The sequence below is a fragment of the Phyllostomus discolor genome, chromosome 5 (genome assembly GCF_004126475.2).
Source record: "Phyllostomus discolor isolate MPI-MPIP mPhyDis1 chromosome 5, mPhyDis1.pri.v3, whole genome shotgun sequence".
NCBI lineage: Eukaryota > Metazoa > Chordata > Mammalia > Chiroptera > Phyllostomidae > Phyllostomus > Phyllostomus discolor.
In genome coordinates, this window is record NC_040907.2 from 148,989,961 (window position 1) to 149,102,824 (window position 112,864).

The 112,864-nt window shown below is 43.2% G+C and overlaps 2 protein-coding genes, 1 long non-coding RNA gene, 1 other non-coding gene and 1 pseudogene across 10 annotated transcripts; 2 read left to right on the plus strand and 3 right to left on the minus strand.

The window, feature by feature from the left end:
- Positions 1-3,591: 3,591 nt before the first annotated feature.
- ALDH18A1 (aldehyde dehydrogenase 18 family member A1) lies at positions 3,592-41,651 on the minus strand. 5 transcript variants are annotated; one of them, XM_028511657.2, is made up of 18 exons: positions 41,481-41,651; positions 38,600-38,715; positions 31,900-32,114; positions 27,560-27,709; positions 27,366-27,470; positions 24,207-24,359; positions 23,678-23,768; positions 20,540-20,664; positions 19,645-19,789; positions 18,658-18,731; positions 17,381-17,474; positions 14,783-15,003; positions 12,688-12,825; positions 10,509-10,704; positions 10,284-10,405; positions 7,881-8,067; positions 6,764-6,859; positions 3,592-4,625 (listed from the first exon to the last, which is right to left on the minus strand). In XM_028511657.2, exons 2-18 carry the CDS (start codon positions 38,685-38,687, stop codon positions 4,444-4,446), a joined length of 2,382 nt encoding a protein of 793 aa, XP_028367458.1. In that variant the 5' UTR covers positions 38,688-38,715; positions 41,481-41,651; the 3' UTR covers positions 3,592-4,443. The 5 variants fall into 5 exon arrangements, with proteins under 5 accessions (XP_028367458.1, XP_035882958.1, XP_035882957.1 ...); XM_036027065.1 differs by having other exon boundaries at positions 31,900-32,119; positions 38,599-38,715; XM_036027064.1 differs by having other exon boundaries at positions 24,201-24,359; positions 31,900-32,119; positions 38,599-38,715; positions 41,486-41,650.
- Positions 41,652-47,615: 5,964 nt separating this feature from the next.
- TCTN3 (tectonic family member 3) lies at positions 47,616-81,305 on the minus strand. Of its 3 annotated transcripts, none has more exons than XM_036027068.1 (14): positions 80,944-81,305; positions 80,651-80,774; positions 80,195-80,313; positions 75,671-75,798; positions 75,321-75,429; positions 75,117-75,232; positions 74,577-74,612; positions 73,973-74,053; positions 72,454-72,579; positions 71,247-71,351; positions 70,476-70,570; positions 70,038-70,191; positions 66,860-66,997; positions 47,616-48,139 (listed from the first exon to the last, which is right to left on the minus strand). In XM_036027068.1, exons 1-14 carry the CDS (start codon positions 81,197-81,199, stop codon positions 48,095-48,097), a joined length of 1,632 nt encoding a protein of 543 aa, XP_035882961.1. In that variant the 5' UTR covers positions 81,200-81,305; the 3' UTR covers positions 47,616-48,094. The 3 variants fall into 3 exon arrangements, with proteins under 3 accessions (XP_035882961.1, XP_035882960.1, XP_028368329.1); XM_036027067.1 differs by having other exon boundaries at positions 47,616-48,941; XM_028512528.2 differs by lacking the exon at positions 47,616-48,139 and adding an exon at positions 60,369-61,372 and having other exon boundaries at positions 80,944-81,304.
- Positions 52,510-59,858, minus strand: LOC118500877. Its single transcript, XR_004903457.1, has 2 exons — positions 56,653-59,858; positions 52,510-55,514 (listed from the first exon to the last, which is right to left on the minus strand). It is a non-coding gene; the product is annotated as an uncharacterized LOC118500877 (long non-coding RNA).
- Positions 72,177-72,310, plus strand: LOC114498315. The gene has a single exon (XR_003684745.1). It is a non-coding gene; the product is annotated as a small nucleolar RNA SNORA22 (small nucleolar RNA).
- Positions 81,306-81,850: 545 nt separating the features above from the next.
- On the plus strand, positions 81,851-83,851 carry LOC114497055 (annotated as a pseudogene).
- The last annotated feature ends 29,013 nt before the right edge of the window (positions 83,852-112,864 follow it).

The following is a 112,864-nucleotide window of genomic DNA, read 5'->3' on the forward strand; positions in this document are numbered from 1 at the left end:
ACTTAGAAGGGGAGGTTGGTGCATACATTTTGCCCAGGGTTCTTTCTCTTCCCTGCTGTCTAGACTGCAGTCTTGATGGTCGGGATGCCACGATCGCACAGAGGAAGGCCTCAGCCTGGGATGAAAGAGCAGAAACCAAGAGGGGCCCGGGTGCCTGATGACATCATGGAGCCATCCCCTCAGCCAGCCCGGGACCCCTACCTCCAGATCTCTTTTTCCACGAGACAAAAATGAACTTCTATCATGTTCCTGCCCTCACTGTTCAGATTTTTTGTGACAGGCAACTCAACTCAACTTCTGCATTTACTACAGTGATGGGTTCGGGACAATTTAATAAGAGCGGAGCCCAGAACTTCTGTTTGCTGGAGGTGGGAGGATAATACATTTTTTTTAATCCCACTCCAGCACCCAATCCACAGCATGGACAGGTTGCTGCCCGCAGACACCTGTCTAGGTCCGTGGTCCTCAGAGTGTGGTTCCTGGATTGACTATGGCAGCTACAGTGGCAACTGGAAATTTATTAGAAATGCAAATTCTGGACCCTGTCCCAGATCTAGTGAATCTGTGATCTGTTTAATAAGTGCTACAGGTAGTTTTGAGATTCTAAAATTTGAAAACCACTGATTTACAGGGATCTACAGAGAGAGCCAGAGCCCTGATCAAACCATGCCTGAACTATACCTCTGGACTTCCTCAGTTATGTAAGCGAATAAATATACTTTCTGTTAAAACTAGTTTGGGGTTTCTGTTACTTGTACCTGAAAACATTTCCACTTCTGCTGCCTTAGGGACACTATCCATACAGGGCACAAAACGCTACCCAGAAATATTTTGTTCCACGTCCATTTGAGAAGCAGATGTGAGCAGTAATGGCGTCAGAAGAGTGTAGATTAACAGATTTAAAGCCTTAGCCAGCAAGCTGTCCAGAGGGTTTGTCTAAATACTCACAGACTTTGTGTTTGCTTAGAGATTTGAAAATGGATTTCTAATTCAGAAAAGCATACACTCCATGCACTTTATACTGCACTGCAGGGCTCACAGGCAAGTACCTAGAAACCCAGAGTCTTTTGCTTTTCTCCTACCCACTGCTTACGGCCCCCCCTCCCCCCCATAGGCCTGGTCCTCTCAACCAACCCAAGGTCACCTCTCTTCTTTCAGGCTAAAGATGACATTCACCTGGCTCCCCCTTCTCTTTCCCAGGCCCACCATGGGGTTTCTACTGCTCATACCCTTCTCAGTAGCAGCCACCCACATACTCCAGGTGTTTACATGTTTGATGAAACCCAGAGCTCTGTCCCTCCCTGCCCAAGTGCAGGGCAAGGCTGGTCTGGTGACCAGATGAAGCTGGCATGGGAAGATCTGGCTCCTGAAAACTGCCTTGTGAGGAACAGAAGGGACTTCTGCTTTCTTGTAAAGGGAAGAGCCAAGTACACAGTTGGGCACCTGAAAACCATAGCAAGTGACCTTCTCCCATTTGTTGAGTGCTTGCCATGTACCCCTGCTCTGCCAAGTGTTTAGATCACCACCTATGGTGTAGGACGGGTCAATATTCTCACTAGGAAATTGAGGCTCACAGAAGTCAAGTAACTTGCCCAAAGTCACTGCTACAGTGGTAGAGCAGACCCTTGACCCCAGCTATATTATCCGAAATCTTCTAAGTGAAAGGGATTCAAACCCAACTCCAACTAGTGTAAGCAAAATAGGGAAAGTACTGGATTGAGTCCAGGGGTGGGTTTCAGGCACAGTTGGAACTAGGTGGGCAAAGTCCCTTTCCTCTGTGTTGGATACTTCTTACCTGGTCTCTCCAGTGGAAGGATGGATATTATCAGCCTTGGTCCTCAGGAGTTAGAGCTAACTCCAGAGAAAGTTTTTTCTAATAACTGCAGTAGAAATTTGATTCCACCAGCATGCTGTGCAGCAAGTTTAAATCACATGCCCAGCCCCGAAGCAATCACAGTAAGCAGGGGAACAGACTTACAGACCCAAGACCCAAGACTACCACTAAAAATATGAAGTACTGGATATCAGCATCCCTCCTCCGAATCACACAGACTGAGCAGAATTATTGCAAAATGGAGAGGGTTCCATAAAATAAGGGGTATAGAGCAACTAATACCTATTATAATCTAGGTCATTAGATTGCCCATTCCATAAGAATAATTTTGTCGTGTATGTATGTACTGTATTATTGAGACAATTTGGGCTTCAAGTAACAGGACACCTAAATCCGAGTGAGCTTGGCTGGATGAATAACACCTGCTATCCTATGTAACACCCCAGAGGCTTTCTTTCCCCCTTGGTGGGCAGGTGGGAACTTCGGGGACTGGTGTTTCAGTGGCCTGTGTTGTCAGGGGTTAGTGGCCAGAAGGCAGTAGGGCAGGACCGCAGGAGAGATTTTAGATGAAAAGGCCCCCACTCTGGCTAGCCAAGACAGTAAACGTGAAGACTGCCTGGGTGAGGGTACTGGTGAGGCTGTGGCTGCCTCCTGGCCCTCCTTACAGTCTCTGCACTTTTGGTGAAAACAAGAAAGAGAATGCTGGTGGTGCATGGTCTCTGCAGAAATGGACCAAGGCTGAGGTGGCCACCTGAGGGGAACTGGTCTTGCTGAGTAACTTTCATCTGCATTTTCCAGACCCAACTCCACCTCCACCTCTTGTCCTGAGAAGAGCGGCTCCAGCTGGGATTGCACCATAAGCCATTTGGCTGCAATACCTTCCTGTCCACCCACATGAGCTTCTGCCCTAAACCGGTATATTCGCTGCTCCCCAGCCTTGTGTTTCATCCCCACTCAGGACTTCTGCTCCCACCAGCCCCCTGCCTGAATGCTCTGCCCACTCTTTCCTCACTCCTGTGTCTTGCTCAGGGCCTAGACCCAGGTCTGCCTCCTCAGTGGAGTCTGCCCCATGGGCCCCGCCTTCTTGGGTCACTTTCTATTTTAGACTCCAGGGCTGTCTTGTTGTCTGGTTGTGAGCTGACTCTGGTATTTGCCATACGGTTTCAGGAGGAACTTTATTGCCTTTTCAGGCAAGTTATGCCAGAATTCCCCATTCAGAGGACAGGGCAGGCAGAGTAACAGGCCAGACCATGTAAGGGTCTGGATGAGAGGTCAGTTTGGAACCGGCCCGGGAACATGTTCCACATGACAGTGTAATTCTTACGCTCATAAAACACCCTCGGGGGTAAGCAGCAGCATGTAATCGAGTGCTTATTTTATTCGAAGGGCCTTCACAAGACAGGAAATCTTTCACCTGGCAACTGTTAGGCACCAGGGCCCCAGGAACAAGCACTGGATAGAGGGAGGGTTAGAGCTGTCAACAACATAGGCGACCCTGAAGCGACAGGCCCGCCCAAGTGGACCCTGGGTGGACCCAGCACAGCAGAAGCACGCTCCTGTGGTAGACACCCGACTTCGGGCCGACAGCACCCCTCTAGTCCTTCCACTCGGGGCCTCGTCTCCTCACTCCCAGCCCGAGTCCCTCCCCTGGGCAGCTGTCTCCCAGCCGGCTTCTAGAGGAGACCATGAGTAGAGGCAGGGCTGTGGGGGTCACAGGGGAAGGAAACGGAGGACAGGGCAATAGGCAGTGGCACACAGGCTTTTCATAAGAACTTTATTTCTCAAAACGAGGGAAGAATCCAAAGTACTAAAATAATCCTCTAATTTTATTTTGGAGGGAAAGAAAAGGATGATATAATAATTCATATAAAAATTTCAAGCATAATTGTTGTAGATACTTCATCCTGAAATGCGCAACTCCTGTCTGCAGCTCCGGTTCCGAAGCATCATGGGAAGCCTCCAGGCCCCGGAGAGGCTGCCAGTGTCTGGAATGCTTATTTACATTTGCTCCGCAGATAAATACAGAAGATTAACCTTCCCAGTGGAATGGGTTAGGTCCATTTTTGTGATTGTTTTTGATTCGAATGCTAAAAGGGCTGACCCTCTTCTAAGTTCCAAACCTTTCCTTTCCAGAGAGGACTGCGAGTGTAAAGGAAATGGAATGTGGAAAGACTCCCTGGGTGTGGCCGGCTCTCATGCAGGCAAATGCCAAGGGAGACCGTACCTCACTGAGGCGATAAGGTGAGAAGTGGTCCTGGTTTTTCTGTCGCCTCTTATGTGGGGAAACCACACCATTCTGTTTCTGTTACTGCAGAAAATTGGACCGTACCAAGCAAAGTCCCTGCCTGGAGCAGTTAGCTAAGTCCCTAGCCATAACAATTATTTCTTAACTTAAAAAATGAGAAGGAAAAAAGAAAGCAGTGAGCTGGATCACAGGTCATTAGCCAAGACTGATGTTGCCAAACTGAGCCCAGAAGCCCCGGTGCTCCTTCCACCAGGAAGACCCTTCCAGGATGCGGGAGACAATACCGGGCTCATCCCCTGAGATTCTTAAGACAAGTCTGACTGTGAAGATGTTCTGGAACGTTCTGGCTCTTCTCCGAGTGCTTTCAGTTGGTGTTTCTCTGAGGAACAGGGAGGTTCTCGTGAAGGTATTTTAAACTTCCATGCTCTGAGAAGTCTGAGACCACGTGGTCCTGCCCTCGCAGCAGCCACTTAGTAGTCAGCAGTCCCTCAAGTCCTACTGGTCCCCGTGCGTGGATTCTCGAGGTGCTGATTCCCACCTCAGCTCCTGCAAAAAGGCACGGATGAGAGTGTGGCTCTCCTCTGACTCTGCTTCCTATCTGCGCACCAGCCCCTCACGCTCCTCCCTGGGCCTTCCCTCCCAGTGCCTACCCCTGTCCCGTCCTCCCCGGGCCAGCTGGAGTTCCACTGTCCCCGTGTGGCACTGGGTGCTGGAAATGATGAGCCCCCCTCTTGAAACAACATGTGGGCCTCTCTTCCACGCTTTACTGGAAGTGCTATCTCTGATATCTGTTTAGCGTCTGGATTGTGTATCATAATTTGACATTTGGGAATTTTTTTGACATGTATAACAACGTCTAGTATGGAGTTTTGATCTCCCTAAATATTCTTCAAGTCTTAGAAAGTAAGAGATGTGTTCTCTGTACCCCCAGAATTCTCGGCACTCGGGCACCCCTCAGACAGTTACTGAATACATGAAAGGGCTCTGCTCATTTCCCCACCCTCCAGGCCCAGACATGGGGGCCTCAGGGTTTTCCTGGGGTGGTTCAGAGTTCCACTCCACACACGGCGGAGGCGGGGTTCCCTTGCTTTTCACGACTGTACTGGGCATGTACCAGGTACGAGGCCATGGGGATACAGTGGCGAATCGCTGATACAGGTCCTGCTTTGGGGGAGTGTATGTTCTGTGGTGATGGAGTGAAGGGTGCTGTGACAGACTGCATGGGTGGGGGGGATAACACTGGATAGGGTGGCCAGGGACCACTTCCCTGAGGAGGGGCCTTTCTGCTGAAACCTGAGCAATGGAAGAAGGCAGCCAGGGGAGCGGCAGTGGAGGGTGCAGCCGGCAGAGAGAGGAGCAAGAGCGGAGCAAGGGCGGGGACCTGAATTGGAGTGAGCCTGGGAGGAGGAGGGGGAGTGCTTGAAAGAGTGTGAGCACCAGATTCAAACCCTGGTTTAAGTGGCTCTGGGCCCACTCCCTAACCATCTTTTGTGCTTCAGTTCTTTTCATTAAAAAAATGAGAAAAATAATAGAATCTATTCCATTGAGGTACATGTGATACTGCATGTGATGCACTTAACACGTGCTGGGAATACAGTAAGTGCTCAGTGAATATTACACATCACTGTTATTAATGCATTTGACTTGGCCGGAGTGTGAGCCTGTGCTCGGAGCTGGGGATGGAAGGACAATGGAGTGGGCTGGTCTCTTGCTTTCCCCCCATCTTGACTTTCACTCAAAAGCTGGGCACCTCAGCCCTTACGCTGCTATTTCTTCTGCAAGATCACGGAATACAAAGTCCAGTGCAAGTGATGTAATAACGAAATCAAAACCCCAACATAATGGAAACAGGGAATTAAAAATAAAGTGTCTACCAACTAAAAATAACTGAGTAAAATTCCCTTTAATAACCTTTAATGATGCAGTGAGAACTATTTCTCTGGACAGATCATCTATTCAAAAGTTCAGAGGGATTAAAAGGTTTTAAGTGGTTGAAATACTTCTCAAATGTGTCATAAATGCCTCTATTGGAACTTTGTATACTGGTGCCCCTGAAAACCACAGAGAGTCTGAAAAATCCCCGTGCTGCTGGGGATGGAGGTTTTATTGTTAGTGATGGAAGGGGGAGAAGGGTGTCCTTCTGCAGCTTTTTATTTCAGTCTGCTTTAGAAGTAAACCTTGCACCTCTGGGCTCAGCCGTTTGGTTTTGAGGCTGACACGTAAGCCCAGCAGAGGCACTAATACCCGCTTTCGTCCTGTCCACACGGGGAATTCTTAGTTCAGACGCACCCTGGCCGTGTCCTTCTAAAGAAGTGAGCCCGCCACCGCAGTGCTCTCAGGGACCTCGGCAGGCACACCTGTCACAACCTGTGTATGGAGCCAGGCCGTGGTGGGAGGGACCCTGGCTTTGGGCTACGTGACTTTGTACAAGTCACTTCACCTCTTTGACTCTCATTTCCCCCATGTACAAAAAAGGGAATACAAGTACCTATCTTCTTAACATGTGAAGTGCTGAGCACAGGACTTCTACCAGCTATCATTTTCTCTCCTGTACCCACCTCCCCCAACTCTGTCTCTATCATCTCCACCAAGCACAGGACCATAAAGGAGAGGTGTCTCCTCCACCCTCACCATGCTCCGTGGACCACACAGTGGTGGCTGTCTCCCACAACCGTCCTTCTTACCCAGTCCGAAGCGGTAGCCATCAGAGAAGCGAGTGCTGGCGTTCCAGAATACACAGGCGCTATCTATGTGCTGGAGAAAGAACTCTGCTGTTTTCTCTGTGGCATAAAGAGAAGAAACTGAGTCAGGAGGACCCACAGAAAGTGCCCGTTTCCAGCCACTCACCAGCGACTCGCTGGGGTAGGGTCCAGGCCCCTGGGGAGCTTCCCCACATGTTAAACATCAAGATTTGTGGAAAACACAAAGAGGAAGAAGGCAAACGAACTTCGTCAGTCACTGCTGCAGAGAGCGTAGTTGCCTGGGCTGGAGCCCAGATCTCTGGCTGCAGACGTACCCTCGTACCCTCGGCGCTGCAGTGGCCTGTCTACCCTGCTTATTTATAGGCTCTGGGGCCAGAATGCTTGACTTTGAGCTCTAAGTTCACACCCACTAGCTCGGTGACCACGGGCGGGTTTCTGAACCTCTCTGTGCCTCAGTAAAATGGGGACTGACAACATGACCTAGCTCCCAGGAGGTGGAGGGGATGAGGTGAACTGATGTCCACAGCACACACGTCGCAGTCCAGCACCCAGGTAAGAGCCCCGTAAATGTTGGCTGTTGTTATCGCTGCTGCTGTGATTCCCCGACAAACTGACTGTCAGTTTCTGGGGGGGCCATCCTGGCTTCCTGCATCACTCACTGGGCCTCAGAGCCTGACACCTAGGCATGTCTTACAACACATACATGTCTGTAGAGGGAATGGATACTGTGGAGTTGGTTCTGCCCTTGATCTCCTGAACCTCAGTTTCTTCAGCTGTGAAATGGATGTATTGCAAAAACCTGGAAGGGCCGCTGTGTGGATTAAATAATAACGCCTGTAACGCAGGAGTCATTGTTAAAGTAGAGCTAATCGTCTCTTCCCGGACTCCCCCCACGGGACCACTGCCACAGTGCAATGAGGTAACAGATGTGAAAGCACTTGGCAAACCAGCAAATGCAGCCGACACCAGGCATCATCGTTAGTCTGTGCAGATTATGTTTTCCTGCAGGCCAAGAGGGGCTGAGCGCAGCAGAGCCACCTCGGAGACTGAGGCAGAGAGCGCAGACGCCACCATATGCTTGGAGCATCTGCACACTGACCGTTCTCTGTGACGATGACGTCCGTGTGGGAGCTGCCGTACTTGTGGATGTGGTCGATGGCATCCTGGACGCTGTCCACCACTTCAATGCACAATTCCAGGTCCCCGTACTCAGTCCGGAGGGACTTCACCTCAGAGGGGCTGAAGGTCAGATAGGAGGCGAACTTGGGGCCCGCGTGAATTTTCACCTGGAACAGAGGAAGGCCAGGGGCAGCAACAGAAACACAAGGAAGCAAGTGCACCTCTTCCTCTAGGATCGGACAGCAGGATGAGCCTGCAGATACCAGGCCTGGGGTTCCTGTGGCCTGGAAAGCTAACCACTAACCTAGTCCTCCTTTTAAAGGCAGCTTGCTTTTGAAAATGCTGACTGACCACAAGCCAGCAATGGGCCTTTAGCAAAACTGGAGCAGGGATTTCAGCAGGAAGCCTCTGAACACTAAAAATGTGCAAGGTAGCCCTGGCTGGTGTGGCTTAGTTAGCTGGAAGCACTGTCCCCTAAAACAAAAGGTCACAGGTTTGATTCCCAGTCAGGGCACATGCCTGAGTTTTAGGTTCAGTCCCTGATCAGGGTGCACATGGGAGGCAACTGATCAATGTTTCTCTCTCTCCCTCTTCTTCTCTCTCTAGAATCAATATATATATATCCTCAGGTGAAGATTTAAAAAAATGTGCAAGGCATTTAATGGGTTAACCACATAAGCCCCTGACTGCTGGCATTTCATTAACATGAACTCACCTGCTGTAAACACCCCATTCCCTTTATATGGGACCTGCACACTGGGCTCAGGGAAGGGGACATGCCACGTGCACACGTCTATCCTTGCACCCCGGGGAAGTCCCAGGTGTGCTTCGGAGGAACAGGCCTGGGCTGGCAACCATGTCAAACTGTGGCTACTTGCTAAGAGTTCCAGCTTTCTTGGTCAGGCTCCATCTCAGGTTCAACTCAGCTCCAGCCACAGGGGCTGCTTCTACTCCTGCCTGCAGGAATTGAAGGATTTGAGGCTGGTTACTGAGGACCCACTCAGAGGTCTGAGTCCACTTAAGCCTTGTTCACAGAGACCTCCCAGGTAGGGTTTATGCCTTTATTCTCTGGGACCACGCGCTTGCTCAGTTCAACTTACAACAAGCGGTGCCTGTCCTGTCCTCATTGCTCCTGAGGCCCTGTGTGGTTTCCTACCTGAGACCCCCTTCCTCCAGGCCTGGAGTCCAACCATACTCCTCAGAGACTGGGACTCCATGAGCCCAGCTCGGGGCAAGTCCCCATGCTGGTTTACTGGCTGCAATGCAACAGTGCGGCATGAAGTACGCCTAATGACTCTTGGCGATCTGAGGCATTTCAAGGCACTCCTGAGGAAGCCTGAGGATATCATGGGTTTGTCTGAATCAAGACTGGGGGTTTTTTCCTGGCTAAAGGAGTGCTTTCTCCTGTCCAGTCCAGTGTGGTGCCTGGCGCACACGGGGACCTGATCAAACAGGCCACTAGCATAAAGTAAGGCCCAAACACAAGTGAGCATGTGATCTAACTCCCTTTAATTTGTGGGGTGCATTTTCGTTTTCAAAACAATCCTTTCGGGTTCTCACTGAGTCCATGCCACATTTATAAACTCACTGGAGCCTTCCCTTCCAGCAAAAGGATGGAAGGGGAGAGACACAAAGCGACCAAGGTCCACGGTCACTTTCTCTACTGCTGGGCTAGTTCACAGGATTCTGAAAGGGTGCCATGACAGCAGGTATCAAAGCTTAAAATACATTCTGACAGAAAACTTAAGACTGTCCATGTTTGTCTGGAAAGCATCTATTTTTTTGCAATTAGGAGTTTAAGATGGAGCATACATTTATGTTGGAAATTTACTGGCATTGGTTGTTTAGAACCTTCATGATGTGATAAGAAAATAATCTCAGAAAAAGAGGATATCATACAAATTGCTGACTCCCAACTATCACTGTATTAAATACATTAATACTGGTAACTGAAGATATCTGTGGAAGGGTAGATGCAATACATTTTTGGTTTGAGAACATTTCTGTACATATTTTCAAATCGAATCCCAACAGGCCTGTGTTCAGACACGAACTGTGAACTATGCACCCGAATAAAGGCTGCCATGTGATCTGCCCCATCTTTGAACCCCCTCGGCACTTAACACGCTCCGCGTTGTAACGGAGCTGTTCGTGCGTGGGTTCTTCTGTCTACTAGACTATCAGATGGCAGAGGCCATGTCTTCACGTCTTACTCATCTCTGTGTACTCAGCACAGAACTTTGTACACAGCAGATGTTCAAAAATATTGCTTCTTGAATGCCTCACACGGTTCGGCAGATGCTCCCAGTCTAATCCCACAGGCTTCGCAGTCTCCACGCGGAAGGCAGAAAGTGATGGATGAATCCCATGAGACTTGTCTTACCTGCTCCACTCTCAGCATGTCAATGATCTGGTCAAACAGCGGTGTTCTCAGCAGGTCTCGGTGGATTAGAAGGGTCTCCAAAGCGTTACAGGCAGCTGGATATTCACATTTAGAGTCTCTGACTAAAGAAGGAGAACAAAGAATTGTTTCTATTAACATGATCAAGAGCCGCAGAGGACGTGACAAATGTTTCGCCTGTGCAACAGGGGACCCCACGCAGCTCACCTAGTCTGGATGCTTTATCGACACTGGCCTCGGAATCCACATACATGTGGCAGATCCCTTCACTGTGCCCCATCACCGGGATCCCCTTTGAGGCTTTCTGGATGTCTCTGACCAGCTGGGAAGAGCCACGTGGGATGATCAGATCTATGATTTTGTCTAGTCGGCAAAGATCTTCCACCTCTTCTCTGGTGTTCACCTGAAGAAGGAGAGAATGAAAAGATAAAAAGCATGTCTCCCAGCTCCATGAGATCTAAAAATAGCAACATCCCCTTTATAGGTACATGCCTGCACCTCCTGATAACTACACCGGACATGGTGAAAACTCACTCCAAAACAAGATTCAGTCCCAATCATGGGAACTGATGCTGGCCAGCAAGTGCTCACCAAACACTGCACATTGGGTGCTGCGCCCTGCGTGACAAAACGTGTGGGACATGGTCTCTGCCCTCCGACAGCTCAGAGTCGAGTAGGGAAGACGGGGCTAGGACACAACTAGCTACACACTGGGCAGATCACTTTTAACCTTCTAGGAGAGGTATTATAAAGTGCACCCTCTGGAAGGTGGAGGAGGTACCGATTATGCCAGGCAACAAGCATCTCAAGAGAAAGTGGCTGCTCTGGTGGTTGCCTAGCCATTGCCTGGATGACAGGTTGGGTCTTACTGGGGAGTTGTGGCTCCTCCTGATGTCACTGACAGCCTCAGCCCTGGGAGGCTGGCCGGACCAACCAAGGTGAGTTAGTGTGTTAGGACAGTGAGATTACGGGTATCTTTCTGTCTTCTTGAGTTTTGATTTGTCCTTTAGTGGTCATGTTACAACGGAAATACAAATTTACACGTACAAAAATGTTCACAGCAACTGTAATCTGCATACTCCAAAAATGGAAACAACCCAAATGTCTGTCAACAGAAGAAAGGATAAACTGCAGTATGTGCATACAAATAAAATACTATACGGCGGTGAAAGAGCAATCTACTGGCAGATGCAATGATGTGGATGAATCTCACGGACATGATAATGAACAAAAGAAATTCAACATAAAAGAGTGCATTTGGTATGAGTCCATTTATACGAAGCTCAAGAACAGGCAAAAGATGTGAAAGAAGTGAAACAATGGCTCCCTGCTGGAGGTGATGGGGCGCGCTGATCGGGAAGGGCACGGGGGCCTCTGGGGGCTGGAGATGTCTTGACACAGCTGATGGTTATGTACATGTGTATACACAGGTGGACAAAACCACACTGGATCTGTGCACTTACTGTATGTATTTGTATATTGCTAGGAAGAGGGCGAGGGCAGAAGTCTGTTGAATTAAGCTGGGATGTGGTAGAGCTGTGGCTTGAATCCCTAAAATCTGTGCTCTTTCCACCCACTATGCTGCCGTGAGAAAAGCCCAGATTCTTGTCGATGAGCATGAAATGCAGGAGGTTTGTAGACCTTCTCCCCAGCAGCCAGGACCCTGAAACATGGTGCGAGTGGGCCTTATTGGAAGAGGAGGAAGATCTGGAGCCGGCCTAAGTCCAAATCCAAACCCTGCTACAGGCTGTGTGATTTGGGATGAGTTACTGAACTCTAAGACCATTTTTTTTCCATCTATAAAATAGGCAGAAATGGATATTTTCTCATAGAGTTGTTGAGAGGATCAAGTTAAGACAAGGAAGAATAGTGCCTTGCCCATAGTACGTGCTCAATAAATTGTAGCTCTTACTATTTGGTTCAGAAACTACAGTTGACAGTTGAGGAGTATTAGAGACTGGTTAAAATGATGACTATAATAATAATAGCAATGACACAGCATGACCTAATTCTTACATGCTCCATGGTGGTTTATGACTAACTCATAAAATTTATCTCATCTGACTCAGCCCAAGTCACTCTGCCAGTGAGCAAGCCCAGGCCTCACACTCTCGGTCTGGTACTCCTGTTGCCCTGCGACCTAAAGAATGAAGGGCTAATAGGCATCCTTATAGACCAACAGTGCCAGGACACAGCTGTATGAGAGTGGTCTTCCTAAGCCACTGAAGACCCAGGCATTGTCCAATGTCAGCAGACGCACAGGACCTGCTGCCACATCAATCGAGTCTGCTGGTAGCCTGGACTTCCATGGCCTAAGCTTTGCTTCATATACCCCAAGGCCTGACCCTGGCCCCTCTCGGTCCGACTTGCGTCCTCAGGGACCTACCAGCTGTACTGCCTCCTTGACGCCATGGATTGAGAGGGCCTCCTGGGTCAGCAGGTGAAGAATCCGGTTGCTGTGTGCAGCCTCCTTCCCTCCTTTGAGTAACAAGCCATTACCACTTGCAATAGCCAAGGCTGCCACCTGGAGATGGAAGGGGAGAGCAGTGAACCAAAGGGAAAAGCAAGAGCAACAGTGACGTCAGCATACACTGGGCACTTTTTCTGTGCCAAGCACTGACTTAATCACTTTAAAAAGGCCTATTCTGTTTCATCTTCACAACATTCCAGTGAATCAAATACCTGTCTTATCTCTGGCTTTACAGATAAGGACACTGAAGCCCAGAGAGGCTGGTGACTCCAAAAGGTCCCATAGCTTCTAAGTGGCAGGGCCCAGAGCCCTGACTGAGCCAAACCACCCAGACCTTAGGGACTAAACTGTAAATCTTCCTTAGCCCATTAGCAAAGTAACCCGAGTTAGGTGCCCAGGGTCACACGTGCTGCCCCCCACTCTGCTGTGGCCCGGATGGAGGACAAGGGCTCTGCCGCCTCCTGACTCAGGGCTTGCTCCACTTGACTTGAGCAGAGGTTGGGCGGCATTTCTGGCCACATCTCCCTCTGGCTCTGTAATTGTTCTGAGGGCTCTAATTGCCTGGTGCTGAGAGCCTGGAGAGGCCTAGAGCTCCCACCAGCCCAGACGGCTCGGGCAGAGGCGGCTGGGAGAGGAGCCAGCGGTCTAGGAGGAGCACCAGTCACCCTCCTAGGGCACAGAACGAACCTCACTGCCCCAATCGTCCAAGGCCTGAAGCTGCACTTTCTGAATGCTCCCAGAGTAAATGAAAAGCGTCCCGTTTTTGTTAAATAATGATGGAAGACATCATTGCTAAAAAACCTTATCTGAATATGTTAATCTACAGATTAGTGGCTCTTACCTTGTTGGGGTTTTTTTTTGTTGTTGTTGTTGTTGTTGCTGCTCATAAACCCCTTATAAAAGTTATGTAAACTTTCTCCAGATAAATGCCCAAACACGCTGAATTCCACACACAACTTCTAGGATTTAAGCATTCTGTGATGCTATCCAAGGTTAAGACCCTAAGTGAGGAACCTCAGCTGTAGCTGGCTAAAAAAAGAGACCTCTAATTTGTGCAGTGCCAGCGAGCATGGATAACAGGTGGCAGAGAAAGTCCATGGACACAGACTGCGTGGAGACTCAGGACCATGTCCACCAGCAGAGGGGGTTCTGCAGTGCCCCCTGGGGCATCTCTGAGAGACAGGTCAGAAGGGCGGTTTGAATCCCTAAAATCTGTGCTCTTTGGGAGCACCGTGGAGAACAGGCTGGTGTTAGGTCATGTCAGGGAGTACCTTCCACAGAGCGCTCTGGACTTCAGGGTCACTAAGGCCCTACAGCGAAGAGCGCAGGCTGTTCATTTTTCAGATAGACTCTTTCAGAATTCATGGCTAGTGCAAAGGAAGAGTTGGTGTCACCGTTCTGGATAGTGCAGGGGGAGAACGGTCTCAGATTTCTGGGAGAAAGTTTAGGGCAACAAGAGCATGGCTGCTTGGCAAGCCGTTTCACATGTGGTTTGTCAACACTGGCCTGTACTATGCCGGGTTCCTGAAAGAGGACTATATTTTAGTTTCCATTACTACTAGACGTCCTTTTTCTAAGAGATGCACCTGCAGGAAGCCACCTGTGACACTGATAATAAAGGGGCCTTTTTCGCGTGGGCAAAACCAGCTAGGAGATGAACAACCCTACAGGAGGCTAGCAGGGACTCTGTCAGGGAGCAAAGGGCCCAGCGAGCTAAGATGTTGGGCAGTGAGCTCCCATGCCACCGTATGGTTCATCAGGGCTCACGGCCCACACCCACACTTGTAAGTTTCACAGTAATAACATCCATACACTTCAGTTTCTTCAGCTGTAAAATGGACATATAAATACCTACTTTAGAATTACTGGAACAATCAATAATATAAATTACCTTTAGAACAACTTGAGAATAAAGCCTCAAAAATTATCTTTGCGGGGAAAAAAGATAAAACTTTCTCACTTAAAAAAAAAAAGAATCTTTGGGAGATTTATCTTGGTGTTAGTCACTTACCTGAGGTAGACAGTCAGGGCGAGACTCAAAGATGACCAGCAGAACTCCGATTGGGACAGTCACTTGTTCTAGTTCCAAGTTTTTGGCAATCCGGGTCCGGCGCAAAACGCGCCCCACACTGTCCTGTGAGGAGGCGGCAATCTGCCGCAGACCGATGGCCAGGCTGTTCAGTTTAGACGTGGAGAGGCTCAGACGTTTCAGCAGGGGAGCTGCCAGTCTCCCTGGAGAGGTGTGGGGAATGCATGACAAACAGCAGATGTGGGCGGGCTGCACATGTACTGAACATGTGGTGCTGTGTCAGGGACAGACGTGGGATTTATGGGGTCTCGGGAAGACGGGGGCACGTCCTTCACACAGCTTTTCCAGTGTGGCGGTATACATTAGCATACACAGGTATGTAGACCAGACCCTTTGTGCAAGCAAGCTCAGTTCCAGAAACTGACATTTGCACGAGTAACTTGCAAGTAATGAGGATCTTATCACACCACTTTTATAACAGTGGGGAACTGGATCCCACCTATAAATTCAGACAATGGGCTACAATGCAGTTATTAAGCTGTTCAGAATATAGTTTGTGAAAAAGGAAAACTACAGAACAGCATGTGTGATAGGACCCTATTCATCACACATTTTATGTATACATGTCTGGAAGGCAATAAGAACAGTAATGATCGCTGTCTATATTTCTGCATTATTTTAATCTTTTACAATGAATGATTTCATAATCAGACGCAATAAAGATTTTTTTGAAATAAAAAGTTAAATAGAATTATAAGTTCACATATAAAACTTTCTTTAAATTTAAATACAACAGTGTGCATAGAATGATTCTCTATACTTACACATATTCAAATATATGCATGTACATATATGTCTCAGGAAAACCACATGAAATCACACATCATAAATCATTACTGTGGTTAATGCTGAGATGAGATTATGAAAATTTCTCCATTCTTTTTTTATAGCCACACCCACCTAGATAATAAAAAGATTTCTACTTTGGAGGGGAGGAACCAACCTTATATTAAGAAAAAACATTAAACCATCATTCTACCAAACAATATCATTTAACTATATCAATATTAATTTTCTTCAATTTCCCCCCCATGCTAAAAATCAAGTTTTAATTATGGCGCACATTAAGTGTTACAATCTAGTTTTTCACCTTACAATGCATACACATTTTCCATGTTGAAACAGTTATTTAATTCCTAGTGAGTATTCCATTGAGTTGATACAGATCAATGCACTTAACCACACATACGTTATCCGGTACCAGGCTGTTCCCAGTTTTCGGTGTGATGAATAATCCTGCTCTAAGTCTTTACGGGTAGGCCTGTTTTCTCCTACAATATTTTCTAGGGTCAATTTCCCGGAACGGGCTTCCTGAGTCAAAGGGGTTCACCACGTTCACAGAGACCCAGGACTTGCCTCCTAAGCCACCGTGTGTCCTCGTGAATTTCCAGACAGAGAAGACTGCGACCAGAAGTCAGAGTTCCACTAACCGCTAGTAGTGTGACCTGGAAAAATAACTTTAACCTCTGTGGGTCCTAATTCTTTCACTTTAAATTATAAAGAACTGGATAAGTTCTTCTCATTTCTCCCATTTTTGAGAGTCTATTTTAGAACTTTCCAATATTGCAAATCTCCAAAAGACCAGAAGTAAACCCTAAAGGAAGTGCCAATGCAATGGCTCAAATATGTTTTAAGGAATGAAAATAATGTGGATGAGCCTTGGGTTCCTTTGAAGGGAACAATATTAATGTGGATGTTTAAGGCACACTTATTCAAGAGAAAAGGAAATTAAAACCCCCATAAAATCAACCCCCGTTATCGCAGGGTGCCAAAGGCGGAGAATTGGGAAACGGGAGAGAGTGAGCACCTACCCAATTCTACATATTCAGCTGTCTGCAAAGTGAGTTCGGCCGCCTCACTCGCTCTACCACAGGCACCCCGGGGGGGTTCTGGTTGGCCCCTGTTGCTGAACCGGGGAAGATCCCACACTGGTTAATTCTCTGACAGATAAGCTGCCATTCACCGCTGGCTGCATAAGCTGTTCTATGACTATTTCACAGGCACAGTCTGTCTGGGTTTGAGTCTCAGACCTGTCACAGGCCACAGGGTTGTAGGCATGTGACAACTTCTCTATGCTTCAGTTTTCTCCTCCCTAAAATCGGGATAATAAATAGCAGCTACCTCACAGGTACTACATTGTAAAGATAAAATAAGATTGTGTCTGTTAAGCTCTTGGCACAATGCCCAGCAACACAGAAAAGGCTCAAGAAATGTTAGCTGCTGTTAGCTGAATGTCTAGAATAGAGAGGTCCTCAATCTTCTTTTTTGTCTGGAAATTGCCATAATAGTCATGTGGGGAACAGAAAAAGCCCCTGGGGGGCTGTACTAGAATACCTGGGAAAGGGGGTGGAAGCAGTATGTATTGTTGGAGAGAGCCTAGTGAACATTAACCCCAACCCTCAATAAATAGGATGCATAATATATAATTTCTTCCTCAACAATCTTGACTTTAGGTAGACTATGATATAAGAATTAAATAAAACCCTCCTTAACGCTGACTTCAGATTGCCTGATATTTACCCTCTGCCTCCTCCAAGTCTTTTTTGTTGGCTAACAGGATCTCATCTCGCTGGTCGGTCAACAGATCAGCCAGATGATGGATAATCTCCGCTCTCTAGGAGGAAAAGTAAAACATTAAATAAACAAACATATTAATCCAAAAAGTACGCACACCCGCTCTTCTAAATGTGCTCTTCTAACTATGCCAGGCCCTGCTCCCAAATCCAAGGTGACCAGTGACTAAACTCTTTTTACTTCCTCTCACTCATTTCCCAACATAGCTCCTTTCTTTGTTTCCTTCCTCTCTCACTATTAACTCCCCCCTATTTCTTCTTACTTCTCTTCCTCGTTACCACTCCTAATTATTGCGATTAGCAAACCTTGGTCCAAGGTAGGGGAGGAGGGTGTGACGAATTACACAGTTTATCCGGGACGCAGGGCCAGCACTTTGAATCAGCGTGATACACACATCTCCACACATTTAATATCACTAGTTGTATATAGTTTGTTTTCCAGGTAAGTTTTTGCATCTAGTTTTTCTCTTTTGACAATTATTTCTTGAGTGAATTCAGTCAAGGGGGAGAAATCCAGTCCTGGATGCTGGAGGAAACCCCGCCCCTCCCCACCCAGACTGGGCAGTGTGGGAAGCCAGTGTGGTGATGGCTGAAGGAGTAGAAGTGGTTAAACAGAGGGAGAAGCTGAGCTAGGCTCTCTCTCCCTGTGCTTTCCTGTCTCGACTTGTGGTTTTTTCAACTCTCTTTTCCTTTCTCAGGTCAAAGTACTCCTCAGAAGAAATCTACGAACATCACTTTCAAATCCATCCTTAACAACACAAGGCTTGGGAAGCCTTACCCCAACCTCCCCACAGTTCCAGCCTCATTGTGTTTGCTACTGCGACTGATTCATTGTGGACAGGGCCGGGCTAGGATTACGGAGCAGGCTCTTGAGCTTCTACCTTATGTATCAGTTAGACGATTTGGATGAGTACTTTTCCTACATTTACAGGCCCAGTATGTGGCAGGATTAGGGAGCCTCCCTGGTCTCATCGTATTCATATTCATCATATTGATCAAAGCATCAGAGTGGTGGAAAGCTGCCTTAGGCCTCAGCCCATGAAAGACAAAAGGGAAAGTAAAATTAAGGAAAAGACAAAAGGCAGGGCACACCTGAACAGGCTGGTGACTCAGACAGCTCTGGGGGACATGAGGAGTAAAGAGGGGACGGCAGGCCTGGCCGTGTCCTAAACCTCACAGCATGACTCACTCTGAAAATGAACAAAACCATCATAGGGTTACTACCTGCTCTGGTTCCAAAGTGGCCAACGTCCTTCCTCCCGATCGGGCCATTTCTCCCTGCTGCTCCACCGTAGGGCCTGCAAGCACATGTGCAAATTTCAGATCGTGGTCAGCTTGGTTCCCCATCATTACTCGGCTTGTAAGCAGGCTCATCACATGTGCAGACCGTGCACTTGGTGTCTTGTTATGCTTGTTGCACACACAGAAATCACGCTGGCCAGATAAAATGGCAAAGGATAGGCCAGAGTGACTCAGGCATAAACACAAGAAACTTGTCCCGTTTCTAGGGTGGATGATGTAACTCATATCTCCTGGAGTTCTTTTCAGTTTCACTCTGGCCTCCGCTTTCTAACGTGCTCATATTTCTGAATGTAGACTACAGCACAAGTCTATCTCTGTGGACACTTGAGGGCATATACCCATCTTACGCTCCTCTAGTGCTTCCTGGTATGTGGCATGCAGCACGGATCTAGCATAATGTTTCTTGATTAAAATGGTTGCTTATACATTTTTTAAAGATTTTATTTATATGTTCTTTTAGACAGCAGAGAAGGGAGAGAGAAAGAGGGGGGAGAAACATTGATATGTGAGAGAAACATCAATCAGCTGCCTCTCACAGGCACCCCAGCGGGGACTGAACCCACAACCCAGGCATGCGCCCTGACAGGGAACTGAACCAGCGACCTTTTGTTTCGTGGGATGATGCCCAACCAACTGAGCCACACTGGTCAGGGCTGCTTATATTCTTTAACTTAGTGATTTTAGAGAGAATTAGGAGGCCTAGTTAGGCAGGTGAGATAAATTTTATAAAGCAAAGCAAAAGCCAGTTTTGCAAACGGTGTCCAAAACACCACCATGTCTCAAAATACCAGCACATCAGCTCTGGGAACCCCTGTTCCCAGACCGAGAGCTCGGTGTTCAGCTGCACCGAGGCAACGGCGTCGCTCGCTCCCACCCACAGACCACAGGGCGCCACGAAGAACTACTCACCTGCAGGCTTTACTTCAGAAAAGAAGGTGCCAACTTTCTTTCCCTCTACGATGTCCGTGATGACGTGCCCCGACACTTTAGGGTGAGTTCCATTGGCAATAACCACCGAAGTGCCACCTTGCAAAGCCCAGAGGGCCGCTTTCACCTAGCAGGAGAGGTTAGATCCAAAGACAAGGTTCAGACCTTTGCAGGGTCTAGTTATCCACACTTCGAATTTGCAAAATGGCAGAAAACACAATGTTATACTGAGCAATTTAAGTACCCAGAGGGATGTTCCGGAAGCTCTGTAAGCGCACCCAGCCCAACTGTGGCTTGTGCTGCCTAGAGATGAAGCAGTCGACCCTTCGTGCTCAGCGAGTTCCCTTTCCAGGACTGTAGTGGGACTCACGACTTCCACACTCGCCGTACTACACCTCAACTTACCGTCCAGTCTGGTGTTCGACCAGAGTCTGAAGCTGAGCACTTGTAGCTCTGTAAAGGGGACTTTCGTCCTCATCTCTGCCACTGCTATGTGATGCTGTATCTTATGGGTATAACTTCTTAGAACAATTAATGGGAGAGAAGAATTTTTGCAACATTTCATCAAGAAATGTTTGAACTGATAACATTAGAGGATTTATGAATAATGAAAACTACACAGACCTCGCCTTTAAGCAGTTTACAATCAAATATACTCTTTATATAGTACCAATGAACAGAATACATATACAGACATGACTAAAGACTGGTACACAGTGTGCACTAAGCCTGTATTTAGATATGTGCATACGAGTACGTAAGAGCGCATGTGCCTCACATATGAACCATTAGCCCACAAACAACTGCAAACATAAAAATGATGAGGCAGTGCTTTGGTTTCAGAGCTGTGACAGGCAGTGAAGGCCCCAGGTCTCACCTTGGCTTCCATGCCCCCCATGCCCACTCTCGACTTGGTTCCGAATGTCACAGACTGCTGATCTCCGGGATAGAATATATCAATGAGCTTTGCATCGTCTGACCCTGGGGGGCTGTCAAAGAGGCCTAAAAAGTAAACAAGGGTCAATCACCTGGCTTTAGTGGAAGTACGTGGCCCCCAAGAGAGGCCTCCCAGGCACTGCCAACCACTGTGTACTTAACTCATCTGGACAGACTCTGCCGTCCCACCAGTGCTACCCAGAAAAGAGAGCGAGGGACCAGTGGCGTCCACCCACACTCAGAAGCAGCTCCAGGAGGACTCGCCTCACATACTTCTGTAACCAAGCTTAATAAGTCAATGTTTGCCAGCATCAGGGCATGGCCACATCCTTGGCACAAAATTTATCAGCCCCACCCACAGTCTACCTGGAAGCTGCCCTCATCTCTGCCATTGCTACTTATGATGCTGAACCAAAGGGTGGAACTGAAAAAGAAGAGTGACTCTTACAGAAACAGCGCAGCAGCCACAACTGTTTAACTTCCCAGCAGGATGAGATGTGAAACCTGTTCCCATTACCTCTCACAGGGCCCTATTATACTACCCATGTGACGGGTGAGCCGTTGTGAAGGACAGGCTGAGTCAGCAGAAGAGCGCACGGCTCTTGCATTCAGTATGGGTTTATCACCACTAAGCTTGTGTCCCTTATATAACTGAGCAGAGTGACAAAAGAATTACGTGAAATGTTGTATGCATACAATCCAAGATAAAAATCCTCACAATTTCACTCTAAGCAAGGTGGAGCCTTTGAACAGGAAAGAGGGGCCTGAGGAAATGGAGTCACATCTAGGCCTAAGGGGGACACAGGCAGGGAGGAACAGCGCCTGGTCCCAGCCTGGCTGAGGACATCTGGGGCAGTGATGCTTCTGGTTTTAACTCACTGCTCTTCTTGGGCTCAAGTATACCCCTCTGCTGCCTTGTTCCAGAGCTTTAACACAGCCCTGCTGAAGACACACTTTCTAGGGAAGCAGGGGTCGGGGAGGGAGGAAGTCAGTGTCTGTACAGAGCAAGTCAACGTGCAGCAGTGACAGCCAAAAGTCTCTTCTCACAACCTCTGTCCACTGCGATCCAGCACGTCACAGCTCCCAGGATTCAGGGTCAGTTCTTTCCACAGATACTGTGCACAGAGGTCTGGGATTCTGAGGCTGTTTTGGTTTCATACAGCAGGATGGGCAAGGTTGGACTATTCTAAACCAAACCTTTTCCAGAGACATCTAGAGGTCCCTGGCATTCTGATACTCTGCCTACCCTTTTTCCATTATAGCAGCCTCTCAAAGCCAGCAAGAGGATAATTACAATTCTGATATTGTTCTAAAAATCAACACTTGGCGGATAACCGATCAGAGGTAAAGAGTACAAACCTGTATGACCAATTCTGGTGTGTGGGGCTACATTAAAGCTGTTCACTGGAGTCTAGTTCAAACTGGGCTTTACACATTGATCTCTCAGGCTCACACCCTTCCGAGGGAAGAGTACAGATTTTTTAATTGAAAGGAGTAAGATTAGAAACTGCCTTCCACCAACAACTAGCTATGTGACTTTGGATATACCATTTAACTGATATGAACTTAATTTTTTATTTCTTCATCTGAATAATTGGGCTGCCCTACCGACTTTAGGGTTGTTACTAGGATTGAATAAACTGACATTCTCAAGTACCTAGAGCAGCATTTGAACATAGTAGAAATTTAATTTAAAAAATCTGCTGATTAAATCTAAATGCCTTTTTCTCCAGGGTAGCTTAGTCTTACCCCAAATCAGCCACTCCTATCCTGAGAATTCACATGTACAATGGATAAAACGGTACCAAGACTTTTTACAGGGAGAGACACTGACATGTAAGGATGGTAGCTCTGACCTCCCACATAGGCAGGGACTGACCGATCCACCTCTGTCTGCCCTGACCTTACACGGGGGGGAGTGCAAATGGAGAACAAGCCTGGCCGGGTTAACTTGCCTGGGATGTGGGCTGGGAACCAGCCAGCTTTTTCTGACCTCCTGGGAAGGTAATGGGGGACTTTGGGGATCTTGTAGGTTGGGCCTATTTTTGACATGGCTCTCCTATTCCTTATGGGTCAAAATGTAAAGGGGAACAGTGTAGGAAAATGGGAAGTGAATGGAGAGCCAAACTGGAGCCAAGAGGGGCCCCTCCATGAGGAGGGGGAAAAGACTAGAGTAACGCATTCGACATGGTGGCCACACAGCCTGGACTTTCTGCAGTGGCTCCAATTTAAAATAATCTGTCTCGGGGATTACATTAAAAGCTGAAAGTGATCAACACAATGATTATCACTGTGTACCATTAGGACAGCTATAATCTAAAAGGCAGATGACAAGAGGTAAGTGTTGGCAAGGACGTGGAGAAACAAGTGCCCTCATGCACTGTGAGTGGGGGTGTAAAACGGTGCACTTGATAGCGTTTTGGAAATGGTTTACATGGTCAAATGGTATACACGGATTGGAAAACAGCCTGGAATTTCTTCCAAAGGCTAGACACAGAGTTATACCATATCATCCAACAATTCTGCACCTAGGTACAATTAAAAAGATGTTCACACTAAAACTTGTACATGGAGTTCACAGCAGCATGAGTGTATGATTTCATTTATATAAAGTGACTGAAACAGGCAAACCAACAGAGACAACGCAGATCAGAGGCTGCGCTGGGCTGGAGTTGGCGGGGAGCCGAGTGACTGCCAACAGGTACGGGGATTCCTATGGTGGTGAAAAAGGGCTCCGAAATCGCGATGAGGGCTGAAACACTGTATGAGGACACTAACAAACAATGCACTGTAAACTTTAAATAGGTGAGTGGTATGGTATGGTATGTGAATTACATCTTCATGAAGCTGCTATAAAAAACGAATCTAAAGTGCCTGGAGATGACAACCTTTCAGCATTTAAACTGCATCTCCAGGACTACCCTCCTTCTTCTGAGTCATAAAAGCCCTTTGTCAGACTGCAGAGCTCAGAAAATAACAGTCCGTAGTAAAAAAAAAATCAGAAGGACTCAAGCAAAAAGCGCTCCACATGTAGTATTTAAAACAAAGGCTGGCTAAAGGAAAAGGCATTGCTTTGTACCTTCTACATCTGAAAGAATAATCAAGAGGTCCGTTTTCATTTCCACAGCCAGTCGGGCAGCCAGGCTATCATTATCTTTAACACTAATAACCTGAAATACAGATAAAAAGTCAGAAGTGAGTGAGCTATACAGTTCAAAAAGAAGTTCGCAGAAGTACTCAGCTAAGCTCTGGCAGGCAAAATTAATGACCAAGTACGTGGACGACAGGTTTTGCAGGGCCTTTCCATCTGCAAAACACCGTGCCTCCTTGGCAACCCTCCTTTCCAAACGTGCACTGTTCCAGCCACTGACATGCACAGGCCATGCCCACAGCACCATCTTAAGTCTTAAACCACTCTCACACCTCACCCCGCTGAATGAAACCCTGTGGCTCCAGAAGAGCTTATGCACCACTGCTCACGATGCCACCTCCTCTCCCAGCTTCTCCATCTCGTCAGTGCCCAGCTTCCGGTGTTAGTGCATGCAGCATAGCGCAGCATTAGTGTCTCCAGCATGCTGGAGCCTTAGGAATACTTCACCCACATTTACCCCCTGGAGATCACTATTGGGCTCAGCTGGAGGGACAACAGCATCATTTGTGTTGACAATGGGGACGATGTTCATTCGGAGGAGCTCATGAAGTGTCCCATTGAGGTTCCGGCGCTTCTGTTCATCATGGAAATCCAAATTGGTCACCAAAATCTAAAAGGTTCAAATAGATCAAGAACATAGGAGGGAGAAAAATGATGAACTTCCTAGTAGGAATAGCATGCCAAGATGCTAAGACTGGGGGAGTTAATCTTTAGGCTTGTGAGACCCAATACAGATCACAATGGAACACACATCTTTGGAGGCTTACCCAATTTTTCTAGAGATGGGGAAAAAGAATCACTTGGAAGATTTAATGATGTTCAGGATTTTTTGAAAAGTAATTTTGAGAACTACCAAATTTCATCCATTCACAAAATTAAGAAAATTAATATATCAACTTTAGAGTAGTACTGGGGAAAGTAATGACTGCCATTAGTTTCTAAAATATCTTTGTATCTCAGCACCCGCTTCAGGGTCTGGCTGCAGTAGCTCTGGTGAGGGAGGAGTGAGTGGTTTACCCAGCTGGGAAGCGCATGAGGTCAAGGCAGGGGGCTGTGTCATCACCATCCTTGCTCTGCAGCCGGCCACTGCTGCAGTTAGTGAAGGCTGTGTCTCAGCACGTGGGACTAATCTGAGAGGTGTATGGCGGTGAATCTTCAGTCACACCTTGAAAGGACTGGCATAACTTAGCTCAGAGGGAGAGGGGAGAGCTGGGTGTGGGGCTGGCAGTCAGCTCTGCTTGCCTGCTTGAATCCAAGTTGTCAGCAGTGTTTAGCAGGAGAGGAAGGTAAATGGGGATGAGGGCAAAAAACTAAATAGCAACAAACCCTGAAGCTCATGAACATGTTTCACTGAGAACACTCTGATGTTTAAGGAAGAGGGTTCTCATGCGTAAGGCAGGCCAAAGTAGGAATGGTTGGAGCAGGTGGTTGAGAAGGAAGGTAATGAAACAGTGGAAAGGCTACGCCCTGGAATACGGTCTGGCTGTGGTAACTAACATAACAGCAGCCTGAATGATATAAAATGTGGGTAATGAAGGCAAAGTGGTAATATGTCTAAAGGAAATAATTTACTCACCCATTTGATAAAAATATATTGGGCCCTGGCTGGTGTGGCTCAGTGGATTGAGTGCCAGCTTGCAAACCAACAATTCCCAGTCAGACCACATGCCTGGACTGTGGGCCAGGTCCCCAGTAGGGGGTGCATGAGAGGCAACCACACACTGATGTTTCTCTCCCTCTCTTTCTCCTTCCCTTTCCCTCTCTTTAAAAATAAATAAATAAAATCTTTAAAAAAATACATTGGGTACCTCTGAAATGCCAGGCCCTGTACTAGCTGCTGGGATGGCAAATAAAAATGTTGATGCTTTGGGGAAAATGGAATGGGGCATATTTTTGTAAGGATAGATCATGAATTCCTTTTTAGGAAAGTTGAGTCCTCTAAGTAATAGGACTGGGTCAAAAAGCATATAGACTCTAGTCCTGGTGGTAAAAGGTGACATAATAAAAGTAAACATGTGTGTGTAGCAGAGGCAAGCAGGAGGTGTAAAGTTCTCTTGAAAATACCTGTGGCTCCAGCAATTTAACAAATAAGAGGTAGGAGACAAGAGCCCTACAAGGGATAAGTATGTGCCTGGAGAAGGACAACCTCTCAACATGCAAATCAGTTTCATTTTTATGAAGAAAAAATAAGCTGCTATACTGTGTAAGTCTTTAACCTGACAAACAACTTGCTAGAGATTTCCAAAAGCCAATGAAAATGATCTTTGAAACAGGATCAGTAGAGAAAACAGGAAACTACAGGAAAGGGTACAGAAGGTAAAGATTTCCGGTAGATAAGGCCACCGGGGAAGGCAAAGGTAGGAGAGAAGGGGCCCGAGGACGGATGCTTGTAGGCCGTGGCGGGGGTAGAGCTCCTTCTTTCACGTCAGTGGTAATGGGAACAATGGCTGATGTGCACTGACTTTTAATGTGACTTTCATTAAAGCGAACAAACAAACAAACCAAAAAAAGAGGAACAGCAAACCTGGGAAAAGGCAAAACAAAATAAAAACAAAGCTCCTGGACCTAAGTTTCCTCACCTGGCTCCAGGCACTTTTAAAAAATCAGACGAAAACTATCATTGGATTATGACAGAGAAGAGACAGGAAGGTGACAGAAATTGAGGCTTCCATTGCATTTATGCTAACAGAAAAAAATCTAAGCTGGCAGAGAGGGGTCTGCAGCCACAGGAAACAGGTGGACAAGTCTGTACCTTTCTGCTCCAGCTCACTTTTTCAAGGACACTCTGGAATAACACCAGAACGTCACTGAGTAACAACTGTGAACAAAGCAGTTTAGGTCTATTTAGGTCTATTCCATGTGTAGTTGTTTAGTTGATGAAAAAAACAATTGAAAAAAATTCTGGAAATTTAGGTAAAAAAAGAAGTAATATAGAAAGAAGGTTCTAGAACATTCAGCAGTAACTACTAAAACCTTCTAAGTTCCATGAGTACAGGAACCATGGCTGTTTTGTTTACCACAGTATCCCCAATGCTTAACAGATTTCTTGCTACACCACAGGTGTTCAAAAAATATTTGCTGAATGAATGAAAAACCAACCAACCACCAACATTCCTTCCAACCTTCAATGTTTAATATCTATTATATAGGGCAACCAGGTGCCATCCGAAACAAGCCACCTGAAGTCCAATTTGCTAATGAAATAAAGACATCTAAGTTTTCTGTCTTCAGGAAACATGGGCCTAAGTTTCCTCACCTGGCTCCAGGCACTTTTAAAAAATTAGCCGTTGGGGTAGCCCTAAGAGGTGTTAGTACAATAACCAGAACTAACACTGAGAGCATACTGTGCCAGACACTGTATTAAATGCTTTTCATATGTTGTCTCATTAAGCTCGTGAAAAACCCTCTGAAGACAGCTGATCTTATCCTTGTTCTTCAGATGAAGACACTGAGGCACATAAAAGTTAGACTTAAAAGACATTCTCCAGATCTCCCAACCAACAAGTGGTGAAGCCGAGGCTGTCTCCTGGCGGTCTGGCTCCAGAGCCCTTCTCAGTCTGCTTGCTCCATGGGAATCACCCTCACTCACGGCCCTGTGCAAAGGCCAGCCTCTCACCTGGGCAGCACAGATGCTGTACTGGGTAAACATGGCTTCATACAGGGCCATCAGTCCACTCTGTCCTGCGGCTGCACAGGCTCGGGCTTCTAAGACAGGAATTGCCTGTAACACACAAATAGACAAGGTGTGGGTGGGAGGGAGGAAAGGTGCCCGAGCACCCCTGGTGCAGGGGGTGGGCAAGCAGCACTCACCATCTCTTTCAGCTGGTTCTGCCCTGAGTGCAGGGCCTGCCGCACGCTCTGGGACAGAAGGATCTCGTGGCGCAAGCGCTGCTTGCCAAAAGCTACAGCTCCACTGGTTACCAGCATCATCTCTCGGCCTTGATTCTGTAGCACTGACACCTGACATTGAGGAAGAAAAAGGCACAAGTCACTTGTAATATCTCTTTCCTTGCTTCCCAAGAAACTCAGGTGGGATGGACAACTGAGTGGATCCCAAATGCTGGTTTATGGAGCAGCAGTGGATTGGCCCTGGGGAGAATCACCCAGGTTGCTTGGTAAAGATACAGATTCCTACTTGCTGACTCAAATCTGGTGAGCCGGTGGCAGACAGGAATCAGTTTTTAATGGGGGATTCTGGTGTGCAACCAGGTGTGGCATCTATAAGGCTTGATGGCACCTGTTATATTTTAGTATTTGCAAAAGGCCCAGTTGTTACAGGAAAAATAAGCCCAGAACAGAAGTCAGGAGCTAGGAATTGCAACATCAACTTAGCAAATGCCTTCTCAAATTCTAAGGCATGAACTGGGGAGACGAGGCTGTTTCTGGGACATGTCTGATCCCCAGGGTCACCTTTGGCTAGACCAGGGACAGACGCTCACCCTGTTCTGCTCTGTCTGCCCAGAACCCAGGCATTTGTTCCCTACCTGGGACAGATCCACATGAAAGGGTTGAAGGTTCAAGATGCAAACAAAGTCAATATTCCTTGATTTCCTTTCTCCCTGATGCCTGAGCAATATACCTGGGTTCAGGAAATCACAAATGGCTGTCCGTGATCGACCATGATTTCAAAAAATAACTTTTTAAAAAAAATCCTCACCCAAGAACACTTTTCCATTGCTTTCAGAGAGAGAAGAAGGGAGAGAAGGTTTTTTAGGGAGAGAGGAAGGGAGGGAGAAAGACGGAGAGAAACCAGCAGTGGATTGGCCCTGGGAAGAATCACCCAGATTGCTTGGTAAAGATACAGATTCTTTATAAAGAGACATAGATGTGTGTCTCTTTTTACCAGATTCTTGGTAAAGAGACATATCCATAAAACAAATGTCATCTAAAACAGGGGTCTCGAACCCCGGGCTACGTACTGGTACAGGTCCATGGCCGGTTAGGTTAGGAACTGGGTGGCACAGCAGGGGGCGGGCTAGCGGGTGAAGCTTCAATTGCATTATTGCCTCAGCTCCACCTCCTGTCCTCCCCAACCCCACCAGGGGTCCATGGAAAAACTGTGTTCTGTGAAACGGATCCCTGGTGCCAAAAAGGTGGGGGGCCGCTGATCTAAAACATTTAAATAATCCCTTAATATGAAATATCAAGTCAGTATTTATACATTTCTCTGATTTTTTTCATCTTGCTCAAACTGAGGTGCAAATTAAGCCCATACACTGCAATCCACTGAAATGTCTCTTACACCTTTTTTAATCCACAGGTTCCTTCACCAGCATTTTTCTCTTGATATTTTTTTGTTAAAGGAACTAGGCTGTTTGTCCTTCAGGGCTTCCCTGCCTCAATTTTCCTGCGTGTGTCCCTGTGCCGTAGTTTAATGCTGTATTCCTTAGTCCCGTAAACTGCTATCAGGTGCGGAGGCTTGGTTTGTTTTGTCAAGAATTTATAGGTCACAGTGTCCATAGAGGGGATACATAATGCCTGGTTATCCTTTTTTGTGTGCTGTCAGCAGCTGTTTATGACCATCACAAAGACCTATTAATTATTAGGGCTGCAAAATGCTGACATTTGAAATCATTCATTCTTTCTTCATTCGTAGGCTTCATTCACTTCCATAAAGGGACATTTTCCTTCATTAGCCATTTGATCACCTAGAGGTATAGTTTGTTTATGAAAGGCAGGGCAGATGTGCTTCTCTTTCCCTTTATTTACTGTTTTCAATATAATGAGTAGGTTCTCTAGTATCCTCCAAAGATAACCAATGAGCTATTTTAAAGTGTCATTATGAATTCATGGATTTAAACATATTTCATGTGTTAAAACTCACTGCAGTAATTACCATCCATCTTTGGCCAGTGGAAGCCACTTTAAGTCGGCTCTGGCGTCCACCTAACATGATCTGATGCCTTGGACAAGACGTACTAGAAAGTCCTTCCATTAGGCCCATGGGTGTCTCTAGAAGGGAAGCTGGTGGCCTAAGATCATCACCAGGTTCTCCCACTGTTTCCATCAATGTTCTCCTTTGCTCGAAATCTTCATACTGTTTTGAGACTGGATCCCAACTGCTTTACCTTGGCAAAGCCTTGCCCGATGGAGTGATCGGCTTTGCTTCCCACTCGCCCTGAGATCACGACCACTGCTCACAATCTCACCTCCTCCCTCGCCCCCCAACATGCTACACTCATTCCTGTTTTGGTCCCCGCTCTGCAGAGCCTCTTCTTCCCCAGAAGCACCGGCCTGCACAACTGCGGGGCACCGCTCACCCTGTGCACCTGGCTGCGTGGAACAGTCCCCATCTGTTGGGGCAAATCCAACCAGCTGTAAAGGCCCAGGCTGAGTCCCAGCTCTGCGAGGGGCCCCAACAACCGCACTGTTGTTTGACTTTTCTGTCCCGGGACCCATTCGTCAATGCCATGTGGGCCCGCTCATTTGAATACTTACTGCCTTAAACAGTCACCTAATTGTTTTGGGCATCCCAGCCCTAGCTCCCTAGTAGCAGAGTAGCCTTTTGACAAATACTTGTTAAATCAAATTGGTCTGATGGGCTCAATCTGTGAGGCAAATTTGACAATAATTGCATAGCATAGAAAAACATAAGAAGAAAATGCCGTCAAGTTTCAGGCTGGCAGTTTCCAACTCCTCAGTAGTTATTATAAAAACTGAAAATATGTCTATAAAGGATAGAGGGCTAGAAAGGAAAAGCTCTAGCTGCATCTCCAGGATGCCCGACTGTCTGGTTTTCGACTCTTGATCAAGGGCCAGCAAACCTGCATCTGTTTTTATAATCAGACTGGTAACGGAACACAGCCACACTCATTCATTTACTTACTGCCTAAGGTGGCTTTCATGCTACAGTGGCAGGACTGAGTAGTTGAGGCACAGACCATACGGCCTACAAAACCTAAATACTTACTATCTGCCCTTCACAGAAAAAGTGTGCTGAGCCTGCTCTTGGCAAAGATAAGGGTAGTGGGATTTGTAACATGCTTGAAGTCCAAAACTTCGAATGTCAACCCCCAAGGTCAGTTTCTTTTTCAGATAGTCTCCAGTCAGCCTGGCTTGACTGCATGGACAGTGGAGCATTACATCCCCACCAGAAACTTCTGCTTTGAGCCCGTCCAAAGCCAAGATTCCTTACACAGATCTCTTCTGATTTAATCTGGAAAAAACTGTGGTCCCTGTCTCCACGTAGGACCCCAGGGGACTTGTGCACAGCGGTGTGTCTGTCTCTCAGACCCACCCCCAGTGTCTGCTTGCACTCCCTTTCTTGTCACTTGTATCCTTTGCCTTTATATATTCATTTTATTTATTTTTTATCTTCACCCAAGGGCATTTTTTTCCCACTGCTTTTAGAGAGAGAAAGGGACAGAGGAAGGGAGAGAGACATCAGTACAAGAGAGAAGAGAGAAGCATTAATTGGTTGCCTCCCACACATGCCCACGCCAGAGATCATATGCACCCAGACCAGGGATGGAATCTGCAACCTAGCAGTATAAGCCCTGACCAGGAACCGGAACTGCAAACTTCCAGTTACAGGATGACACTCCAACAAACTGAGCCACACTGGCCAGTGCATATCCTTTGCCTTTAAATGAAAGTTTACATTACATGGGTTTTCTCTGTGGAGTCCTTTTAAATATCTGGACTTGGAAAATCTTTGCAATGATAGCTGATATTTATTTCAAGATTATTGGACTAAAAAAAGAAAAAGCCCAACAAAACGGGAAAAAGAAAAGTTCAATATTTACCCACATCCACCTAAGCTCTCAACCCTAACTCTGTGTTAGAGTCACTGGGGAAACTGGAAACTCGGTGTGTGAGCCCCACCCACAGACGTGTGCTAACTGACTGTGTGAAGCCCAGGCACCGCCAGGTCCTCAGCAGTGTCAACGTGCAGCCAGGATTAAGAAACACTTATTACTAAAGAGCCTGAGGGGGCACTGCATGAAATCAGCTGTCCTCCGTGACATCCCTCTGTTTGCCCTGGGACGCTGTCCTGCACTGGCACCTGCAGCAGGAGAAGGAGTTTTCAAATCAGGTTAAATCTACTGCACTCAAATCAAGATTATTTGTAAAAGTTGGTAAACCTGAAGTGACACCTTAAAACCCTATTTTTTTTTTAGTTCAGTAGACTTTTCCATCTTGGCAATTACCTGCTCAACAATAGATGCCAGGCGCCCCAGTGCCAGGCCACATTCATCACCTCGGGTCACCACGGCACTCCCAAGTTTCACCACGATTCTCTTGGCATGTTTCAGCTCACTGCGGTGGGCAAAGGGCTTGCCGTGTGTGCGGCTGAGGGGCACAGTGATGAAGGGGATGTTGCTCCAGGAACGGACATTTCTGATGGCTGAAGGCTGGACACGATCTGTATTTTGATCCCAAAGTCAATGCAAAAAGAAAAAGGAAAAGAAAAAGAAAATACATCATCCCATTAAAAAGATATATGCACAATATTAACCAGTTTAGCCTCTAAAAAAATAGCTTTATTACTCTTAACTGAGTAAAACCAGTATATCAAAAGCCAGACCTAGCATGTTCTTATTCTAGTATCGAGTGGAGTTTGCACTCATTGCACAGGCCACGGGCATACTTACACACTGCTGGTGAAGAGTTTAAACAAGACATTTTTCTGAAGACGTGTTGGTAAAATATAGCAAAAGCCATAAAAATGTTCTCATCTTTTCATTTGGCAATTCCACGTTCAGAAATATATTCGAAGAAACTAATCAGAGATTAAGACAAAAAGATTCATCTGAAAGCTGTTCACCAGTGTTGTTTATAGTAAGATTATAATAGATTAAATGTCAAAAAAGGGCAGATGGATTCATGAGCATATTTTAATAACATTGGAAAATATTCATGGTATATTTCATAGACATGTTTAAATGCACAGAAAAAAGATGCAGGAAAGAAATCAAAATATTAATATTTTATCTCCTAATGTATTATAGGTGATTTAACCTTTTTATTCCTGTTTTCCAAACTTATGCAATATACATGCATTGCTTTCATAATAAAAAAATACAGTATATGTGCTTTTAAAGCCACATCACTATAAAAAGAGTGAGTCTGATTAGCAAAGACAATTAAGAGCAAAGTAATTAGTATGAGTAATAAAACATTATGACTAATCTACCTACTACAAGTTTTCTCTCTGACATGGCAGCATGAACCCAGGTACCTGTAATAATGATAAAAAAAACTGGATAGATAGCTTTCCGAAGGAAAAGTAGTGTTGGAGTCAGATGCTTTGTTTTTATCCCTTTGGACATCTGCCCCTAAGCAACCCTTTCCTGATTCTTTCTTTCTTTTTGGCAAAGCTGTATATGACTTCTAAGGAGGCAAAACAACAAACAAAAGTTGGTTAAAAAGTTGAAAATATACTTACATAAGCCAAAAGCACTAGGAGCTAACCGTCAGGCACTGAACGCTTCACCACTTCTCACAGGTCCAACTCTCCCCACTAACCACTTGCCAATCACCCGCCCCCTCTGTCACACGGTGCGGGACTCCCTGCTCTAGCAGGGTACAGTGCCATCAGTCAAAAGATCACATTTCCTAGACTTTCTTGTACAGCTAGACATGGCCATGTGCCTAAGTTCTGGTTAACACAATACATGTGAAAATGTATGTGGGACTTCCAGGAATTTCTTTAAAAAGAAAAGTGCTTTCAGAGTTGAGATCTTAACCCACGGCTGCCTGACTTCAAGCTGCCATCGGCCACATCTATTTGTGCCAATTCCTACATAATTTGTTCCTACATAAATCAAGGTTCCCCAGGTCAGAGCCCTCTAATTACTCTCCATATGCAGAACCATTCTGCCTCTTAGAAGCTCTTCCTTCTATGACCCAATGTTATGTTTCTTACTGATGCCTTTCTGACTGAAATTACATTAAATGTAAACAAAAAAAATAAAAAAAAAGAGGACAAGTGCTTCCTTCTTCCCTTCATCCATCCTGCTGCTGGGAACATGGGTATGGAGGCTGGAGCTCAAATGTCCACTTCAGGCTCTAAGACAACACAGTAAGAACTTCAAAGGAAAAGAAAGGAGTGTGGAAGCCGGATGAGTTCACACACTGCTCTGGAAGCCCTCAACTGCCTCCCTTCTGTAAGGACCCCAGGCTTCTCCCAGGAGAAAAACAAAGAGATTTCTAGCCTGTTGGAGCCATTATTGTTTTGGGTTTTCTGATACACGATCCCGACCTAATTGTAACTGGCACAGAAGGAGAATGAGCGAGTGCACAGGCAGAGGGGCGGGCAGGCGCGGAGGCCTGGACGGGGAAGAGAAGCTGCCTGCGGATGGGAGTTGCTGACAGATGGTCTCACTCACTGCAAATGGCCCTCTGCTTGGTGGGACTCTCGGACTGTAAGAAAGCGAGAGAACATGGGCACACAGGTTCTCAGCAGGACTAAATTTTAGGTATTCCTGCCCCCTCCCCAGGAGTTCTCTATGTATCATGAGAGGCATTAATGAATGACTAAAAGTAATCATTCCAAGCCACCTTTTGGACCATTTTTCTATAACTGTGCTATCACAGAATAACTTCCTCCACTTGAATCAACCACCATTACCTCCATTTATATTTATAGATAGATTTCTCAGAATTTCTCTAGAGTTAATCCCTCTGTCTCCTTACTACAGACTACAAACGCCTCTAACTATGATCTAGATTCTATTCTTTTCTCTACGCTGTCGCGATGGTGGGTAAAGCAGGCAGAATCTCATTCTCGTGGACTGGAAGATCACTGTGTGTTCTCCTCCCTCTCTGCCTACTTCACACAAAATCTCAGAAAGAACACTTTTAGGGAATTAGTAAAGAGTCCTTTTTTCTCTCTCCTAAAGAAACATTTTTAAAAGCGATTATGCTTCAAGTCCATTGGAGATACCAGGCCTGCAGTCCAGTTGCTGGCAGAAAGCTGCTCAGGAAGTCCATCACCTGGGACAGACCTGGCACTTGGCACCCTGGCTAAGCCCACACACAGGTGGACTGTCTCTTCCCGCTGGAGGAGCCTCTCACTGCTGAAGGACAGGTTTGTTGTTGGGGCTCAGTTCCATGGAGAGCTCCCCTTCTTTATCGGGTTCAGCAACATAGGTACCCTGATTCAGTCTTCAAGGTTATTATCCTAAGCACCCAAGACTATGGTTAAAAGTTACATACATAACAGTCCTGGCCTTGCTGACCTGACAGAGAGAGAGGTGGGAGAGGGAGAGACTTACTCCCCTGGGGTTTGCATCACCAGAGACTGCAGAGCTCAGAGCTACACTCCCTTTGATAACTCTCAGGACTAGACCTGCTGACCCTTTCTCACTCCTGTCCACTATAGGGATTATCCTGTCCTGGAAGTATGCTGACACCCCAGGGTACCTCGGGGACACAGGTAGTAGCACACGTATCAGTCCAAGTAATCATATGACAGAAACCAGTTAGAATCTATCAGGTCAGGTTAGCATGAATGAGGCACCTGATGCACAGTCTTTGTCAGCAGAGGGTGGCTCGGCTTGGAGCCAGGTAGTTGGGGTCACTCTGGCTGCTGGCAACTGGGTCACCACAGACCAGGGATGACAAAGTTCAAAAGGGGGCCGCAACAAGGTTTCAAGCAAGTGAAAGTGCAGTCACGCCCAGTAGGCTAGAGCACCAAGGAGAGTTCTGTGGGATCTGGGGCTTTCTGGGTTTCCTGTTCAGCAATGCATTCACCCTCCCGATTCACCCTACCTTTCTAGGGAGCATTTCTTAATGATCTGCCGTGTACTATACTTTTTAGGGTCCATATTGAAGACTGAAAAGGCCTTGATTCCTTTGGAAAAATCCAAGGCCCTGGGATGGGTAATCTCTTCCCATCTCCTAAGGGACCTTTAGGCCCTAAGTCCCACAGAATAGCCATCTCTGAGGGGCTCCTGAGTGTACGTGTGCGCATGCGTGTGGGGGCTGGGGTGGAGTAGGGCTGTCCACATTCCTCGAAAGTGCCGTGCGTCGTGCTCCAGGGGAGGAGAGGCCCTTCACCTTTCAGCACCCAAGTCCTCAGGCCTGACCAGGAAGGAACCCTGGCATGATTTCTTCTCCCTTCCTGGCTTTCCACTTTCCTCCATGTTTGTGTCCATATGCTTTCTCACTTTGCCTTTTTAATTTATTTTCTTCTCTTCTGCTTATTGTGGTCAGTGAACAGAGGGCTGCGGGCTCCAGAAAAATCTGGATACAAAAATAGAAAAATAAATCTAGGGACAAGATCAGAAAGTGCCTCCTTCTGTGAATGAGGCTACTGAGAATAAAGTATAATATCAAGAATAAAAATACCAAAGTGAGTACTTACTATATACTAAGAACTGTGCTAACTATTCAGACACCTTTCTTTACAGGGCAGAGGATATACCATAAGAGGTCAAGTGTAGACTCTGGAGCCAGACTGCCTGGGTTGGAATCTCAACCTTCTACTTACTTGCTGTAACCTCACCTATCTCATAAAGGTGTGAGGGAGAAAAGGCATGAGCGCACGAACAGGCACTGGCACAAAGTAAACACCCCAATATTCCTGTATTATAAAAAAGGCTCCGCTATCGTCATCGTTACCATCACCACCACTGTTATCTTACTCAATTCTCATGGCAAGCCTCATGACTTAGATATCATGAGTTACCTACTGTTAGCCTCATTTTATAAGCGAGGAAACTGAGGCCCAGAGGATTTGAGTAACTTACCAACCATGCCGGATGCAAAAATGGCCACAGTACTCGAAGCTTCTCCCACCCCTTGAGTCTGTGCTGGCCCTACGCCTCGCTTCGACTGCAAGCGTGTGGTAAAGAAGCTGTGGAGAGCCTGCTGGAGGATGAGAGACCATGGGGAACAGACACGATCCATCACCCCAGCGGAGGCCCCCTGCCACCAACAATCAGCCCCAAGCCAGCGTGAAAACTGACATAGACGCCAAACCACCGTGCAGCTGAGCCTAGTCCAACACACCAACCAACCCATAAAATTGTGAACTAAATCCATAGCTGTTGTCACTAGTGACTTACAAAGTAGCAGAATTAGTGTTCAAACACAGGGATAACACCTAAACTCTTCTTTACATGAATGGGAAATAGAGATTTTTTTCTAATGATAATAAGCTTGATTAGTTGATAAGCAAGTTGTCTGTGGTAAGGTTTGGAGATAGAATGTTCAGAAAAATTAGGTGTTATCAAGCAGACAGCCAACTCAAACTATAATAAACAGCCTCTCCACAAATGGTGCTGGAACAACGAGACATCCGTAAGCAAAAAAATGAACCTTGACTTAACCCTCACACCTTATACGAAAATTAACTCAAAATGATCATGCACTTAAATGTAAAACTGTAAAACCTTAAAAAAAGAAAGAAAATCTTCAGGATCTAGGGCTAAACAAAGAGTTCTTAGACTTGGCTCCAAAGGAATAATCCATAAAAGGGAAATCTGATAAACTAGCCCTCATCAAAATAAAAGCAAAACAAAAAACTTTTCTCTGTAAAAGATCCTGTTAAGAGAATGAAATGACGAACTACAAACCGGGAGAAAATACTTTCAAACTATATAGCTGATCAAGCACTAGTATCCAATAATACAATACTCTCAAAAATTAAGAGCAAAAAAACAAACAATCCAATTACAAATGAGCAGATGACCTTTCACTGAAGTAGAATATATAAATGGCAAATAAGCATATGAAAAGATGTTTAACATCAATAGCCATTAGGGTAAAAGCAGGTTAAAACCACAGTCGGATGTCACCACACACCTACGAGAATGCATAAAATAAAAAGAGTGACGACATCACATTTTGGTGAGGACATGGAGAAGCGGAAAACTCTTATGTTGCTGGTGTGAATGTAAAAAGGTATAGCCATTCTACAAAAACAGTTTGACAGTTTCTTGAAAACTAACTACCATACGACCCAGCAATTGAACTCTTGGGCATTTATTCCAAACAAATGAAAACCATGTTCACGCAAAATCCTGCACACAAATGTTCATGGCACCTTTATTCATAACAGTCAAACAACGGGAACCAGGAGCCCTTCCATGTGCGAGTGGTTACACTAACTGTGGGGCACCCACACCATTAAACACTACTCAGTAAGAAAAAAGAACCTGTTTATACAGACATGTTGAAGAGTCTCCAGAGAATTATGCCGAGTCAAAAAAAGCCATCCCCATTGCTCACATACTGTATGATTCCATTTAGATAATGTTTTTGAAAGGACAAAATTATAAAAATGTAGAACAGAGTAGAGGTTGCCAGGGTTAGGGACAGGGAGGAGGGGCATGGCCAGAAAGGAGAGACCTGATGGATCATATAGTGATGGAAATGTTATCTCGACTCTATTGATGTCAGTATCCTGGCTGAGATACTGAGAGAACCGGGTACAGGGTATAAGGAATGTCTCTGTATTAATTCTTGTAACTGCAAGTGTATCTATAATGATCTCAAAATTAAAAATGATTATAACAAATAACAAAAATAGCCTATAAAAATTTGGGGGGAAATGAATATAGGTAGCACTTTATTTAAATTATTGTTTTCATTTTGAATTACTTATTTGACATACAATAAGTTGTAAAAATTAATGTGTACAACTTGATGAGTCCGAAGATAAGTATATACCGTACATGTGAGACACTCACCAGATTCTATGACATATTTTGTCCAAAAGTCTCAATTTCTTAATAAAAACAAACACAGAACATTTCACCAGTAGGCTGCTTCCTTCCTTACTGTCTTTGCCCAATTCTGCCATTTTATATTTTTCCCCTCCTTTAAGACCGTTTGAAATACACTCTGACCGAACTCCCCACACACTGCTAAGCCATGGTACATGCACAACATGGTACCTACGCAGTCTGGAGGGAGCTGTGGGCTGGGCCCAGGGCAGCAGACGGTGCCTGAGGAGCTGGAAGCCAGAGCAGCAGACTTGACTCAACATGTTGTAATGCGGTCACTGATCAAAGTACCTGCAGGATGTATTTTTAAAAAATTGAATAATGAAAAATACTACACAATTCATTTTCTTTTCCTCTACTTTCCCACACTCAGAGTAAAAATTTGACACCCCTGCTCCAAACTCCCCTGTATTAGGAAAACGCCTACCTCCTCTGTATAGTATAGAAAGGAGAGAAAAAATAAATGGTTTCTTCCCATGCTCCATCTCAACCCTCCCTTCCCTAGACAGCCTTAATTTTTATGGAAGTGGCAACTGAGGATTACGAGTATTCTGAGTGACAAAAAAATCTTCAAGGTATAGTGATTATGTAATGATACTAAATCTTCACTACAATTCCTTCACTACTGAGGAATCAGTCTCCAAAAGATCAAAAGCAGATCCAACATCCAGCAAGAGTGATCTCCACCTTCCTGCTATTACCCCCAATAGAACTCTGAAAACCACGCAACTGAACTGTCAGCCTGATCCTCGCAGACACAAGAAGAGGGAAGAAAGGCCAGAGGCTGCAGCCCTGTCTTTCTTCCTGCCACCCACAAGAATCTAAAGCGCACTCTTACTGCCCAGGGAAGGTGGGGCAATGTCTGCAAATGTCTGGCATTTGAAATGACTGGACACAACCCAAGGAGGATGAGTACATGGCTAGACACCTGAGTTAAGAACGTGGTGGTTGTGGGCATTTTCCCACCCTAGGTCAAACTTGAGGTTTTGGACAAAAATAATGTATTTCACAAAAAGGTATTCTCTGTATATATATACAGAGAATACACCATTTACTACTGCAGCTGGAATATTGCTGCTTTCACAAGATAAGAAAAATACTGCACCTTCTTTGCTAACTGGAGCCTCCTTTTAACCTATGCTGTATGTATTGGTGGAGATATTCCAACCCTCTTAAATGTGCCTCGAAGACTAGCATTTAGGCCGATAGTGAAGAGAAATAAGGAGTGGAGTGTACTGTTCTTCAATTTATACCGCACAAAGGCACAGACAGAAAGGGGAGAGGAGAGACTGGCAGGATACATCTGGTGTAAAAGATATGGCATCTAATAGGTGACAGAAGTGCTAAGTGCTGTCTTTGTTGACTTCTGTGTTTGTGACAGTCTGGAAGATCCCAAGAGAAAATTATTTTCATAATATTGAAGCGTGATTTGGGCCCATGGTCTGTTTGCTTCTTGTATAAATTCTTTCAGCGATTGTTGCCAATTATTTCCATATGAATTATCCAAAATACTCGTAGAAGAGCCAAAATGGTAAAATAATCAAGTAGTGACACTAAAATTCCAGTTCCATCTCCTTCAGGAACCTTCCCCAGCCACTTCAGCATTCAAAGTTGGGCACAATCCTACAGTTTACCTTTGAACTGGTTCATGCTTTTCCCAACAAGATTATAAATCTCCTACCGACAGCACAGTTACCGGAACAGGGGCTTTGAAGGTGGGATTTGAAGGTGGGATACTTGCTAGCTGTATGCCTTTTGGAGGGTTACTTAATCTTTCTAACCCTCAATTTCTTCATTTGTAAATCAGGGACAGGAACAGTAAGGACCACATAAGATTATTGTGAGAATTAAATGAGTTAATGCATGGAATGCCTGTTCATAACAGATGGTCAATAAATGTCAGTTTTCCTCCTTCTGTCTTTTGGGCACTAATGGTATCTTACAATCCTTTCTTTCCTTCAGGACCTGCCACAGCCACAAAGAATTCAATAAATATTCTATGATGGAGATAGTCATAAATTATACTTATTGACTTTATCCCTCTCTTATCTAAAAGTAATTGAAAGCTCTGAATATTTAAGATCATTGAGTTATTAGGATGAAAAGTGAGCTAGAAACCAAGCCTCCTGGCCTCTCTCCTATACCACACTGCCTCTGACTGACCCCTTCCTCACTGCAAGGAATGGTTCATCCTGTCAGAGTTTATTATACTCTCCAAAAGCATTCATTATGGAGAGCTGATTCCAGGGAGCAAAGGGTATAGTGTGTGGTGTCTAGACTCAATGTCATCAGTTGAAAAGAGTTTCCATGTTTTGACTCAGGACATTTCTTAAGTACCTCTTTATAGGGTCTAAACAGGACGCCCTTATCTTACTGATTTGGACGGAGACTTGGACTTTAGTCCCAACAAACTTCGCCCAGAAATACAGGATCGGCATATGGTTCACTTAAAAACAAAGACCCCACCATAAATCTCACTGTCTTAGAGAGCCGGGGATAATGGGGGCAGCAGGTGCTGCCTGACGTGTCAGGACTATTCACTGACCGCACGTCATTTTGTAAATTGCGGTCAAGAGCCGATTCCTCGGCTGCGGGCGGCCTGGTTTTGAGGAGGAGATCACGAAAGCCAGGTGGGCCAAGCGGGACTACACACACAGGCTCCTGAGAGTCAGTGTGTTGCCACTTACAAACCAGGGTAAAACATCGAACCGAGGCAGGTGCAATGGACCGAGAAGGGGTCCACCGAGTCTCCAAACGTCCATCTGGACCAGTTCCTCCATTTCGGTGGCCAGGAAGGTAGGGTGCCCTAGGTCCCCGCAACCCTGGTTTCCACCACAAGGTCAATAAGAACAGCGCCGGGGCCGCGCTGCGCACCCTAAGCCCGCTGCCATCCCTGCGCGAGCTCCCACGCCCACTCGTGGGACCCGGCCACCCGGCTCCTGCTCGTGCGGCGCTCCCGCGGCCCGAGGCGCCCACGTTTCCCCGCCTCGGCCCAGGCGCCGCATCAACCCTCGCAGAGGCGCAGGTGCCTCGCCATCCCCGCGCCTGCCACGTACCTGACCCCCTGCTGCCGCGCCCGGCCTCACTCCCCAGCCAGCAGTCCACGCGGGGACGATTTTGGCGCCGGCTTACTCTTTTTTCTTCCGTCCACGTCCCGCAAGACGACGTTACGTCAGCTGCGTAGGGGTAAAGCCAGGCCGCCGGGCCAGCGCTGTTGACGTAGGGCTAAGGGGCTGAGCCGGAGCTGCGCCGCGGCAACCGCGGAGACGCCGTTTGAGAATCTGGTCCTCGCTCCACGTGGCAGGCCCCTCCCGCCGAGGCCCTGGCTGCCGCCGGAAGGCGGGGCTTGAACTGTGCTGCTGAACATCCACGTCCTAGGAGAAGGGGCCAAATAGGGTGTCTAAGAGCCACGCTACGTGGCGTTCCAGGGAGGCTGAAAAGATGCCTGGATCCCTCAGCTGCAGGTAGAAGCCATTACGTGTGCTTTTCAGTGTGTGTTTCATATCTCGAAAATAAGTTGAATCAATGTACACATACTTAGAGTCCACAGTCCCGGCGGACTTTTGCTACTTAAAATGGAAAACTTTGGCACTGCGATGAAACGATTTAATCCCTAATCCTCTGGATGCTTTCCCAAGGTTCCCAGCCCAGCTTTCATTCAGCAAGGGCATTGGTGAAAATACTTAAAACTAGTTTTATTTAATCCCAGACAACTGAAACTATTTCAAAGGTGAATAAGGATCCACCCTTAAAATTAGAGCTCAGACTCTCTCTCTCTCTCCCACTTGCTGTGTATTGCTCAAAGGCCATTGCTGCACAGGCACCGACACAGTGCTGGGCGCGAGGGGAGGGGAGAATGGGCGCAGCACCTGAGTGGAGTTCGGTGACAAGGAAGGCCTCTTGCCTCTTGTGTAGTAGTCCCTAAGAACATTGCTGAGTCTACTTATTTAATCTTTCGTTCATTAAACAATGGCTACTCTCCGAGTCAGGTATTCCCTAGGTGTGAAGGAAGACATTGTCCTCTCCCCAGTGAGTTCACAGCCTTACGGAAGAGACAGGTACCTGAGCAGATGCTTTACAAGACAATGTGATTAATTCTAGAGGAAGGGGGCTCAGGGATTCAGCCAAGGCTTCAAAAAGAGAGTAGACATTTGAACTGTGCTTTGAGGGACTAGAAGTAAGCAGTTAACCTAGAAGAGGGAGCAGGATCACAGGAAGAAGGAATGGAATGTGCAGAGACATGAGACATGCCCTATGAGAAGAGGTTGCATGTGAGACAAGACAGGAGAGGTGTTTGCCACCTTGCAAAAAAAGATTTTTAAATTTTTTATTTTTTTATTTACCGATTTTGGAGAGAGGGAGTGAGAGAGAGACAAAAGGAGGGAGGGCGGGAGAGAGAGAGAGAACACCACCAACTGTTGCTCCACTCATTCTGTGTGTGCCCCAACCAGGGATCAAACCCTCAACCACTTGGCTTATGAGGACAATGCTCCAACCAACCGAGTAACTCGGCCAGGGCCCAAAAAGATTTCTGAGTCATGCTAAAGGTTTTGAATTTTGTCACCTTCAAAGAGGAACATGACTTTTAAAGTAAAGTACTCGAAATGGCATTATGGGATTTGTATTTAAGAAATCAGTAATGGGGGTAGAAGCTGGGAGGTTGGATGTTAGCTTATTGCAAAGGCCTAAGTAAGAAATAATGGCTGACAAAAAAAAGATCCAGGAATGGGCATAAGGACCATAAAGGAGGAAGAGCTGATAGCACTTACTACTCGAAAGCTGGAGGGTGAGAAGAGAGGAGGGGTACCTGCAAATCTGGGTGTACTCCAGTACGCTGAGTTAGGAAACAGATGGGAGGAGTTGTTCTTCTGGGTGAAGGATGAGAGCAGCAAACACGTGTTAAGTTTTGAGCCCTTTGTGTTTGAAGTAGGGTGGGGGATACCAAAGAAATAGAACTGCCCTCTAGTTGTTTCATCCAGTACCTCAGCTTTTCTTTTAAGATTCTCCTCATGAATTTAGAACAAGTAAGGCAACCATGGGTATAGCTAAAGCCATTAGGGACAGAAGTCTTCTCCACTCGGGATGTCCTGTCCTGTTCTTGACATGTTCTTAACCCACATGTCACCTTACGGTGATTGCTTGTCTGCCTTCCCTGCTAGAATTTGAGCTCCTGAGACCATGAAAGCATACTTTTGGCACATACTAGATACTCAATATATATTTGATAAGTGAAAGAATTTAATTTTTTGTTTCCCTTGCCTGAGGAGACATATCACAAAAAAATTACTAAGAGAAATGTCCAAGATTTTACTGCCCATGTTTTCTTCTAGTTTTATGATTTTGAGTCTTACATTTAAGTCTTCAATTCATTTGGAGTTTCTTTTTGTATATGGTGTGAGAAGGTGGTTCAGTTTCATTTTTTTACAGATTTCTAATTTTTCCCAACAACATTTATTGAATAGACTGTCTTTACCCCATTGTATGTTCTTGCCTCCTTTGCCAAATATTAATTGACCGTATAGGTGTGGGTTTACTTCTGGGCTCTCTATTCTCTTCCATTGATCTCTATATGTCTGTTGGTCAGGATATGGAGAAAAGGGAACCCTCGTGCACTGTTGGTGAGAATGAAGATTGGTGCAAGCACCATGGACAACAGTATGGAGGTTCCTCAAAAAAATTAAAAATGGAACTGTCTTATGACCCAAGAATTTTACTCTGGATATATTATCTGAAGAAACCCAAAACACTAATTTGAAAGAACATATGCACTCCTATGTTCATTGCAGTATTATTTACCATAGCCAAGCTATGGAAGCAACCCAAGTGCCCATCAATAGACAAGTGGATGAACAAGTGGTGATACATACAAATATATACAGTGGAATATTACTCAGCCATAAAAAGGAATGAAATCTTACCATTTGTGACAGCATGGATGCACCTAGAGGGTATTATGCTAAGTAAAATAAGTCAGTCAGAGAGACAAATACCATATGATTTCACTTGTACATGGAGTCTAAAGAGCAATATAAATGAACAAACAAAATAGAAACAGACTCATAGATACAGAGAACAGACTGATGGTTGCCAGAGGGAGGGGGTTTGGGGAACTGGGTGAAGGAGGGGAAAGGATTGAGAGGAACAGTTTGGTAGTTACAAAATAGCCATGGGGATTTAAAGTATAACACTGGAAATATAGTCAGTAATATTGTAATAACTATGTGTGGTGCCAGGTAGGTACTGGAAATATCACAGGGAACACTTTTTAAAGTATATGATTGTTTAACCACTGCTATCTACCTGAAACTAATAAAAATAATATTGAGAATAAACTGTAGTTGAAAAACATTTTTTAAAAAGACAGGCCCTGAATGTTAAACAAATGCATCAGTAAAAAAGGGAAGTTACTTATAAATAAAAAACATTCTTACATAACAATAAACAGGGAGGTTCTTGCTGGAGAGCAAGTATTTCTTCAAAATATAGTTGTATTTTCTGATTATAAAATTCAGGAATTTATTATTTTTTTAAAAATCCCCAATTTTGACATGTTAGCCTTCTGGACTTTTTGTTTACCTAGGTGCACATGTATAAATATTTTTTGTTTTATGAAAATAGGGCTGCTGAGTATATGCATTATTTTGTAGTCTGCTTTATTTACAAAAAAGAGATCATGAATGCTTTCCAGTGGCAATAAAGGCAGGTCTACTCAATTTCAGTTGTTGTACAGCGTTCCACTTTATGGATATAGTTTCTTTAACTCATCCCCTACTGTTGGACATTTTTTCCTCTTGGATAATGTCTAGTAAGTGTACTTATTGGGTGAAAGTTTATAAGCATTTTAAAGGCTTTGATGCATATTATTAAATAGCTACTTGACCTTCTTTCATAGTCTGACTGAAAGTGTCTGTGGGTAACAGTTTCTCCACACATGCAATGAGGTGGCTGAGTTTCATTTTCATTCTATCCAAATTGTTGTACATAGCCCCTTACAGTAAAACTTACTCCTTAAATACATGATTACAATAGAGATCTGTGTAGTAAGTTAAATAACTGATAAGTCACCTGTATAGGTAAAGGGAGGGAACTAAGAGGACTGCATTGTATAGATTCTTTAAAAAATGTTTTGAAAGTCTGTTACAAGGGGAGTGATGGAGGTAAGATGACCCAGTGTGTTAATCAGTCTTCTACATAGTTGGAAACTAGGCTTAAAGCTCATCAAACCAGCAGAGGGGTAGAGAGGAAAAGAACACTGGAGGTATTTCTGCCTGGGAAGAGCAGATAGATGTGTGGATTTCTGGTGTAAGATCTTATATACTACAGTTTAAAAAGGCATGGTAACTTAACCTTGTCCCTAGCTCAGTGTCTTCTAGTTATTCTCTCCTGCCAGTCCATCCCTTGTCTACCTGATTAGACTAGCAGAAAGAACCTTGAGAGTAGAAGAAACGTTCTTCCTCCCCAGTTGGTGCTGAGCAGGACAGACTCGCTGGCTGGAACCCTGCACTTTCCCATGTGGCTGCTGCAGATGAGATCTAGGAGCACCCGACACATACTGGCATGAGGTAAGTGTTCTTACCATGTCAGCACATCCCCAGCTCTGTCTGCAGGATTATGGTTTCGTTTTTTTTTTTTTTTGTAGGGCAATGAAAATGTTCTGTTATTAGTGGTGATGGTTGCATAATACACTAAACACCACTAAAAGGGTGAATTTTATGGCATGTGAATTACAGTTGTGATTTTTTTTGTAAAGGCATACAATGGGTTTCATAGCACTGGGGCATAGAAATGAACATTTGAATAAAGGAGTTGAGGGACCAGATACTGAAAAGGACTCTAAGCTGTTGGGAGTGGATTGGATGTGGACTAGATTCCTCTACAACCTCACGTGACTTGTCACATAAGTTTATTTCCCTTTAAGAAGCCCAGCTGGAGAACTATAGCTCTAATAGCTTTCTGGTCTATTTTAGTCATCTCCTTGGAGGAAGGGTTGCTGAAGTAAATGACACATATGTGTAATGGACTCTGGTGGGAACCATGCCATCAGCTTCACAGATCCCCTTGTGTAGACTCTGCCTTGTACAGAAGCACTTCCTCCTAGGTTAGTATTAACTGTACAAGAACTTTGCCACTTTCTTCCAGGAAAGTAATTTACTTTCAAGGTACTTTGGAATGGTGCTTACAGTCAGCTCTTTTTTTTTTTGAGGTGGGATTTATGAACTAATGTATGCCTTATTGAATGGCAGTTTTAGAGTCATATCATTACCATGCTGTGGATAAAAAGTAGACTATCTCCAAATTTCTCTGCCTGGCTTTCAAGTGCCCATATGAGTACCCACCTTACATATCCCATCTTAGTGCCTATTTTTGCCAATCATTTCAGCTTCCCAGCCCTCTGATCCACAGGAGGCATCACTTAGGTTGTCCTTGGTTCCTGGGATCACCTCCTCGTCTCTCAGTCCTATGCATCTCCCACGTTCAGCTCCAGTCCTACCACCTCCTCAAAGCTTGTCCCTCACTAGTCGAGCTCACAATGATCATTTCTCAGAACAAATGTGTCTCCTGTGTCACATGTCAGTCTTTCCCCACTACGTTGTCAGCTCACTGAGGGACTATATCTTACAATTCTGTTTCAGAGTAGGTACTCAATACTATTTTTCAGTATCACATCCTGTTACTTATACTCTGTTTTATAAAAGGGATTTAAAAGTTTAAGACAAGTAGATAAAATGACATATCTTCCATCAAAATTTCATCTTAATTGCAAGGATAAAATAATTATGCTCTAGTCTCAAACATTTTAATGCTTCCTGCCTTCCAAGTTTTCTTTTTCTCCACTCAGAAATGATAGTAGGAAATTACCTTTTTAAGTAGTTTTCTCTGCAACCCAGAATCTCTGAGTTGATCATGCAGGTACGGTCCAATGACACCCGCATGCACTGCCCTTTGTGAGCTGCCGTTGCCTTATGTTAAAAAAAATGATTTCATGTGGAATTCACAACTAATATCAGGGCCCCACAATTGGGGTCTTTGGAGAGTGTATGTCCCAGGAAAAGAACCCAAGTCCCTTGATTTAAATATTATGCAATCCACGATAGCAGAGGATTAGGTAGAAGCTACACTAACCTCCTGTAACTGAAACCGTGGTTTGGCAGCCTGCTTCAACAAAAGCCAAACTCATGAGACAGATGCTCGTGAAAAAAGGAAAGAGGTTTTATTCAAACGCCAGCAACCTGGAAGAAGGGGGACTCTCATCTCAAAGCCCCTTTTAACATTTCAGTGCAGGCAGGGGTTTGTATAAAGAGGGAGAGGGACAAGGAGGACAAAGAGATCAGGGGGAGAGGCTGTGGACATGTTGTCAGTGTTGTGGGTGGTCTTGATATGAATCTTTAATGTCAACATCCTGGAAGTGGTCAGCGCCACCCAAATTCCTGCAGTTCGGCAATCTGTGTCACCCAGGGTTGTGATCAAGGACATTTCTTGTACAAGTAGAAACTGGAGCTGCTGGCACATGCAATATGCTTACAAAGAAACTATCAGTATGTGAGTTATTTTATCAGCTTATTAGTACATCTTATTATATTTCATGGTAAGTCAGAGTGGTATAAAGTTTTCATTCTTTTCATTCCTGTTACAATTCCCCTCTGTCAATTCTCCCTCCATATCTTTGGAGCTATTGGTGTCCTCTGAATCTCCTGGGGGAATAAACAACCTGAGCCTGTTATAAAGCAAAATCTTGTGAGTTAAAAGCCAATACATTTTTTTAGAGGTGCCTGTTGAGCAAATACAATTTTTCTGGTGTGGGAAAAACTAGTCATAAGGAAGTTTAAAACAATAAAGATGAGCATTATAAAGAAAAGAATGGTTCAACTTAAATTCTTCCTAATATGGACCTGAGTCCCTGTGGTATCCATGAAAATAGCTAAAGGCTGGAGGAAGTCTTGTTGTTATTTGTCCTGTTATCCCTGTGACCAAGACTGTTGTGGAGTTTTTAGTCAATTTGATGTCAGTACAGAATACGTGGCTTCAGTGTCTGTTAAAAAGTTAATGAGATTGTTCCCCACTGTCAGTTGTACCAGGGGTTCCAGTGGGGAAATAATGATGGATTGGGAGGTGTCCAGAGGAGCCCCTGGGCCTCTTCACTTACTATTTGAGTAATCACTTTGTTTTACCATCTGCCTGTGTCCTCTTAAAAATTCATTTCCTTTTTCCTATGCCCATTTCTAGGCACCCAAGGCTTTCTGCCTTAGTGGCCTTCTGCACCTGGCCTATCATAGTTGCTCTAATTTTGTCTAACTGCCTTCCATATTTCCCCCTCAAAGATCTTAGTTCTGAATCCTTCAGGGAAAAGGAGTGCAGGATCCTTTCTGTAACTGCTTCCTGCTGAAAGGGGGCATCGTTTTCCTTCAGAGCCAAGAGATCCTTGCACTCTGTCAGAGGGGTGATGAGGCCTGGGCACAGAAGAAGGTGGTAATGGTGCCTAGAGGTGGTATTCCCTGAGTAGGAGTAGAGTTGGTAATCTGGTGGAGACAAATTGTTACAGTTCTCAATATTATTGGGGCAAAAGCTAGAAAAATTTGGGATCCAGTTCTGTTCATAAGTGAAAAATAAAACTTTGAAGACAATTAACTGGAGTTTAATGTCTATAACTGTGTATTATAGAGTCTATTAAAACACAATGTCCCCTCCTAAAATCACTTATTTTTATCAAAGAGCCAAATGAAGACCAATTCATTTATTGCATTAAGTCCAATTTCCAATTCAGCCTGATTATTTGCATAAACATAACAGGAATCACAGATGATTATATAGGCTTTCTTAAGTATGCTTTGCTGGAATCTTATAAGGAATTTCCAGATTGAGCTTTAATTAGTCCCAGAGGGCAGAGAAGGCAAGCCACTTAGTTGCCGTCATGCTTTGCCTGCAATACCTGTAACTTTGGGTGAGTTCCTCAAGTTCTTGAGATGCTTCCTTGCCATTTCCCAGAAAAGCAACATTCATTCTTTACTTGGAAAGACTGCCATGAACCTTATGAATAAGCAAGGTACCAGGCCATCTCTCCAAGGGGTTTGAATTGGCTTCAAAGTCAATCTTCATTCTTTAAAGCTTTTGCTGACATCCAAAGTCTAGGCATGTCTCTCTCATACATGATATTCCAGTCAAAGTCTTTGGTTAATAAAACCATAATTGGAAACTGGCTATGTTTGTCCTGTTAGGAAGAAATCAGATTCCTATTGAACCTATGCAAACAAATAAATTGCTATGGATATAATACTATTCACTCCTTAAGAGTTGCCAAATTCCAGAGGGATCAGGTAGGGAGAAATATATAAATGCCTCAATACTGCTCATGAAAGTATAACTTATAAAACTGCTTTAAGAAAAAAACAAGTTCCCTTATATCTGAAAAACAAAGGATTAAAAATTAGCAATGTTTTCAACAAAAAGTTACAAAAACTACAATCTTCAGTTTATTGTGTCTCATAATCAATTTTTGTTTAAGCTGATTATTTGCCAGTAATTCTATAAATCCAGTTATTCCACAGAGTTCTAGTAATCTTCACCCAGTTCAAAAATAGGATCTGAAAATTTTCATTAATATGTAATTTAGAATAAGTCAGATACCTTTCCATGGATCTTTCTGAAGATGTAACGTACTTATAAATGCATCAGGGTAAAACAATGACTGTCTCTAAATGACAAAAATAATTTCAAATGACATGGTTATAGAAATGATTATAATGCAATTGACAAAGGAATTTGCTTTCCTGTAACAACATTTTAAGATAACAATTAGAATTACAAATTAAAGTATATCAGAAGTTTGTAGACTTGTTACTGAACCCAACCAGTGGTTGAGGGTTGGGGTCCTACCACTCATCATCTATCAGGCAAATCTCCAAAGACTGAGAGTTAGTGGAAAAGAAAGGAATATTTTATTTAATGGCAAATTTCTGCTTAAATATCTGGGTAACAAAAGTAAGGGGAAAGAAAGTCAGAATATAACATCAAAAATAGTTTTATTACAGCTACTACATAAGTTTGAGAACTGAAAATAACACAAGGACAAAAATCCATTCACAATGCTATTATCAAGGTCTTTGGAAATAATGACAAGCTTCTGCCTCAATGACTGTTCCCTCTTAAGACACCCAAAGAAAAATCACCCTGTCACTCTCTGCCAGCTCAGTTCAAGGTTGCACCTAGAACCTCTTCTCCCACCCAAAGGTATCATAAACGTAGGTGGCTTAGCTGGTCTCCAATCACTGTCCAGTGTCAGGCATCTTTGAGTCTGTGCCCGTAGGCCTCTGCTCACAGCCCTGCACTGGCCACTGTTGTCAGGCCTGCTGGTGACCACTGACATGCCCCCTACCCAGGGGAGGGGGAAGAACCAACTGAGTCTTTGCTTTCTGACACACTCCATTTCAAACGTCCTCTCCCAGAATTTCATGCACACTGGAAGCCAGTGGGAGTGCCAGCCTTCCAATCAATGCAGGATAGTGCCAGCCATGCTTGCCTTTGCCCCTCTTCTGGCCACCATGTTTAGCAAGGGGGCAAAGTCTCCAGTCACACATGCTCAGTTCAGACCTCTTCCCAGTGTCCAGGGGTGTGTGTCCCCCATTACAGACTCTTGGAGATTTTTATATAATCTCTAGAACTTCCACTTTAAAAATAAAAATATGTGTACACAAATAGAACATAGTTATTATTTCTTTATTTGACAAAGCTTTTTATGTACTTTAAGCATATCAAATAGGTTTAATTAGTTCAACATTTCTTCCTCATAAGGAGAAAAAACAAATCCTCAAGGCATTCCAGGGACCCACAGGAATGACCTAAAGCCAATTCTAGGTCAAGAAAAAGTCTCTTAAAATTTAAGCCCTGGGAAGGTTGTCAAACATAATTGACCAAAAGATTATATATCATAATGAAACAATATTATTTATTTACCCAAAGTGATAGTAAACATATCAAACATAAATATATACTAGCAAAACTTTAGTTCTTATGATAAAGAATATGGGTTTTAAGGTAATCAAGTACCTGATTAACACAATATAACACGTAAGTATTTTAAAAAATATAGAATCTTTGCTTTCTAGGCAGGTACAGGAACAATATTTTTTTCCCTTTTAACAGACTGAAAAAGAACCAAACAAATTGTTTAATGGTTTATTTTTGATATTTAGATTCATTTACCTAATTAAATTCATTATTCAGCTAAATTATATAATTTCCTCTTAAGATTCTCGTTATAAACCTTCTTCAACTTGCACACGACTTTGTGTGATGTACACAGTCTTTCTGCAATTTACAGTCCCTTTTAGTTTGCTGCTGCTTAATTCATTCAGAAATAACCAACTTTAGAACAAGTGATTTTCTTTTTTTTCTTCAATAGGTGTTTTCATACTCTATACTATTACCAAACCATACAATTTCTTTCAAACAAAATTAGAATTTTTAATTCTTAGATACTTTGATTTTTAGTGACAACTAAAAGTAAGTAATTAGCATTCTTTAGAATACTTTTATGAATACATTTCATAACTTTTAGAAACAGCCCCCCATTGGCAAACACACTCACATTTTCAACAGTTCATACTTCAAATAAAGTATAAGATATATTCATTAACAGATCCAAATTTATTTTCTAGCTTCCCTGCAATAAGATGCCAAAGTAGGCCAGCTCAGATCAATGAATATTTCAGTATCCTATTATTTCAGAATATCTAGATATTTGATGATTTTTACCATTTAACCCAGAAAACTCTAAAGTTCCAAGTCACCAAAGACTTTGGAAAATTAGGTTTATTTATAATGATTACCGAAAAGCCTTATCAAAAACTTTTCATTTTAGTTATATCTATTTACTCTTAACAACTTTATAAGACTTTAAAATCAGTTACTACTCAAGTCATTTTCTTGACAAATTCTGTAAGAGATTACATGAACTTATTGCTGCAAACCCAGGCAAAACAAACATTTTATGCTAATAACCTTAAGAGATATCAATTAAGTTAAAACCAGCCTTAATATCAAATATTTTTCTATATGATGCTGAAAAAATATTTGAGATAGTTTTTTTTCCCATACACATAACAGGAGACAAGATTTTCTTTTTTTTAAAATATGTCCTTGACAACTTTAAGGAGCCTGGAGGAGAGGTGAGGGAGATATTGGACTTGTCTTGATTTAGCCACTTGAGTTATTTAAAAAGTTCCATTTTTTTTTCACATTGAGGTGGCATAGTTGCCCCAACTCCTTCAGCCTGCTCTGGGGTTGGCAGTAATTTTCCTATTGTTTCCAGGACTGCAGCGACTCCCGGACCTCTAGGAGGAGGATTTAGAGTGTATATAAAACTTATCTCCTCATTTTTTGTACTTTCTGAGTTTTACAGTCTGGGAGGGGAGTGAGATCTTTTCCTCTCTTTGCACTATCAATTTACATTCTGAGTAGAATCCTTGTGGTGTAACAATATGAAAGCTTGCATATAAGAAATCTTATTCTGTTTACCAAAACTTTGGCAAATGATTCTAATTAGTCATTGACTTAGCATAAGTTGACCAGTCACACAAGGCCCGTGGGTCAAATCTGGCCCTCCACCTTATTTTATTCGGCCTGGTACCTTATTTGTACCTGATGGCAGCACCAAGGTCCTTGCCCCTAGTTAAGGAGTAGTTACATTTATACAGTCCTAAAATTACATTCAGCCCTTTGAAGGCAACCTCAAGGCTGATGTGGCCCCCGGTGAAAATGAGTTTGACACCCATATTCTAAAAGGAGAGACTGGGACATTATTGCAAATGACTTTCACGATGTCTAAAAGGCACAAAGTCCAAATGGTAGAGTCAGAGGATTCACTGTATGCACAAAACAGCAAAGAGCAAGCCAAGTCCTTACAGGATAAGAAAGCAATCAAAGAACAACGGAAACCAAAGCTTCATTGCAGACAGACAAGAGTTCTCAGAGAGCCCCCAAACAGAACAGATGAGAGCTCTCAAACAGAACAAATACTCAAAACTGAGAAATCCGTAAGTCAAAACACCAAGTGTGCTCCAAGTCCCACACTGGGAGAACTGAGGTTTTCTTAGTTGCTGAGCAGTACCTACCACCATAGAGCACCTATTGATTTCTATAGCATCCCAGATAGTTGGGCACGCTGCATCACCTGAAGTCATGGTAAAGGCTGTTTCTTGTACAAGCAGGAACTGGAACTGCTGGTGTTTCCTATATGCTTATAAACTGTCAGTATGTGAGTTCTTTTTATCAGTTTGTTAGTGTATCTTATTCTAACTATTTCATGGTAAGTGAGAGTGGTACAAATTATTTATTCCTTGTTACATTCCCAGGATCAAACTGGATTTACAATTAAATTATAGAAACATAATCCTGAGTAATGAACTGAAGACTAGCTGGAGAGAAGCCTTATAACCAAGGACTTACAAAAGAAGCCACATTGAGACTGAGACATGGGAATAACACAAGTGTCAGAACAGTTGAGAGCATCCTCATTATGACCCTTGGACTGGAAAAGCTGTCATCTACTTTTCTTGGAAGCAGTATGGCCAAAGAGAAGAAGAATGTCTCTCAGATTTCAGCTTTGAGGAGTTCAGATTGCCAGAACTGGACTAGCACTTCTGAATTTCTGGGGATGTCAGGCCCTGTGGCTTCCTTGGGAAGCTGTGCACCAACCTCCATACCTCACCTTCATTAACAACCCCCACTCCCAATCCCACCGTCTCTGGGCTGATGGAGTCTGGGGCCACTCAGTTGTGCAGCTTAAATCCTGCCTCACTGTGAGGAGGGAGGGGAGCACTGGCAAGAGGTAGTTGTCCCCTCTGCAGGGGAAAAGGACTGCTTGGTCCCTGGTGATTCTGGGAAAAAGCCTGTCTTCTGCAGTTGCTCTCAACCCAAGACTAATAAATGTTGCCTAAATAAAGGTTGGAACCTGAGGTGGGGGAGGAGTGCTTTGTTGCTAAGGGGCACATGCGTGACACAGATGCCAATTGTGACACAGCTGCCAATTGTTGGCTCTTGCTCAGTAAGTGGGGCCAGCATCCCACTTGCTTGGGTCACTTGCTGTGCCTTGGACCTCTGCCTGTTGTGCCCAGGCTGCACCTCTGGGCCCCATGGCTCCTCTTCACATGGCAGCTGTTGTGGCTGCTGCTCCAGGTACCTCAGTCTCCGGAGTTAGCCCTAGACCCTGTCCTGGTGACCTCCGTTTCCCTGTGGGCTCACCAAGGCCTGGCCTGGATCAGCAAAACCTCGCATTTGAGCCTTCATATACCTCTGAAAATGCTGAACCTTTATCATCCCAACAGGAAGCCTCAGTTCTGCCTATAGAGTCCTCTGAGGAAATGGAACCTTCTCCAACCCATCAGAAGGCCCCAGCTCACCAACCAGAAACCCCTAATGCAAAAGAATCATCTTTAGTCCAGGAGAAGACATAGCTCAGCCTGTTGTGTCCCCTAATTGTTGAAATCTTCGTTAGTCTATTAAGAAGTTTTAGACCAGCATCCAACACCCCACCACCCTGAAGACATTGAAGCTTTAATCCAGCCAAAGAGCTTGACTCTGCCTCAGTTGCCTCTTGACAGTGTAGAACCTTCTCCAGTCCAGCAGAAGGGTTCAGTTCAACCTCCAAAATCCTCTATAAATGGTGTAGCTCAACATTCAACGTATCATGAGATGACAGTCTAAACTCTAGGTATGGGTGAAGCTCAGCATTCAGTGTTGCCTAATCAAATGTTATTAAATGTGGATCTTGGGGTCTTAAAAACATCAGAGCACCCTAAAGGGATTAAGCCATCTGTAACTGAAAAGAGGTCTCAGCTCACCCTGCAAAATCAACTGAAGTGAGAAAACCTCCAACCAAGCAGTGTGTCCCTCCAAAGAACATTGAGGAGATAAAAAAACATCTCTATCACAGCAAAAGACATCAGCTCAGCCTATACTGGAAGCTGACACTACAGCCCTGCAGGAGACTACAGACCCAACAAAACACTCTGAAGTGGTATTTCCACATCCAGAGCCTGTTCAGACTCCCCCGAATGAAGGCTCCACTGCAACCTTGTCTGAACTCACAGTTCAACCTTTGGAACTGAAGCTCACCATGACACCATAACCTGTGGTGAAGGAGGAACATCTAACAGTGTTGTAGCAGAGTACTGCTCCACCAAAAACCCTGAGGTACACTTCTGCCTCCAGAGTGGTATCAGGTTCAGCAGCCTACCTTGCCTGAAATCACAGTTCAACCTTTAGACCTGGAGTTCACTGTAACACCAGAACCACCTGTGGAAGCAGAACATCCTATAACCATGCAGGAGACCACAGCTTCTTCAAAACACTGTGAGTTGATACTTCCACATGCACAGACTGGGCAGACTAAGCAGCAAACCTTATCTGATCACAGTTCAAGCACAGGACCTGATGCTCCTCATAACACCATTACCTGTTGTGGTGGCTGAACATCCCACAGTCCTTCAGCAGACTACAGCTCCTCACAGCACCCTGTAGTGACATTCCCATATACAGAACCTGTTCAAGCTCAGCAGCTTAACTTGTGTGAAGTCACAGTTCAACCTTTGGACATGGATCTCATCATAACAGCAGAATCTACAGTGGAGGTTGAACATCCAACAGGCCTGCAGCAGACTACAGCTCCTCCAAAGCACTCTGAGGTGATACTTCCACATACACAGACTGTTCAGGCGCAACAGCTTATGTGTCTGAAATCACAGTTCGACCTTTGCACTGGAAGCTCCCCATAAACCCGAATGTACTGTGGAGGCTCAATATCGTACAGTGCTGCAGCAGACTACAGGTTCTTCAAAACGCCATGAGTGATACTTGCACATTGACAGCCTGCCAGGCTCAGGAGCCTACCTTGTCTAAAGCCACAGTTCAACCCTTGGACCTGGAGTTCACCATAACACCAGAACATACTGAGGAGGCTGAAATTCTATAACCTTTCAATTGACTACAGCTTCTGAAAACACTGAGGTGACACTTCCACATGCACAGGCTGTACTGGCTCAGCAGCCAGCCTTGTCTGAATCACAGTTGAACATTCAGACTTGGAGCTCACCATAAACATAACCTACTTGGATGCTGGACATTCTATAACCCTTGAGCAGACTACAATTACTTCAAAACACTGAGAGGTAATACTTCCACATTGAAAGTCTCTTAAGACTAAACAGCAAAGCTTGTCTGAAGTCACAGTTCAACCTCAGGACCTGGAGCTCACCATAACACCAGTACCTACTGTGGAGGCTGCACATCTTACAGCCCTGGGGCCCACGACAGCTCCTCCAAAGCACCCTGAAGTGACACTTCCACATCCACACACTGTTCAGGCTCAGCAGCCAACCTAGCATGAAATCACGGTTCAACTTTTAGACTTGGAGCCACCATAAACCCAGAACCTACCGTGGAGACTGAACATCCTACAGTCCTGCAGCAGAGCACAGCTTCTCCAAAACCAGGAGGGGACACTTTCAGATTTAGAGCCTGTTCAGGCTCAATAGCTAACAGTGAATGCAAAGTTCAACCTTGGACATGGAGCTCACTATGACACCAGAACCTACAGGGGAGACCCAACATCCTACAGCCCAGTGGCAGAATATGATGCTCCAAAGAATCCTGAGGTGACACTCTGACATTTAGAGCCTGTCTTGCTCAGTAGCTAAACATGTGTGAAGTCACAGTTCATTCCTTGGACCTGGAACTCACCCTAACACCAGAGTCTACTGTGGAGACTGAACATTCTACAGTCCCGCAGCACAGTACAGCTCCAAAACCCTGAGGTGACACTTTCACATCTAGACCCTGTTCAGGCTCAAGACTTAACATTGTGTGAATTCATAGTTCATTGTGGACCTGGAGTTCACCATGACACCAGAGCCTACTGTGGATGCTGAACATCCTACAGCCTTAAAGCAGACTGCAGTTCCTCTATAGCACTCTTAGGTGACGCTTTTCATATCCAGAGTTGTTCAGGCTCAGCAGCAAATCCTGTGTCAAGTCACAGTTCAACATGTGGGTCTGGAGCTCATCATGACACCAGAACCTACTTTGGAGGCTGAACATTCCACATCCCTGCATCAGAGTACAGCTTCTTCAAAGCACTCTTAGGTGACACTTCCACATCCACAGCCTGTTCAGGCTCAGCAGCCAACCTTGTGTAAAATCACAGTTCAACTTTGGACTTCGAGCTCGACATAAACCCAGAACCTACTGTGGAGTCTGTACGTACTACCACCCAGCAACAGACTATAGATCCTTCAAAGCACCCTGAGGTGACACTTTCGCATACACCAGCCTTCAGGCTCAGGAGCCAACCCTGTCTAAAGTCACAGTTCTACTTTTGGACCTGGAGCTCACCACACCAGAGCCCAAGTGCAGGCTGAACTTTTGGTAGCCCTGCAACTGAGTACAGCTCCTTCAAAGCACCCAGCAGTGACACTTCTACATCAAGAACCTGTTCTGGCTCAGCAGCCAACATATCTGAAGTCACAGTTCAACCTAAGGGCCTGGTGTTCATCATAACACCAATACCTATTGTGAAGGTTGAATATCCTACAGCCTGCAGCAGAATATAGCTTCCCCAAAAGACTCTGAGGTGACACTTCCATATTTAGAGCCTGTTCAGGCTTAGTAGCCAACCCTTTGTGATTTCCCAGTTCATCCTTTGGACCTGGAGCTCAACGTAACACCAGAACCTACTGTGGTGGCTGGACATCCTACAGCCCTGCAGCAGCGTACACCTTCTTCAGCAAACCCTGAGGTGATACTTCCATGTTTAGAGCCTGTTCAGGCTTAGCAGCCAATCTTGTCTGAAATCATTTCAGACATTTGGACCTGGAGGTCACCGTAACACCAGAACCTATTGTAGAAGCTGAAATACCCTATATCCCTGCAAAGGACTACATGAAAGTTCCTCATCCAGAGCCTGTTTAGGTTCAGCAGTCATCCTTGTCTGAATTCACAGTTAAACCTTTGGACCTGGAATTGATCAGAACTCAGCAGCCAGAGTCATCTGAGCAGGTCCTCCAACGACTTAACAGAATGCCACCATGAACATATGTGAGCTCTGTACCTGCAATAGTGAGACGCTGTCATGTTTTGGTCTCGACCCAAAACAGAGGCTCCACAAAGTGTCTGTACCAGAGGCCAACGCCTACAATGGCACCTTTGCTATCTTAAATGCAAGGGAACTCTATTTGTTACATTAATAAAGATACTTGGAAGTCATGCTGTTGGGCTGAAAACAAATCCTCAGTGAAAATAATCTGAGAGAATTATATAAGGATTCAACTGAAGGCCTACATCTCTCAAGTATTTAATTCTCAATTGTAATCCTGACAACTCTTGGAAGATTTGTATCTTTTTAAGTTGCCAGCATTACAATATTTAGACAACACAGGTAAAATATAGGAACAACACAAGTATCACAACAGTTGAGAGAATCCTCATGATGACCCTTGAATTGGAAAAACTACCTAGCCATTTGGCTTGCTGTCTATGCCAATTTAAAAATGAGACTGTCAGCAAGATAGTCAGACTGCATTGTGACAGCGAATGTCTGACACCCATTGTGATGAACAGCTATACTTAGAAAATACAGAAGGCTCTTTCATGGAAATATTACAAGGCCAAAGAATACCAGCACTGAGCTGATGACTGAGCCAGTGAGGGCATCCTCAGGCAAAAAAGGCGACCGCTTGTCAACCTTCATGATGAAGCTTCTCAGTGAGCAACGAGAAGTAAAGGTTTCCAAGCCCCAGTGGGATACAGAGCAATGGAAAAATGAGAGGACAGCAGCCCAGGGAGAACAGGAAGAGCAGGAGTCATGTGAGCTCACCGGAGTGCCAGGGTGTGGGTATGAGCACGATCTCGCCAGGGCAGTACCTGTGATTGCAGCAGCAGTGATTTTTATTTTAACTCTCTGTCTCATTGTGATTTGTCATGGAACAGCATCAAAGGAAGGTAAAGAAGGAAGCTCGAGGGGCTTTTTCTCAGTTCTCCGGCATGAGATGCTCACCAAAACGTGAGATGGAGGGCATTTTCTGGAAAAGACTTAGGGATATGTATGGACCTCACAACACCATATGCAAGAAAAATGTGGCCCAGAAGCTACATGACAAAGATTCATCTGATGAGGGTGAGCTTTTTGTCAAAATGGTGAAGGTTGAAGCCTCCACCTCAGTAGCCAGGAGCGCTGCTAAGAGACAGGTGAAGCAAGTGAAACATCACACCGCCACCCAGTGAATCCCATCCTCAGGCTACCTGCAAATTGTATTTGGAAATGTTGGCTCAGCATTGCTGACAAAAAACATATTTTCCGATTAAAATGTATAAATTCATAACCAACTTAGAAAATCTGGAATTTATTTATAAAAAATTGTATATTCTCATGTTTAAACTTCAGTCACCTTTCAAAGTACTCTCCACCTGATGCAACACACCTATTGAGGCGGTTTTTTCCACTGCTCAAAAAGCCCTTGAACTCAATAGATTTTGATGCCTTTCAGTGCATCTGCAGTTTTTTGTTTCACCACCTCCACATCGGCAAAACATTTCCCTTTGAGGATTTTTTTCATCCAGGGAAACAAACAAACGAAAAGTTTGCTCAGGGCGAGATCAGATGAATAGAGAGCGGGGCACAGGCTGTTGGTCGAAAACTGCTCAATACTTAGAGTGCTGGTGCACTGGGAAATCACCCATCATGAAATGGGCAACTGTGCTGAAAGCTTTCAAAAACAAAATTCACTGAAATCAAACGCACCCCACAATGCCAGCTGGTACACTGATACAGGTGGGTTCCTAGAACACTCACCTAGCGGGGAAGCCTGTACTACAAGGGGCCTGCCCTCTAGAAGATAATTCTGGGTTTTTTTAGTTTCCCCCTCATAATAATAAATGCTATTATACTATACAGGTATTTTTTAAAAAGAACCCCTCATGTATATAGAAAAATAATCATGAGGCAAACTACCTATCGGTTAACTCCTGTGTACCGCTAGAATTACTATAACTGAGCTCTCAATCAGTTTTACTTCTCTACCACAGTGAAGGGAAAGGAGAAAACGAGTGGTAAAATCACTTGTGAGTAGGAAAGGAGGCTGGGATTCCACATTCATTTTGAAAACTTTTCATGGAAAGAACTGCCATCCTCACTCAGGCATGGGAACGTTGTGACCCAAGGGAGTAGGATGGAACCAGATAAAATACATAGCCAGTAGTTTTCTATTCTCAACAGTCAGCTCCTTTCAAGCCCAGAGGGCAGCACTTTCCAAGTTCATGTGGGGAGCAGTAGGAACATGTTCCTTTTGACGTCGCCCAACTGTGCCTGTGAGCAGAGGGATGAAGACCGTGCAAACCTTTGGTCAGGCACAACACAACCTGAAGGACTGGAGGAAGAGCTCTTCGTGTTTTTTCCTGCCTGAGGAGTATAGAGCTTAAGGTGTATCTGGTGTTCTGTAGCTTACATATTCAGTTTTTTGGAGCAAATCATTTTCAGTTGACATTACTGAAGCATGTTCTAAGTTCTAAGCAGAGGGCTAGGATGAATAAATTACCTTTATTACCTTTCCCTCATGTACAAAGGTTCCTTCAGTTAGGTCCTCTATTATCCTAAATGCCTTCTGGTCATTAGCCAACATAAGTAGGCTGCCGTAGGACTTCCCATAGGGAATTTTAAAACGTGATTTTCTCCTTTCGTTACTTAGCTGAGAACTCCGAGTAGTAAGAAACACAGGATAAGGATGGGAGAGACTGAGCCTTTTTGAGAGTGCACTCCTTTGCTGAATGCCACTTTGAACGGAAAGAAGAAATCAAATGGCAATTTCCAGTCGATTCTGGGTTGGCCCCGTGGAGGCTCTGGCTTCTGGGTAATGTCCACAAAGGTCACAATAGTTGTCAAAGCCACTTCTGTTACTTTGGAATCCTGCAGGAAAGAAGTCCATGACAGGTCAGCACTTAGTACCAACTCAAATAGCCCTCCACTTGACAACTTATTACTTCCCTGCAAAAAGACCAAAAACAAATTGCTGTAAGCAAGATATACCTTTTTCTCATATTGGTCCTATGCAGTTTTCTATGAGATACAGAAAATTAATTTCTTAGCAGCAGTCCTTGACACCAGCACTGGGAACAGCTAGCGCCTACCTAAAGACCGACTAGCTTCCCCCAACTGGGAGCTGCCTGGTATCAGAGAGGCCAGATAGCAAAACTATTTACGACATGCTCAGCAGCTCTACCTTATCAGGTCCAAGAAGCTTCCCGGCTCTGAAACAGTACACATGCACTGGTGGAAGTAGGAGTGGCAATTCCATTCTTTATTCAGTGGTACAAAGAAACTAGAAACTTCATGGAAGAAGCAAAGAACTCAGAAATGGAAGTTAAAAAAAAACCCATTAGGTTCACAGAATCTCAGGATTAGAAAGGATCCTCCCAACCACCCACTAGTTCAAGCCAAATAAAACAGATGCTCCCAGGAGAAGGCGCCTTGTCAAGCTGGCCGAAGGGTCTGATCGAACAGAGATAGCTTCTGGTAGATGTGGCTGCAGCCTGATGGCCGGAATTGCCAGACATGTGGGAGAGACTTCTCACATTGAAGAAAAAACTACCAAATGAGCACAATAAGTAAACTCAGAGGAAATAGAGACAAGGAAAGATGAAGATAAAATGTTAATATCTTAAAAGATATATAAGAGTATAATGAAACAGAGAAAAACGAAGAACTCTTAGATATTAAAAATGTAATGCCAAAATAAAAACTTCAGTAAGAAGGTTAATAGACAAAGTTGAGGAACTCTTCTAGAAAAAACCAAAAAGCTAGAGAGATAGATAATATGAGAGAAATGAAAAGTAGGTAATCAATTTAGTGACCCTGTAACAGATTAATAGGAGTTCAGAGACTCTCCAAAAAGAGAGAACAGAGAAAATAGTGGGGAGGAAATTGAATGTGTAATACTAGTAGAAATTTCTCAGAATTGAGTTTTCAGAGTAAAAAACCCCCCAGATTGTTTGGTATGATGAATGAAGAAAAAAACCTACTTGAGGCATAATATGTTAGAAGCTTCAGACTACTAGGAGTAAATTGGAGATCTTAAAAGGGTGCTTGAACAGCAATATTGGAAACTAGAAGACAATGCAAGGATGCCTTCAAAATTGCGAGTGAAAATCATTTTCAATTTAGAATTGTATACCTACTCAAATGATAAATTATGAATCATGATAATGATGATGATAGTGGTTGAATGAAGCTGTCTTTAGACATGTAAACTAAAGGAAAAAATGTAGTTTAAATGTGCTTATTTTCAAAGATGTTATTAGAATTTGAAGTCTACCAAAACAAGAGTAAATCGAGGAAAAGGAAAAAACAGTGTTCAGTAAACAATGAATCTACCACAAATAAGAAGCAAGAGGAATTCCCAGGATGACAGTAAAGAAAAGTCCACTAACAACTGCTGGGCAGTAAACAGTCCACATTGCATCAGGTTATGGAGGTCTCCATAAAGAAAATATGTAGGAAAGGTAGAGCTGATAACATTACATGGCGAGTTTAAGTGCTTGAAAAACTGCATTGAGAAGTTTTACACAGCTGTTGGACACTGAGAAGTCTTAGCCATCAGCTAAAAGAAAATGAAAAATGAAATGTGAGGTAATTATTAATTTCAGAATGAAAAGTTTCACAAAAATGTAACTCCTTGCCTCAACATGAATATTTATATAATCATAATATTGAAACACCCAATATTTATTTAATAGAACATTTTGATATAACTACCTTGAGACAGTAACGGAAGGGTAAGAGAGACTAATAGATCTCAACTCACCTGCTAAAACAGGAAGTCAATAGATTATCTATAAAGTCCTGATTCCAGAGATAACTGAATAAAATAATGTTTAGAAATTGAGGTAAATACCTCAATTTCTTCTTTTCCAGAAGAAAAGAGTAAAAGAGTTTAACAGGTAATTTTTAGAGATCAGGATGGTAAGGAGGATTATAAGACATTTTTATAAGAGATCCTCTTCTGGCATTTTTTGCCTTTAAAAAATATATATTTGCTATTTTGATAAATTATATGACTATTAATTTGAGAAATTTCACCATTATCTAGCGTTAGCCTAATCTGCGAGGGAACTTGGAAACACAAGGTAGGCTTCACAGTCCCAGCAACTTGTGTTGTCCCCACCCAAGGAAAGGGAGTGGGGCTTTCATATTCCTTTGCCCATAAGTCACAGGTTAAGGGCCATCTAGGACATGGATATTTCCAGGCATTCCACATGGGTTCCAGTAGTTGGAGGACATCTCTTCAAAACAAACAAAACACAAAAGGGGAAAACCTTAGGAGAAAAAAGTAGGGGAGGGAAGCTGGAGATGCAACATACAAGAGTTACTGCAGAAAGCAAAATTATACTTGGTAGTCAACAGGGTATCATATATAAGATATAAAAGAACTCAATGAAATGCCCCAACTAAAAATGTATCCATCATCTTTGACTCATTCTTCCTCAACCTCCACATCCAAGCAGTCACCTTCTATAGGTGACACCCCTGAATCTTCTGAACTCTGCCTGCTTTCTGCAGCCCTCACAGCCTCCTCCTGGGCCCAGGGCAATGTCTACTTTATCATGCTGTACCTAGCACCAAGCATGGTACTTGGCACAGAGTAAGCACTCAAAGATTTTACTTTTGACAAATGAGCAGAGGTATTTTTGGAGACAGAGAATAGAAAGTAACAAGAAATAAATCACATGGTAGAAAGTATGCTATAGCTATTTAAGAGTCAGCAATTATAGATCACTTTGACCCCTTAACCTTACCTCCACACTGTAATTAGGATTCCTAAAGGCTGTGCTTCATTTCTTCATGTATTTATTTATTAACTAACATTTCAAATGAAATGCTTATTCTTCATATATTAAACAAAACTGCCTCTGCCCTGGCCACATGGCTTAGTTGTTTGGAGTGTCTTCCAGTACACCAAAAGGTTGTGGGTTCGATCCTCGCTCAGGCACATACCTAGGTTGTGGGCTTGATCCATGGTTGGGGCACATAAAGAGGCAACTGATCAATGTTTCTCTCTCTGTCTCCATCCCTCCCACTTCCTCTCTCTCTGAAATCAATAATTAAAAAAATATATCCTCAGGTGAGAATTAAGAAAAAGTATGTATGTATGTGTTCCTTCGTGCCTCTTTCAAGTCTATTTCCCGTCCCTCTCACAGGCAACCACTTTCCGACTTCTGTCACTAAAGATCAATTTTGCCTATTTTTATATTTCATAAAAATGGAATCTTACAGTGTACTTTTAAATATGTTTGGCTTTTTTCACTCCAGACAAATGTTCTTGCAATTTATCGCTGCTGTTTTGCATACCAGTAATTCATTGTTTTATTGCTGTGTAGTATTCCATTGTGCGAATATTCAGCAATTTGCTCACTCTCTTGATGATGACTATTTGAGATGTTTCTAGTTTTGTGCTGCCATTAATAAGGCTTCTATAAACATGCTGGTACATGTTTTGTTTTGGGCATGTGTTTTAATTTCTTTTGGTTAAACATGCAGGAGTAAAATTGCTGGGTCATAGGGAAGATGAATTTGTAAAGACCAACAGGTTGTACCATTTTTTATTCCTACCACCGATCTATGAGAATTCCAGTTGTTTTACATTCCTGCACCGTTTAGTGTTACCAATCTTTATTTTGGCTATTCTCATGAATATTCTATTGATAGTCTAGTGAGTGGTGTCTTGTGGTTTTAATTCTGTATATCCCTAAGGACTAATGATATTCAGTACCTTTTATGTTTATTAGCCTTTTGTGTATCATTCAAATCCTTTGCCCACTTTTAAGATTCTTCTGTCTTCACATTACTTATTTGTAGATATTTTTAATTCTGGACATGGAATTTGTTCCCAGATAATTTGTTAACAAATATTTTTTCCCAAATTATATTCTGCCTTTTCCTTTTCATAATGGTATCTTTTGATGAGCAGAGATTTAATGATTTTTGTTTCCTGTCCAAGAAATACTTGCCTACTTCAAATTTGCAAAGATACTGTCCTGTGTTTCTTTTAGAAGTTTTGTGACTCTGGATTTAAGGTCAGTATATAGGTCTACAACCCAGGCATGTGTACTTTTTTGTGTATGGAACTAACTGATTTTCCTCATTATGTTTATCTAGTAGTTCCAGTTTTATCCAGTTGTTCCAAAACCAGTTGTTTAAAAGGAAATGTCTCCTTCCCATTGAATTGATTTGTGGATCTATTTTTAGACTCTTTATTCTATATCATTGGTCTGTTTATCTAGCCTATACCAATACCACACTGTATGAGAGTTAAGAGTAAATCTTAAAATCAGCAAAGTCAGTCCTTCAAATTTGTTGTTCTTTTTCAAAATTGTTTTGGGTTTTTAAGTCCTTTATAGTTTCATGTAAATTTTAGAATCAGCTTATCAATTTCCACAAAAATTCCAGGTAGGAGTTTTTTTGGGGGGGTTTGTATTGAATCCACAGATCCATTTGGGGGTATCTTAATTTTGACATTTCTACTTCATGAACATGGTATATCTCTCAATCATTTATTTAGGTCCCCTATAATTTCTCTCAGAAATGCTTTATAGTGAAGAAGTCTTCTACTCCTTTTGCTAAATTTTTTCCTAAGTATTTCACGTTTTTAATGCTAGTGTAAATGAAACTGAATAAATTCACTTTTATAATAACATCTAGTTATTTTTAGATGTTTTCCTAGTGACTTTTTCCCCTGTTGACTTTAAGTTTATCACAAAAGCGGTAAATTATATTGTGAAGAGTTAAAGAATACAGATAAGTGAAAGTAAGAAAAACACTCTATTTCCATCACTAAGAATACCACTATTAACATCTATGTCTTTATACATAAAAGACATTGTATATATAATATGCATTGTATATGCATTGCATATATGATAAAGATATCATATCAGAGAGGCTGCTTCATAATTTACTTTAAAAAAATTAACCTCTACCTTTTCGTGTTAGTGATATTTCTATCTAAAACATAGTCCATACTCAAAGTTTTCCCAACTATCCCAAAATGTGCTTTATGATTGTTGAAATCAGAATCCCAGTCCAAAAACATGAACTGTATCTGTCTGTTATGATAATTTAAAAGAAATTAACCTATACTTAGGAATTAAGTATAGGTTCAGGAATTAAAAAAAAAAGAGGAAAAAGGATATAGATGTACTCACCATGACAACATGCTAATTTCAGTAACCAGGCAGGAAGGATCGACATGAAAGTTAATTATGTCTGCTCACTCTAACCAAACATTGGCTGGTAGCATTAATTGGCTCTCAGAAGTCAAAAATTATACAGTCATCAAATGGTTGATGAGACAATGTAGGCCTTGCAAGGATTAGTGGTCCTTTACGAGTCATGACTTACCTTTATGGACTGACACTGGTACAAGAAGCGTGCTCCTGATACATGAGCTTGTGGGTTGGACTGGAGGCCTATATATGCCCACAGTACCTGGATCTCCAGGGAAACTGGGATGGCACAGCAGGACACACAATGTGTAGCCTGCAGAAGAGGAAAGAAGTGTCTGCTTGAATTGAGGTGGTTTTGCCTATAATCAGTCACCGTGCATTAAGTACCCTCGTTTCTTAAACACTGTACAATAACAGAGAAGGCCGCGTGGCTTAGAGAATGCAAAAGTTCACCATAAACCATATTATTGTCCTTGGTCTTAGGAAAATTAATATTCCAAAATGGAAATTACTAATATAGAGATGATAGAATGTGAGCCCATTTACAATGTTTACAAGAAGTGTTCCATGAGTGGTGCATAGTCAGTACTGTGGAATACCAGAAGAAACAGCCATTTCTGGTTGAGGACAGAACTGAGATGAGTAATATGTGACTGGAGAAAATGGTGACTAAAGGAAAATTCAGGTGGAGAGATGACATATAGAAAGGTACAGAACTAGAAAAGCACATGATGCCATGGAGGAACATTCACTGATTAATGTGAATAGCAGTTACTGAGTGTCTCCTCTGTACTTGGCATGTACCCGGCAATGGCCTTGAGCAGACACTTGACTGGAGCAAAGGACTTGAACACAGGAGCAGTGAAAGGTTAAGGAAGAAGACATTTCAGTATTAGTCTGAACCAAGTAGTCTGACCCTGGGAGGATTAATTCCATAATGCAGGAAGGATTGATGGAAGTGAGGACTTTAATCAGAAAGTTACTATAACTTAGCAGATACAAACTATCCTCAAATATGCTTCGTGCTTTTCTAGCTTCATACTTTGTTATAGTAAGGCTCAGATACAGGCAAAAACATGTATAAATGAGGAACAGGAGAAGACAGACCATGTTTATGTTTACTAAGGAAACTGTCAAAACTGTTTTCCAAGTGGCTCACCATTCTGCTGTCCCACAACAGTGTCTGAGGGTTCCAGACACTGTCGCCACCTCCTTGCCAACACAAGCTATCCATCTTTTTAACTAGAGCCATCCCTGTGGGTGTGAAGTGGTATTGCATTGTGGTTTTGCAATTCTTTAATGGCTAACGGCTAACGATGCTGAACATCTTTTCATGAGTTTGTTCTCAATACTCTTAAACATTTTTCTTTTCATTTAATCTACATTTGTAGATTTAGGTTTATAATCTAAAATGTAGATTTTTCCATGTTGTCAAATGTCCTTGAAAATGTGATTTAAAAATCACATTTGAGAACAAAGAGTAGTTCCACTATAATCTCAATCCAGCTCCTTCCTATATTCAGCCATAGAGAACCAAAAATCCACAGTCCTTCATATGGATTTGACGCTTAAGAAAACTCAATCTGACTTCAGTGCCTAAAGGCTGGATCAAGAACATGTGTTTACTTATCTCCCAAATCTCCTTAAAAGGAAAGAAGTCATAATAATGCTGAGAAAGGGAAAAATGGCACTTTAAAAATGATCTCTAAGGAGAAAGGTATTTCAAAGTCTGAACTAAAATTCCAAGGTAAAAAAAAGTTAATAAATTTCACAATATAAAAACCAACTTCTGCATGGCAAAAAACACCATCAACAAAGTCAAAAGACAAATGACAAACTGGGAAAAAATATCTGCAAATTATACCATTGAAAAGAGCTGATTTCTCAAATACACAAAGATTTCCTATATGTCATAAGACCAGTGGTTCAATAAAAATGGGCAAGGGATATAAATAGATTATAGTGAAGAAAGTACAAATTGTTCAACCATATGTCAAGATATTCAACCTTATTCAAAGAGAAAAATAAAACTACACTAGGATGCTATTTTTCACTTACCAGATGAACAAAGATTAAAACATTTGAAAACACAGCACTGATGAAGGTATGAGGCAACAAGCAGTCTCACAGATGGATGGCAGGACTGCACACTGGTGCAGCCTGCATAGAGAATGAATTGGCAATACTTAGTGAAATTTTAAATGTATATACCCTTTAATCTAGAAATTCTCCTTCTAGGATTTATCACATAGGTTTATTCTCCCATGTATGAAGTGAGACCTGAATGAGGTTATAAAAATGCCACAGTGTATAACAGGAAAAGATTGAAAACAACCTGGGTGTCCAAAAATAAAACAGGTGAAATATATGGTTCATCTGTATACTAATGGGATATTATACAACCATACAATGCAAAGGATGGGGGGCTTACTATGTAACAAGTTAAAAAAAGCGAGGTACAGAACAGTGTTTATAATTCATCATTTGGATAAAAAAGAATATGAGCATTTACCTATGTGGGCATACATTATCTGTGGAAGGAAAGAAACGAGTGACTTTGTCTCTATGAAAGGGAAGAGCTGCCTGGGAGAGAGATTTTTATTTTGCACTTTTTGAATTTCAGACCAAGTATATGTATTTCTTATAAAGAAAAATAAATCATTTAATTTTTTAAATAAAAAGAAGTAAAATTAAAGGTATGGCTGACGAAGGTGAGGAGGTGGAGGGCAGGCACGAGAGGAAGAAGACAGGACCTGAATGACTGAGGTTCAGCAGACCTCGCTTCAGCGTACAGACGAGACACCCGCCCGCTGCACACGGGTCTGACGGGCATCCGGGAAGAGGAAAGACGGAAGCGGATGGATGAGGCTGCTTCCGGGGCAGGGGTCGCTGAGGTGTTTACTTTGCCTGTAGTACCGTTCTATGTAGTTTGAATTTTTGGCCTGGTAATGCATTTTCATTAAATGTAAATGTAAAAATATAAACTTTTGTAACAACAGAAAGAACACAATTTCAACCTCAAAGAATGAATCTGGGCCAACCAAACATTCAAGATTATAAGAGAATATTTGAAATATATATGAAATATATTTAATTTCATTTTCTCTTACTACGAGTTAGGTTGATTTTGAATTGCAGAGCAATCTCTAGATTTTCTACATCCAAATTTTTCTCCTCATAAGGAAAATAAGTTAGGTATAAACCTAACCTGAAATGACATCAAATGGGCATGATTTCTTATATTCTTATGACAGCCACATTATCTATGGAAATAGGGCCGGTTTTAATTTCAGTATTCACAAGAAAAGGGGGAAGTGAGTGTCGGTCAGAATGGGTTTGTTTTGTCTCCTTACCGAAACACTGCAGTTCCTGCTGAGGATCCTGGTCCACTCTCCCTTCTGGGCTGGGTCAGCATTACCGAAGATGGCAACATGCTCTGGTCTGGGCCTTCCATGAAGAGTCTGGTACGTCTCCTGCTGCAAGTGGCTGCAGCCCATCTTTTTCAGCCTGAAATTAAACATCATGGAGTCTGGAGTCCAATGCTAAGATAATAGTAACCACATTGGTGTATTAATCTAAATATTAGAAATAATAGTATAAAATAAATTGGAGTAAAATAATCCTCAGGAGGTTTAGAGGACTGTCAGAAACTCTTAGTAACATTACTATTATTTAGATTATAAGACAATTTCTAATTAGCAATCTCTGAACTCTCAAAATATAAAAGTTGCCATATCGACATAATCGTTAGAGACAAAATTGTGGGAAATGATGCAGAAGCAATGAATTACCTGAGCCTGCATCCAGACATCGCATTCACTCCAAACTGTACTTCAGGTCTCCTAACAGAGCAAGTTCCATCACCTTGGCTTTGCAAAAGGGTCATCTGAGGTGAAAAATGATGGTCAAGGAGATCATAACAGAAAAAGGGGCAGACTGGAAAATTTATGATCTCATTGTTTCCTTAACATTATATTTTATTAATACTGTGGTATCGTTCAAATTACAATTTGGTTCCTTCATCTAGTAATTAAAAAACACAAGAGATGGCCCTGGCTGGTGGGGCTCAGTGGATTGAGTGCTGGGCTGCAAACCATAGGGTCACTGGATCCATTTCCAGTCTAGGGCACAAGCCTGGGTTGCAGGCCAGGTCCCCAGCAGGGAGTGCACAAGAGGCAATCACACATCGCTGTTTCTCTTCCTCTCTTTCTCCTTCTTTTCTCCTCTCTAAAAAGAAATAAAATCTCAAAAAAAAAAACAAAAAACCAAAACACCCACACACAGAGTTAAGTGTTTTTCCAAAAGTGGTTAACTACACACTAGCATATAAATACCTCATTAAAGCAAAAATCAGTCACAACTTTCACTTTTGGCCAGTCTTTCATAAGTTTTAGAGCCTTTGGTCACATCAACATTTGAGAACACAGTCTATGAATGGCTTGGTTAAGGAAATCCTGGATACCTACAAAAGCGGGAACCACAGAATAGGATAATCCAAAAGATCAGCAGCTGCAGCTTTTCTCATTAGGCTGCAACAGGCCACTCCGTTCTGAAAAGGATACTGAGTGACTCACATCACCAGTTAGAGCCAGGAGTGGCTTCCCAAAAATATAGCCAGGATTCCCACTTCTAGGAGCAGGGAGAGAAGCAGCTGTGCTCTGAGAAGCCTGCAGAGAGAGTAAAAGAAAGTCACTTATGGAGAAGAGCATGCTGCCCCACCTTCTACTGCTTGGCTTCACTCCCTGCCTTAAGGCACCGCTGTAAGTTAGCTGCACTGGACGATCTGGCTTCCTTTGCAAAAACTTCTACTCCAATGACTTTTCTTTTTTCTCCCCCCAAAGTAAATCCTGAATGATCTATATTGAAAGTCACTATGTGCTACTCTACCAAGAGTTACAAATAAGGATCTATATGAGCCCTGTTCCTCAAAAATTGCTATCAATTTAGGGCTATGTTCACCGTGGTTGAAATGAGAGGAATTTATGTGTAATTTATAAGTATATATTAATTAACTGTAGATGTTCCAGAGATGAACTCTGAGAGACATGAGACTTGGTTGATCACTGGAAGGCAGAGCTGAGAAGAAATCAGACTCCACAAGACTAAGACAGCAGCAGCAGCAGGAGCCAAAGGTGGCGATCGAGACTGGAAGCGTGGGCTCGGTGGGGTGAGCACAACACGGAGTGCCGTCTCACTGCGTTTTTTACCAACATTCAGAGATGCGCATGGGCAAAAATTCGTGCACACTGTAGGCACATAAGCTCAAATAATATGCTAAATGTCCAGAAATATGAGAAAAGCTACAGAACTTCTGTGGGGTGATGGCTGAGTTTATGATTCAAAGTGATTATTTAAAAAAGAGTTTGTATCTGAGAATGAAGGCCTGCTATGCTGGGGACCAGACAGAGAATCAGAGAAAATGTTAATAAATAAACTCTGCTGAATCCCTACCACTAGGAGTTAAATTATGGAACCTTCAACGTCGAGGCCTCTTGCACAGTGAACACCCACGTGTGCTGTAGAGTTCCCTTGGCTCCGGCTCTGTGCTAGAGCAATGTCTGTTCTCCTCCTCTGCGGTGACAGGGCTATCTCTCTTTTTAAATGTACTCAGAAAGTCAGCACATTATTTAAATAACATGCTGGGCCTCAACTGACGGACTGAACTAGGCCTTCATAGCTCATGCTGTGCCACAGCTGTCGCAGACAGAGGAGCCGTCCCCACCCCAGTATCTCTCCTCTCCCCCACCCCCACAGGAGAAGGGCCCTGACCCTGAAGCGAATGATGAAGTGTTGCTGCAGGGAAGCGCCTGGTTCCACAGTCAGGTTGGCCAGTCCGAAACTGACAGAGACTTTCTGGATTCCAAACGTTCCGTTGGTCTCTATCTCATAGGTGACCTGAAATGCAAAAGTACAACCAACTAATAAAAATTACTTCGTGGGCCAATTATGTTTAATTTAAACTTTCCGTCTTTGAGGGTTTTATTATACATGAATGAGGGCTGACTGCAGTTAACAATACTGTATATTTGAGAGTTGATAGAAGAGTAGATCTTCAAAGTTTGCATTGCAAGAGAAAGCTAGTGACTGTGTGGCAATGGTTGTTAATGAAACTTACTGTGGTGATATACGGGGGTGGTCAAAACTTGGTTTACAGCCCTGGTGGGGTGGCTAGGTTGGTTGGAGTGTCATCCCACACACCAAAAGGTTGCAGGTTTGATTCCCAGTCAGGGTATATACCCAGGTTAAGGGTTCAATCCCTGGTCAGAGCACATACAGGAGGCAACTGACAGATGTTTCTAACATCGATGGTTTTCTCTGTTTCTCTCCCTTCCACCCCCACTTCCTCTCTCTCTAAGGTCAATGAACATATTCTTGGGTGAGGATTTAAAAAAAAATAGGTTTACAATTGTGACTATGCTAAACAGTTTACTTTTACATTATTTATTATTATTTATTTGTATTACAACTGTAAACCTACTTTTGCCCACCTTGTACATATATCAAATCATACTGTACATCTAAAACTAATACAATGTTATATATCAATTATATCTTAAAGATATAGCTGAATGAGGGAGAATAAACAAGTAGTCTTAAAAATGCCAAACACAAGTACCATGAAAAGATAAAATTTACTTCATCTTATACCTACACATGAAAAAAAGACTGGATAGGGCTCTTTGAAAAGATTCATGGGAGAGGTGAGTTTATAGTAAGAATCGAAAGGGAAGGAAAGTAAGTTTTGATTGTGTGCAGGGGAAGGCGAGAAGCACAGGCAGGTGAGTGTGGAATGGAAACCTTGCTTGCTTGGCTCTCCCCACATCTGAAGATGAGTAAAGACAGTGGCTGGAGGTGGAGGTTACCAATTGATACCAGGTATCCTTAGATTTCTGAAAATTATGCTTTAAGATAATTCTTACTTCTGTAGGTTGATTAGAAGAGAGAGAATAGAGGAAAAGTTGATTAGTCTGTTCAGACTTTCAGATGATACTGACTTCATCAACAGAAGAAAATGTGGTTGGTAAGAACCGTAACAGACTGCACATGAGCAAAGGAAAGAGAAGTCAGAAATACTCCTAATATTCTTGACATGCAATACCGGAGGACGCATTGCAAACAAGTGAAACGTGGTAGGCAGGAAGGGGAAGGGCTCACTTCTTGATGTGCTAACTTTCAGGTAATGCACAGAAAGTCACATGGGTTCGCGTGGCACTTAGCAGAAGAAGGGGCACCTCTGGTGATGGTGATCAACGTACTTCAATCTAGAACCTGAGGTCGGCATCCCTACCTGGGAAACAACATTCTGACAAGTGTTTCCGGCCAACAGAGGAGAGCCAGCCTGTGAGACAGGTGTTACAGGAACCTGGAACTAGCAAGGGAAAGAGGCAAATCAACTAAAATTGAAAGCAGCGTTGTCTCTTCTAGCTGTATCTCATGCTGAAATGAGTATTTTTCATTCTGAACACCAACTTTCTTTCCCCTTCCATTGCCAGCCTACAACTTAGTCATTCTAGGTCTGCACACCTCAAAACATATATTTCTCAGAACATTAATTCTATTACATATAAAATTAAGGTTCCATGCTCAAATAGATTTTAGAAATACTACATCTGACACCTACCTCTTAGAGATTAACAAGTCTGCCCTAAATACAGTGTTTAACCTTAACTCAGTATTTCCCAAACTTACCTAACATCTTTTGAATTTTTAATTCATATGATGCTTATTAATCATATAGAACACACACAGAAAGCATTGTTTTAGATTCACATTTAACATTTCGATATATCACAAATACATTTTCTTTCACCATTACAGTCTAGACTGAAACTGCCTCAGATGCAAAGGGACCGAATAGTCTCTTTACTTTTTCCAGATAAACAGCATCATACCTTCATATTCTGCAGATCAGTCATACCTCCTGGAACCTAAATAAGAGAAAAGCAAGAAAATGAATATGCATATACCTTAGTGAAAATCTCCAGAAGCTTGTGGTTTCACATATGGGGGGTGGGAAAAATCAATATATTAGAATAATTTGCTTCTCTCTTCTACCTGACTCTCCTTTACACTAAAATGCCAGGAGCAAAGCTGAGGGGAGGCTAAATGAGTCCAACTGCACTGCCCACCTACTCTGAGCAAAGCTCTACTGAACAGCAAAAGCAAGAAGCTTTGGTGAAATATTGAGATGTCAGCCCTCCCACCCTCCCAAGCCAATACCATTAGCCAGGAGGTTGTAAACCTCTTAGCATGACCATATAGCCCTAACTTTTAACCTTTCTTCACACAGCAGGGTTTCCAAGCCCCCTGCCTTTTACATAGCTCTTGGGCATCCTGACTTCCAGTTCAGTGCTTTTCCCACAACCCAACAGTGGGAAGTGAGTTGACTTTAAGCCCACAGTGGTGCCAGTGGGGAGAGAAGGGATACCCACCTTCAAGACTGTGAAGTTGTAGTAAGAGGCAGCATCGAGGGCTGGATCCAAGGTGCAGCTGTTTGCCAGGTTCTTGAAGAAACGAGCACAGGTTGTACTTCTACTTTCTAAGAAACCTTAGCACACAAAGAATCAAGGAAGTGGTCAATGAGAAAGCCTATTTTAACCTGAACCAAAAGGTTGGCGCTTCTGCTCTAGACTCACCTGCAGGATTGCTCTCGGTACACAGCCCCCCAGCTCCGAGCCCTGCAGGCTGCTTCAGTAAGCCTACCAGAGACCACTCGGAGAAGTAAGTCAAAATGGGGTCCCCAGCCTGAAAAAGTATAGCAGAAATATGTTCACAATGAGATTGGAATGAGCCCACCCGAAAATTTTTAAAAGTAGAAACAAAAATTAACTCAACAGCTTGTTAATGCGGACAACGCTGCCCTCCAAAAGAACTGACAAGGGTTTGCCTAATGGCAGCCAGGCACCTCAAAGATAGCTACTCAGTCAGCTGTCGGTTATGAGGGAAAAATCAAGCCAAACAATCCCGTCCCTCTCCCCAGGCTCACCCTGTAAAACGGTGGTGGTGGCTCAGCTTGGAATGTCGGAGTGAATGATTTGCCTCCAAACTCTGTAGCCAGTGCCTGGAAGTTGGATGCATTGACTTTTTGGAGCTCCTGGAAATAGTTTAATTTTGCTAAAATGTTTTTAAAAAGAAAAGAGGTTTAGATAAAAGAAAAACACTTATTTTTAAATATATTGCATGCTAAGGAGTAATGTTTTTATTGAGGCCTAGTATATACACAGTAAGGTTCAGTATACAAATGCAAAATGCATTCATCTTAAGCATAAACTCAAGAGAATTTTTACAAATTTATATACTTTTATTGCTACTACTCAGATTAAGTTATAGGACATTTCCCCAGAAAGTTTCCAATCAATATTCCACCTTCAGAGATAACAATTCTGATTTCTATCACATTCTAATTCATTTGTAATCTGTTAAATGAATTATTGCTTTAGCATTAAGATCTGAGATAAGAATATGGCCAATACTATGGAAAACAGTACGGCGGTTCCTCAAAAAATTAAGAATACAGTTACCACATGAGCCAGCAACCCCTCTTCTGGGTACCTATCCAAAAATTTTGAAAACATTTATTTGTAAAGATGCATGAGCTCTCATGTTCATTGAAGCATTATTCACAGGGGCCGAGACATGGAAACAACCAAAGTTCCGTCGACTGAAGATTGGATAAGGATGTGGTACACAGATACACAGTGGAATACTACTCAGACATAAGGAAAGATGAAATACTTTTTCATTTCGTGGGTCCATCCATGTTGCCATTTGTGACAACATGGATGGACCCTGAGAATTGTGTGCTAAGCAAAGTAAGTCAGACAAAAAAAAGTCAAGAACCACATGATTTCACTCATATGTAGGATATAAAACTGAAAGCAACAAATGAACAAACAATACAGAAAACACAAAAACTCATAGACACGGACAACAGTGTGTGGCTGTCAGAGGGAAAAGGAGGTGGGGGGTAATAAAGGGTAAAGGGGGCCAAATATATGGTGACAGAAGGAGATCTGACTTTGAGTGGCGAACACACAATGCAGCATGCAGATGATTATATTTAGAACTGTACATTTGAGACCTATATAATTTTATTAAACCCCAGTTAAATAAATTTTTAAAATGATGTAAATGTATCACCTAGCTGTCGTATCTACATAATTAAAAATCTTAAAAACAAGAAAAAAAAGAATATGGCCAATGAATTCCAGTTAGTTCCAAGTCTCTGATGCCAGGAATGTGTATGATCAGCAGTTTGTGATGAAAACAGGAGGCTCAATAAAGTCAACATTTGCCCCGCACTAGATGAGTCTCTAGTACAACAAAATGGTACTGTTTCCATAGGAATGTAGCAAAGTTGGAGACAGTATCTGATTCGTCCTCAAATCTTTCTATTCCCTCTAAACTAAAACTGACCAGTCCTAATAAGAATGTTTCCATCTCTCAAGCATATGGATCTGTCACGTTTTATTCTTTTCACCTTATAATTTCTACATTCAAAATTTCAGACACTCCGAAGGGGTGCTTTCTCTCACAATTCTAAATTTATATCATAGCAACGCACACACATCTACCCAAGCTCCTGCAGCCGCCTCCTTATGACACTTCAGAACAGGAGAAAGATGCAGGAAAAAGCCTCTGGCATTGTCCCCTACCCAGAGGTTGGCTGGTAATGAATAATTCTCTGCTTTTACCACCCAAGTCTTCTGTTAACATAGCGGAAACAGCGCCAAGATAAATCCTTTAATTCTTCATATAATTATGGTCATTTGGACACATTCAAAAAGGTATCAAGACCTTCATCACTGAAAGCTAATGAGGAATCCACATAACAAAAGCTTGACCTTTATCCTCTGCAATCAGTCTTAATTATCTGACTTTTCAGCTTTCTGATACAGCAACAAACACAATTCTCAATTCTGAGGACTTCCAGACTATTCACCCTGTCTTTACCTCCCAGATCCTTGCTACTAAGTGCAGTACACAGACTAGCAGCCCCAGCACCACCTGGAAGTTTGTCAGAAATTCAGAATCTTAAGCCACTCCCCAGACACTGTCAGAATCTGCATGTGAACAAGCTCTCCAAGCAATGCTGATGCTGATGGTTTGCAGACCACCTCCCTGACCTCTAACCTGAATCTTCAAACTTTAAAACTTCCAGGAGCTGTTCAACATTTCTCTCAGAACGCACACCCTGGAAACCACGGGGGAGAATTACCTCATATAAACTGTAGTTATCTCTGCCCTTATAAATGAAATAAAAGTTAAAGTTAAGCTAAGAAAGAAGATAAATTGAGATTAAATATCTACGTGGCTATTTTTTCATGGCTTAAAAGAATAAGAGAAAGTTAACATTTTGCATCTCACGTTAGTGCAGGGATACTGGTGGTAAGAAGGGACAGTGTAGATAAGAAACACAGGCTAAAGATAATAAGCAGAGATTTTGTCCAAAACTCTAAAACGTTTGCCTAAAAATTTCTACCATCATACATGGTATGCACTACACTGAACAGAGCTTAAAAGTATTTAGATTGCTACAATTCCAGATGTGGAAGAAAACCTAGAAACCGCCTGGCCCAATCCCATAAGGAAATTTGGATCCTGAGAGGTAAATGAGTTGCAGAAGGCCGCAGAGACATCTGGCAGAGGCAGGACTGAAGCACACACAGGTCTCCTGATTCCTGGTTTCCTTTCTCCCATTCCATCATGCTGCACATACTTTGACTAAGAGCATCCACTCCTACAGATTATTATCAGCAAATATTAAGCCTTTTGAACAAACACAGACCTGATCCATCCTTTCTAGGTACAGATAATTTATCTTGGGAGACACAATGTTTATATAAATTGAACAATTCAAAGTGCCCTATAGTTTCCAAGGGAGTGACTCTCGGGTGTTGTAAGTTCAAAACCACTGGTCCAGAAGCAGTGGCAGCATGGTACAGGGGGGCAGGAGGGGAGGTTAAAAGCAAGGAGAACCAGTTAGATGCTATTGCAATAGCTCTGGAGCACAATCATAAGGCTGGAACTAGAAGTCAATGGGAGATTTGGAAAGGATGGGGCAGCTGCAGACTTATAGTTCCCCCAGCCCTGGCAGGGTAGCCCGTTTGGTTAGAGCATCATCCCGATACACCAAGGCTGCAGATTTCGATCCCTGGTCGGGGCACATACAAGAAACAACCAATGAATGCATAAATAAGAATAAGAACAACAAATCAATTTCTCTCTCTCATCAATAAATTAAAAAAAAATAAGTTCCCCCAAATCAAATATTGGTTGTTTTCTAAAACAAATCTAGTTTTTTCTATTTCTTTTTGAACTGAAATTAGGATCAGTTAACTTTCAGGGTGTAAGGAACACTTAACTCTGTTTTGTAGGGGAACTTTATTTTGTTTCTTAAACATTAAAAAAGAGACATATAGCTTCATATCTTTAGAAATGTTATAGCTATCACCAGCAAATTTATAAGTCTATTTAAAACCTTAATAACAGCAACCACTTCTCATTGCTACTGCACTCTAAAGTTACAGAGCACTTTCACATCCAGGGTTAGTGTTGTCATTTCTCATTTTGTAGTTGATGAATGAGACCGGAAATGCTAAGGGATTAGCCCAAGTCTGTGCAGCTGATAAGTACATGGCAAGGCTGAGATCCAACCCTAAAGCTCTTTCCCCTACACTGTTGCTTTATAAAACAAAAATAAGGCTGGTATATACTCATTTTTCAAGGACATTCATTCAAGCATTATTTGGTGCCTCCTATGTATCAGTTACTGCAGAGTCAGTGAGTGCCTTCATGGAGAGTGTATCAAATGGGGGAATAGAACCTATCTGTAATTATCTGAGCTAACAGGGATGATTAAAATTAATGTTCTGGCCCAGGTTGGTTGAGTGTCATCCCACAAAGCTAAAGATCATGGGTTCAATTCTGAGTCAGGGCACATGTCTAGGTTTTGGGTTCAGTTTCCAGTTGAGATGCATGTGAGAGGCAACCGATCAACCGATATTTCTCTCTCTTTTTCTCCCTCCTCATCCTCTCTCTAAAAATAAATATACAAAAGTATTTTTTTAAAAAATTAAAGTTGAAGCCCTGGCTGGCGTAGCTCAGTGGATTGAGCGCGGACTGCGAACCAAAGTGTCGCAGGTTCGATTCCCAGTCAGGGCATATGCCCGGGTTGCAGGCCATGACCCCCAGCAACCGCACATTGATGTTTCTCTCCCTCTCTCTCTCTCTCTCTCTCTCTCTCTCCCCCTCCCTTCCCTCTCTAAAAATACATAAGTTTAAAAAAATCTTTAAAAAATTAAAGTTGTGTGGGTTTTTTGACCCATAGCCAATACGGGAGAAGAAACTGCAAATATTCACTAATAAGAGAGAGAGGGGGCAGGTGGAGAGGTAGATGACAGAAATTCAAAGGATGAAAAATAATAATAATAACAATAATGACAACAGAGACAAAGCCAGCTTTTGGTAAATGTTAGGTAATAAGAACACCCAACATGTTTCTACTCACAGTTGTTCACATGGACACAGAACTGCCTAATTCCATTTAAATCCGTGAAAATCCTCGAAGGAAATGGGGAATTACTCCTGAAGATAAGAGAGTTGTCCACACACACCCAACTTGAAGACCTATGAGAAAACAGGATAAAGAACAGATATATTTAGAAGTGTAGAGTTAGGTCCAAAAAAGGTTGCCCCATGGATGTCAGTCAGATTGATGCCAACAAGAAAACTCCCTGGGCAGCCGCGGGACAACACGAGGGAGCTAGTCTACTGGATGGCCGTGGTATTCAATAAAGAAAGAATCGGAAGAGGAACATCACTCCTGGGAAAAACCAAGGTAACTCCACTTACAGGAGTGGAAATGGGGGAAGAAGGCAGGAGAGTAACTTCTTCCAACTTCCAAATATTACCTATTCTAGGGCCCCGATTCCCTTTAGGACTCAACCTATGTAACACAGCTCACCTCACGCTGCCTGGAAGGCAGAAGGAGAAAACTGTTCTGGGATGAATTAGATAGCAGTCTCTGTCGCAGCAGCAATTTATATCGCAGGTACCAGGAGTCAAGTCGCAGACACAGATCGGTAAGGCTATGAAGGTAAAACATAAAACAGAGAGATAGGGATGAGGATCTCTAAATTCTTCCAAGTGCGAATTCCCCACTCCTGACAGCCCCAGTCCTCACTGCAGCAATTCACTTTGTTCACAGAATTTTAGATCTAAGTCTGTAGGTTCCATCCCCACATCTCCTTCCCTCACCTGGGAAGAGGTCCATGGTCTTATTTTCAGGCGTCGAAGGAGTCGCGAAATTAGGGCCTACCGTAGAGATCCCAGGCACGGCCCTAGCAGTTCCAGGCCCCTTCGAAGAGGACTGAAGGGTCCCGCCCTGCACCCCTGGCCCCGAGTCCGAAGAGGTGGACACTGCCCCTGATGGGGAGGGAGAGGGCTGAGGACGGACGCCCTCGAGGATCATCAGGAAGAACACCTGCAGTAGCACGAGCGGGGAGGTACACATGAGGCAGTGGAGACCCCCTAGAGTCTCAGTGGGATTTCGGTGGTCGCCAGACGCGTCGCTAGAGAATCCAGGGGGTTAGGGGGAGGAGTCGCATAGAGTCAACGTCACCGTTTGCATCGATTCATTGGTTCATGGAGAGGGCTGAGAACTCTTCAGCCAATAGAAAGTGGCGTTATTACAGCACCTTTAGCAACGTTAGTCTGCGCCCGCCTCCTTAAGGCGGGACACTGCCTCCGTCGCTTGGCAACCGCCAAACAGGCGAGGAAGCCCGTGCCCCTTCTCTCCGCTAGGTGGCAGTACAAGTTCAGCCGGAGGTCGCGCACACTTCTCTCGGCCTGGAGGACAAAGCCCACCTTTTTTGATGGAGGGAAACCTGAATCTGGAACTAGAATTGCATTATCCTTTCCATACGAATTCTAAGCAAAGATAATCCCAGGAAAGAAAATACAACAAAGATTACACACCTTAAAAAAAAGTCTCATCTAAATATTGTATTGGGGCAGGGAGAGGGAATATTAGAATGATTCAGTTCCTTAAATTTCAACATTGAGAAATTACAAAAATATTTTAACCTCAGTAAACTTACGAAATCTCTAAATGTGGACGGCATATCTGTTACTACAGAAAGTAGTGAGAGAACAGGGTTGAGAAATGGAGTAGGGAAAATGTGAAAAGAAAAGTATGGAAAAGATATTTTCTAGGACATGAAGAGAAAATAAGATTCAGGAATGGAAATAGCCAAAGGATGGAAAAGAAAACTTTTTTTTTTGCTACGATAAACCACCACTTTTTGTAGCCCTCTTTAGGAAAGTTTGGGTTTCCCAGGCGTGGCGTGTCTCTTCTGATTTCCTAGAGCAGCACTGTCCAGTAGGACTTTCTGCAATGTTGGAAATATTCTGTATCTGCACTTTCAGTATAGCAGCCACAGGCCATGTGCACTTGCAATGTGGCTAAGTTGACTGAAGAGCCGAATTTAAAAATTTTAATTCGAAGTTAAATAACTACTTGTTATTTAGTAGCCACCACATTGGACAGTACAACTCTAGACCCAGTGTTTTCCTCAGTCTAATGGTTCTTACACCTGGATTATTTCCATTGCCTGGTTTGGGGGTATAGATTAAGCTCTGGTAAGAGTTATCTTAAATCTGGTACACTTACAGCCATTGCTGAGAAGGAGGCCTCCGTATGGCATGTCCTCGCCAACCAATGAGGCAGAGCTGCCTGTGGCGCTGTTTCTCTGCGCCCAGGGGACCTGGAGGCCAGCTGCGAATGAGGGTTTGCGGAGGCTGCCTTCACTTTGGTGGCCGCCAGCTGGGGGCCTCGGACGGTTGAGGGAGGCCCTGTGGTGCTCCTGCCACGTCTGCTGCTGCCGCCACCGCCATTCTGCAGCCCGGGGCTCGGTGTGGTTGGCTTGGTGGGAGCAGGGCTGCCGGAGACCATTCTCTGGGTGTCGATGCTGGTGGCAAAACGCATGTGGACGTGCGCAGGATCCACTTCCTCAAGGACCCTATGGAGTACCGGTTGGCAGAGCCTCTGACTGCCAATCCTCCGTTCCAACCCCGAGGACCAGATCCTGTACCAAAACAGAGCGGCACAATGAGGAGGCCTTGGACTAGGAAGTGCCCAGTAAGGAGGAGAGGGACTATGTGCTGGTGTTGAAATTTGCCGAGATCTACTTTGCAAAGTCCCAAGAGAAAGTATTTGATGTGCGATGCGCCATGTCGTGGCGAAGGACGTGGATAACTTTGATCGTGTTGGGCACAGCACAGATCGTGATGAAATCATCTTATGAGCATCAGAAAAAGGAAGTTGAATGTCCAGGGAGAGGTGTCCACCTTCACAGGGAAACTCAACATCGAATTTGTCAAGTAGTGCTATGACAATCCCTAAGCCTGTGCACTCGTATCATGTTTGGGACAGTGGATGATGTACAGAAGCTGCAGCCTATCCAGGACTGGAGAAGAAAGAAGAGTAAGAAGACGCCAATGAAGGATCTAATCTGAAAAGACATTCCAGTAAGAACTGGACCCAACCCCTGTATCCTGACAACAGCAGCCTCATGTTTCCCTCCTGGTGGCCTTCAGAGTCTTCATCCCAACTGGCTTCTGCCTCTGCCGGTTGTGAGAACAAATTTACCATCCTAAATAGGGTGAAGGAGTATGGGAAGGGAACTTCAAAAGTGTTGGTATGGTTTTTCATTTTTTATGATGATTAAAACAAACTTAAAAAAACACACAAAAAATAAAGAAGTTTAAAAAGAGGCAGAATGAGGAGAGAGCAGCCCTCCTTTGGCACCTGGTCCCAAACCTGCTTCAGTCCCTGTCCTCTCTTTGTGGCTGGCCCCCCGCCCTCTCCTTCCTCTCTTGGGGATCTGCGGTCAACTGGGTTCTACCTGTTCAAGGATCCTCATCTGTAGACTTAGTGGAAAGGACTCTGAACTTGGAGCAGACCCCCTTTTTAGGTTTGAAATTAACAGCAGGGGGAAGGTCATCTTATTACCTGAGAGATCAGCACTGGGAGTTGGGTATGTGCTGAAGTTACGTCCAGATACATTTCCAGATGTCCCAGGATTGAGAGTATGTGGTGTGCGCACACGTGTGTGTGTGTGAGGATGTATAATTTGTATGATAAAGATGAAAACTGGAGGGTTTTTTTTTTTAAGAAAGAAAAGTAGATACTTTCTTACTCAGAAGCCTTTCTGGTTTTGGCCCATTGGTGGTTCCACCTTGCTGTTTGAGCTTTATCATCGCCTCTCTCCCTGATGTGGGCCAGTTAGAGGACTGTCTGGCATCCAAGATGACTAGTTTATGTCAGGCCCTCAAATTGCCTCTGACTTATTACCACAACAAATCATTTTGATTTCAGTGCCTATTGGGAACATGATTTCTTCTCTCTCTTTTTTAAATTTCTTCATCTGGCTCATTTAAACTCTCTCTCTCAACCATCTCACTAAATTATTTCCAAGAAGGGAAGAAGATATGAGGACTTGGGATTCCCTCTGCCTGAATGTCTTATCATCTACCACTTCACCTTGATGGCCCCTCTCTTTGAATCTCCAAGCCAGCTGCCGGCAGCACCTGACTCAGCAGTTCTTTTACGGGGCCCCTTTGCAGGGTCTTGCTGCCAGGTGACAGAGATGCTTTCCAGCCTGTAGCAACAGAATACTTGATCTTAAGAGTCTCTTCTGGTTTTTGGATTAGAAAAGGCTAGCCCTGACTGGCATAGCTCAGTGAATTGAGTGTGGGCTGCGAACCAAAGTGTTGCAGGTTCGATTCCCAGTCAGGGTACATGCCTAGGTTGCAGGCTATGACCCCCAGCAACTGCACATTGATGTTTCTCTCTCTCTCTCTCTCCCCCTCCCTTCCCTCTCTAAAAATAAATAAATAAAATCTTAAAAAAAAGAAAGAAAAGGCTTACGTTAGCATAATTTAGGAGCAATGTCAGAGATTTGAGCCCTACTAAGTGACTGACCACTGTTTAGAGTGTCTAGTATCTGATGTTCATTTATTTCCATGTCCTTTTATGTTACAGGTCAACCAGTTTGGAGTTATGCCTAGAAGTGCCCCAAGGAACTGGACTGATTGTCTCTATCTGGCCCAGGGACACGGCTCACTGATCTTAATAGTATGCCCCTCTGTCCTTTCCTTTTCTTATCCAAGGAGCAGTCAGGTTCTTGGTGTAACAGGGCTGAAAGATTTCCAGTCAGCCGTAGTCCTGGCAGCTCCGAAGCCAACCTTAGCATCTAAATGTCTGTCTTGAATTCCCTGGAACAATTTCTGTAGGGATTGGAGCTCCCCTATTTCCCTCCACTGGTCACCGTCATCTTTTTCCAGCTATGAGTAGTTCTGTGGATGGAAGACAGCAGGATTGGTTTCTGCTTGAGCTGTGGCAGCAAAGAATCTCAGGCCAAGGCAATTTTTTAAAGAGTATGTTTAATTTTGAGTTTGTCTTTCTTGAATATGTTTTTAAAGAGCTGCATGTATTTGAACTACTTATTATCTGACCAAATAAGTAGCCCCTTGGGCTCATGTTCCAGGTTTTGGCTTTAAAAGAAAAGATATTATTTATTTATTTTCAGAGAGGGGAAGGGAAAGAGAAAGTGAGGGAGAGAAACATCACTGTGTGGTTGCCCCTCGAGCATCCCCTGTTGGGGACCTGGCCCACAACCCAGCATGTGTCCTGACTGGGAATCAAACTGGCATCCATTTGGTTCTCAGGTTGGCGATCAATCCACTGAGCCACACCATCCAGAGCGGTGTTGGCTTTTAATGAGTTACTCCAGGCCAGCATTTCGTCCTTTTACAGTTGTAGCCCTTTATCTGAGCTGTGACTTTGGCCTCAGTACTAGGGCATTGAGTTGGGCAGCTGGATGGTTGTGTCCTAAGGCTGCAATTGGGAATTTGAAGTGCTTCACAAAGCTCCCTGCTTAAAAGGATGACATTCTGTAGCCTTGATCCTGGAACTGCCTGCCTGGGGCAGTGGACACCCTGACTATCGTTAATTGGGCTTCTGACAGCGGCTTTGGTTACCATTCCATCACAGCTCCTCAAAGCTGTAGACTAGCACCAGCACAGTTGGCGAGAGGAGGGAGGAAGACTTGTTGCCTCTATTCTGCTTTGTTAGTTTGCCTGGGTCTCACTGAGGAAGGACAGGTCTGTAACTCTTCACCTCAACACATCCCTTCAGTGACTCAGAGTCTCAGAAGGAAACCCTGGGTCCCGGGGCCATTTCCTAATGGCACTGTAAGCCAAGCAGCTCTGCTGCTGCCTGTTTCCAAGCCCACCCTTTCCCCCTGAACTTGGGGATCGGGATGGGCACTTTTCTCTTTAGTTGTGTCTGAAAGGAAGGAACATTTTCCTGTGGCTGATGAAAACAAAGGGGAAATGAGATAATAGGAAGAAAGGGTGGGGGCTGGGCTGGAGTCCCCTGGGCCAAGGGCTGATCACAGCTGGTTCATGATGCTGAACTTGAACGCTTTCTTCTTTCTCCTCCAAGATGATATAGGTACACAAAGTTTAGGTTAAAGGGATGGGATAGGGCACTCTTTATTTTTGTTTTTGTATTGTACGGGTCCAAAATTACTCTGAAGTAATTTTGCTTTTCTTTAGTTTGCTTTTTGCACTGTTTGTTCCCACACCTGTATTTTGAGCTAGGACTGAGACCTGCACTGTAGGGGATCTGACTGGGGTTGCTGGGTGATGAGTGATGCCAGATAGGAGTGGGGAAGGAGAGGCCTGGGCTCTTCTACGGGAGCCATGCTCTGTCCTAAGCTTTTTAGGTCCCCCTTGAGACCAGCTTGCTAAAGCTAAGAGCACACAGCCAAGGTGGAACTCCTTTTGCCAGAAGTGTGGCTTCCATTGCTTTGGGTGGACCACGCAAAGATGTCTGCTGAAGGCGGCCTGAGAGTCTGCAGTGTAGCTCTGATTTGGGCCAGGGGCTAGCCAGCCTCTAAGGAGACCTTTCTGGGCTTCACTCATGCTGAAACATTGTGTCGGGAAACAATCTGTGGGACCCATGTCCCCTAAACTAGATCCGTTTTTTGGCAAAATTTCCACTATTAAGAAGAAGCTGCTCAGGGGATACCTGGAGCTCTGGTGACTTGAAAGATGGTCATTTTCAAGTGTCAGTGGTGTTAGACTCCCAGGAGGACCGCAGGACCTGTTGGTTTGAGAGTGTGATTTTATTCTCTCGTCCCCATAGTTTGCCTTAGAGACAGTGGCCTGAAATCGGGAATCACATAAGAAGTCATTTAGGCTTTTAAGAGATGGTATGAAGTTTGAGTTAAGTTTACCTGGGAACTGTATAATCCAGCTTCAGAATTGTAATTTGACTTCTTTATCTTTTTTGGAAGATAACTTCCATTTTAAGGAATTTTTCTTCTTATCCTGCCTCTACTCTGGCCTGGGAAGGCCTGGCCATGGCTTCCAGTATCTCAGTTGCAAGTCAGAAAACTGCAGCGGCATATATTCCCTCCAGCAGCACTTACATGCCTTTCCCTAGAAAATGACTCACTTTGAGAAGCGCAGGGAAAGAACCAGCAGGCTCTCTACCCTCCCTTGGGGTGGGGGAAGGGCCCACCCAGGCCAGTGCTGTGCCTTCTCCTCTCCTGCTCTGAGCCAGGGTGGGCATCGCTCTAGATTCACGTCTGGGCAGGGGTCTTTCAGTCCCTGCCATGGGGCTACTTCCCCGTCCCTGCTTTCCCCTCCTCTTTGCTGGCCAGCTCTGACCTAATTCAAGTGTCTTCTTGCCCTGAGGAGCCTTACTGGGTCAAGTGGCAACATGTAATATTGTCCTCCATGCCTCTCCAAAAGGACCAAGGAGAACAGGTGAGCTTTCCAAAGTGAGAGACTTATAGATGCTTCTTTTTAAAAAAAGGATAGGGGGATATGCTTTAGGCTTTCTTCTACTATGGCTCCGGGGGCAGAAGCCTGGGCTAAGGCTTAGTGATATGACAGTGCAGAAGCAGAACCAATAACATTTAGGATCTGTTCAGAAATCTTAGAGGAAATGTCCTTCTCTTCTATGGAAAGATATAACGAGAGATCAAAGAGCTGTAAGAAAATTGCAAAGAAGCCTTAATATTCAAGCTTCAGAGAGCTCAGAGCAATGTTTCCCTCTCAGTCTGAGCTGGTACACTCTCTGCATTAAGACCTCTCCTGGAGCAAGAGGGCTAGACGTTCTCATTTTGTTACGAGACCAGATTGGCACTGACAGGTCAGCTGTCTAGTGAGGGTGGGTTTCTTCTCTGCACTTGGGTGGCTTGCTGCCAATCTCATTTGTCCTTCTCCAGTGGCCTTTTGGCTATCCTACTTTGGTTGCCAAATCTTTTTGATAAGAGCAGACAATCTAGGGGCTGGCTGGGTTGGCAGGAAAAGAGCAGGATAGATCTCTTGGGATTGGCTCCCCCTGGGAGTATAAAAACAAGGAGCCAGGACTGTGCTGGCAGCCAGGGAGACAGTGTTGCCCATCAGAATGGGCAGAGAGGGCCTCGGCACCTCTCGCATCCAGGCAGTCCTGCGAGGTGGGGGCACGGAGCACCAGGCCAAGCAGAACTCCATTCTCACCTCTATTTTGAGTGCCAGTGCTATACTTCAGTATGAGGGGAAAAAAACAGTAATAAACTAAAGTGCGCTTTCCGTCGTTTCAAAAAGACAACTCTTGGGAAAGGAGGGCTGAGTTTCCAGCAGGGTGGGGGAATTGGCAGGGAGAGACCGTCTGATAAAACCAGGAATGAGACATTCTTGTCTTCTTTCCTGATGCGTCATGGTCCAGGGAATGAAAAGAAATCTGACCCTGGGATAGTTTCCTCCTTGGATTTCCCCCCCACCAAGTTCTCCCAAGCTAAGACCAGCTGCCTGTTTTGAGCTCGGGGCAACCTCTTCAACCATTAACCCGGCTGGTCTGGAAGCCAGCCCTGCTTTCCAGATTGGTCCTGGCTGCTCTGTTCTGCACCAAGTGCTGCAGAATAATGTCAGGTTCTTAGGAGATCTTTGTAGTTCCTACTCTAGATTCCCATCCCCTCTCTGTGGAGGCAAAACCAACTCTGTCTGTAGCCTCGACTCGCGTGTATAGCAGCACAGTGGGGTGTGACTGAAGGGCCTTGACCTGGCTGGCCCGGGAAAGCAGTAGGGGTGGATGGAGCAGTCTTCCCTTCTGGGCTGTCTCCACCTGTCCCTACCCCTGCATGCCCCACCCTATTCCCACCAAAAAGAAAAAACATCAGGATGCTTTTCACTGTCCATTGCTTTATGTTTTCATAAACAATTTGCGGTGAAAAAAAATCTAGTACACTTACCTAAAATCTAGCCAATATCTCCTTTTCCAAGTGAATCACTTTAGGCAGATAAATTTTAGGACACTTGACCTTGTTTACATTTTCTGACAAGATGTTAATATTCTAATGTTCTGAAGTCAGTAGCTAAATGTAGCTCTGTGTTATAAATGTTCGCAAACGTATTCTCATATGATTGTGTAATGCTAAGGAGGTATCTGTTGTATGTGTGTTTGGGCACAAAACATTTATCTACCTTGTTAGTGTTTTCAGTAGGAAAAGGCCAAGTTCAGATTATTCAAATTATGTGTATTTACTAGAATATTAGCCCCACAAAACAGGGAGTTTTGTCTGTTTTGTTCACGGGTGTATCAGATGCCTAGAAGAGTGCCCAGGGCATGTTGTATGTACACTAAATATTTTGTAAAAGACTATTTTGTTGAACTCTTCAGATTTAACTCTTGTGAGTGTTTGTGTAATAGTTTATATTACTTCAGGATTGCATTTCTTTATGTAAAATTTCTATTGTACAACTGATTGGAGACTATTTTAGATTTCAAAGTTTGGAATTTACATCATAATTTTCAATCAATGGTAAATCAATGATAAATTATTCCTGAATATATTAACATTGGCAAAAGAATCTGTTGATTGTAGTAATTCCAGGGTTGAGTGTAGGGAAATTACATTTCAGGATCTGAGCTGCATTTTCTAGTTTTTGAATTTTAGTACTTTACCAATTTTTTAGAATAGTTGCTTTTTTCTCTTTTTATTATAGTTGAACAAAAATATCCGTATCGTTGCCATTATATGCGTGTAGGGATCTTTGTAATACAGAACTTGCCATTCTTTTGAAATATAATATTGAAATCTGAAAGATAATTTTGAGGAAGGAGAATTAAATTTGTTCACATGTGTCATGCAGATGCCAGTTTCAACATGGGGACCAAATCTTCAACTGAAATAGCTTAATATGACATCACCTTGTAAGCAGAGGTTTCCAAATTAGATCATGTGATACTAGCAGCTGTGTTTGGTATTGAAAAGTTCAATGTGTGCTTAGAAAGTTAGCCAAGAGATTGAATCAACATAGCTATAGAGAACAAGTTCTATCCTCTTCTGACTCTTCCCCTCTTTTCAAAACCTCTAAAAATTACAGAAAAGTTAGATGGAAACACACAGTCATGCACGTTCATGCACATACCTTGATACTGAGAAACACGAAGGGGTGCCCTCAGTGGACCAGTTATTATGAGAATCCTTGAAATATAGAAGGCAGATGGGATTCAGTTGAAGGGGGACAAATAAAAGTTGCATAAGAGAGGCTTAATACAGAAGTGGGAATGGCCCTTGGGAATGTTCTGAGCATACCATAAGAAGCTGTTGGTGTCAGTAAGGCCCTTGGGCAAGTGTGTGTTATTGATTGAAGTACCACTGTAGGAAGAGTTAGGTAGGGCAGCCTCTCAATCTTATTATTGAGCATGCAGTGGGCAGCGGAAGAGCTTGCTCCTAAAGAGGGCAGGGGCAGTCCATGTAGGCACTTCTGCTGAAAAGACAGGACAGTGCCCTGGATCGAGTTTGACATCTGGGGGGAAGAGAGAAACCCCACGTCTCGAAGACTGGCACTAGCTCATGTTATCAAGCTGCACGTCTGACGTTTCTTCCTCCACAAATCCTAAAAGCAGAATGCAAAGAGAAGATCTACCAAAAAAAGGTTAAAAAGGCACTACTTTCAAAAGATCAACAATAAGACTCACTCTTGACCTTTTAAGAGAAATAAGAGAAACCATAAGAAGTGGAATAATGTCTTAAAGGAGCTAACCTAGAGTTCCATATCCAGCAAAATATCCTTCAAAAATGAAGATAAGAGAAAAATGTGTTTGGAAAACAAACAAAGAAAATCACCACCAACAGACCCTCACAAAGAATTGCTAAAGGAAGTTATTCAGACTAAAGGGTAAATGATCCCAGATAGAAGCACAGAAATACAGAAATAAATTAAGAGCAATGGAAAGAATACATACCAGGTCAAAATGTAAAATTCAATTGTATTCCTATGTTATAGCAATAATAAATTAGAAAATAAAAATCTTAGGTGATAAAGTTTATAATAACATAAAAAAGCAAATACCTAGGAATAAGTCTAAAATAATGCAAGATATCTACAAATCAAACTATATACTAGTTTTGAGGAATTTATAAAAACCTAACTAAATGGGCAACTACACCAAATTCCTGGCTAGGAACACTTATTAATAAAAACATATCAGTTCTTCCCAAGTGGATATATATCAATGCAGTCCCAGTAATATTTCCAGCATTTTTTGTAAAAACTGAAAAGCTGATTTCAAATTTATATGTGATAGCAAAATGTTAAGAATAGCCAAGAAAATCTTGAAGAGCAATTAGAAAGACTGTATCTACTATATATCATAACTATTTATTTAATTTTAGAGAGAGAGAAAGAGAGGGTGAGAAACATTAATGTGAGAGAGAAACATCAATTGGCTGCCTCTTGGCATGCACCCCAATCATGGTCCAGACTCGCAACCCAGGCATGTGCCCTGACTGGAAATCGAACTGGCAACCTTTTGTTTTGTGGGGTGATGCCCAACCAACTAAGTCACACCAGTCAGAGCATCACCTCTTACTCTTAAGATAAAATAATTACTAGGATACAATTTATGGCTTTGGCTTCAAGAAATACAAATAGACAAATAGAAAAGAATAAAGTCCAGAAACAGACCTATACATATTTAGTCACTTGATATATGATAAAAGTGATACTGCAATGCAGTGAGGAAAGTATAATCTTGTCTATATATTGTGCTGGGCTAACTGGATATTCATGATGTTCATATGGACAACAGTGTATCTGGACTCCTAGCTACACATACCCAAACATCAGTTTTATACAGACTGTAGGCTTGGGTAAAACAATAAAGCTACTGGAAGATAACATGAGATAGCATCCTCAGGATCTTGGGGTAGGCAAATATTTCTTAAATTGGACAGAAAGGTCATTGATCATAACAAAAAAGACTGATTAAATTATATCTCATTAAAATTCAGAACCCTTAATAAAAAAGGCACCCTTAAGAGACTGAAAAGGCAAACTTGTCATTTTTCTTTTTTAAAGTAAGCTATGAATATATGTTGAATCATTTTCTTCAACTGATACTTTTTAAATTAAAATTTTAATTTTGTGATGCGTAGATTTATTATAGGAAATAATAAATTGCAGGAAATAATACAGAGGTCCTGTGTACCAGTTTAAAGGCAACACTTTGCAAAACTATGGTACACACAACCAGAATATTGGCATTGATACAATCCACCCATCTTCTTCTGGTTTCCCAGTTTTATTCTTGCACATGCATGCACACACTTGTGAGTGCATTTAGTTCTATGCAATTTTATCACATGTATGGTTTCATGTATCCACCACCACAATAGTGATACAGAGCAGTTCCATTATCAACAAGATCTCTCCTATTGTCCTTTCGTAACCATTTCTACCTCCCTCCTTCTCCTCCCTCTCTGAGGATGCATCATTAATTTTTGTTAATAACCATGATTAAGATACCTATATGATTTAAACAGTGGTTCACAAGCATTTATCCAGGTAAATTAAATAAATGCTGTCTACATGTTTAGCAGAAAAATGAAAATTTAGTAGCTCTGAAAGAATTAATTCCCTTGCTTATTAAGAGATTAATAAACAATGAATACATTATAGAGGGACAATGTGTTTTCACTTGGAAATCTGTTTAAATTTTTTTCTCTAGCCATTAGTTCTTTTTAGCCATTAATATCAAGCACTGTATTAACAACACACCATCTACCATTCCTAAATTGAAATTCATTTATGATATTTTCTCTTCCCTTAATGTAAGAGAGGGTGTCTACTTCTTTTCTTTTCCTTTCTTTTTTGCTTTACTTCATTTCATCCTTTGGAACCTGCCCATGGTCCCATGTCTTTCTCCAGTCTGACTCTCACCGTGTGGTCAATTTCACTCTGTGGTAGAGACCGCTAGTGTCTGACCGCATTCACATTCTTCCTTCTCTCTTATATAAACAGAACCCCAATTTTTTACTGAGCGCAGTGTAACCAAAAGATGACATTTTCCAGCCTCCTTGGCAGCTAGTTAGGGCCATGCATGTAGCTTTGACCAATGAGTTATATATTAAACATTAACGGGGCTTTGGGGAAATCGCTTGAGAAATTAAAGCTGTTCCCCCTTTTCACTTCCTTCTCTATTCTGCTTCTTAAATTTTGAGTGAGCTGGCTGGAGCCTGAGCAGTCATTCTTGAACAGGAAAAGACATGCTAAGCAAAGGTAAGCAGTAAATGGAAGAAACCTGGATCCCTGACAACCATGGAAACTTCGTGCCTGCCCAGGACTTCCTACCTCTGGGCTTCTTGCGTGTACGAGAGAAATACATTTACAAAAGACACCAGCTATTAAATCATAAAATATTTTAGTGGCTTACCCATACTTACATAATAATTAGAACTCTCAAAGACCAATTCATATGATTACTTTAAATATATTTACATATTTAAGCTAGAGTTTCTCTTAGAAAGTAAACTAAAATTAAACTAGAATCTGTGAACATTCATTATCCTTTTTAAAATTAGGGTTGTGAACTTCTGGGCACAAACCTGTACATTTTGGGTATTATATTATGACTCTGCATCTTATGTAAAGATACTGCTCTGGCAGGGGAAGGGGGCGCTGCCCCATAACGTCCAGGTGGCAATAGAATTCCATTTCCTTGCCTCGCCTCTGTGGACCCCAGAGGGAGTGGCACTGCTTGTTGCTGCTGGTAGGAGTGGCAGCCAACTCTCTCCCAGTCTACTGTACTCTACTGGCAAATATTTCACTGTTCAAACATTTGTTCCAGTCATGGTATTTGAGAGAAAAGGTACGATGAGCTATTCTTACCTAATTATTTCTCCAATTCGAATCCCCCTCCTACTCTGAAACCATGTCCATTCCTGCTATCAGCAGTGTCACAGACCTCAGTTCTTCACTGGACACAGTTATCTTTTCTGTCATGGACAAGGCAAGGGATGTGGCTGAGCATTTCTCTGGGGCTCGAATGGTGTGAATCACAGTAGCAGATGTGTGGGGTTGTGAGTTGCCCAGTGTGATTGTTACCAAATTCATCTTTTGTGGGTTTCTGGTTTATGGGTCCCTCTAGCTGGACTGGGGCAGGGGTCCCATATGTGGGTTTGAAGGCGGTGCCACTTCTCAAACTTGGTCTGTCTGGTCACACTCATTACTAGCTCTAGTACAGAATTTCTAGCCCAGGGAGCTTCCAAGAACATTAAGTTCCTCCAACAGAGGTTCCACAGAAAATTACGCCCTCGCTCAGGTTCAGAAGCTGATAGGCTACCAGTTTTGTACCCTGTAGTGCTTAGTCCAAGGAGTCCAGTCAAATTAGGGTGCTTGTTTGGGCAAAGCATGGAGCTCTAACATCTGGAGAAGGGATCACACTTGGTACTCACAATATTTCCTGACCTTTCGATTTGAGTCATGGTTTTGGTACATTGAAATTTTTTATTTATTTGAGGGGAAAATAAGACTCATTCTATCAACAGAAACTCTTGTATCACAAAAGCCTAGACAACCTCCAAAGCATTAGGCCTTCATTTGTATTTATTCTCTAGAAATTTCTTCTCCATATCTGAGAATAGTGATGAGAAGTCAGTCTAGAGATGACATTAATGTCTCTACCTCCTGCTTTCAAGTTGCTTGGGAATTTCCTCCTGATAACTTGTATGCAATGTATATTTCATAATCATAAAGATTTATTTTAATTGATATTCATTTCTTTGTGGAAAGATTCTCTCACTAGTCAATCAGACATAAGAAGAACTCATAATATGTTCTGGGGAAGACCACAATCTCTCTACCCCTCTCCTACTATTTATTGGTCAGATTAATATTTATAATCACATTAATGTTTATAATTTATTTAAGTGCAGGCATTTTAAAAAATATATTTTATTGATTATGCTATAACAGTTGCCCCATCCCCCCCTTTTGTTCCCCCTCACCCTGCACACCCCCTCCCACCCACATCCCCCCCTTTAGTTCATGTCCATGGGTCACACAAATAAGTTCTTTGGCTTCTCCATTTCCTATACTATTCTTAACCTCCTCCTGTCTATTTTCTACCTACCGTTTATGCTACTTATTCTCTGTACCTTTTCCCCCTCTCTCCCCCTCCTACTCCCCTGTTGCTAATCCTCCATGTGATCTCCATTTCTGTGGTTCTGTTCCTGTTCTAGTTGTTTGCTTAGTTTGCTTTTGTTTTTGTTTTAGGTGTGGTTGTTAATATTTGTGAGCTCACCTTCATTTTACTGTTCATATTTTTAATCTTCTTTTTCTTAGATAAATCCCTTTAACATTTCATATAATAAGTGCTTGGTGATGATGAATTCCTTTAACTTGACCTTATCTGGGAAGCACTTTATCTGCCCTTCCATTCTAACTGAAAGCTTTGCTGGATAGAGTAATCTTGGATGTAGGTCCTTGTCTTTCATGACTTGGAATACTTCTTTCCAGCCCCTTCTTGCCTGTAAGATTTCTTTTGAGAAATCAGCTGACAGTCTGATGGGAACTCCTTTGTAGGTAATGTCTCCTTTTCTCTTGCTGCTTCTAAGATTCTCTCCTTATCTTTAATCTTGGGTAATGTAATTATGATGTGTGCCTTGGTGTGTTCCTCCTTGGGTGCAACTTCTTTGGGACTCTCTGAGCTTCTTGGACTTCCTGGAAGTTTATTTCCTTTGCCAGATTGGCGAAGTTCTTCATTATTTGTTCAAATAGGTTTTCAATTTGTTACTCTTCCTCTTCTCCTTCCAATACCCCTATAATCCGAATGTTGGAACATTTAAAGATGTCCTGAAAGTTCCTAAGCCTCTCCTCATTTTTTTGAATTCTTGTCTCTTCATTCTTTCCTTGTTGAATGTTTCTTTCTTCCTTCTGGTCCACACCATTTATTTGAGTCCCAGTTTCCTTCCCATCATTATTGGTTCCCTGTACATTTTCCTTTACTTCACTTAGCATAGCCTTCATTTTTTCATCTAATTTGCAACCAAATTCAACCAATTCTGTGAGCATCCTGATTACCAGTGTTTTGAACTGTGCATCTGATAAGTTGGCAATCTCTTCATAGCTTAGTTGTATTTTTTTGGAGCTTTGATCTATTCTTTATTTGGGCCATTTTTTTTGTCTTGATGCGCCTATTACATAGTGAGGGGCAGAGCCTTAGGTGTTCACCAGGGTGGGGTAACCCACATCACTGTGTTGTGACGCTGTATGTGGGGAAGGGGTCTGAGAGAACAATGGCGCTTGTTCTGCTCTCTGTTAGGTTTCAGTCACTTCCCCTGCTTCCCAAAAGCAAAGTGGGCCTTTCTGGTGCTGATTCCCAGGTGGGTGGGATTGTGTACGTTCTAACACCCTGTGGGTCTCTCCAATGAACTCTCCTGTGAGCCTGGGAGTTTCTCCCATTGCTGCCTCAACCCCCACCAATGTTTTCAAACAGGGGTTTGAGGCTTTATTTCCCCACTGGAACCCTGGGTTGCGAGGTCTGTTTTGCTCCCCAGCTGTTCCTTCTGGTTTATCTGTATGTGAATGTGGGACCGCCTAAGTGCAGGCATTTTTTAAACCTAGAGATGATATCCATTATTGTTACTTTTCTCATGGCTATTTACAACTAATTGTGGAGTAAAATAATTTGTCCACAAAGAAACCTAAAATATTAGCAGGCAAGTGGTAGAGGTATTTTAATTTTGACTGGGGCTCTCTTAGCACCCTGAAACTAACACCAAAATAATATTATTTATCTGTTTAATTACTCATAGCAGTCTGATGGAAAAATGCAAGCCAATCAAGAATTTTTATATTTGCAATGGCAGTGGTATAAACATCAGAGTATACACATAAGCATTCCTTTTTATTTTTTTAATATTTTATTTATTTTTAGAGGGACTGGGAGTATGAAAGAGAGGGAGAGAAACATTGATGTGTGAGAGAAACATCAATCAGTTGTTTCTCACACACCACAACTGGGGACCCGGCCTACAACCCAGGCATGTGTCCTAACTGGGAATCGCACTGGTGACTTTTTGCTCTGTGGGAAAGTGCCCAACCAACTGATTATGCCCATTGGTGCTTCACATAAGCACCATTCTGTAAAAGTTAAATTGAACATACCTTCCATTACATATTTTTTTAAGGCTTCTGGTCTAGAAGGCAGTACAGGTAAATGCAGTATGTGCATCCTCCCACAATCACATCAACATTCAACTAAACTACAGAACAACCATCATTTAGAACCACCTAAAATCTAGTTAAACAGAAGTCCTATAACTAGGGACTTAAAGAGGAACCTATATCAAGAATGGTAGGAAAGGCAGAGATGTGGAAGGGCTGGTCTGACACTCAAGTGTGGCAGATAACTGTCAGGAATATCTTGGTTGTGGAGGTCCCCCCTGGAGAGTGAGGGGTCCCAGCTCCATATTAGGCCCCCCAGCCCAGGGTTCCAATACCAGGAAGAGAAGTGTCCATTACTTCTGGTGGTAAAAACCTGCAGGGATTGTGGTTGAGTGAGAGAAAGAGCTTCTGCAGTCCTAGGAAGTTTCTCTTAGAGGGTCCATGCATGGACTTATTTGGATCGCTCCCTCTCAACTCTAGCTGTGGGGCAGCAGCTTGAAAGGCGCCAGGGACGTACAGATGGAACTGAAGTGTCTGGTATCAGGGCAAGAGCTGGGGTGGGGCAGCTTTCTGCCAGACAAAAGTGCTGGCACAGGCCATTGTTCCTTTTCTGAGACCCACCCCCTCCACAGATCCAGCAGGAAGGTACCTTATATGAGTCTCCATCAACCTGTATCACACTGTTTGGCCCCTGCTGGTGATTCCCTGACACCCTGCACCACCCAATTTATAGGCCCAACCCAAGGCATTTCCAGTGGCTTTTCTGTGTTAATGACCTGTCTTGGCTCATGCTTCAGACTTTCCTAAAATGTCTCAAACAAGCAGAATCTGGCCAAAGTGTGTCCTATATCTCCCACTAAGTGGCCCCAAGCTTGGCACTAACTGCAGCTAGCTTTGTTTTGCAGCTTGGCCTCACCTGGGCACCTCCAAATTCAGCACAAGCAGTAGCCATCTGCACATTGTTTTGTAGTTCAGGCTGGGTGGCCCCTGGCAGAACACAGGTGGTGGCTGACCTTGTCCTGTACCTCCCAGAAGGCCCCAGGGCCAGCACACCTGTTAGACAGCCTCAGACCACATAGAAGCACCACCCAACCACTTCCACAAGTGACAAACTCAAGGAGCAGACTCACTAGGCACCAGAGCCCCACTGAAGTAAGTCCTGCTCTGTGGGGTGAACCACGCACTTTTGCAGTCCACTCCCCTCACTGGTCTAATTGGCTACCAGGATCTTGGATTCCCATGCCAGTGAGAGATCGTGTAGTGCAGGGATGTCTGGAAACCCCTCTCTCAGAGTTCCAGGGCTTATCTGGAGCTCAGTGGGCACTAGGAAGAGAGAAGGGGAAGAGTCTTGGGCTGTCAGGCCCTGTATGCCACCTGGCTAGGTGGTAAGCCCCATATCCCTCCCCCACATGGTAAGCTGCAGTGCCAGTCACCCACCTGCCACCAACGTGCACTCCTCCAGCATGGGCCTTCAGCAGCAGAGCTGCTGCTGCCACTCCACCCACTCCAGTGTGGGCAGGGCCTCGGACCCACCGCATAGATGTGCGGGATCTTCCACAGTGGTTCATGGTCATAGCCAGTCTTTGCAGGTGATCAGCCTTGGGTATAAATTCCTCCCATTGGTGTGCCAACAGCAATCAAGGCTCCACTACATTAAGAAGATGTACACAGCCCACATGGGGCAGGGGGTTGCACCTGGAATACCCAGCTTGGGTGATCTGACAGGCTGTGCCACTGGACCCTACAGAACACCTACTACATAAGGCCACTCTACCAAGCCCAGGAGACATAGCAGCTCTGACTAATACATAGAAATAAACATAGGGAAGCTGCCAAATGAGGAGACAAAAGAAACATGTACCAAATGAAAAAACAGAACAAAACTCCAGAAAAAGAACTAAACAAAATAGAGACAAGCAATCTACTAAATGCTGAGTTCAAAACATGGGTTATAGGATGCTCAGTAAATTTAGTGAAAACTTTCACAACATAAAAAAGGATGTATAAACCATAAAAAAGAACCAGTCAGAAATAAAGTATATACTAACTGAAATAAAGAATAATTTATATGGAATCAACAGGAGAGTAGATGAAGCTGAACATCAAATCAGCAATTTGGAATATAAGGAAGATAAAAACATGCAATCAGAACAGCAAAAATAAGAAAGAATCTACAAAACAAATGAGGAGAGTGTAAGGATCCTCTGGGACAACTTCAAGTATACCAGCATTCATATCATAGGGGAGTTGGAAGGAGAAGAGAGAAAGTAAGATGTTGAAAATCTATTTGAAAAGATAATGACAGAAAACTCTCTTAACCTGATGAAGGAAATAGATACACAAGTCCAGAAAGTACAGAGAGTCCCAAAGATCAGGAACCCCAAAAAGGTTACATCAAGACACATCATAATTAAAATGCAAAATGTTAAAGACAAAGAATCTTTTTTCTTTAAAGATTTTATTTATTTATTTTTAGAGAGGGAAGGGAGGGAGGGAGGGAGGGAGGGGGAGAGAGAGAGAGAGAGAGAGAGGCATCAATGTGTAGTTGCTGGGGGTTATGGCCTGCAACCCAGGAATGTACCCTGGCTGGGAATCGAACCTGGGACACAAAGAAAGAATCTTAAAAGCAGCAAGAGAAAAGCAGTTAGTTATCTACAGGTGAGTTCCCATAAGACTGTCAGCTGATTTCTAAAAAGAAACTTTGCAGGCCAGAAGAGACTGGCAAGAAATATTCAAAGTGATGAAAAGCATGGACCTACACAACCAAGATTACTCTACCCAGCAAAGCTATCATTTAGAATCAAAGGACAGATAAAGAACTTCCCAGACAAGAAAAAGCTAAAGGAGTTCATCACCACCAAACCAATATTACATAAAATGTTATATTGGTCTTCTTTAAGAAGTAGAAGAAAAGATAAAAAATATAAATAAGAAAGTGGTAATATATACATATCTATCAATAATTGGATCTAAAAAACAAAACAAATGAGCAAGCAAAAGAGAAACAGATTTTTAGATAGTTGCCAGATATGGCAGCAGGGGTGGGGGCATGAGTGGAAAAGATGAAGAGATAAAGAAGTACAAATTGGTTGTTACGGTATAGTCATGGGAATATAAAATACAGTATAGAGAATATAGTCACTAATATTCTAATAACTATGTATGGTATCAGATCAGTGTGAGACTTATCCAGATGATCACTTAGTAAGTTATATAATGTCGAATAACTGGGGTATACACCCAAAACTAATATAATATTGTATGTTAACTGTAATTGAAAAGTAAAAAATGATTTAAATTAAAATTTTTTAATCCTAGTATAAGTTTATTATTTTTTAGTATTACAAATTGAAAGAATCTTTAGCAAGTTTAGATATACAAAAAAAAATAAAATAAAGGCTCTCTAACCACTGAATATACTTCATTTTACTTGAATTCTCAGTTCTTCAATATTCATTTTGTTTCTCTGAAAACATATCAGATAGCCTAACATTTTAAATGGTGTTCCTACCAATTACATTCAGAGAAACAAAAACATAGGCAATGAAAACTACCTACATGGAAAATGACATCATTTTATAGAGATTTTGAAAAAGTAGTTTTCTTTGGTTCCTGGGAAGAGAGTCTATGAAAAAACTTTCTTTACTGAAGTGGTCAGTCCTAAGCTGCAGTATCTGATGTGCTTCTTACCAAAGTTCAGGAGGCCAATATCTGTTTCCTCAAGATCGTATGACAAGGGAGTGTTGCAGCTTTCCTGGTGTCAATCAGAAAGCTAATTAAAATAAAGTATATTTGCTTTAAGGAAAGGGGCAAAACCTTTTCCTTCCTTACACTCATAAATCTTACTGCTCCCACCCATTGCAGACTTGAAACAACAGAGTCAGCAATAAGAATGACATCTTTATATTCACTCTTATAAAATGTTTTATTTTGTTTCCTTAATGACTTTGTCTCCACCTTCCTCTACCTTATGGGTGGGAACTGACAAATACTTCTTCCCCTAGTCGTGGTACATTTAAAAGCAAATAATCTCCCTTCCCCAAAAGTTTTTGAAAACTTTATCCCAGCTCTGACTGGTGCAGATCAATGGGTTGGGCATCAATCATCCTGCAAACCAAAGAGTTGCTGATTGGATTTCTGGTTGGGGCACGTACCTGGGTTGCTGGCCAGGTCCCTGTTTGTCCAGGGCATGCAAGAGGCAATTGATTGATGTTTATCTCGAACATTGATGTTTCTCTCCCTCTTCCTCCTTCCTTCCCCTCTCTCTATAAATAAGTACTTAAAAAAAAAAGGAAAAAGGAGAGAAAATTTTAGGCTAGCCCAGTGAGGGACTACACTGGTTGAGATCTTAAGGCAGTAACAGTGTGAGGGCCAGTGTGACAGCCATGAAGGGAATATTGCCTTTGTTCTACAAACTTCTCTGTGTTAGTGATATCCTGATTCCTTATTTGTAACAAGGCAGAAACTCTGAAATCTCCATTAGGAACAATAATTATAACTTCATTATTTCCTTGGACTTGGTGAATGCACACAGATGTTCTGCCCAGTATTTTTTACTGTAATCTAATGGTGGCTCCATCATTAGACTCATTTTTTTTTTACATTAAAAGGGAAGTGAAAAGAGAACTAATTGTGATGTTGGGCATAATTACTAGATCATCATAAATGTTGAGGTACATAAGGATAAAAGAAGAAGTGGTTAAAAGAATAAAGCACACTTTCCAAAATGAAAGGAATAATGAGTAAAGAAAGCAAAATGGAATGGGTCCAGCTAAGCTGACTGAAAATGGAACCTGTATGGTCAAGCTGACAAAACTGGCTCAGACCAAATTGGCTGAAGCATGAGGAACTATTTTATTTTACTTTAGCCCGAGGACTTAAACGTTTGAACTTTTGAGTTGTGCGTCAATGCCTAGAGATATGTGTGTAAATCCGGTAGATAACCCTGTGAAGAGATTAGGAAAGACTGTTCACAGGTTCAGACCCTCTGACATCCATTTTCCAGACCACTGGACATCTGGGAGATTACTATCTCGGGCCAGTCCAGAGGCTTAAGAATGCAGGACTGAGTTTCTCCAGAATGAGCTTTTTATTGTAAGAACTCTTAGCTTTTCTTTCGTCTTCAGAATACCCTGGGCATTGTCTAGTTGTATTTCCAGTTTGCAAACCTAAGTCCCCTGAATAAATCTTTGCCATTTATCTCTAGTCAAAGCCTCCTCACTCTTTGTGCTCAGTTGACACTAGAGAAAATAATGACTATGACTGTTTATTAGAAACTGATGTGTAGTTAATAATTAATTGAATACAGATCTTTTGGGGGAATCAGTGGTAAGAAAATAATCGTATGTAAAGACATATTATATACTTATACTCTGTCTCATTTAATAAAAAATTTGTAGTGGTAGACATTTTATGTACATGTCTTCCTAAATGAAAACAAAAACCCATAATGAAACAAGACAGTGACTTCTTTCCTTACTGTGGTTAAATGTGTCATTGCTTCTCATCTGTCTGAAATGGTGAAGGTATACCAACACCTCACGTTGGTAATTATAAAAGCCTTTGTAATTATAGAGCATTTTTACAATAGTTTTGTTAGGTCAGTAGGACCTTGTCCTATCATAAGGATGAAGAAACAGCATGAAATGCTAAGTGACTCCCAAGGGATTCCCCAAAATAGCATCATTCCTAATCGTTAGAGCCAGAACTAGAGCCTAAGTCTCCTCTCACTTAAGTAGTGTTCTTTTTACTGCTGGACCAAGGTTTTTTCTAGTCACAAGTTTCTTTGATCTTAGTGAGTATGTAAATGTATCACAATACTCTTACAGTCAAACAGTGCTGTCCAAGATTTTAAATGAAGAAATTTGGAAACGGGGGAAGGCAGATGTACTGGGCATTCTGGTCCACAGATCCACTGTTTACCTCCTCCGTCCTGCTCTGTGCCCTGGGAGGCCATCCAGGGTGAACTGCATCAGTGGGTTTCTGGTTAGGTTCAGCAGGAGACTGGAGAGTGTGTGAAGAGTAAGGTTGGGTGTTAGTTCTCAGTTCCCTTCCTGATGGCAGTAGCTGTATGCCTTAACTGAAAGTGTAACAGACTCTGTGGTCCCCACCATTTACCATCAGTGCTCACTGATCGCTGATGCGGACCCTGGCTCGTCATTATGGATGAAATGAGACATTCACACTGACTACTGAGTCCGGTGGAGGAAAAGGGATGGCATGGCTTTTCTCTCAAGGGGAGCAAAAGCCTTGGCCCTCGCTCCAATGAGCTTTTATTAGGAAGTTGCTTTGCAGTAAATGTCCTCAATTCAGAGTAGGGGAGTTTTAGCAAAAAGCAAGACTCATGGTGGCCTAGGTACATTGCAGGCCTGATTCCCCATGGGAAAACCTATCCATGGACGTGGGTCATGTGCATCTCCCAATGGGAACTGGGCCCACGCCACGCAGAGCGGCCTCCCACAGCTCACCACTTCTTATAAACAGTGGTGGCTCCTTCCTGCCACTCTGCCTGAGGCCTTTTTCTGGACATGAAAGCATGCCCAGCCCATGTGCAGGGCAGGCCGGAAGTGCTGGACAGTTGATATCCCCAGAGAGCAGCCCTTAACCAATGATACATGGGAACTGATGGACAAACAAGCCCACTGCCTCTCCCCTAGGTTGGGACAACTCTGAGCTGTGTCCTTCACCATCTCCCAGAGGTCCCTGTCAAGAGGGAGCCCACTTGCGCTGAGTGGTGATCTGCTGATCAGAAAACCCTGCCCTGGCCTCCTTCCTTACCACCTCATTTTCCTACCTTCTTCCAGTGCCTCCTGAGATTGCTTCCTAAATAAACTACTTATGCTGAAATCTTAGCTTCAAGGTCTGCTTCTGACAGAACCCAACCCATTATAGGAGACACCGTTCTGGTCAGGCAGCTGTCTCCTGCAGCCATGGCTTACTCTGTGGGGTCCAGGAGCCACCTCCTTCCTCTCCTTGCCCCTGCAGGCCAAGCGTAGTCCTGGATCCCCATTGTTGCTAGTTCCAGAGTGATCATCCTCCCATTTACGCACAGCTGCAAGACAGGCTGGGCAATGTAGTTTGTGTGCCGGGTGGCTAAACAATGGATATTCTTTAGTTAGGAAGAAAATGAGAATAAGAGTGAACATCTAGCAGTCTCTGCCACAGGGGCACACTTCACTTTCCGGAATTTTTTTGAGACATGTTGTGATGTAATTAAACGACTGAAAGCAACACTGATCCAATCAGCAATGATTACAAGGCAATTGCCACCATCATATGAATAAAAGCATCACGGTTACCTGCAGGTTGCTCTTCAGAATGGCCGCTGTCTGGGAAGAGCTGGTTCTGCCCTGGCTGTACTCTTTCTGGAGGCAGAGTTCTTGCAGTTTCTCTGTAGCGCCGATCTGTTGACATGCTAACCTCATGCTTCTTAGTTACAGCAAAAGTGCTCCACACCCAGTGTCTGATATGCTTGGTTTCATATCTCAGGCATTGCTGTAACAATATTTATACTCATTTGTAAAAAAAAATAAATTTTCATTTTACAAGTCAATAAAAATTTGGAGAGACTGCTGGGAGGGACTTGATTTCATTGCAGTGTTTGACCACCCCTGTCTTAGGTATTTTAGGGGATAAAAAATGAGTAATAAATAGTCCCTTCATTCCAGGACTCTGAGTCTCATAGTGATGGAGGGTGGGGTGAGGATTGATGGGAAATTTGGGGTGGGAAGGAAAACACCAGGGTAATTGTCTGAATACTTTGTGAAGATGTTAATTATTACGAGTCCTCAATCCTACCCTGGCTTACTGTGGAAATTACAGAAGGTGCCTTGAAGCAACAGGGGACCAGGGAAGAAATAAAGGGGGGTAGCTCTGAGGGCCAGGAGGGAGAGTGGAGATTCTGAAGCACTGAGGAGGCGCTAGAAGTTGGTGGGCCATGGGTAGTGGGGACTCTCTCCTGTGCTGTGGTCCTGTCCCGGGTGGTAACATCTCAGAAAGGATGGCCGTATGGCGCCTCAGGGAGGCTCCTGTCCTGCCATCACACTTAGCTGGTCTCTGCTTTAGCACTGGAACATGAAACCTGTCACATTTCAAGGTTGGGCAGTGAGAACATCAGAAAGGATCAAGGTAGGTGAGAACTTAGAAGCCCTCCCACATTTTCTGACCCTTGCATATCTCCCAGATTCTGGTGTAAATCAGGGAGATATAGGGACTCCAGTAATGACCGCGATGGACTTTCTTGCCAGCTCAGAGGAGCTGAGATGGAGTTAAGCTGATATAAACAAAACAAAGATAACAACACTTGGACACCTGAATGTGGTGGTTTAAGAATGAATCTGCCCTGTGCGTCAGTAACTGAGACAACAAGCAGAATATGGCTCTATGGGAGGCTAAGGGATAAAACATAGCTTATAATATATCATGGTCTATTATTTGCTGTGTGGGAACACTATTGTTTCTTTTCTTTCTTTATTTTTTTTTACAAAGCTTTTTCTATCTAGGCAAAGGAAGCAACTAGAGGGCAGTTAAACAGAGAATGTGGAAAGAATTCTTTTTCTCATTGATTCTCTTCTAGCTTGCTCCTATTTCATAACACAAAGCACAGTAACAAATAATTGTCCGTGTGGTAAATATTTATGTTAGTTGAGTATCAATGAAATATTTTCTGATGATTCCTTCCACTTTCCCCTAGTCTGATGGCACGCTTGAGCGCTTCCTGTCAAATGCATGTTGCTCATCCTCTGGGCTATGGAGGCAGAGCAAACAATGTGTCGTCTGCAAGGCATGATGGCACACAGTGCGGATCCCTCTGCTCCCCCAGCTCTCCCTCCCACAGACACCCTTCTCTGCCGGCAGCTCACTCTTTGTCATTCCAGAGGCTTCAGAGCAGAGACCTCTGTGCAAGTCCTATTTTTTCTGGAAGAAATTATGGCGAACAGGCGTGTGGGTAGGCTTAGAGACATTTTCTATATATAGTCTGTATGTCCTTGATTCTAAAACACTTGGCAGAAACAGGTTTTTAATGGTTTGAGATTTAGCGTGTATTTTGCAGTCGTTGTCAAAAGAAATCTGTCCGTTTCCCAGCAGAACTGTAAGTTATGCTGTGTTTGTTGTTGTGCACGAGCATGCTTAGTGTTGCATGGAAGATAATCTCTTTATCTGATTGCCAACTCGGATGGGCTGTTGTAAGGGTTCTTAATGCAAGTGAATTTTAATTTAATTCTATACTCCTAGTTGGCTTTTAAAACCTTTTAAATATTGTAATTCAGCAAACCTAAACTTTTTAAGTGAAGATTGCCTGTATTATATGACGAATAATTAATTTGAAAACAATGGGGATTATCACATACTTTGAATCGGGTCAGAAAAATCTCAGAGGTGGGAGAGATTTGTTTGACCAATTCACATTCTGAGAAAGAATTTTACCTGGGAGTGATCCGTGCATTAAAAGGTTCTAGCTAACTTTTCCCCCTAAAAGTGCTTTAAAATTTTTATTTATTGATTTGAGAGAGAGGGAAACAGAGGGAGAGAGAGAGAGAGAGAGAGAGAGAGAGAGAGAGACATCAATTTGTTGTTCATTTACTTATGCATTCATTGGTTGATTCATGTATGTGCCCTGGGAACCCACAACCTTGGTGTATTGAGAGGATGCTCTAATCAACTGAGCTACACAGTCAGGGCATTGCCTAAAATTTTTAATGAAAATGTTTAATATTTAGTGGAAAAATAGAAAAATGTGTGAAGAAAAAAGTCAGTAAACACCTTTGCTCCCCTCCATCCATTTCCACCCTCCACTCCTCACCCAGAGGATGGTCCTTCCATGTCTTTTTGATGCTCATGCATGAGGTGCATCAGTAGGTTGTTGTTGAAAAATCGCCATGATTGATTTATATGAAGCCCAAGACAACCTACAGCAGATTTGTCAGTGCTGCCCTCAACTCCCTCAGGCTTCTTCAGTATTTCTGTGCATGCCAGCTCCTGGGGTAGTAGCCCACCCGATAGCCTGTCCCTGTGTCCCTTTGTGAGCAGGCCCTAGGGTTGCTGGAATATGTTTTGCCTCTGTCAAGGGGGCCTAGAGGCACCTAGGCATTCACGCCCCACCCTTTATCCCTGGGCCAGTGACTGAGTAGCACAAATATCAACTCTAGCGCTCTTGCCCACCTCATCAATATAACTTAGTCAATCATTCCAGGGGACTTCCTGACTTTGGCTTCTGACACTAAAAGCAATGCTACAATACACAACTTTGTACAGACGGTCCCCGACTTATAGTAGAAACTGCACTCCCAGTTTTGATCTTTTCCTGGGCTAGCAATATGCAATAGGATACGCGCTCCGTGATGCTAGCAGTGGCGGTGAGATGATTTTGCCCAACTGTAGGCTAATATAAGTGTTCTGAGCACATTTAAGGTAGACTAGACCAAGCTATTGGTAGGTTAGGTGTATAAAATGCATTTTGACTTACAATAGATTCGACTTATGATGGGTTTGTTAGGACGTAACCCCACTGAAAATTGAAGAGCATCGGTACATACAAGATATCCTTAAGTATTGACTTAAAGTGGAGCTTCTGGGCAAAAGACATCCTCTACTTGAGTCTGCTGAGGTTGAACTGTGCTGCTACTCACTACAATGTTGAGAGGAGGTGGTGGGCCTGGAAGTTTGTAGTGGGGCCTAAGCAGGGGAAGTAGGCAAAAGAATTTTGGTTCTTTCTTTCAACAAATATTTACTAATCTCCTATCATGTGCAGATTTTGGGTAGGGTCTACATATTCAGTGGAGAACAAAGCAGAAGTGGTTCCTGCCCTATTGGAGCTTGTCAAGTGGGGGCAGAGGGAAAGACATTAAGCTGTAATCATGTAAGTAAACCTTTGCAAACTGAGTAAGTGCTACAAAGAACAAACAGAGGGTGAGCTGCAAGAATATAGCTGGGGGCAGCTAACTGAGAATGGCAGATGAGGAATAACCTCTCTAGAGAAGTGACAGTTATTAGAAAATAAAAACATTAAAAATTTTCCAATATTTAGATTATTTACATAATCCTACAATTCGTTCTAAAACATCTTATTTTATTTTGTATTTATTAGAATTGGATAAACTTGACATTGACTTTTGCTCCAACAGGAATGACAGTATCTTTTTACTACCTTCCTCAGAAACTCCCTTCTCTCTCTTATCCTCTCCAACAGCCCCTCCTTTCATGGTTATCTTATTTTAAAAATTGTCATAATATTTGCAAGGTGGCATTTTCTGACCTCCCAGCCCCGCCTCTTTCCTGCTCACTTCAGGTAGATGCTAGAAGGAGGTCTTTAACGAGGTGAGGAAAGTGACAAAGACCCTGTAGTAGAATACCAGGAAATCTATAAGCATGAGAAGTGGCCATAACAGCAGGAGAAATGTTTGTCTCATAAATGTCTCACGCTGAGGAACCTAGAGGGTCTGGATCCTACCATGGCTCCCACTCCGTAAGAACACCTGATGGACCTCATTAACTAAGGATGAGGACCTCCAGGGTGGGGTGAAAGCGAAGGGAGTGAAGTTGGGGAGACAAGAGAGGCCAGAAGAATCTAGAGGCCTAGAATAGTCTCTGAAACACAGTAGGTGTTCAATAAATATTTGCATAAATTAATGTGTAAATGATGCTCATCAGGGGTAGGTTGTACGGACTGATCAGCAGCCCCGTGGGGAAAAGCAAGGCCCTGTTTTGCGTTGTGTGAACATGACAGTTTAATGATTAGAACATTTTTTAGTGATATCTTGTGCCTGCCTGGATTTTTAAATTCTAAGGGCTCAGGTAAGAACACATCCCATCCTCTCTTAAGATGGGGGAAGTATCAGATCTGAACAAAGTAGGAGTGTAGGCAAACCTGGGGCCCAGGCGGGGGTGGTGTGTTGAGGCTGTGCATGCAGCGCTGAGTTCACTTTGCCTGACCAGACAGGCAGTTACCACCCAGAGGCTTAGGCGCCATCCTCTTCCGGCACCCAAACTGGATGCAGTGGTTGGTCAGCTGGGAACCAAGAAGTCCTGTGTGACTAGAGTCCTGAAAGGCAAATTTTGTCAGGGAAATTCATAAGCCTGTTGGTGACAGGGAGAACACCTCTTCTCACCTTAAACCAAGTCTTATCATAAGTAGACTGGGCATAATTATGACGGCTTACTAGCTATGTTGAATGGCTAGCTAGAAGGGTAACGTGTGAAAGAGTCCCGATTTACATTTAATTTTCTATGGAAAGTTGAGAGAGATTGGAATAGCTAATTAAGGTCAGCTGTTTATTAAGCACTTATGCAAAACACTGGACTAGGCGCTCTCTGATATGGAAGGGTGTGGATGGGGAGGAAGGAGAACGGATTCGTAGTCAGGTTCCAGAATTTGACGTCAGACTCTGGATCGTACACCTGAAACCTTGTAAATGGTGGCGGGTGGGGGGGAGCTAGCAAGGCATAGAATTAAGCAAGGCACTTAATCATGCTCTCAGAACTTGGAGGGGGAATGGCTGGCTGTCAGACGAAAGGTTTAAGGGTTGAACTAGACCTTGTTGGATGCGCTGGGAGAACCACCTAGGCTAAGTAATGATCTCAACAGTCTAAAAATCGCTATTATCTTTGCCCGCTCTCCTATTTCTTCAGGCGCTGCTGGCCCCAGTGGATGAGGGGCCTAATGTAAAGGAGAGCAGGGTGCCTGACCTGAGCATTGCCTCCAGGGGTTTTCCCCCTTGTTGACCTCTGCAGAGGCAGAGGCATTACCAGCAACACCGGAGCTTTCTGCTATAGACTGGCCTGGTATTGTGGGCTATTGTCCTCAAAAACTGGCTGTGTGCCGTCCTGCTGTTAAGGTCTTGAACCTCGGATTCTGGAGACTATGTGTTCTTTACAAGCTTCCCCTGCTTCAAGGACCAGCAGTGTCTGGAATTAGAAGATGGAAATTCATGCTCTTGGGAATCTTGATTGCTTAGCAAGTATAATCCTGGACATTGTGAGTCAGTTAAATGTGGTAAAATTTTCTTAACTCCAACTTTTCTCCTTCTCAGAACTGCTTTAAGTTCTCTGGCAATGTTCCCATGTAAGGGTGGCCCTTTGGAGAAGCGTAGGCATTTTCCTTCCTTTTATTATTTTGTTCAAGTTCAGGAACCAGCAGTCAGTAACTCCTTCCTGCCCAACCCTGGCCACAGAGTTTCTGACTTCTCCCTAGAGATGGTTATTTGGAAACTTTTTGAGCCAGTGGAGAATCAACTTAGAGGCTTTTTTTTCTTTTAGACCAATGGGGATATCATGTGTCATGGACAGAAAGATTTGAATACTACCATTATCACACTGAGTCTATATAACCAAGCTATTTCCATGTCTTGGCACACAGCCCAAGTTAACTTGGCTTTCCTGGATGTAGATACAATGAATTCTGTTTGAACAAGAAATCATGTGTAACAAATGCTTTTACAAAACCATGTCCATTGAGCAGTGACTTTAGTAAAGATACGCTTCAGCAAGAGGTTTTGGTACAACAACTGAATTTAAACATTTATATGATGTTTAACTTAACATTTTAAAAAATAAACTTCTTATTTTATAATAAATTTTTGATTTACAGAAAAGTTACAAAGTAGTACAAAAAGTTCCTGTATGCTCCATACCCAGTTTCTCTTATTATTAGCAACTTCAATTAGAGTGGTACATTTGTTCTAATCAATATTGAGACATTTTTATGAATGGAAGTCCATACTTTATTCCAATTTTCCTACTTTCTTTTACCCAATGTCCTTTTGTGTTCCAGAATACCATCCAGGATTCCACGTTACATTTAATCCTCGTGTCCTCTTGGCCGTGACATTTTCTCAGACTTTTCTGGGTTTGGATGACTTTGACTGGCCAGGTATTTGTAGAATGAGACTCAGTTGGCAAATATTCTAAACTTTGTATACACATAACTATAAATATTGCTATATTTATCCATGTGCAGTCTAAACTAGAGTTCATACTGGTGCCTCCAACTCTAATCCGTCACCACAAAGATTGTCTCGGGGCCACCTCCCCTCACTCATCTGAACCCTCTCACTCTGACGGTGAGAACCCCAACTCCTACTGTCACCCATTTGCTTCGTTGTTCCACTCCAGTGCACATGGATAGTGCTCTCAGAATGATGAGGCTCTATCCCCATGGGAAACAGTTTTACCAAACTGTTTTGTGGTTTTGTGCAATTCCTTTTGCCTTTAGTCTTACATCCTCCACCTTAGGTCAGCACTTTTCCCTGCCAGCCTCAGTGGGGTTTCATACATTTGTAACACAGTTACATTGTTTTGTCATAATCTACACTCCATTCTGGGATTCCTTAAATTCCTGAATGGTTTTTTAAAACAAATTAAAAAATTTTTTACACATTAAAGTTCATTTTTTGTCCTCTAGAGTTCTATCGATTTGACAAATGCATGGTTATGCGTCCACCATTACCATATCATACTGAAGAGTGTTCCCGCCCTAAAAAATTCTGTGTACTTCACCTATTCAACCCTCCCCCACCCCAGTGAATCTCTGGCAACCACTGATCTGTATACTCTATTTAAATTTAGCTTTAAAAAACTAGTTTTATAAAGTTTTGGAGCCGTTATGCATTGATTGGGCTTCTCTAGATGGTGCGTAGTTTCTTTGGAAATGAATGTCTTTGGCCATAAAGACTGATGTTATCACACCAGCAACTCATGGATTTGGGGCATGCCTCTTGAAGTAGCATTAAAATTTTATCACTTTTAAGGAAGTGACATTTTACTCATTATCTCTGCAGACCTTGAGACATTGAAAGGAACAGGGTACTTGGGGTGGGGTAGGAGGATGAAGAAGGTAAAGAGGATGTTGCAACAGAAAATGTGACAGGTTTCACCTCATGCAGGGAAAGGGAGGGACACTAGTTGTAACTCAAATAAGAGCGGTTACATGTGAAACACTTCCCATGAGATAACGTGTACACCACACAAACTTCACTAAATACCGGATCGCATTAGGTGTTTGCCTGTCGTTTAGGACCTTCATTTCAACTCTGAAAACTCCTTTTTAAGTGTGTTCGCTGCTCAAAGTTGCTATGCTGTATACACTCCAGGCCTACCTTCTTCTGGTGCCACCGTGTGGTCAGCTACTTGCCCTGTGGAAGAGGGGGCCATTCTGCAACATTCAGGGGCTTTCCCCATCTCAGAGTTCAGGGCATTCCTCTCTGACTACCCAGGCCATTGGCTAATCCTGGAAAGACAAAGACATGGGCGACCTCAGGTCATTCTAGACCCCTCATTCCCCTCTCTCAATGTAGCTCCAGTTCCGCAGTTGTTGTTGAATAGATGAGCATTTTAAATTTGGGGAAGGGGGTAGAGAGGTCCTTTGTGCTGTAGGAGGGAAGGGACTTCTGCTCTCATTTTCCTCAGGTACCCTGGGTTGCTTCTGAAAAATAAATGGAATGTATTGGAGGGGGGGAAGAGACCCAAGAAGAGAAAACAATGTATTGTGTAATCTGAACACAGATCTAGCATACATGTATGTGAGGAGGAAAGGAACTCACACTTGTTCCATGCCAGCTCTGTGTTAGAGGGACTGTTAGAAGTGTGGACCCTGAGAAAGAAGATACCTACTACGAAGGACTCCTGGTAACTAACTGGGCACAAATTTAAAAACAAAAGCAAAAACAAAAGC

Bases quoted from the DNA above. Each gene is read 5' to 3' on its own strand.
- TCTN3 (XM_028512528.2), bottom strand. From the start codon at position 81,199: ATGTGTACCTCCCCGCTCGTGCTACTGCAGGTGTTCTTCCTGATGATC. The intron at 75,799-80,194 runs GTGAGTAGAAAC...AAAACATTTTAG, and splicing joins CTGTGTCCATGTGAACAACT to CAAAATTAAACTATTTCCAG. The intron at 66,998-70,037 runs GTAAGGAGACAA...CCTCTTCTGCAG, and splicing joins GCAGGAACTGCAGTGTTTCG to GCTACACATTGTGTGTCCTG.
- ALDH18A1 (XM_036027064.1), bottom strand. From the start codon at position 38,687: ATGTTGAGTCAAGTCTGCTGCTCTGGCTTCCAGCTCCTCAGGCACCGT. The intron at 27,471-27,559 runs GTGAGTGCTGCT...TGTGTGTTACAG, and splicing joins AGAACCAGCTGAAAGAGATG to GCAATTCCTGTCTTAGAAGC. The intron at 17,475-18,657 runs GTAGTAACCCTA...TTTTCCTCCTAG, and splicing joins CCACTTTGGAACCAGAGCAG to AGAGCGGAGATTATCCATCA.